The following is a 144,179-nucleotide window of genomic DNA, read 5'->3' on the forward strand; positions in this document are numbered from 1 at the left end:
CTGCAGCAAGAAGTGTACTGTGTCTGCACAGTAGTCCTCCATGGCAATTTTTATGGCTGTCCCTGAGCTTGTAGAGAATTGAAATGCCCACAGCTTTCAAGCAAACCCTGTGTAGAAACTTGAATTGTAACTTTAAGCTAATGTATCAATTTTCCTTGTTTCTTATGTTATTCACTGTAGTTCTATTAATGTTTGGGTTGCTTGTGTTAATATAGAACAACTCCAGTAAACCCTTTTTTTTTTAATTAACCTCATTAAGTAACTGACAAAACAAGTAAGCTCAATTGAAATAGTTGTGTATAAATAAATCTAATAGCTGCTGTAACGTCAGTTCTGATTTGATAAAAGAAATAACTGTAGAATAAAGGCAGGCTGATTTTTTTTTTTAAGATAAATTTTTAAATTGTATCCTGTTACAGTGAGTCAGGACTAAAAATCAGTTGTATTACAGATAGATATTGAGGAATAGCAGCTGATTAACAGGAAACAAAATATGACTGATAATCCATATTGACAAGAGGTTTCAAGGGAACTATCACAATGATCCGAATAAAGCAGATAGTATTTAAATATCACTATGAGAAAAGATTACAGTATTACATCAACGATTTCTAAAGGTCTGAGTGACAATGAAATTGAGATGTAAGGCAAAACAAAATGTCAGGTTCAACTTACAAAGTAACAAGGAGCAACTATGACACCCTTGAGAAGCAGGTGGTTCAGTGTCAAATGAAGAACATAACTAATGAAAAACAAACTGGGGGAAAACCATCTAGGAAGTAACAAATTTTATCATGTATTAGAGGATTTTTCTATGTATTACTGTGTGTTGTTCCAATGTGTTGATCACTCCGTATGGAGACTTTATTTTCCACTGACTATGCCATCTTTATAGGGGAATAAGAAATCTTGGAATTGTTGTTCAGGTGGTTGTTATCTGTAGTTTACTGTTGGCAAGATGCAATATGATCTCTGTTTTCCTGGACTTGTCTGCCCAAGTCACATCACCTATGAGAAGCAATTTAAATGGCTTTGATTTATATCAAATATGACCCAGTGGTTATGGAAGTGGGATCCTCTTCAAGTTGAAGCTCTTTCCAGTTGTTTTTCACATCTGAATAGGATAGTCTGTTCATCTTTTTTTGTACAATGCTCTTTGTACATATATTAAAGATTGCAACAGGATATTTTTTTTAGCACTGGCTCCTCTCTTTTTTATTTATTTCACAAAATCCTTTTGATTTATTTCTCTCTCCCCTCCCATAATAGCGTGGTTTTTATCACACAAAGTATAAGAGTAAATTATCACTTTTTCAGCTATGTGCTGATATTTCTGAAGAAAAGGGAACAGAGAGTTGAGGTAACATATGATCCTGAAAATAAATTTTTGTGGCTGTGTTGAGTTTTGAGGATAGACTGGATGAATGGGCATAACTGCAGTTTCCAGTCTATGTTTTACTAGGCCAAGCACTCTTTACGCACTTTACAGCAGGATATAAAATGAGATTAACAAAGCAGATCACTGAGTAATACTTACTCTTGAGTATTGTTGCTAACCTGTTGCTATTTCCTCAGTAGCATTTAGAAAACAAGCATCTCAGCCAGCAAGTATGTTCTTATCTCTGTGCAAGTTGTGCTACTTGCTGAGTGTTCAATAATGGTATCTGTAGGTATGGAAAGTAAGGTCCTGAGGTTTCTGTACAGCATTCAATCCATAGTAACCCCAGGAAACTTAAAAAAAAAATCTTTGTCATAGAAATTAACTACTGTAATTCAGGAGAACAGCAATAACCTAAGGGAAAAATGGTATCCATAATATTTTCTTTCCACTGTAAACACACTTGAGCAGTAGCTTGAAGTTAATAATAATTTCATTATCTTATGTGTATTAATATACATTTCATTTTCATGCTGGCAATACACAAGACTATATAATAAATATATAGGATATAAATACAATCCTTTTTCCCCTTGTTTTCATTTAAAAACTAAATAGACTAGAGTTATATGGTTAGAACTATAACATTTTCAAGCAAATTATCTACAGGAGATTAATTTTGCTACTAGACCAATCTCTTATTCCCTTTGGAGTTCACCAAATGGAGGCAGCTTTTAAAATGGATTAGTTGACCAGTTGAGTTAATTCTGTGGTTTTACATATTCAGAGTATCACAAATCATATTAAAAAATTAAAGTATTAAATATTGTATCTGTAAAACCATTACAAGGTTTATTAAGATCGTAAATAGAAATTCAAAAGAAGTTATAGGTTAAGAAGTTAAAATTTTAATTCTGACTTAGTTTCTTTGAAGACAGTGGCTTTTGACAAAATGTATTGAGCGATAAGGTTTTCAAAAGCTGTTCATATGTGCACTTGAGCAATATTCTGAACACCAGTAACATCTAAATGCTGCTCCAAAATGCCTTAAATTTATAAAGTCTTGAAATGTGTTTATGAAGACAGCTCACCTGCATTGATTTGTTGAATATTCAGCATGAGAAAATCCTTTGCCATTTTGTTTAGCCTGCATAATAATGACTTTTGTTTGTCTGGTATGAGCTTCGAAGTAATTATAAAAGGATAAACCTTTATTGGTAATCTTTATCTTTGGCAGAGTTGTGTTGATTTTAACTGAAAAACAATGACAAAAAGGATATTAGCTTCAGTGAGCCAAACATTTGCAATTAATTCGGAGGATTGGGGAAAGGATTAACACTAATGAGGTGAATAGTATGGATTACAGGATCTACATTTTGTCCAATTAACTTCAGAATCTTTGTATTTAGATAAAACAATGGTTAGGGTAAATAATGGCTAATAATTGTCAATCATATGTGAAACACACAGAATACGTTAGCGGAATGTTCATGCAAGTTGTCAGGTAAATTAGGATTTGACTGTCCTGTACCCTAGACCTGTCAGCAGCCTTTTTACTGACATGTGGAAAGGTGAGCTGTGTGCTCTCCCCCTTCTGGGACATGGCTACAGTTCATTTTGGATAACGTGAATGAGAAAATTCTGCAAGAGCTCAGTCCAGATCCTACACAGGTAATTTTTAACTCTGGCAGTACAAAGTATGCAAGAAATACGGACACTTTTCTTTGGTCCTTTATTTGTTGGACATTAATTTGCTACATGAAAGGACTGATCCCTTAATTTTTTTTCTAACAGTAACAGCTATATGAGAAAACGATTTGTGACAAAATCTTATCTCCTTGGTAGGTTACTCCTTGGAGTAGCTCCCTTCACCTTTTGTACAAAATAATGTTGTGGAATTTGTTTGTTTTGTTTTGTTTTGTTTTTTTCTAAAGGAAGTAAATTCTTGTGAGGTCCAATGTTCTTTTCAATAACTTAATCTTCTTAAAGCATTTATTTTTATTGTACACAATAAAACATATGTGCGAAAGGAAACTTTTCCAATAGCTAAACCTTGTGAAGGAAAAATCTGTTGTTGAAACTATATGTATTTTGTTTTCCATCTGAAAGCCCTGAAATTTTGCGTATATGATCTCTTGAAATGCCATATGACTGAAATCCTGTGAAAAACATACAAAAAACATTCTTACAAGGAAATTAGGGAGCAGTTACAAAGAACTTGAAGAAATGTAGGTAGCTTGAATCTTAACCACGGAAAACATACTTTCCAGACCTCCTGATGCTCACTGTAGACTTAAATGATTTGCCAATTTTTGTCCTTACTTGAGATGTTTTTAGACGTCCTTTACGAATAGTCTTAATTGAATTTGCGTATATACTTATGATAGTATAACTGCAAAACCAATATGCAGAAAATTATTGTTTAAGCAAACCTTAAAAAAAAAATAGGAAAAACACCTCCCACAATGCTCTATATCTGGACAATGCTTAAATGTTCTAAAATAATATTACAAAGTTATACATAACCTTAATTTAGGCAGTATCATAGCAATACAGAGGCAACTTCACCCAGTACTACTTTCTTTGGAGAAGCTGGCCTGATCTGCCCAAGAGATGAAAAGAAATTTCAGCTACTGTTCTATCCAGTGGAAATCCTTAATTGTTTTCTGTTGTTAATTATAACGGAATAACAACTAACAATGAAATAGATTAAAATTATGTTACTTTAGGGGGTTTGGATTGTGGATTTTTAGTTTTTTAGGGGAGGGTGAGTGTTAAAATTTCATGCACAAGATTGATTTTGTTTATAGAAATTGACTTTCTTATATTGCAAATGTTTGCCTGGAGGAAGCTGGATTTGTTTTCAGCTACATGCAGAATATAATAATGAAAATATAATCAAGAGTTAATGAATGCTCAATGTATTAAAGAGATCAAAGAATAGTGTGGTGAAATGAATTTTTCGGATAATTTTTTTTCTGTTTTCTTGGCTGATTACTTGTGAAGGGAGTTAACACATAAAGAATGAACCATTGCATAATTAATTTATAACTGTAATACTGCATATACTCTAAACAAAACTGTAAAATTAGAATATTAATATATGCAGCGGTGATTATGTCAAATTCTTTTTTGCCCAAACCATGTAATTATTTAATGCAGTATTTAGCTGTGACTAATGCTATGAAAGGGAAATAGAATATCTGAGTGATTTAAACTGTTTATAAATATTGTCTGCGATTTTTTTTTTTGATTGTTTTAATTTTGTTTTTGATTGCTTGAGATGATTTTAGGAACCCTATTTACATCTTGGTAAATTCTTTATTATTCCTTTTATATCTTCTCAGAGATAGCATGCCATGAGAGTAAAAAAAAAAGGTGATTTTTTTTTCTGTTAAAAAAAAAAGAAAATGAGAAATAGTGGAATTTTATACCTTTAAGGTTTTCATAGATTCCCATTAATGCAATTTAAATTCACTCGTAAATTATTGCTGATTATTTCTACAAAGATGAATTCTGTGAAAACAAGAAGAGAATCCATGATTTTTTATACTGAGTGAAGCTCTGGATAGAAAGCAAGGTGAGAGTAGGGAGGAGTGTCTGTCTCACTTGAGTTAGAGGAAGCTTCAATTCTTGCAGATTAAGACAAATCACTTATAATTGTAGGAAGTTTAAAAAATTGTAAATTCTTCAAAGGTGTCTAAGTAACTTAGACATTTCATGTTGAAAAAGAAGTGGACCAATATCCAAATTTGTGAGGACATTGCTGTAATTTTCCAGTACAGAGCTAATTTAAATGATCATTCCAATAAATCTAAAGGTATTTATGTTAAAAATTGGCAGCAGCCTAACAAGAAAGATTGATAATGGTCACAATTTCCCAATAATTAATTTAAACTTTTCTAGATTTGTGTACACAGATCTTAGGCAAGCTGCAGCAGTAATGGGCTGGTATATTTTAGTGGTGCTTTTAAGAGTTGTCTTGAAACATGGGCCAAAACCACCAAATAGTTGCGATATTGTTACACAAACAAATTTGAATCTATACAAATATTAAGCCAAACCAGAGCTTTGTGTTTAGGCAAAATGTTTTGAACTGCTCCATCTCTGCAGAGTACACTTTAGTGACCACTTAGCTCACCAGACCTATAAACAGACTCAACTTTTAAATTTTCAACAATTTTTTGCCAAGGGGTTTTGGTTGTGGCAAGGGGTTTCTGTCATGTTCTTCAGAATTCAATGAACCTGATCAAGGTATCTTGAAAGAGGACACCGAGACTGCTAAGAAAGTTTTGAATTAGTTGTAGGACCTGTCTAATTAGATAGTATCAGTTCTATTTTGACTTTTCAAATATTTGCAATGTAAATGTTTGAAATTGCTCTCTATACATCACACAATATTTATTCAGATCATCATTTGACACCTATTGCTAGTTTATAGTCTACAAAATGATTGCAAAGTGCTGAAACATTTTCTTAAGCCCAGTGGAAGACAAAACAAAAAATAGCAGAACGTTTTTCAAGAAGGTGTGAAGCAAAAGGCTCTGAGGATATTAAACACCATCTAATTAATTCTAGTGCCTGTCATGCTGCAAAATGCACTGTATAAGATTTCCTTTAGCAAATTCGGTTTTATTTTTGATGTGTAAATATGATGATGCATGCAAATTATATCAAATAGTAATTAATTACTCTGGGATGTTCTTTAAATATTAAATTATTAAATAGCTCAGAGAATAAGGGAAAATTGCCTTGCTTTTGCCTATAGCTCTGGTCTTGCAAGCTTCACTAAAGCTGTTGTTGGTCACTAAAGCTGTTGAGGTCTACAACAATCATAAAATGTGAATGCCAATGCAAATTCTATGCTTTCATTGTTTAAAGGAGACATTCCTGTCATTGTTTTTGTCAATAGCTTCAAAACTGGTTAATCTACGCCTTCCCACCCATGGGAGAAGGATGAGATCATCCTCCAGCTGAGGCTTATTACACTGATGAGCTGAAGAAAGTAATCAGAGGACCATCTAAAGATCAAGAGCTTTGCAGTGAAGACAGGAAGTCCAACAAAAATCATGCTTGGAGACAAATGCATTTAACTCAGTGAAATTTTTTTTTTGTTTTTTTTAATCAATTCCCATTCACTGCTGACCTCTGCTGTGAGGTATGTCTCTGGTTCTTGGTCTTTTCATGATTAAGCAGCATTTCCATTTGGTCAGGACTTTTGAGGAGCATCAAGCTGCTGTTGTGTATTTGCACATAAGAAAATATGCACCCCACAGGTGTATATTACTGTCAGGGAACTGGAGATTGTGACAGGAGTCTGAGAAAACTGACAAATCGGGCCGGTTTTAAATTTGTTCACTAATAGCACGTCCTGCTAATAGTCAATTCTCCATATTAATCATCATGATGAGGTACATAAAACTTCTAACAGTGATATTTGAAGTTAGCTGTAAGTGCACTGTACAATGGAGCTGGCTCTGGGGAGCTCCTGTATCGCTGTTGCTCTGGTTTATGGTCAGTAGTGGTTTGTACCCGCGGTGCACACGGTGCTCCAGTGCTCCCAGTGGGGCCGCAGCAGTGCAGGTGGAGTACTGATATTTGAAGTTGTTAAAGTGGAAAACAGTTACCTGTAGCTCACCTCAGGTGAGGTATTCGATTATTATTTTTTACCTCTTAAGCTTAAAGAAGAAATAATTTGTGCGAATCAGGCGTGGAGAGCCAGTTCAGTGGATCTAGCTCCATGCAGGAGTAGGGTCTCAGTACGGAATATTTGGCTGGGATTTAAAAAACATTTCAGGACTGTAATGCTCAAAGGGATAAACACTGTTTATTTCTGTCACTGACTGAGATAATGACTGTTTTTCTGTTAGTTAAGAAAAATGCAGGGCAACAACTGACTATTATTATTTCTGATAAACTGACTGGAAGAGTTTGTAAAGATTTCATATTACTTTATTTTTCTTTTTGGACCAATCAGTGATCATTTAAATACTATGAAAAGAATTGCCCGAACTTACTGAAGTGAGCAAATAATTACACCTGCTTTTAAATAATGCTGCTGCAGAAAAGCATCCGACAAGGTTCTAGGGAAGCACCAGAGTAGACTTGTCCTATTATCATGCTTTTCTTCAGACATTTGCTGTTTGCCGTTTATGGAGATGAAGCGCTAGGTTAAAATAAGCCTTTTCTCTAATCTGGTATGGCTGGCTGCTCTCACATAAGCTATGTAAAAAAAAAATATTTACTGACAGAGGTATTAATATTTTTCCTGATAAAGAATCTTTTTTTTTTTTTTAAATTAAAATTCTCAAAGTGGCCTCATAATACTTTGTAAATTTTTACTTTCATTTAAAACTACCACTAGACTCTTACAAATTTTAAATTAGTAAAAAGAAAGATCCAAATGAAAAAAGGAGAACATGAAGAACCCCAAAACATTTCCTATAGGGGGAGTGGATTGCCTAAAAAGTAAAGAGATTAATTTCTTCCTTTCAACTTTAAATGCTGATATGTACAACAGGACATAAACCAAAAGAGTTCAGACAATAAAATGAAGTGATTCCAGGGAGAAAAATTAACCAAATGAGGAATGTTGCTCTTGGGGATGATCAAACTGAAAGTTTCATCTTGGGACAATATAATTGAGAAGCATGGCCTATTCCTAATGTATCCCAAGTGTTACAGTGAACCTAATTCAGTGTTAAAAGGATTCACACCCACATTTGTAGGAATTTTTGAAGACTAAAGTTTGTAAGAGCGGGATGTGTCAGAGGCAGAGATACCCTATCTGATTTTCTTTCTCTGAATGGGAAATTGCTTCCTCAAATACCTTTTAGCAAAGTGAGGTAAATTCATAGACCACCTTTTAAAGAAAGGGCGTTTTATAATAGAAACAGCAATAGTTCTAATATTAAAATTAGTATTCTATCATATTATAAATATAAATGCATAGTTATGGAATTCGATTATGTATGGAAGCTCAAAAGTTTTCTTATTCTTTCATGAAGTCAAGGATAAAGATTTTGGTATTAGTCTTTTTAAAACATGCAAATATACTTATTCAAGGTGTTGCTCTGTTTCTTACATTTATACTCAGTTGCTTCCCCTCCCTGGAAGGACACAGAATGGCTCCTTTCAATTTTAAGCATTTGTTTACTGAACAGTTGCATCATGATATATGAACCAATTATTGCATTTTACTGAATCCTATCCTAAATGGCTGATATTTGTAATATATTAAGCAGAAGAGGTGCTTCATTCTACCTGAGGTTTTGCAATACAGCCCTTTTATTTTTTTGAGTGCAAGAAAACTTTGATTTCTGATTCGTTAACTTTAGACATCTGATTTTGTCCTTATTCACTGTTTGTACCTCAGGTTTTTTTATTTGATATTTGAAGTGCTGGTTCAGTTTTCATAAAAGTCAAGTGGAAATGTGACTTGAACTTCAAAAGAGCTGAGAGTCAACTCTTAAACAAATAAAGCATTAAGTAAATATGCATTTAAAATGTCATACAAATTCCATCTGTTTTCTCTCACTATTGTGAAGACTTTTTCTCTGTGGGTTTATATATTATTAATTTAAGTCAATTAAAAACAGTTCGAGTGTTCTATCAGACTTGAAGCACGAATTTACATTTCCTTATCAAGCTAAAGAGGTCACCTAGATACTCAGGATTTTTTTTGTCTTTTTTTTTTTTTAAACTGCAGTTTTATTTAGGCATGTGTGCACATGTACTTAAAATTTTGTAATAAGGTCTATGTGTTCTTTCAAGGTTAATTTTTATTTTGCTGCCTCAGCCTTTCAGGTCTGAACAAAACGTTCTTCAGACCAGCTGAACGTTCTTCAGAACAGCTCTTCAGACCCTCACAATCTTTAAAAACTCTCTTCATTTTATAACAGATTCTGGAAATATTTGAGGGGTTTCTTGGTATTTAAAAAAAAAAAACATTACTCATGTATGGTTCTTCACTGTACATGTGTCTCAGCTAAGCCAGAGAGATCAGGGAAATCTATTTGGAGTGACATTATGGTGCAGTTATTTGCCCCATCATATCTGTAGGGCTTCCACATCAAGTTCTGATGGAGTATGAATGTTAGCAGGTGAATGATTTTCAGATAGGTAGTTTACTTAGGCTTGGGGAAAAAACATGTGGCAGAAATTACCCTGGACCCTTCCCTGATGAATCATTGTGGTTCTCACTATTTTTAGGACTGGTTTCACAGGGTGAGCTTGATTGACACATTGATGTCAGGTCCTGTATAGTTTACAACTACTGGGGAGGAGAAAAAAATGAGAAAATACTTGCAGACTTTGAGAACTCTCACTGTGGTCTTGAGCTAATTTGCAGTTCTAAATACCAGGAGGCAGAGTGGTAGGCCTGGGAGGAAGGGTGGATTGGTTGCCCTCCGTGTTTTCAGAACAGCAAATCTAAATGAGAGACTTCAGTATCTCCTTCTGAAAGGGGCATGTTACAGTGCCCCTGAACCCACTCCACGGACCCAGGAATACCTGAAGATTCTCACTTACGGGCACATAATTGCGTGGGGGTTTGTCCTTGAGTCCTACTTCCATGTCCATGTTATACTCCACCTCTATGATCAAAGCAATACCCTGACGATCAGAAATTGTTTGTGTTCTAGGTAAAATTCCTGTGTTCGTGATCAGGAGCAAGCAGATCTAGGAGCTGGATGGCTAAAGCTTGATTCTTACTGTCTTTACTGCTGCTGGAGCATTTGAAATACCAAGTGGGTGGCTGTAGAAGTGATCTTCAATGACCATGTTTCCCTCTGTTATTTTTATTATCAGCTTAGTGCTTAGACTCTTTCTAATTTTTTCCTCCCCACTGCACTTTTCATGCCTGTCACACTGTTGTTTATTAAATGAGTTGCTCTATCTACCACTGGTCACTAATAAGCACAGGTTTAGCTATAAACAAATCATGGATTTTTTTTTTCTGAAGTATCTCTAAAAGTGATAAAACCTGTGATGAAACTAAAATCTTTCTAATACCTATGTTACTATCAGGAGAAATCATTGTAATGACCAATAATTCTCCTTTACTCATTAATAAAGTATCTTTCATCACGTAATATTGAATCAACAGCAGATATAATCTCACTGTAGAAAGGGGAGGTTTGCAGCAATAGTTGACACTAAAAGTAAAACATGTATTTTCTCTGGCATTAGTTGGCCTTTATTTGCCCCAGTAGGACATGCTCCGTGTGATTTCTTGCAGGCAACATCTGAAACAGCTGAGACTGTAGGAAATCTCTATTACTCTCTATGGAAGAGAAGTGATCAGATCATTTTTGTGGTTGGGGGTTGCCTTTTCTGGGTGGGTCTGTGTTAGCATTTCAGCTGACACCGGTACTCCTCTTCTGCTGTGGATTTCTTGACTATTCCTCACTACCTTCATTTGGTTCCTGTTGTAGGGCAGCCCTGGAGCGTTCTGAAAGGAATTTCTTCCCAATGACACTAGCCCAGAAGGTGAAAGCAGGGATGTGCAAGCAGTGGCAGTTCACGTCAGCAGCAGAGGTGTGTGCTGTGTGGACACTGGACACTTAGCAGCCCTGCTTGGCAATGCAGACATGACTGTTCCATGAAGTTCTATTTTTTTTTTTAATTGCTGTCAGCTGCAATTGAAAATAGACTAAAAGTCGATTCTGCTATAAGGTCAGTGAAGTTAGATATGAAATAAAAGGCTTCTTGTGGAAGTGGAAAGCCCTAACTGTTACTAGGACAGACCTTCATCTTTTCATTTGCGTTAAGCATTTTCTTTTTTGGAAGTTTCATGCAAGGATTTTTATGTGCATCACAGGATGCATTCTACATGTAGTTATGTGATTTCTTCATTTGCAGACTCTTCCATCTCATCAATGGTATGTACACACCACGTGAAATGGGAAATGCTAGTAACTAATGGGCATTTTTATAGAATAGCAGAATAAATAGGCACATAAAGCTTTGCAGTGGTTACTGCTGCCTTTTAGCTGTAGTGACTCACTGGGGTACACTTCCAAAGAGAAATGTGGGGTCCAGAAGTAAGCACACAAAATCTTTGTATGTTTGTAGAATTACCAAGGCATTGTTGTGTTGGTGTTGTTTTGTTTTGTTTTTGTCTTGTTTGTTTCTTTAGGGTTTGTTTGGGGTGGGACGGGTGGTTTGTTTGTTTGTGGGGTTTTTTGTTTGGTTTTGTTTCCTTTTTATCTGGAATGCTATTTAACTTGTTTCATTGTGAAAGTTCCTTTTCCTTCTCCAATTAAAAAAATATTCATAATTTGCACTCTTTGATTTTCCACCTAATTTTGAGATCTTTGATTTTCATCTTCTTTCTAAATCTCATACTGAACTGGTTGTTATAGCTAAAGAGAAAAAAAAAAAAGTCCGATTCCAGTGTTTAGGGGAATTTTTTTAGGTAACCCAAGGTAGAAAAGAGGAAAAAGATGCATTTTCTCTTTTTGCAGATTAAATACTCAATACATACATTACCTAAATTGGCAAAGAAAGGGATATTGCTAAGCACATTTTCCTTTGATTTTAGTCCAAAATTGATAGAGAAGGACAAGTTATCAAGAAATGTATTGCAAAATGGTTAAAAATATTTACTTAAGAAATTCAATATCCCAAAATGTCATTCTTGTCTCTACAAGTGAACATGACTCTTCGGATAAAACCTGCTGCTGTGCTCTGGTATCATGTCCTACATGCTGTGTCTACAGAACAACCTGAAGGCATTTATACAGTTACCATGGTCAGAGAATGGATTGGGATGGAAAAAATAATTATAAAAATAACTGTTGAAATCAGCCAGTGTGAAACTGCTAACTACTTCTGGGTGCACCATGAGAAAGACATTTTCCTGTGCCTTTAAGTGCATGACAGCAAAAATGTCATTTTAAGGCAGTTCTGCTCTTTATCATGGCTGGCATATAATCCAGTTAAATATTTGAGCTTTGAAGGTCTGTCTTTGTGCTGTCTCCTTTCATATAAATGTATTTGCCCTGTTAATTTTTTTTAATTATTTTTGCTTTGCTATTTTCTTTCAGGATTGTTCTCTGGGTGGTCATGTTACAGCTTCTAGAACAAGATTCCCTGTATCATTTTAAGGAGATTTTGTTCCAGTAGAAGCAAATGAGAAGTGCTAGTTTGTACCTGAGTTCTTCATGCAAAAGCTCCACTCAAAACAGGAATGGAGTACCACAGAAAAACAGTACATACAGGCTGTATTTAAAAAAACCTACCACCATTTCTAGGTGTAAGACGGACCCTGGTCCCTTTTTGACAGCTGTGGCTTATTCTTTTAATGAAGAGATGGTCTGTATTAGGAACTTGCATGTCAAATACCTCTTTCTGCTGATGATTTGACAGAGGCAATGTTTCATGGATGAAGCTCTGCACAGGTGTGTATTTCTTGTTGGACATTGCTGTCAATAGTTCTTTCAAAGTTTTAATACAAATTATCACTTTGTATGGGAAACTGGAGTAGGACTGGTTGATGTGGGGTGTGTGCACAATGTATGTGGATGCATATCTATGTCTTTATAGATAAAACATTCTGGATGAAGTTTACTTTTTGAAATTCATTAGTGCTGCGGATATATCACAGAACCACATTTTTAGATTTACTCCTTTAGGTACTGAACTGGTACTTCTAAAGCTGCTTAAAAGAGTTTGTTATTAACTCTTTATTTTCCTGATTGTTTTATTGACATCTGCATGCCTAATTCCATCAGTTACAGCTCTCTTTGAAACAGCAGCAGTTTTCTAGAAGTTGAAAGATGGTGTGTTTTAGAGCAATACTCAAATACATGTTTTAAAATGATAATTAGAAAACAGCCGTGAAGGGCATATTCCTTGAAACACCACTGGTGTCCCAAGACAAATAGCCACTGTTTCTAACAGCAGGATTCTGAAGGATCTGGACCTGTGCAGAAGATTTTCTGGGAATTTTTTCAGTGTTTCATTTTTTTTAATTATTTGGGACCTTCCAATGTTGGCCTTTGGGATCCATTTGTCTCGAATGATGTGGACTAGAAAAAAAAGTATTCCTTACTTGGTACTGGTGTAGCTCACGATGTTTCATCTCTAGTTTACTTACTTTCTCAAGCCTAATATGAGATTCTGGATTTTGACTTTTATGTTCCTTTGAAAGTGTTTAGCAATATTCAAAAAAGAACCCAGCTATCCATAACTCATTAATTTAATTTTAAGGATTGCTTTTGGGGTTTTGTGGTCTATGTGCTTTTTCTTCTTAGAATTGTGCATTGTAATGAAGCATAGTAGTTACCATTACATTAAGATGAACTGAAGTAAGGATTCATTTCTGCCGGTGCTAAAAGGTCAGCTTCACAAAAGTTTTTGTTAATGAGTGCTTTTTGTTTAGAGTTTTTTAATTAATAACTACTTGAATATCAGGGGTTTGGCTTAGGTGAGTTGCTGACAGACAATAGAAAGTTGCAGAGTTCTAGTGAAGTGCCAATTATAAACATTATTTGACTTCTTAACAGTGACACTATCAAATTGTTTCAGAGTTTCTCTTCCGTTCAGTCATTATTTCTCAACAGTGTTTTGAATTGAGGCAAACAAATGTACTCAAAATTCTTCGTTCATAAACCCCACTAAACACTTAATGGGACCAAGCTACTGCCCAGAGGAGGCTTTTAAATCTATTGAGGATGGGGTATGATGAGACCAATTTGCATCAGTGTGACTTTAGTTACAAAGGAAGCCAGCTAGGAAATAGTCCTGCGCTGTGAATGTAGCAGTGTGTGATAAGTGCGTGGTTGCTTCACACACATTTTATTATGGTGTCTACAGTCAGGAGGAAGCTCTGTTAGCTGATGATGAAGCCTTTCATCATTTAGCATGAGCCAGTATGGACTCCTGCCAAGTTGTTATCTCGGCATAGAGGTGTCTGGCCTGACGAGGCACATTGTTGCCTCAGCCATGAGAGCTGTGGAATATGAGAGCCCCAAGTGCACAGGAGGTCTCTGTTGACCTGCTTTTCTTGGAACAACCTCACCAATGTCCCCCACTCCAAACCCACCCCTTTAAACTCAGGTCCAGGCCTTATGCATTGGCCAAGAGAGTCTGTAAGTACCTGTCTTCAAGAGAACTCATGGCTGGTTTCCTGCCTTCCCCTGGAGAGGGCTGCTGGGAACCCCTGGCATTTGCTGTGCCCAGGTGAGTGTCTCTGCAGAGAGCAGTGGGAAGCTAGCTTGGGAACCTGAGGGAAGCAGGGCTGGGCATTCACCCCCTCTGTGCAAGGTGCTTTCTTGGGACAACTGTCTACTTGGCACAGAGTCTGCTCTCCTATAAAACAATTATATAACTCTCCCCTCAGCTCCCATACACGTTTCACTAGGTTGGTTGGGGTTTTTTTTGTGTATGTGTGCTTTTTGGTTTTGTTTTGTTTTTCTAAGCTATCATTTGCACCCCTGGATAATTATAGGACCTGGGTAGCTACCACCAAAGGGTACAATTCAATTTAAAGAAAAAAATATGTTCAGGCTCCTACGTTGCAGATGGTCATGCTGGGCTGCTGAAGGCCCCTGTGGCATTATGTGGGCTATTCTAGACTGTGAGCCAAACATTGTTACTGATTTGAGACCTAAATGATTATTTAAATTTAGACTGAAGAAGAGATTAATTTTTCTTTTAAGTATGCTGTCAGAATTAGTGCAGGTTCATTCTTCTCTCTGGTGTGTCTTCTAGTTGGGAAAGACCATCTGTTTGTCTAGAGAAGTCATAAAATAATATTCAACGTGAGATTTGCACTGAAATCCTGACATCTAGTAACTGCAGTTATGAAAATTATCTGAATTTGCCTAATTCATTTATATTTTAATTCCAATCCATCAGTGTCAGATAAAATAAGTTATTTTTCCTTCTATTCCTGTGTGGCACCTATAATAGCTTAATGCTGTGTGGATAGTAAAATGGTAAGTTTTGAAGTCTTGCTGCTATCCAGGGGCTTATTTTGTTGACAAGAGCTGTCCAGATGAGAGGTGTTTTTAGAAATAATTAAACTTCATATTTCTGTAGCTAATGATTATATTTCATTTCTTTAAAATCATTTGCCTATCACAGTTGTTGGAAGCTGTATGTGAAAAGAATATGAATTAGGGATAAAGCAAAAGCAGATAAAAAGTTCTGGATATGAGGACAGTGATGAGACTTGAGAAGAAACAGATTCTGTTGGCTAATCCAATTGAGGCACTTTCCTTTTTGTGTTGCAAAATTGGTAAAATACCTGGAAAATTAATAAAGCAATTGCATGTTTCTAATTCACTCATCCTATTAAATCAGTGATTGCACTGTTCTTTCAAATAGTCATTTCTTTCTTTGCAAAGATTGACTACCAACTTTTAAAAATATGTGGTTCAGACACATAGCTTTATAAGACACTCCTAGACTTTATCTTAAACACTTCTTAAAGAGTTTGTATAAAGCAGGCTTTGTGTGACTTTCAGAAAAGATGTCTCTTTGTTAGTGTCAGGGAAGTACTTTTAGGATAATCCAAGTTGTCTCCTTTTAGGAAGAGTCAAACATCAGAAAAGTGTGTCCTTCAAGTGCTCTTAGGATTAATATCTAGACAAGTCATGGTATCATACTGTTTTCCAAGGGGGTTGTATGATGATTTCTTTTAAATAAACTTCATTTCGGGCTGCTATTTCACCAACCTTTGTGCTTTTATACTTTTAACTCCTTTGTTATGTATGGGATTCCTAAATCCATTAGGCATCTGAGTCTGTTGTCCCTCCCAAATAGCAACAGAGACATGTACTCCTGCACTTTTACCTGTAAGGAAACATCAGGGTCTGAAGTCAGGTTTCTAGGAACAATAGTCTGCAGAGTTTATCTACTTTATCTACTTCTTCAAGTAGTATCTTCATGTCTTGAAACTAATTTTGCCTTGAATACACCACAGGGTGTATGCTGTATGTTTCTTCATAACCTCCCACTAATAAGTGACAAAAATACATAAAGTTCATAGCCTGTTAATTGTAAAAGTCTGTCTTTTAAATGTTTTCTCATGTAGTAAAGTGAAAATTGACCCTTTTATTGGCACATAAATGGCAGCTACAATTAACCGTTTCTGGAACATAACCCTTCTTAAAACTCCCATTTGAACTCCAATTATTTTTACTATTCAAGACTTACCTCCTCGAAAGGGCATTGATCTCATTATCAGCCTAAGCACCTTTGAAGATGTGGGCTAAAGTGATTTTATCATTTGCAAAACTGCTCAAGCATATTTGAAACAACCTAGCCATACAAGCTGGGTTTGATTTAGGCCTTCAGCAGTTTGCAAGGAGTCATGAATAAATAGATGTGAAGTGATAAACAGGGAAACAAAAGAATTCTGCCTTGTTTCATGTCTGCTTTTGATCTGCTATTGACAGAACAAAGGAATATATTGTAACTATATCCTGTTTCAGACAAAAAATGGAAATATGACCGCTACATCACAAAGATTAATTCAAGAACTTTTAATGGGTGAAATATTTTTGTTTTTATTGCTTCATACTCAGGTGTTTTCTTCATAATGCCAAAGGCTTTACACAATGTTTTTTTTATAAAATATTCACTGACAAATCCTTTAATCTGAAAACTTGATTTTTAGAGGACTTTTTATTCCATTTCATTAATTTTCACTCTGCAAACCCAGAGGTTCTAACTTTTGTTTTACAAGAGAAAAGTGAAGTATATTTTATCGGTTGGTATGCTAAGCTTCTTTTCTTCCCTTGTCTCTTTACTGAAAGTAATACAGCTATTCTTCCAATAAAATATCCTTGCGTTAGTGGAAAGCAAGTGTGGCAAGAAGCTTTGTTCTGAAGTTCTGAAAATGAGATTGATTTTCAGTAACTGGCTAATTTGCTATGAGCATACTAAAGCTCTTCAAATAGATACGGTTAACCTAGAAAAAAAAAAGATATATTCACAGTTTTTTAATTTTTATGTTCTGGCTTTCATGTGGATAAACAAAGCCTTGTTTTCCCTGAATGTAAACACAGCTGATAGCAGAGAAACAGACTCGTAGCACTGTTATACTGTGGTCTGCTGATCATCCTGGTCAGTGCAGTTGCCTCTTTCCTATGAAAGAGAGATCTGGGTCTCCGTCTGATATGGATTTGAGACTATGTCAGGGCGCACGTCTAGTCTGGGTTTAGAAGGACTAAAAGTTGGCTTTGATTTTGTTTTCTATTCCACCAAGGAACAGTAAAGTTGGTAGTTTCTTGAATATTCTGACAACCACCTCTCAAATGTTTTTCTACACTGTTGTTTTCATGAATCAAATAAGGTTATTGTAGAAACCTGCAAGACAAGTACTACCCTCCTTTAAGTCTGTGAAGAAGTTTTACAATGTCATGATAGTCTGAAAGAAACACCAGCAGAAACAGAGCTTAGTTACTGAGAGTGAGTTGACAGTGGGGTACTGTTTCTCATCACAGTCATCAGGACTTTATCCTCTTTCCCTTTTATGCTCCACAGAGCGAAGCCCCCACACTACTTAAATTCCATTATTCAATAACATATTCATTCTAGTGCAAAATACCAAATTTTCCAGAATTTTCCTCTAAAGAAGTACCTCTGTCATCAAATTGGAGTATACCCGCTGTGTAATTGAACCTATGACTATGACAGAAATAAAGATATTTTGGAAAACGGACACAGACTGACTGTCCACTGTACATTGCCAGCTATTGCCCTCCAAATAATAATAATAATAATAAAAATTATTTTCAGATTCAGTCAGCTGCCCATTTATGGTGGCCATTTTTGTAAGTGAAGAACTCAATGATAGTTTGTTGGTTAGAAAATTGATTGGTTTTATTCTTTTAGATCAGAAAGAAAATATAATCATCCCTTCCAAAAGGTAAAATAAGTGTCCGATCTACTTCTTGGTCCGCTTTTTATGTACTATTGGCAAAACAAAAGCATATGAAATAATAATTTCTTCTGCCAAACATCAAAACATCAGTCTTAGTTATATCATGCATATAAATTTGGTAATAGCTAATTAATCAATCTCATGTTTGCATTCCCTGAAAAGAAATACTATCTTCCATTCCATTACCTGCTGCTTTGTTTCTACAGTTTCAAGAGCCAAACCTCAGGATATGATGGTTCAATTTAAATAGACCTAGGTTTGAGTCTGGGACATTTTTGAATTTTTGTATTAGTTTTCCTCTATTTCAGTGTACTTTTCTTCTGCTTTTACTCCATATTATCAAGATAAGTTAAGCAATCCAAACTGCAGTGAATTATTCTCTTTTAAAAAACTCAGTAACCTAAGTGGCTTTATTTATACCCACTGTAAGCTTCTTTTCTTTGTCTAGTTTTGTTGAGAAAAATACCTACACTGTGTCTAGAAAAGATTTTCAAATACTGTGCTATTCACTAGATACTTAGGGACAGTACATTTAGAACTAGAGTAGATAATGTGTATATTTTTCTATGTGCTTCTGGCACTATCCGTTCCGCCAGTGGTCATGACAGGAAATAGCTTTGATAGTGAAAACCAGGGTTTTATAAAATACTTATAGATGAAGAAAGAAGAATGACTCTTTCCTTGCCATTTCAGAATCCATTTTCTCTTGTATATACAGCAAGGGAGTGAGTTTATTAAACTGAGAAATGTTTTACTCTAAAAGTGATGTAGCACAAGAATCTTAATTGGTGTTGTATTATTTAGCTTGTATTATGTACTCACACCTCCTTATGACAAAATGCGTATTCTTTAACCTGCATAACAAAAGAATAAATAAAAAAATAACAGAAGAATAAGTTCTAGAACTGTAGATAGCTTAGATTCATGTGCTAAATGGCCTTGTCTACCTTTCTTTCCAATATTAAAAACAGTTTTAATTTAGAGTCCTACAGGGCTAAGATTTGCAGACATTTCTCTATTGGAACATCCTTTAAATGTGCTGTTGACACTCAGTCCTTTGATAGCCTTTCCAAATAAAAAGAAACTCTAATTTATATAATTTTTACATATAATCATCAAGATCAAGTGAGAAGATTTCAACAGATGGTTTCTTATGTGCTGTATATTGTGGCTTCAGGATAGCTCCTTTAGCTCTTTATGTTCTAGTCTTCCTACTGTTTTCTGCTTAGACTATAAAAACTTTAAGGCCAGACCAATCCTGACATGTGTTTGTTCAGTTTTCAGCATGGTGAAAGAGTTTTGGTTGCCATCTCTAAATTTGACTGCAATCAACTAATTAAAATACACAATATCCCCTCTCCCCAATTCAATCTATTAAATAAGAAGTAGCTATTTCATCTCAAGAATCTTGCCTAGTTATGGTTATGGTGTGACTGCTGAAGGTAACTCAATAATTTTCTTCTTTTAATTCAAAGAAGCCAACTTACCTAACATTTTTTTTGTACAGATTCTGTCCTCATGCTTTTACCATTCGTAGAAATGTGTTTTACCAGCCAGTGTCTTTGTTTCTGTTCAGGTGTCAGGTGTCCCCAAAACACTAAAACATATTTTGACATGCTAGTGATGTGACCTCCTGTCATCTTTTTCCAAACCACTGGTTCATTACTGTCTCTGATTTGTGGCAAGGGGTCTTATGGGAAGGGTCCTGCTGTTGCCCAGGGGTTGCTGTGTTCTAGTTTTGGTGGTGACTCTTCTCATTTTTTCTGCATTCAGAGGTAAAATACTAGACCACCCATTAAAAAGTAATTCATAGATGTCTTAGGGGAAGGGGGTTCTAACATACATATGCCAACAACTAAATAAAGCTTGTTTGGCTCTGTATCTGACTCTTTAGCTTTCAATTAGTTTACAGTTTTTGTATCACCCTTTTCTGAATTTCAGAAAAAATTTTGGTAGCAGACCATCATGTTTCATTAATCTTCCTTTCACTCTACTTTCCTCCCAATATGTGATTGTTCTGCTACATATTATTTAAAGAGAAACTTAAATCTAGTATTTACAACAGTGTGTGAGATTTGTGATACCATCTTTGTCACAGTATCACAAAGGGTGCTGGTGTGGCTCACGCTGAACAATGTAGGAAAGTGTCTGCAGAAGTGGCTATCACTTACATAGATAAAAGGTGAGGATAATGAATTGTTAAGTACTATATTTTTTTGAGATAAAATAAGTAAGCCAAGGTTCCATTGAAAAATTTGGGCAAAATTTCATTAATAACCATTCATAGCACAATCCAGTTTGTTGTCTGTACCACTAAGCCTATATATATATTTAACTGGAGCTCTGAATCTTGTACTTTCTGCCTCTATCTCAAGTCTAGTAGAATATTCTGCAATGGGATGTGAACTTCATTTTCCATAGATGATGACTTAAGAAAAAAAAAAGTACGTGTTGACTCTTTCAACTTTGCCTTGGTATCTCACTCCCACTGGAAGCATAAATACCACCACTTGTTTCTTGCTCTATAGAACCAATGTGTTGCTAAAGAAGTTTTGTGTAAAATGTGAATTTTTAAAACTTCCATAATGTCAGATTATTTTTTTTCAGTACAAGCCAGAGCTCAGAAAATATTCTTTTCTCTTTCCAGTCTTGTTTCAGTATCCAGTGAGAATAATAGTAGAATCTTCTTACTGGTGAGTTTTTTTCTGGGTTTGGTTTCAAGGTTTTTTTTTCTTCTATCTGAATTAGCCAAGAACTGCCAGGTACACAAGCAGAACCTGCTGCTAAGCAACAAAGCTGCATTATCTGGAGAATAATATTACTCTGCACTGAATGCTGACAGAATTGGCAAATGGTCTCAGAGGAAGGGGATCTGTCACCATTCTGTTAGAAACCTGCAAATGCAGGTGGTAACAGGGATTAGCAGTCTAGGGATTTTCTGGCTTAATAACTTACAGACTTGTGTCTTTTCAAAATATACATTTCAATTGAAGTCTGGCTTATCATAGCCTTTAATATATTAAGTGTTATGAAATCTCCAGACTAGCAATTTTGAGGAATACAAGTACAGTCTATCAAGGTAAGAACATTTAGTTTAGTTTTTATAGTATTAAGAAAATTCTTTAGAAAAGCCAAACTTAAAAATGTTGCAATTGCCTAAAAGGTGAATTTAAAATCTTTTTAGTTTAGTACCCAGAGATATGCAGGTCAAAAATAAAGACCGTTTCCAGCTATGGGTAGCAGGATATTATTCCACAGTAGATGGAATATCACTTAAGAGGAAAACTGAAAATGTATTTTTCTGACATTCATTCTAGTAATAGGCCGTTTTATGTATTTCAATGTATACCACTTTGTACAATGTCATATGCAATTTTCTCTTTATATATGAGATTTCTTTAGGTTTGATGTTGCACTGGATAAACATCAAATCCATATCTTCACTTCGTGAGTGCCTGTATATTTTTAGAAACAAGTTAAAATGATCGAGATTCCACTTCCCCTTTTTTAAGCCTGGTGTGTTATGCTGGTTAATTGTCCATAATGCCCTCAAAATAATAAGAACCAAAATCTCTCAGTTAAATGTTTGCTGCAGTCTAAATCTTTTTTTGACCTTTTCACCAAAGACATAGGGAACAACTTATTTATTTCCTCCTGGAAGTACCATTTAATATGTTGGTTCAGTCATGAATGTGAAGACACAATGTTGAAGTAGAATTGAGCATCACAGCATGACTGTGATAAATATTAAATAAATTAGTAAATACTTATAGTTACTTCCTTATATTATTTCATGCATAGTCAATGCTCAGTGAACGATGCCTCTTTCCAGTGGTGCTGTGTAAAACACAGAAACAACCAGTTCTATATCTGCTTGAAAACACATACCCTCTTTTTCTGAAAGAATAGGCTTAGTATCCTCCCTCCTACTTAGTGCATTTCACTGCTGCAGAATTACCTGTTGAGCCAGCAGGTCCATTAGTCTGTCCTGCCTTCAGACAGCCCTTCACATTCGGCTACCATAGCCAACATGTGGGAGTGGGCTTCCTAGATTTGGAGGGCCTGTGGCTACACCACAAACCACTCCAGATGCTCTCTAATCCAATGTTCAAAGGGATTCAAACAATTATAACCTTCTTCATATAAATGAGTGCTAGGAAAGCAGAAAAGCTCACCCATGTGTGTTGTGTTTTCACACGTTTGTCGCTGTTTTCGAAAGGTTGTAAAGGAGTTTTTGTGTAGAGGGTGTCCTGCAAACATCAGGCATCAGTTTGTGCCTCAGCAGTGGCAGCCAAGTTGTAATTTATCTGACGTGCCTTTGTGACTTTCCTCTCAATTCTAAAGTAAATGGCTTTCTCACATCATTCATTCAAATGCACAACCAGGTTATCAGTAGCTGCCACTTTTCTGCCTAGCAGCACAAAAAGGACATAAAATGCCACTTACCTTTAACACTGATCTTTATGTGTTTCTCTCAGCATGTCCAGTGAGTCTCCTGACTTCCCCTTAGCCCACCTGTGAATCAAACTCACAGTCCTTATCATTCGCTGAAGAGGACATGAGGGGGAATAATATTCATTATGAGCAGGTCATATGGCAGTTAGACCCCCTCTGAGCATGTAGCCAAATCTATCCTATTCTCCAGTAGGAGTTGATGCAAATTCTCCTGGTTTAAATGTACCAGCCTTGAAAGCATTAGTTTCAAAGAATTTTAATACTAAGTGCAGCCAAACAGAACTGGTTTGTGAGACTCTGTTTTCGTAAATGAAGTGGAGAATTATTAGTCTGGTCCTAAGTTTTAAAAATACTCTGTAACATTGGGCTCAGTAGTTCACAGGTCATTGGTGACATTTACAGGTCAACTGAACAAAGAATCCCTTTTCTGTATGGTTGGCTTTCCTCAACTGCACTTGCTTGCTGTCACAACAACTCCATTTAGTTTGGTTAAGGTAGAGTTAGCTCACTCCCCAGAGATATGCCAATGAAGTATATTTAAAAAAGGTGATGTGAAGTAAAGCCTCAGCCTGTCTGGTTGCAGCCATAGTAATTTTATTAACTTGATGTCTTGACCATTTTGAGTTTAGTCCACTATTTAGGCAGGGGGTCAGGTCCAACTCAGTTAACTGTTTTTCCTGTTGGCAATTAAGTAAGAGTCATTGCCCCTCAAAACTTCACTGTTACCATCTTCATCATGAAAGCACTCCCAAGATTTGTTTTTCAACCATTATTACATGTTCTTGGTGTAGAGCACTAGGTATTTGAACCAATTTGGTTTCCTTTGTAAGAATTATTTTGCATTTCATTTTGATTTCTGACCTTTTTCACAGACACTGGTTTGTGTTATGATTGTGATTCTGATAGATGGAGATATTTTCTAAGTTGGTGGGTCATTGAAGGGACATTTTCTTTAAAAAAAGCTTTTTTTTTTTTTTTTTTTTTTTTTTTTGCTGCTATTGGCCCCACAGTACACTCTTCAGATAGACATTATAGGCAGTGGCTTCCAAGCATGAAGAAACATTCTAAAGATATCAAAGTCATTCTACTTTCAGCCAGATTAACATCATATCTTTCCAGTGTCAAGTTTCTAATGATCACGTGAACAGTACTGCATCCAGTAATTTATTCTGGCCAGTGTCTGCTGACAATCCAAGAATGATTGTCACCAAGACTACTTCATCCTTCTTTTTCTTTTAAAAAGTATTCAATATATACAGCATGGACAGGTCTATGCAATAGAACATTACCCTGTTAGTACCATTGTTCTGAATTACGAGGGCAAAATTTTCAGTATTTTAAAATGAACACAAAACCTGTTCAGGACTGCAGACTTCTGTAACCTTGAAAACTCTGATATATGTTCATTTGAGAGACAATCAATTTATTACAGCAGTGTCAAATTGTTTTGGAGAGAAAGTGAATGATGCTGTTTGATTTGTTAAAATGTATTTATATGACTCATCTGCTGATGTTATCACTCTTAAACTATTATCAATAATGGTACTACATTTAATGAACATTTTCTTGTTTTGTAGCACTTGAGAACTTCATTGAGGAGTGAAGCATGAAGTCTTGGATTCTGTTTAGACAGTCTTTGGTTTGGAGAGATCATACTCAAAGGCCTAATGGAGACAGGTAAAGTTGTTACCTGCTAAATACATTTCAGAGGGCTTTATAAGAGGGTTCCTATTTATAGTCAGAAGGATTAAGACAGTTTTGAGAAGGCTCTAGCAAGTAACTAAAGGTAAAGATGATTTGGGAATTTATTTTCCTTTTTTGTTTGAAATGACAAGTATTAATATTGAACAACATTGATTACACTATTCTAGAGAGCATGCTCTTAACATTAATTATGGGCATTAAGCTTTAACATTTGTTTAAAAGAGATACAGGTGAAAAAACATCCATCTTTTGGAGGATTGCCCTCGTCTTTCAGTGCTGCTGGTTGTTACATATATTTAGCAAGATGTGATTTTTCCATGATTCTGTTATTCAGATAACAATGATTGAAAAAATCCAGTTGGTGCTCTTTCTCTCTGATTTGAAACATGAGTAAAATACTTTTATAGCTTTCCATGGCTGTAATAAAGCATGTGCCTCAGAGACAGAATGTCATCATACTGCTCATTAGGACGTGGGGCCACACTCCTCTTAATTCCCAACATTGGTTTTTCACTGTGCTATTTGACTTAACCTCTATTTCACAGCTACATATGGCTGCTGGCAAGAGACTGAACTTTAGAAGGAGTAGTAAAAGCAACTATGTGGGAAGACTGGCGTCTTTTAAAATATTCTAGGGGTTATTTTGTAGATATTTTGCAGAGCAAGTGTGAATTTGATAAATGCTAGAAGAATACAGTTGTCACTAGATGTACCTTTGAAACTGTGCAGTGGGCTTTGCTGTTTGCTCTCTTAGCACCATGCTTCGAAAGTGGTATTTTGCTGTTGTCTTCAGCAGAGTTGCACAATAAATGTGTATACAAATGCTTTTGACAAATAACTCATGTTTAATTCCTCTGGCACTTTTATTGCAAAGCGTCCCTGACACTATTAGCAAACCTTTTTCAGCTTTTTGGGGTATGTCAGTTCTTCCACACAACAGCTTGGGTTTGTTTTTTTTTGTTTTGTTTTGTTTTGTTTTTGTTTTTTTTGTTTTGTGTTTTTTGTTTTGTTTGTTTGTTTGGGTTTTGTTTGTTTGTTTGTGTTTTTTTCCACAGTGGACTGAAAATAAAGCATTTTGAATGTTTTCTTGCAATAGAGTTGTGTCAGAACAGATGCTCTCGATTCAGAAGTCTTGATTTTTCATCAAAAACTTTCAAAAGATTTCTGAAGTTCTGTACTGAAAAGCATTGTAGGAAAACAAAATGTTTCCATTACAGTTTTGGTTTCAATGAAAGGCCATAGCACTCTCTTCTATAAACTCTGCAAACCATTGAAAATCTTTTTGTGGAACAAGACCTTATTTCTCATAAAGACTTAAATCATTATGGCAAAAATAATCCATTAAAGATAACGAAAGTTCACATGGAAAAGGGAAAAACCCTATGTCAACAAATAATGGTAAAATGAAAATAACTCATCACAAAGTGAATAAGGCTTCGTGGTGGGATGTTTTTTTTTATAGAACAATGTTACATCAAATGTTATCTGAGTCTAGCTGAGCACATTGTCCCTCTAAGTTTGTGGCTATCAAAAGAGTTTTTAGCACTGGAGGTAGTATGTTACTCAATATAAATTGGGAAGGCTGCTTCTGTAGTGAAGTGGAGCCATTCATTTTGGACTCACATCTTTAAATAATTGTACTATGCATTCCTATTGCCTGTCATGGCAAATGAATATATGACATCCGTGTGCTGTGTAGAAGAGACAGCAGGAGAATTATTTGAAACCTGCTTTTCTGTTTTAGTGTCACACGCAATCACAGAAAAAGGCAACACCCATGAACAACTTAAGTACTTAATGGTCTCCCCTTAAAATTGTAGCCTGATGTTAATATGTCCTGAAATATCTTTAATTTTTCATTATATTTTTAATTACGCAAATTTCTATAATACGATTTTTATGTATAAATATTCCTTTCCTTATATGAAGGTATTAAGGTATGTAGAGGTCAGATCAGTGTTCTGCAGTGAATCACAGCTGAGAAAAACAACAGTGGAGCTCAATGTGTTAACTGGAAATGGGCAGTGAGAGCTGCCATGGACTGAAAGGACAGCTGGCATGGCAGCATTTGACATCCTGTGGGTAATTGATTTTGAATGCTTGACAGATTTTTATAATGGTGCAGAGGCACTTAGACCAGCAGGTAACTGTTGGGAATAGATTGAGTGGTGGTGAGCCCATTTTCATATAACTTTTACTTGAGAATCCTTTAGACACACTTGACATCAAAGATATGTTCTCTTTTAAGTTCAAGTGCTTGTCAACTGCTACACCCCTTTCATCAAATTCCAGAAAGGCAGAACAACATAAAACACCTGTAAGTTATTTAATTAAGTGATCATTGTTAAAGATGAAATTTCAAGTGCAGTTTATATACAGTAGCAGTGGGAAATATAGTATTGACTGGGCAACCAGCCTTTAGTTTTTATGTTCAAATTATTTTTGTATGAAGCCCTGAGAAGAGGAACACTTGTGAAATTGATATCAGAATTAGATCGAGACCAGCAGTTACGACTAAAAGACAAGCTGTTTCTCTATGTTTGAAGTTTTATTTTTTAGTATGTGTTGAGTGGGCTGATCAAAACAATGCAACAATTCTTAGAGAGATACTGGTTTTGTTTTCCTTTTGCATTGCGTGGCTCCAAATTGTCAAATTAAAGAAAACAATTACATCTGTAAATAGATTTGATTTTAAACTAGGGTTCTCCACCAGACCAGGGTTTTAGAGAGGGATCAGTGGAATCGCTTCATTCTGGGATTCTGAATTTACTACATGGTAAAAGAGTTTGCATTCCATCATGAAACATAATGTAGTCTCTGAAAATCAGGCTTCCTCGATTCAAAAATGACCCCTTGCTGTAAAAATCTAGGTCATACATTTCTAGACTTTAGGTCTTCAAACTGGTGGAAAAGTATTTTGTTTTTCAAGGATGTTTTTTTAACTCATTATTTACTACTAAAGGTTTAGTGTTTTTTATCAAGTCCATTAATGTTGGAATCTGGGTGGGTATTTTAATTTGAGACTATAAAATATCTCACTGTAATACACTGTAAATATCCACTGTAAATATCCACTGTAAATATCCAAAGTAACTGCTATGTTAAATTAAATATACTGTGCCAAGCAGTGTTCATAATATTTTATTAATGGCTGTGGATTGGATCTAGAAATTTTTACAGTGGTTGGACTGACCATTCATCCAAAAGATACAGCCACTTAATTGTGTCTAAGCAGCTGTCAATTTTGTATGCCCTTAAGATGTCCCTTTCTCACTTGGCTGATCACATCATGTTCAGAGCCTTTGAAATGTTCAGACTTGAACCAGAAGGGAAAATTTTGCTTGTGACAAAACTGCAGTGGCTTAACCATTATGGTGTATGTCTACAACTTTATATTTCTCTGAAAAAAAATTGAGTTACAGGAAAGGACAAAGGCAGTTGAAGTAAACTTTCATAAAAGCTGTGTATTTTGCAGTGGTTTGTGTATTTGCAAAGTAATTTTTTCAGTAACGAAGTGAGGTATTTTAATAACAGATGTGAATTATTTCCAAACTGAAAGAACCAGCATTGCTGTGCTCCTTAAAACTTAATTTCACCAGAGATTATATTTTTGAACAAAACCATGAGATAATAGCCCCCTGGAGACCACAATTTTCAAAGAAATAGAGGTTAATAGCCTTGGTATTTTATTTTACAAAGTAATTCAGACAATTTCAAGTCTGGCTACCCAGACCCCCTTAGTTGTACAAACTGTTCTTGATTTCCTGTTGTAAAAATGTGTGATGTTTTATGTCAGAGTAAAGATACAATGTCATCTTTTAGTGCCATTTGCAATTATTGGAGTAAAAGAGCTAAAAAAAGATAAATCAAGAGAAAATGTTACACTAGAGGAATATCTTGAGTGATCCTGCAACAATAATTTATTATGGAAAGCTAAAAAGTGGTGTGGCTCAGATAATAACTGTAGCAGCTATTACAAAGAGCTTGAGTGATTATACATTTAACCTGTTCATTAGTTTAGAGTTCATAAACAGCCACTTAAGTATTGCAGTTAATCTCATCAAATCCAGTCGCATCATCTTCTAAAGATTATTTGAATACTAGAGATTTCTTGGCTCACTGGCAGGAGATATTTCACTGCCATTAGTATTTATTAAAACTATCTCACCAAAAAATTAGTTTAATATTTCTTTTTAATAAAATAATAATAATAACAATAATAATAACAACAACAATAATAATGATGATGATTTTTAATATATTTTTCCCAGTTATTTAGAAATTAATTTCTTGGTAATTTATGTTCCCTAAAATGGACCCTGAAATCTCAGCTAAAACACTGTTGTAAAATCCAAAAATCTGCATGATTTGAAGGACATTTATTAAAGAAAAGGCACAAGTGAGTCACCCACAGCAAATTAGCCTCAATTGGCTTAAAATACTATAAGATAATATTTGCCACTGAAAAAAATCATTAATAAGACTAAAGAATGCATTTCCAACAAACATGTTAAAGTAAATGTACATAGAATGCAAAATGTGCTCTGAACTGTGTGATGCTGGCCTCATTCTTGGTTGTGTTATGCTCTATTAAAATATACAAGATGCATGAACTATTTTATTCCTTTCTTTTAAAGCAGAAGTATATATGTATTTTCCTCTGCATTTTTTTTCTTTTACTGCTTAAATAGTTGGTGTTTTTTTCCTTAAAATAAGGGAAATCTTACTGTTAGCCATAAACCCCAAAAAACTAGGACCTACTTGTCCTCTGCTGTTAAAAACTGGGGAAATCCTGTGACTGGAGACACTGTTTCTTGCATTAAAATATGACAGAATGGTAATATAAATTATAAAGGAGGGCCAGCTCCCACTGAACCCTGTCTAAGCAGAATTTAGCATACCTGTCATAGTCCATTTCATTTTCAGGAGCATTATACATCTGCTGCCTCCCAAAAGATAATCTTGGGAAACCAATTTGTATCAATATTTGACTTACATATTAAAAACTTCTATCCTGTCCTAACTACTCCAGATACTGATTTAAATATACTGGCATGTACCAATATTGCAACTGTGTGTTTTGGCTGGTAAAAGTAAAGATTGTCTAAATTCATGGCTGCAAAATTTCTCAGAAGCCAAATGTGGTGTGCTATATCCTTCATAAGTTATATTTGTTATCAAAAAATAATATCAAGATTATTTAGATCTGATTTCCATATTAAATTAGAGTAGATGGATTTGAATATCACAGTGTTGATTGGAAGCTCTTATTTATAGTCCTCCTTCTGTATGTAAATACATATGGTTGTAGTTTGTACAGTTATAGAAAATAATTATTCTTTAAAGGCACATTTTGAGTGCTGGCTCGTGAGAATCACTTCAGACCTAGTATAACTTTTCCTCTGTGGGATGTTGTGACTGATTCCTGATTTTGCTCTTCTAGACATGCAGTCAGATTTCTTGTTTCCCTCATGTGGTTTACAATCATCATTTGTGGTCAAAAGGTTGAGCTGAATCCATTTAGAGGAGTTTAGAATATGCTAGATAAATCTTTTAAAATCACTTTTAGAAGGTACATCCAATATAGATCCTCTCATGTGTTTGTAGGGCCTGCAGCCTCAGTACTGATGAAAGTGATTTCTTAAGACTCAAGGTGAGTTTTGAAGAGCTGTAGTTTCCTTCCAAGCCATCGCGGTTTCCGTGCTGCAGGACCGTGCCTGTTCCGTAGGGATTTTGCTCTTAGCCATCAGAAGCTGGACACCATAGAAATAATAGATAAGTTCGTCCATTCTTTTCCCAGAATCTTTTCAGTAATTAGAAACCAAACTTTTTCTTCTTCCATTTCCACCTCTCTGACATGAGTTATCAGGCAAGGAAAAACCCAGTGTTAAACCTTCTAACCCAAATTTTCTCCTCTGATTTATGTCAAGCTAAGCAAATTTTCCAAATGCAGATCAGCAACATTTGTTAATTTTTCTCCTTCTTACCCTGAACAGGTGATTTAAATTATTTTTATATATAAAAGGCAGTTCTCAGCACTACACAGACTTCAGTATTCATACAGTGTGTATGTAAATAACATTTGTAACTGTATCTATGAATACGGTTATTTTTAATTTATGTAAATGTTCTTCTGTCTAACCCTTGATATTAGCTGGAAACCTTTTGTAGTTGTTAAATGGAATTTATTGCAATTTTATCATTTATTATATCAAGGCAATGGTTGCTTTCCCTATCCAGAATGGCCTTACACCACTCAGGTTTCAGAATTATTTACTTCACATGATCACAACACAGTCATTAAAGTTGGAGGAAATATGAATTTCTGCCTTGCCAGGTGGTAATGGGTATTGCTGGCTTTTTCAGTGAAAAAGGATAGGAAGCTTCTAAGCTCTTTCTCTTCCAAAAGTCATGCATTCCCACTCAACTTTATTCCCACCTGCCAGCTAAGACAGATTTTTCAGAAGTTACACCCTGTATTGCACAGAGATAAGTGGCCGTATTTTAGCAAAAGTTTAGTGTAATAGAAAGTTCACCTCCATTCTGTGTCTAAAGATTTAAAAATCTCTCTGAATATTTTTGGGCAAAAGCTGTTGCTTGGGAATTTTGTTCTTTTTATTGTGACCCAAGGAGTTAGCATCAGGCTGGATTGGGATTTCAGCTGTCAGTGGGCAGCTCACAGGAGCATTGTAACTCACACGGCAGCAAGGCAAAGCTACTGCAGCCTGAGACTCGGGTAACGTGATTTTCCATAGGGGAAATCACAGGCTGTCCAAGATCAGCCAGTCTGAAGGAAGATTTTACAGTTTACACCAGCGCTTGCTGTTGCTGGCTGTAGTTAGGGCAGCTCCTCAGTGCAGGGCAAGCCCTGGCTTTGCACTGAACAGGCCTCAGATGCTCCACGTTAACCTCAGTGCAATTTTTTCCTATTCAGTCTTCAATTTGCAGTTTTGACAGTAAGATCTGTTGCTCAGTAAGAAGTATTTCTCTTAAGAGAATCATAGGCTTATTTTTCAGGATGATGATGCTTTTGGTGCTGTTTATTAGACTGGGATACACCTCTGGTTGTAGGTCAATTAATGTAACTTACTACTACAAATGTGTTTAACCTTGAACATTTGACTTATTAGCATGAGTAATTTCTTAGCATAAACATCTGTAGGGGCTAAGTTGGTTTTTTTTTAAATGAGCTGTACTATTGTTTTAAGCAAACTTCAAGTGTAAAGCAGCAGTAGGAGAGCTTCTACAATGTAGTTTTCATTCAGAGAGAATAAATAGATTTGTGTCACTTCCCAGAACATACCAGGTAGGGAAAATGATGCCTATTTGGGTGGTAAATTAGGTGCTATATACTATGACAAGTGCTCAAAATTCCAGATGTATTTGGAAAAATAGCTCTAATGATAAAATAGGACTTTTAGGGGCTGACTAGAGTCTTCAAGCAACCATGAGTTTGGTGATATGCATTGCCTACTTGATTTTCTTTAGTGCCACAATTTAGTCATGCTTCAGATCTTACTGAATGTGCCAAAATCTCTTTGTTAAAAGAAACTGTAGAATGGGCAGCAGAAAAGAATAAGCATACTAGGTTTTTCTGGAATAACCTGATGCCTGAGTTAGAAAAGAGATATTTTCTTGATTGAAATTTGATTTGAAAAAAAAAAATCACAGAAGACAATTTTTGATCAGATCTTAAAATATATGTTGAAGTTTGTTGCGTTATGCAAAGTAATATGAAGAAATAGTCACATGGTGAGAGGGGACTTGAGTTAACAAAAGACAAAACCATTTCTACTAGACTGATGATCATCAGAACATAAAATAATGCTTAGAAGTGATACTCAATTCAAAATCAATTAGCTTTCCAAAATAAGCTTTATCACCCCCTGCTTTCTCAAATATACCCAGAAACTGATTTCTCATTCTGTTATTTATAACATTTTTGTAACAGTATAACTCTCCCAATCAGATTGATGAGGTTTCTCACAGTTTTCTCCCTGTTCTTATGATCTGTGGTAACTCTGACGAAATCAAATGATTTTGTTTCATTTGTGTACATGTAGTGCTGCTAATTTCTATGGGGAAACACTGATGCAAGATTAATATAATAAAGTAACGAATAAGGTTATGACATTCAAATTACTGTTTTAATCTGCTTTAAACGTCTTCCTAGCATGAAAGATACAGCTCTGGAAATTTTCCAATTAAAACAAACAAGCAAAAATCCAACCCAAAAAATGAACAAAAGGGATGGCAGTTTATGAATTTATGAGTTTATGAATCAATGGCTTTAACCTATTCAACACAGTCCTCTCATGGGCAGTCTTGTGTTTATTCTTGTGTATTCTGGTCTACAAATAAAACACAGGTTTAACATATATATAGTCTACACTGCAAGAGTTGAGTGTGTAACAATGCTTTAGATAAAATAGCTGTTCTCAGTAACCAGCTTGCTTTGATCAGTGATCAATTATACTTGCTTTTTTAAGTTAAGATTATTCCATTTATGTTAGTCAATTAATTGTTCATAAGTATTTTATTTAAATAATGTTGTTAGTACAAGAAAGCTAGAATGGTAATGTGAATTTTCTTATAATTGTATGCTCTGTCAGGGTTATTGTTGCTGTTATGTGGGACAAACATATGGGACAAACTCCAGAACAGTAATGACCCTTTCTCATGTAAAAAGTACATCCTGACAAGCAGAAAATCTGTGTTTGTCATCTGCTCTAGGTGTTAGACGATATTGCTAATGAGATTTATCAGGTGTTGTTTGTCTTGGAAAGCAGAGTGAGATCCCAGTGTGGAGTGATGCTGTTAGGACAGTTCCCTATTTGGCTTACACGTACTGACCTAGCCAGAAGCCCCAAGATGAGTTTATGTTTTATTTTATGTTCATTTCTTCTCCCCAAGCCTGTGTTTGGCAAATGCTGCTAGTGTGGTCACAGTGGTAGGGTTGGTGGGATAATTGTACTGCCTTTGAACATCACAACTATGTTTATTTTGTGCTAATCTTCCCACAGTCAAGTTAATTGAAAGTCCTGATTAAGAGCTCATAGGCCATGCAATCAGTCAGTTCAAGGCTGTATTTAATTCCTTGGGATGGGGAATTCACCCTGGATGGATGGGAGACTGAGTAGGTGGCTAGGGCTGACTCTACACATCTACCACTTGAGTAATCTAAGTGCCTGGAAATTTTTTTGTGGAGCAGATGACAGACTGGCAGTCTCTGCAGTGAGCTACTAAATGGACTTTTTGTAATCATGTGTGACCAGGCTACAGTTATAAAAACCAGTGATCTTAATGTGGTTGAGACCTGACTGAGTTTTGAAGCAGTTTTAAGTCCAACTTACTGTAATGTTGAGAGTGATGATTTCGTTTTAGTGCTGAATACAAAGAGAGAGATGCAGACGGATTTTCAAAATTTACGCTGGTTTTGTGTGTTATTTTACTCAGCTGTGAAGGTGCTACATAGTCTGCCTAGAACAGTCTGATAATATACAATTCTATTTCTCATAGGAACTGAATTTTAATCAGAAAGGAAAAAAAATGCTCTAGGGAATGAAAACTGCCAACATTCTTTAGTCCTTGAATTAGGAAGTTACATAAGCTTTGAAACTCAGTGGGCGTATGTCAGCGTGGGTGGATCCCTGAATTTACAAAGGAGTGTTACTGAAATCAGGTGTCAGATCAGAACAACTTTATGAATGCAATCATTCCCACTCTTAACAGCAGCCTCTTCAAATTATGTGGGATTTCCTTCCCATATCTTTTAAGTGGTGTTTAAGAAGTAATGAATTCTCTCTTAAAAAAAAAAAAAAAGGCAGTAAAAGTAGTTGGAATCAATTCTTTTTGTGTAAAGAGGTTTAAGTCAAATGATACAGTTATAAATTGCATCATAGACCCATCAGAAATTGCTTCTTTATATATTCCTTCCCATTGCTAGGAGATGGCCAACAATTTAGAATTTCCTTTTAATGAATCCTTAACCAAATCATCCATACTGATGAATTTGCTATCAAAAGTAATGCCTACTATGTTTGAGTGTTTTCTGAGTACACTGAGCTTTTATCTATTTCAGATCCTAAGAACTGAATTAAATGATCCATTGAATTCAGCCAGCTGTTAGACAGCCTCGTTCGAAGCCTAAATGTCACAAACTAATTTTTCTCTTAATTGTTGAAATTTGTGAGACCAAAAATCTCTCAACTGAACTTGACTCCCAGTGGCCAATATTTGAAAAAGTTACCATCATGAATACCAGCTCTATCTCTTTTTATGTAATAGGAACCAGCACTGCTGCATTTAGCATGATGACAGAGAATCCACAAAAATGGTCAATTCTTCAGGAACATTTGCAGCTTTACATATATAATTAAATTCATCAGTTTCTCCCAAAAGGAAGTCCCTAATTAATTCATTACCATATATCTGGGTAGACTTCCCATTACAGTCTCTAAGAGAATCACATCCCATCGTAGTTCATTAAATACTTCTGTAATAAAAGTCTTCAAAGGACTTGAAGAGATGCTTGACCCTCGTTTAAACTGGAAGATCTTGGATTTTTATGTTTTATTTGTGTACAGGATTGACTGTGTTTGGAATAAGAGGCTCAGCGGGGTTTGAATTTGAGGATTTCCCCTCCCCTTCTTGGGGAGGAACCACCTGTGGGATATTAGCAAGAAGCTTTTCAACCATGCTTTGCCCTTGCTTTTTTTCTCTGACTGTAGTAGGATAATTTTACTTCCACTGCCATTTTGACCAAATGGTTCTCTGCTTGCCAGTAAATTCCTGACATGTACTACACTGTATCATCTTGCTTCCTTGTTTTCTCTTGTTCTGCCTGTGCAACACCTTTAGCTTTAATTTCCCTCTAGTTTTGCTAAATCTAGTGTAACTAAGTACTTGTTTTATTTTCCTATTATTTATCTCCATGATATTTGGGCAATTTGAAGCTTTTTATCTTGGTTGCAATGAAAATATGTTTCATCTAACTCAGGTTTCTCCCTGTTGCTCCTATTTCCTGTCTAGTACCATTTCCATTGAGGTAGGAAAGGTAAGTTTAAAGAAAAAAAAAAAGGAAATCAAGTTTAGTGAAGAAAATTAGGATTACCATGCTTTCTCTCAGCATCTGCCCAGTTGTTTCTATAACGCTTTGGGCAGAGGTGATGCCTTGTTCATACAGCACTCTTGTGTTGGTGCAGAATTCTTCTCTGTAGAGGTCCTATTTTTTTCTCATAACAAAATTCATAGTTGCATTAATTCTTTGGAACAATCTTCCATTTCTGTATATCCGTTTCTCTTCCATCTTCAAATATAGTAAGATTTATTTCTTCCATTATAATCCTTTGTTATATCTTTCTTGGTTGTTAAAATGGCCAAGTCCTCCAGCTATAAGGACTCTATTGAGTCAGTGATCAAATCAGTGGGGTTATACCACCAGTGACAGGGATTTCTTGCCTTCAGAACCTGAAATCTGTACACCAGTAAAGGCTGTCATGGAATAATAAAGTTTCTTTGGGTTATGCTTCTAATCACTATGCTGGAGGTGAAGGTTTCTCAGTACTTGATGAGCCTCAGACACCTGGAGAGCTTTGAAGACCCTCAGCGCTGAAGAAGATCTAGCATGCAATATTATTACTAATATCAATGTATTAATCTCTGATAATGAAAAAAATTTGTAATCTTCTACATTAAAATCAGTTTCAAGGGAAATTCAGAAAAATGAAGCATGTTTTTTAAAAAATGAAATTACTTTGTCCTAAGAATTTCTACTTTCAGGCATGTAATAAAAGCAGGATAGGTTTTTTGTGAAAAATGTTCTAAAAATATGGAGATCTCTCACGTCTAGATCATAGTATTATTTCATAAGAAATGATTACAAGCCTCCAGAATTAATATCCTATTCAACCATTGAAGGCAAATTAAATGCAAATGAAACTCCTCAAATAAACGCATAATGCTTACTACATTGAGGTTTCAAAATACATTTGTGATGCTGAGTAGGAAAAGAATCAAACTTACACTGAATGTACTGTGCAAATGCAAATGTCATCATCCATTTCTTTTCATGCTTTTCTGCTTTGTGCTCTTTGTTTTGCAAATATGGTAATTGTAATGCAGTTGTATTAAAATTGGAAAAAGTCATTGAAATTCGCCCAGCAAACACACTCTTCTTCCAAAGTCATTTGACTCAAAAGTGTAAAATGGATTTTGAATTTTAAGTCAGCAGTTTTAAAGCTTATCATGTTACATTTATATATTGTACTATGTCATGAATGAGATCAGAAATACTGATGGGTTCCATACTGTAGTATGGAACTACAAAAAAAAAGACAAGTTTTAATCTCCAATTTATTTTTTATTTTTTTATAAATGGAAGGCCATCTGATGACGTTTCTTTTGGCAAGGCAAATGTTGGCTTTCAAGGCTGATGGCTTTCAAGAATTCAAGTAAGGCCCCTGGCTAACTGTTTGCTTTTGATAATCTCTTTGCCTCTTGACTCTGTGTTCCTTAGACTTCTGTTTATGTACATGTCTCTTTCTTAATGAGGCTTTGCATGTGAGGCCTATAAAAATACATTCCACATATATTAAGTACATGAATTAAGGAAAGTAAATACAGCTGGCCTTTCTGTGTGTATGGGACAGAATCACTAAAATGTATGATTGCTGCAGGTAGCCGTTTTTCGGTAGGTGAACTTTTCCTTTGATTCACTGTAGGTAAACCAGTTTTCCAGTGTGGTGGATCATAATCTATCAATGATTCTGCTGTCTTTTGAGGTGTTCTCATTTCATTGAGATGTCAACGTGAGGGGAGTTCAGTGAAAGGTTTACTACGTAGCCTTCCTTTCAATTTTTTTTTTTTTTTTTAGTGCATATGTGAAGGGTCTAGATCTGTTTGCAAATAAGTTATAGAGAAAAATAATGGGATTTTTTTTAATCCAGTATCAACAGGAAAAGTTAAGAGCTTTCAGTTTAGTATATTCTTAATGGTATACTCTTTTGTGCCAAAATCTGTTTTTTAAGGGCTAAATTATATAAAATGTGTTAGATTAGGTTGGTAGATGCAGTTAGTTTCAACAATATTCTTTCTAAGGTCTACCTAAACCTGTAATTTTTCCTTGTTTTTTTTTTCAGGCTAATCAATCCTTTATTCATTTTTACCAGACTAAACCTGAAGTTCAAACAACGTTTAAGATCCCTAAGTAGAAAAAGGTGTGCACCTGGCTTTATTTAGAGATTTCAAGTCCCATTCTGCAGATATAGTGATGTTTATGATACCATCAAGCTTTGATCGTATTGGTTAATCCAATTTAAAGATGTTTAGGATTTTTTTGTTTAACCTTCAGCTTGAGATAGCATATTCAGGAGAAATACCATATGCGAACATTTGCAACTATTACCATTTAAATAGCCTGTGTCAACCTAAACAATACACAGGGGTTTGGATGACATTTTTCATGGGAATTTGATTCCAAGGATCTTTACGGTATGATGAGTACATCATCCGAAATGACACATTGTGGAAGTATTCTGAGCTAGGGTGAACACAGATCTCAAGCAAAGCATGATAGGCAAAACTGCATCCCACCACGGAAAGAGCAAGAAATTACAAATAGATAGAAAGCACTTTAAACAATTTCCTCCACTATGTACAGCATTGTATTGTGACATTCATCAGAGGAATCTCATCTTCCCAAGATGCTCCCAATTTTCTGCAGCCTATTAGAATAGGTCTACTTCTATTAGGGGCAAATTTAATGGACAGGTAGGGTTTTCATTCTAGCTGCATCAGTACTGCCGCAAGAATATCTCTATAAATTCGGACCTCCTGAGTTCCTTGATCTGTAAATATCAAACAGTTGCTTACAGGTACATGCCTGAGTACCTCCTTAAGGTTAGTGTTTCAAATACAGCTAGGGAAGAATTTTCAGGATTGAGAATTAGGGAAAGTTGTAATTTTTGGCTTTTTCTGCTTTTATTACATAAAAATCCTCAGTAGTTTTTTTGAGAACCTCCAGAAAAATAAACCAAAGTCTGGAAAAAATAAGGACTGTGGACTTTCAGAGTTATAATCTTGCACTTGCAGTGCAGGAGTGAACAATGCTTGTGACCTGCTCCTGCAGTGTTGGGTTGCAGAGAGCTGTGAGCACAGGGCTGGAGGAGTGTTGGTGCCCACCAGAGCCAAGCACAGGCCAATTGAGAGGGAGAAGACAACTTTTGGTATCGGAACCTGCTGTCTAGGTTGATTTTTAGAATACCAAGTGCATGATAAATTATAGCTTAACTCTTAATTGTGTAACTGTGACACTTTCATAATAAACACAGGCTGCTTGGGTTTATCTGAAAACAATCTTACATGTTTGATTCATTTTATTCATGGGGACAGTTTTTATGTCATCTGCTGAGTGGGTTTGGTGCTTTTCCCCCTTTTTTTCCAAATCTAGCTCTGAGTGCTTGCAAGTAAAGAAGAAAACAGACACCATTGTGGGAAGTGTGCCTCCAAAATGTTTCTTAAAGCTTTGAATATTTTATTTTTGTAACAAGAAAGATCTCAAAGACTGAGGAACAGATTTTTCTGTCTGTGTTCTTTATCTGCAAAGCTTTTTAATTCTTTGCCTAAAAAGATTTGTTCTCTTTTAATAAATGGGCAAGAGTGCATTGGTCAATACTAACATTTCAGACACAATTTCTGTTTGCAGAAAGTTTTAGTGCTCCAGTTGTATGAAAGATGATGTGTGGCACAAAGCAGTATGGACATTGTAACTTGGACCTTGCCTTTGGGATATCATAGGAGAAATGGTGTGAGTGACAATAGTGACAGTGATGTTGCATTGTTATTATTAATGCCTATGGATGTACCGTTAAGTGTCCTATCCTTGGGAATGTCCCTGGTTTGGTATTTTGCCAGTGATCTGTTTAACAGGGCTATATACCATTGAATTACTTTGTTTTCTATATTCTTGGTGTAGCTGTCAACCATTATCTTCCTCTAAAGTACTCTGAAAAAAAACCCCTTACTTTTACTTTTCTCTTTTATCGTTTGGTCACTTATCTACGGAGAGAGATGTGTGTGTGTATACACATGTGTAGGAATACACACCATGTATCTGGCCATTAAGAGCTGTGGAGATGGTTGTTCATACTTTGGCTACTTCTTATGAACTGATTACAGCTTTAAAAGCTCATTGCAATATCAGGCATGCTTATGATGATCTTCCAATTGAAAACTATTCTGATGTACACCCATATCTTGCTAACAGATGTTGTATGACACATGTTCAAACAAAAAAAAAGGTAATGTTTAAAAATGGCACTCAGCATTACTGACAATGTTAAATGATGCAACCCCATCAGTTTTGAATCAATTTGGACTTTATCATCATTTATAATTCATTTGAATTCCTCTTAAACTCTGCTTCAAGCATCTTCTAGGTGTTTAGACTGCAGAAAGATAAAATGCATACGTATATATTGCTGCCTAATAAATCTCTTTCATGTTTTTTACTTGCAGAGACAGCGTAGTCTGACCTTGGAAAAGGGCTATAATCTACTGTCTTTATAGAGATGAGGAAGCAGCTTTGACAAGTAGAAGTTAAACCCTAGATGGTCCAGAACTATCTAGCCATTGCTTAATCTTCTTAATATGGTAAGACAAATCCCATTCTTCATTTTTATATTAACATATTTCAATTTTATTACACTTTTTAACTCTTAAGCAGAGCTGTAGAAGCTTGGATAGAAATGCCAGACAAGCACACATATTCAGAAGAAAAAGAATTCCTCAGCTCAGCAAGCTCACAGGTTTCAAAAAGCTTATTTTAAATGGCTGTGAGTGAGGAAAAATTAGGGCATCGAGCAAGCCTACGTAACTACTGCAGAGACAATATAATGGGAGTGTAAGATGAGAATTAATTACTATTAACAATAAAGTACATTTGTTCTGAGTAGGACTTGCTGTCAAGACAGGATTCTTAAGTGGGCACAGGCTTAGAAATGGCCACTTCTGATTGTTACTTGCATCATCAGAAAGTTTCATATTTTTGGGAGCAGCATATGATTATCCCCAGTTGTTTCTGAAAAGGAAAATATTATCTCAAGTTTAACCTTTATGAGGTGACTGCCAGTTATTATAGTCTGTTACAGTGCACAGAGACTGACCAGAAGGATACCACTTTGAAAACTGTGTCTGGAAATGCAGATCTCTTCTTTTAAACATCTCTTTTTCATTATTCTCTCCCAAACTAGTATATTTATAACAGTTATAGTTCTGTATTTGAAGAAATTTTCTTCCACTGAGTGGGTTACACAAGCAGCCAAAGAACTGAGTGGTGATTGAAGTTGGTCAGATTGATTACAGACACAGATAATATAGTCAACAATGCATACCTTTGATTTGAAGAATAGTTAAATATTTTATGATGAACTTTAAAAAAAATCAACTCCTTTTCCAAACATAGGGACAGAGAATTTGTGACATCTACTCGGTGCGTGTTTTGGATATTCAAAATCTATAATTTGAGTTGTTGTGGTATGTCAGTGGTTTAATTGCTATAATTAGGCTATATGATTTTTCTAGGAAACTTTTTCACTTCTGGGCTAATTTCTTCAATAAATTGCTTTTCTTTCGTTAAAAAAAAAGAAAGAAATTACTAATAACTAGTAAAAATTCAATATTTACTGAGATATGTAAAAATTCCCAGAATTAGTAATATATCATGAACAGTTAAAATCAAAATTGATTCTGCTCAAGTGAGTTGTTCTGCAACCATTTCCCATGTTTTGCTAGCTTAACATTTAAAATCCTATGCGGAATAAAATCTCTGGAAAACGTGAAAGATTTGCCATCCAAGTCAAAACACATCAAACCAAGCTTTGTACCTTCACTGAATTTCAGAGGGAGGATTTTAAATCTAGCTTCTCACATACTGGTCCTATTCAGTGTGCTTGTAAATAATCTTGGAAAGGGCTGATTAGTTATGAGGTACAGGCTGTTTGTTGCTTGATTAAATTTTTTTTAATGCTCAAATCTAAAGCTGACTCTAAAGAAGGAAAACATGTTTTTTATGAAGCTCAACGGCAGCTGAAATTCAATTGTGGTAAATGCAAAGGAACTAATGTATTTAAATATGCATTTTGATTTAGTAGTTACTATTCAGGAGGGAGATATTGGCATTGTTGTGATTAGTTCAATAAAGTTGTCACCTCCCCAACATTTAAGGAGGAAAATACAGTTCTACAAAACACCCAGGGAAAAAATAAGATAAAATAATGAGTATAATCCTTTTGAAATCTAGGTTGCATTTTTATCTTGAATATTTAGACAAGAGTGGTAAAAGTCCTCAAAGGAACTAGAAGAGCTACAAATAACAAGAACAGTAAAGATGGGGAAGGGTTTCTTGTTGAGGAACAATTAAATCATTATATACTTCCTCCTTCTGAAAGAGAGGACTAGGGTTGTGGTAAAGGTCTAATAAGTGACAAATGGTGTAGGAAAGGTAGTATTTTTTATTAGTTCTTATAATGTAAGGATGAAGGTGTATTGAATAAAATAATAATTCAACAGTTTTAAAACCAACAAAAGGAAATATTTGTTTCATAAATGGTTAATTAAATTATGGAATTCCCTGTCAGAGGGTGTGGTGGAGATATGAAATGTGAACAGGCTCAAATGGGATTTGATTACTTTGTGCTGAATAAGTTTGATTTTGTGAATTTTAAAGAAAATGCAGTTTTCAGATGTAATTCCTACCTCTGCTTTCAGATATAATATCCTTCTGGAAATACATGCTATTCTGTACTCTCCTGGTTTCTTAATAATATTTTTGAACCATGGACCTTTCTGAAACAAAATATGGCTGTTCTTGTGATCGTCAGACATTTGCAAGCAGGATTAACTTTATCAGTATAAACAGTTTCTTTATGAAGTGTGATATTAAATGCTTGCATATGTTTACACTTTAATCTTGTGAAGTGCACCTGCAAGACATCCATGCTAAAATGTGCTGTGCTTGAAAAGAACTCTTTGACAGTCCATGTGCTTTCTCATTATGTTCATGCATATGAGCTCTGCTGCACACTGCCAGTATTTTTGGGTGATCATAAGGACAAAAGTGCAGGTGCAAGTTTAGGGACTCAGGTTTTCTGCTGTGTGGTTTCCTGTTGCTTTTGGTCAGAAAGTTTGATTCTGATAATGCAGCTGTATCAGCTGTCATCTTGAACTTAGGGCTAATAATTTTGATTTGAAAGTAAATTAAAGACACAATAATATGGAGCTTCTCTTTTCCTGTTTGGGATCTTGTTGCTGCATTCTGTTACTAAGTTGCAGATCCGTCCCCAAACAGGAGCTGTACCCTGATACGTGCCCCTGCATTTTTTCCTTACCTTTGAAGAAGCAATTTAACTGAGGTTACAATGCAATGTGCTTTTGCAATTTTTAGGTGGTGTCTATAGCCTGTTTCATATTTTTGCTTATCAATTTCAGGACCAAGTAATTGTTAAAAGGTTTTTATTTTTTATTCTTTGCTTTTGTGATCCATAATAGGTGATCTGTTGATTTATGGTAAGTGATACAAGTTTGTGGATGGCTGTCAGGTTTCTCAGTTTACAAGATTTCTTTTCTTGTCAAAAAGAGCCCCAAGGAATGCAGGAAAATGGGCTGAGGAAGAGATAAGGTAACAAAAAAAACAGAAGGAGGAAAAAATAAACTCACTAGAATTTTGAAATAGCCCATGTGAGAAAAACCATTGTCAGCAAATTCTACAAAGTTTTTTTTTGTACAGAATGAGCAAGAAATATATTTCAGAAATGCAGGATGCACTCCAATTCCCTAAAGCCTCTCTTTTCTACTTTGGCAAAATTTTACATGTCTGGCATGTCTTCCTCACAGCAAAGATCATGAAAAGCCAACAGTGGCGCAGCTGGTCCCTGGCTGGTTTGTCGCGAAGGTGGAAATCTTAATTAAAGCCCTTCTTCATTATGTATGACCATGTCCTTGGAAGGGGTGAGATGTTGCATAGAATATTCCATGTCAAGGACAGCTTCAGAGAACACTGGTCAGGGAGTACAAGTTCTTTGGAGAAGGAGGTGTTTTTAAAATAGATAATGATATGCACAGTTAGAGTTTGGAAAATTTGGCCTTTGCTTTGGATTTGCAATACTTTGGGCATTGTGCCTGTAACTGTACACATATATACTGGAATTTCTGCCAGTCACCTGCCACTTGGTGTGGTAACATCCAGACATTCATCTTACCAAGTCCCACAGGACTCCTTGTTGCTCTATGCTTAAAGATTTAAACCGGATTAAAAAGCAACCATGAGAACCAGAGCACGAAAAGAACCCTTAAATATCTGTGAAGCATGTGCTGGTCTCTCACAAGTGGCAGCACTCTTTGGCATCATACAAATGGTCTAAGTGCCAACAGACATCAGCTGAGAGTGAGAACAAGCTGGTGATGCACACTTCAGAGAGCTTCTGTGGGACACTAGCTCTATTGGTAGCTTAAACAAAATGTTCCATTGACTCAAAAAGAGTATTTTGCAATATTGTATTGCAGTATTTCAAGCTGGGATAATTCTACTTGAATGGTATATATAATTTTATTTTCCTCATGGGAAAATTGAAAAAAATGTTGATCCGAACCATTCCCTCTCATAGAATCATGAAACTGCACTTTTTAATAGTTTGTTTAACAGAAAAATGCTCAGCTTAGTATCTGGGAATTTGAGATTAATAGCCTTGGCTAAAAATTTTCTCTTGATCCAAGTAAAAAAATCTTTTACTCTTTAAACATTAGCTTAGGTGTGTTGATATATATGAAGAAACAGTGCTTTTAGGCTTCTGAATTTAGAGATGATTGATTCATATGGGTAAGAGAACTCCACTTTTCATAACCAAATTATAGAGGTGAAGAACTTTCAGTAAAATATTCCATATTTTCCTAGAGAAGCTTTAAAAAGTCTTCTCTCTCAAATAGATTTATCTTAGAGGATTTGTATAAGCACAGATGTTTTGCTCATCCATTTCCTTTAATGAATATGAAGCAAAGTCTAGAAAGTCCAGTTATTTCTTTTAAAATGTATTTTGCCCTTCCTTGGGCTTTTTTTAGTCCCACATTTTTCTTAAATCTTGCATTTGGAATGTATTTGGAAAACTTGTCTCATGATAGAAGACATGGCCAACTCAGTCACACAATGGCTGTGTTAGGACAACTGGGTGAAGAGATCATTTTATTGTGTACTTATATTTCTCTAGATACCATTGTCTTATGCTGAGAAACAGCATAAGTGGGTCTAGCCAAATACATAAACCAATGGTGCTTTTTGTTTGGTGTTTGTTAATGGGATCTGCTGGAATACTTTACTTCTATTGTACAAATAAGGAATGTGCAGTAATTCTCAGAAATATTTCACTAGCTTTTCTGTAGCTTAATGAAATGAAACCTGCAGTGTTTTAATCTGGTTTTTAATTAATATGTCTCCATAAGAACAAATCCAGTGGGATCTTACTGACAGTATTGACTCTGGTGAGACTATGCTACATATCAGCAAACTCAAACAGATTTGAAAGAAGATAGTAGTTAATTTTTTAATTTATTCTGATAATTTTGAATTCTCAAAATTATTTTATCAGTTTGACAATGCATTAAAATATCTTTCCTTTTTATTCTTGCAAATCTTTGCACATTACAAAATGTGTGTCTGCTCAGATATAAGTACTTTTGGCTATATTTAGCTTATTCTCAGTATTTCCAAGGTCAGACCAACAGCAAAATTCAGGGATTGAAGAATCAGATTCTGATTTGAGCCTCAGCAGTGTAAACCTATGCAAAGATATTTCATTTCAGTGGCTTTACTTTGACTGTATTTTCGAGACCAGAATATGGCTTTTATTATTACAGAGAATACAATTTTGTATATTAAAAAAAAAAATAAATTGACAAGCTCAACCTACTAGAACCATCATTTAATCCAAAATTCATTAAAATGAAATTCCACAGTAGAAATCTTATTGGCATTTCAGGCACAGACAGTAACTGAAAAGTGCTTTTATATACAGATTCATACCAACAGCTTTCTGTCCAGCAGGTGACTTTGTGCATTAAAAGGTTTGTAGAAGTGGAGATTGTAATAGGATGAACAACCTTGATAAAACCCTTTGATTCTTGTCTTTGAAATTTTTCCCCATTACATTTGCCTTAGCTGGGGCTGCTGCAGTTAAGGGGATGTCAGTGCTTCTATTGTAAACTCCTTTCATGGGGTTTTATGACTTCATGATAAAAAAATAGCTTTTGTCTGAAATACAGCAGATTTTTTTAATAATTCTTTGTTCTGCTAAATAGTGAATGTTAACTTGAGAAAACACATTTGTTGTAAATGAAAGGGCAATCTTCAGCTCAGTAGTATCACCTCAGATTAATAAAAATGACAGTATTTTAGAAATCCAATTTTGTTTTCACAGTTAAGGTTGTTTGTTTGATTACCTTTTTTGCATTGCACTTTTTTTAGACAGGGAAAATAAATGACATTAGTTGCAGTGGGCTGGTAATCATTCTCACTTGTAGGTCGTTAGTACCACAATATTTAAGATGCAATAGCTACAAGGCAAGTTTGATGAAAACAACTGCATGTATTGGAATTTTCTGAAAAGTTTTGTATCGACCCATTTTTTGGTCTAGTCTGTGTTACAACCCAGCAGGGTTCATCTGCTTGGCTCTGATTTCTGCCCTCTTGCCTGTGAGTCTGATTGCAAAGAGCCCCGCTGTCAAAGATGCTATCTGCAGTACTTCCTTTCTCCTGATTCTGAGGGCATGTTTTCACAACCAGGAGCTGGAAGATGAATGAGCCAGGAATTCAGGGGCCTGAGCTCCCTTCCCTGCCCTCCTTGTCTTGTTTCCTTGCAAGAGCCCAGGCTTTGCCCTTTCTTGTTTCTTGACTTGTGACCATGCACCTGACTTGTTTGTTGAGTTGTCCTGGCTTTTGGGTGTATGTTCTAAGCAGTGTCTTTGCTGTCGTGTAGCTTAGCAAAAACACACTGTAATGGAAAGGTCAGTCACTTCTGACACAGCAGCCTCGGTGCTGTAACAAATAACCTTCTATGCAGAGGTATGAGTCTAGAGTCAATAGTTTTGGTTGGGATAGCTATCAGAGAATGGTGATTCTTCCTTTTCAGTCTTGGCTTGTTGAAAATCGTTTTGTTATTGCATGCAGAGTAAACTGAGGCATCAGCTTTTGAAGGCTTTTTCTTTTGAACCTGCTATAAGAATTCAGGACTCTGGAACAGACAAGTCTGGGGAGCAGAAGCAGCTTGGAGCTCAGTGGGCAGTCGAATGCAGGTCCCCTATGGGACAGGTTAGCATATGGAGGTATTTACTCTTCCAGTGAATGCTGGGAAATTGGTGCATTTTTCTCTCCTTGATGAAAACACAGCAGAACAAAGGTCTGCATTTGCTCTTGCTTTAGTACTCTTCAGCTCAGATCTTCAATGTCCTCATTTTTGTCTTTATAAGCCACTTTGTATGAGGTCCGTACTGTGAGATACAGGAATGAGCACCTACATACTTAGTAATCTGTTACTAAATATCTGAATCTTGATTATGCTGTTTCCCCCACATTTATTATGCAGAATTAACTACTATTGTTAATTTAGAATGATTATACTGGAGCTCTCTGTTGGAGAAGGCCCAATCAAAGGGTAGCAATGATAGTATAAGGAATAGCCTTCAGGCACTTAAAAAAAACAACATCTCATACAGCATGGATTGTGTCACTGTTACTGTTGCCAAACAGGAGCCACTAGATTTGACTGTGAAGTATTTTTAAATCTGCAAATCCTTTAAGAGATTTTCAAAATGCCTATTTCATTGAAAACTACCCTCATTTCAGGTTTGTAGACTGAATATATTGTAGACTGAATATATCCAGAACACTAGGCAAATTTGTTTTCTTTTGTGTTGGGAAATATTAGAGCCAATCAAAAGTGATATGAGAGATTTAACTAGGAAAGGTTTAGATTTGTGATTCAAATGAATTCATGAAAATTATCCACTTGTATTGGAAAGTAAAAATAATAGCATATCTGGGATCTCATTGTTCAAGAACTGCCTATAAATACAGTGCATTATTGCTCAAGCATTGCCAGGTTATCTCCACATTGCTCAAATTATGTGAAAGACTTTTCAGTATCTTTGGAAAAGTGCTATGAGAAGACCTGGCTATTTTGACTTTTGTTGTTCACTTTTGCCACATACGATGCAGACCGAAAGAAATCAGAGTTGCATTGCTAGAGACAAGTAATATCTAAAAATGAGCTTGAGAAGGGATTTCTTTGTTTGTTATTCCCTTCAAATATATTGTAATTAATCACAAAATTCAATTCAATTGTGAAATAAGTGAAGAGGGAAATCTCGTTTGTACATTGCCTTGTCAATCCCTGACACCTCGCTGACCCCTTGATATTGCTTGAGCTATTGTGTCATTTACAAACCGTGCTCCTTACACCGGCACTTTGAAGGAAGTGTGGTGGGCCCTACCTGCCAAATACAGTCAGGAGGGACTGTGACAGTAGCCAGGAGTGAGAGTCTCAAAGCATAAAAGAGAAACAGCCTCCAACAGCTGTGGCACTATCCCTCTTCCAGTGGTTGCTTTATGAAAATTAATTTATAGTAGAGACTGAGATGTTCATACCTTGACCACTTTCCCTTCCTGTGGCATATCTGTTTTAAATTTCTCTGTTGGGCAGTGGGATGACTTCAGCAGAATTTTCTTCAATCAGTGATAGCCTATAACTGAGTAGCCGCAGTTTCTTTTTCTGATAACAGATGCAGTAGTTAATCCTTCAGCAAAGAAAGTGCATTTTAATTTTCTATACTCATCTGTATGATCATTTTAACTATAGCAGTATTGACCAGAAGTGTGCTCGATAAACTTTTTTTCTCATCTGGCTGTCTTTTTGTTTGTCTCAGTTTTGTTTGTTTTGCTTTTAAAGAAAGGGGTAAGTTTTGCTTAATTTTTTGGAGAGAGGCTGTTTTCAGGGTGGAACTTCAGGCTGTTCTGCAAATGGAGCCTCTCCTCAGCCATCAGTGAAGGAGGGTTGAGCCATGTGATTTCAGACTTTTCCTTTTTCCAGGTTTCTCATGTCAACTGCACTGCATGCTTTTGTGCTTGGCATGGGTCATTGTGACAAACTAGGTTTGGATTTAATGATGGGAGATGTCGCTTATCAGTTAAGAGTCACAGAATTTATTTTTATGATGTTTTGTTCCTTTTCAGTATAGCACTATATGGCAAGGGCATTTGTTCTTTCCAGATATGATTAGGTGACTTCTCCATCTTTTGTGAGGCTGAAACTGCAGATATTTTGGGCTGTGTATGTAAGCCTGTATTCTTTAGGGAATAAAGTATAAGTGTCTGTAAAAACTCCAGCTAATGAGCAGTAAATTCATCTGGCAAGTTATTGTCCTTTTCACTTGGTTTATTCTTAGTCTGCAAAACTTAGTTTAGAATACAAATAGAGAAGAACAGATTCCCTTGACTCTCTTGCCCCCTCTTCATGCGTTTCTGTGGTACAGAAGGGTTACCATTGCATATAGTTGTCTCTGTTTCAAAACAAAATATCATCTAGTCTGTCAGCAGGGAAAGCATCATAGATCATGTGAGAGTTTCTTTTGATAATTTTGCTGTAGTACGTGTCTACATGAGAAGAGGGGTTTCTGGGCAAGCTGGGATTCCCCAGTTCCTGAAGGCTTACTGGTATCATAAAGTCAACACTTATTGCATCTCTGGTAATGTTCCACATACTAGTCTTGTTCTGGTTTTCAGTGTCTTAATCATCCTGAAATAGTTTGAAAAGGATGAAGTTTTTTCTTCAACCCTCAAGAAAATAAACAATATAGCCAAACTACTAGAGTGAGAGAATGCCTTGGCCCATCAGGTGAAAGTGTTACAACAATATGGACTATATGCAATAGGACGTGAATGTATCATGATCTTACAGTTCAATTACCTCCTACTGACCTGCAACTGACTCCATTTTAATTATCGCCTCCTGACCTCTTTAATGTAAAGTTTTCATTTCATCAATTATTTACACATATTTCAGTCTTCCTGCAGTGTATCAATTTGTACTGGAAGTTATTTTATCTGTAGAAGCAGTATAACAGAGAAAGTTGAGCAACTCATTGAGATATGAAAAGATACTGGTTTCTCAATCCATTTTAGCTTTAGCTTTCCTCTTCATACCATTTACTGGCATGCTATTGTAATGCTGGAGCATTTGGGTTTGGTTTTCTATTTGGTTTGGGGTTTTTTTGGAGGGGGTTGCTGTTATTATTGTGGTGTTGTTTTTGTTTTAGGTTTTTATACATATCTATCCCTGTGCTGTCCTACATGCTGCATAACATGACTCACAAGCCTTAACCCTGTGAAGTACCTGGTCGGGTACTGGAACAGGCTCCCCAGGGAAGCGGTCACAGCACTGAACCTGGCAGAGTTCAAGAAGTATTTGGATGATACTCTCAGGCACAGGATGTGACTCCTGGGGATGGTCATGTGCAGGGCCAGGAGTTGAACTTTGGTGGTCCTTATGGGTCCCTTCCAACTCAGCAAATTCTGTGATTCTGTGATAATGATGTGTGACTTATATCAACTTAAACACACATTCAAGTGGGCATTCCCATAAACCAACCATCAGCTCCCAAATGTTTATAGTTACTCTTTTTTTTTTCTCTCACAAAAAATCATAATATTACACTAAGTAGTTTTTTTAGGTGTATTTTTATTAGGAGGGGACAAAGTACTTTGTTTTTACATGGAAATCTCTTTCTGGCTATGTTTCTTCAATGAGCACATCTATTCTCTCTTTTTGCAGTTTGTTTTCCTGTCTCTAAAACTGATCCTGGGTGAGTTGTATGGCTCAGGTAAACCAGAAGAAAACTGTAGAAGTCAATTCAAGAAGAAGCCAGAATGCTACTGGCCCAGAACACACTTCATGTATTGAACATCTTCACTTAACTGTTTAGCTCTCCCTCTCTCTCTTCATCTAAGGCTTACTGTAAAATTCTTTCATGACTTGAGCATTTTCAGAGGAGTTAAGATATGTCAAAGCTGGAATACAACAGGGTATGCTCTGTGATTAAATGGCTTTTTTACAGTTTTGGAGATTTGGCTGAGGTTCTGTGAATATCTATTCCTTATTCCTATGCCTCAACTTCATTTTTGTCTTAACATTATAGAACATAAAATGTCCAGAATGAATGAGCCATATTATGAACTGGGTTGTTCACTGAGTGCCTTAATATGTAAATGTTTTATATTTCATTTCACATTTTTAATACGTAGCCATAAAAAGTTAAATCATTTCAAGTGCTGCAAATAATCATATTCTTAACTGTTATTAAAATATAGTTTAAAAAATATAAACACATCAAAAAAATCAATGCAGCGTTAATGTACCAGCTCTTTAGAATAATTTGTTTCCTTTATTTTCATGCTTACCTTTTGTTAAGTCTTCTTCTATATCTGATGCAGTTGGAGGCTGTGTATAGCCCAGCTTTTTATTTTAATGAGACTGTTAATATATAACACATACTTGCTTAAATCTTAGCCTCTATTTCTCTCTGTGTATTTTAATGACTTGTTGGTTTACTGGATGATTAAATGCTGATATGTCTGTCCCACAGATCTGTTTAAGAATGTAGTTTTACTAAAATATTTAATGTAGATTAAAACATCATCGTATATTAAACTGCAGTTACCATCTCCTTGGAATATTAAGTAAATGCAGATAAATGACACAGTATCTGAATATATGTGTAAAGAAAAATAATTTCAGCCATTTTCATCATGAGTTGCGAAAGGAGAAAAATACCTTATGGTACATTAGATAATGCAGTTCTGAAACAGACCCTGTTGCCCCACTTCAAGCATAATCCATATAATGGCTATATTGCAGTGAGGATAAGATCATCCTATAAATGCACAATCTGCCATGTTTACCCAGTTTTTTCCTTTTCCAGTTCCTTTTTTAAATCAGACTTAAATAGATTCCCAGCAGTAGTTTATCTGTGCTATATCAGAAGACAGATATTTTGGGTTAGTGAGAACAAAAAGCCCTATAGGTAGTAATTGCTGCTCTCGCATGAACCATTAGCGAAGAGCATCTTATTCCTCCAAATGCAAAAGAAGAAAAAAAGAACAGGTTATTTTCAAGCACCCCTGCAAATAGAAATCATCCTAAACTATGCATTTTAAGAGGGAAAATACTAGCATATGTAATTAGAAAGGCATTTACCTCGATGATAAAAGAGGTTTTTTATAATGTTAAAATCCACTACTGTTGACAAGGATAGCTATAGAAAACAAGTAATGTTCCATTTAAATATCAATTGTGACATTTATTAATATTTTAGAAACGAGGGGGCATGTCTGTAACAATCAAATGCTATGGGAAAGCAGTACTTTACCAAGTGCTTCTTAAAAGAGAAATATCGTCAAACTCTGTATGGTCTGGCCGTGTCATTTATTTTAAACATGTACACAATGTATTTGTTATCAGCATGTCTGGATGCACTTAAATAAATAGTAACGTAGGAAAAATGCTTCTCAAAGCACTGAGAGGAAGCCATCTGAAGATCTATTTTGTATGTGCTTCTTAAGAGAATGATTCTGATGAAGGCATCTAGAACTTCCACAAACATGCATCACCCTGATAAGTAAGGGTATGCATCCAACGTTTCCTAGATAACATTTCTCCTCTTCTTTGAACTTCTGCAGAAACTTGTGGGCTAGTGATTTGTGTTGTGTTTTTCTTGTAAGGATCAACATGTTTTCTCCAGTTAAGGCAAACAGGGAAGCCTGTTACAGAAAGTTATTTGCTGTTGTTGTTGCCTTTAATAAGCAGTAGTGAGAAGGTAAGTAGGGAGGGAGGCTTTAAGACAGGTGTGGGAACATGATTTACTCCCACTGCTCTCTGCTAATCCAGCCAAATAGTTTTATTCTTATAGTGTTTTTCTCCAGCCCTTCATCCAAGTCCATATGGACAGTACTTGTTGTAATAGTGCTTATTCCATCTTTAAAGAGTTAAGATTTCCCAAATGTAATTTTTTTTGTTTGCAAGCAGTAAAAAACATAAAAAAATAATTGCTGAAACTGTTTTCACCTACAGACCTGACTTACTCAAGCAATCTTATTTCAAACTGTAGGCAGGAGACACAGAACCAGAAAAGAACAGGAAGTCTTTCCAAAAGGAAAATATTACATTGTAAGCTTTGAAATAGGGTTAAAATTCATTTAGTTTGAATGAAAGAAGTGCATCAAACAAGTGTTGCCTTGTTAAACATTACAAGGTAATGTTGTTGTATTCTGAATATCTGACAGAAAAAGACCAATTTCTGGGACAAGTCAAGGAGCATGCATTGTACTGATTCTCCAAGTAAGAATACCATTTCTCTTCTCATTATATATGATTTTTTTTGGGGGGGGGGGGTAATTGTTAGTTTGTGTCAGGGAAATGTGACTTTCACAGTAGATGGATGTGTGCTGTCTGAAGGCAGTTTTAGAGGGATACAAGTGCATGCGAGAGTTCTGCACAAAATCCAAATGGAGTAAGACATGCTAGGTTGTTTAATTTGTGTAGTCCCAGAGAACCATTGGCATACCTGTCCAGCAATATGTGGAAAAACTGTCTTTCAAAGTAAAAGCAACTTCTCAACTTTCTTCACCATTTAGCTGTGGCTGAAGCTCAGAGGAAGGTTGCGCTGAATCTTACTCTTTTCAGGGAGTTTTTACTGACCTTGAAGTCTACCAGCACTGGTGTGTGTGTCTCAGGATTATATTTTGACCAGAATGATGTGAGACATTTGCAGGTAGATAGATCAGTTTTTGAGGAGTTCCTTCCAAACACTGACAATGTGATTTTGAAGTTCATTCATGATCCCGAAGCTTTCCCTGAAAGAGTGCTGTTTCCGCAGTATGACAGCATGCATGGATGATTGATTGCATCTTGAAGGCAATTAAAAGTACTATCTGCAGTTCAGGTTTGAGCTTGACTGCTCAGCTCTACCTTAGGATTAAGTTTTCTGTGTCAACTGGTAAGACATTAGTCTAACCAGGACTGTGTGTGAGTCTCTTCAGCTTTGTTTTGAACTCTTCTGATTCTTTTTTTTTTTTTGATTGGTTTAATTTTTACAGAAGGAATAGTTTGCACAGTTTTCTGTCATTATTTGTGACTCAGTTCCAGCTTATTTCACTGATAACTTATCTGTACATTAGGGTCAAACAGTGTTTGAACATTCCCCATCCATTGTCCTAATTTTCACAGATTTTTCAGTTCTACTAGATATTTAACTTCTCCCTTATTCCATTCGGGATTTTATTAGGTCATGTTATTTCTACTACTGCATCATTTTCCAGCAATCGGTAAGAGGTGGGATGTTGGATACGCATGATTTGCTCAGGATCTGAATTCTGGCCAGAGCCTCAACATAACAAAATAATTGACTCCAAATCAGCTTGGACCAATGACTCTGAAAGATACAGTTCCCCATCTGTGATTCTGCTTCTATTTTTGCTCTTTTCCAGCTAAAATGTCTTCTGAGAAGATGAATTGCAAGGGAGCTACTACCCCTCATAGATCATCTCCACAGCGTATTTCTTTTCTTGGTTTGTAAACCCAAACAATTGGGCTTTATTTGGCATGTTCATGAGGTATTCATGAGCCTTGTTGCTTTAACTGTTTTAAATTTCCAATCTTTCTATTAGGATCCTTCTCTTTAGAGGATCCTTTCTTGAAATTACGATCAAACAGTGAGTGAATTTTTGTCCCTTTGCACTGAAAACAAAAGCTCTGTTTATTTCAGAGGGTCACACACCATTCTGTCCTCTTTCTTGAGCTGACAGCCAACCATCAGAAGTCAGTGACATTCCATAATGCACATTTCTTAGCTTCCCGTGACTGTCCCTGGTTTGGCTTGAGAAGTAAAGAATCAGCGCTGCAGAAATTTTCTTGTAGTGGCCTGCTGGGGAAATAACCCAGACACTGGACCAGAAGTTCTTTATATTGGGGATGTTTCTTGATACTGGGGATGGAAAGACTTATGTTGAAGAAAGGTAACTCATGGGGATCTGAAGTACTTGCCCTGTGTTTTCTTTTAATAGGAATAATATCATTCCTTCTAGTGACTCAACTCAGGTTTCTGAGCTGACATGAATCACCCCCATGTCCTTTTGGAATCAAACAATATCTCCCAAATTTCTTTGGCTGTAAGAATCTTTTAATACCTTTTGAACTGTAACCTCTTTAGTTATGTAGGGAAAGTAATTAAGAAAGAAGTAAAAACAGGCTGCTAGCATTGTGAATTCTCACGCTTAAGTGACTTGAAACTCTTGGTCTTATAGCCAGTTTCCAGATATTCTCACTTTATTGATGCTGATCAGCTGAATTACAGTGTGCTCTATCAAGCCCATTTAGGACTGCCATACTAAGAACTGTACAGACACATAGGGGACAGCTTCTGCTTCAAGGAACTTGCAATAAACTATTTTGCTTATTGATAAATACACAAATGGTATTACTTGCTCAAGGGTATTCATCTGGTCAATGAAGAAGTTGTGTAACCATTCTGCCCAACCATTAACCATTTTGTTCCCTCACAAAATGGAATATAATAAAAATAAAACATTTATTTTACCTTTCCAGGGAAAAGATACCATTCACTGCCAGTTTACAGCTTAGTGAGGAAGAGGGAACCTGGCCTCTCCCAGGAACTTCGCCTTCCACCATATATCTTTAACTTATTCTCTTGTCACAGGCTATAAATTGTGGATAGTAATAAACTTGGTGCTTACTTGCTGTTATTTGGTTTTGTAGTATTACTGTGTCTGAGAAATCTTTCTTCTGGTCCCAAAGAAAGTGTTTGCCATATTGTTTGTGTAATTCTGTTTTAATCTTTTCTCTTGGTTAGTATTCTGTTCCTTGGTAAAGCTCTGTACCATCTAATGGATTTCTGCCTGCAAAGGTGAATCAAACCTGTAGGTGAATATACATTTTCCCTCCCTTGCTAACCTGGATTTTCACACCAATTTAATAATTGTGAAAGACCAATTTTACTCTGTATATTAAAAAAACCCCCAAAAACCCTGACATTTTCTGCATTAAACAAAGTTACTTTGCAAGAGCCGCTTGATTTTTGTTTCTTGAAGGGCATCATGAGCTTTCCGTGATATTGAGAAATCCCAACTTTAGCCATGCAAAGGATAAACCTATTGGTGCCTGAGGCAATGCAAGTAAAGAACTTGCCAAACTCAAATGTTTACACTCTTGGGAATATATCCTAACCATCGTAATTTCACAAGCGCATTCCATTGCCCCATGGCTTATTTATATAACGTTAAGATGTTAAACACAATTAGTATAAGCATCCTAATCTCTCTAGAGACTCTTTGCTCATAGTATTGCTTGGAGCTTGTGTAAAATAGTCTGGAGTATTTTATCTTTTTTTGTTGTTGTTTTTGTTTGCTTTTATATTCTTAGACTGAATGAAAAAGGAAATCTCAAAGATAAAGTATTTTCTTTCTTCTTGCAGGCTACTACACTCTACTGGTGAAGCTGAGGTAGGCTGGTTCTATCCTGGAGCAATACGATACAATTTGGGCAGCTGTGGTTGTATGCAGTAATTTATTTTTTTTTTAATCATCATATGATGAGAACATTTTAATGTGCCTGTGTGGGACTCTTTGTTGTCATCAGGTGTAATTATACTGGGAGAATGTAAAACCAGTGTTCTGTTTCTTGCGGTAGTGGTCTGTGTCTACCTAGGAAGACTCAGAAAATAGTTGAGGTGTTTTTATGCTTTTTTAAGACTTAAATATTTCGGTACCTGATCCTTTGAGAATTTTTTTTGTCTGTGATACTGTGTCGTTTTTAGTCAGGCAAGGAACAAATGCTGCAGCTTCACCCCAGAAGGCATGGCAGCTGGCTAAGAATACAGCTCCTTCAGTGAACCTGTTGGCATTCTTTAACTGCACCGTAGTTTCCCAAGTTTTGATTGTGAAGTGCGTCTTGAGTGATCACAATAACTGGGTGAAAGCAGGAGTGGCAGTAGTGGGGTTTGCCATATTAGCAAACACGACGTGAAGTAATGATGAATTTGGATTGTAGCTTTTGTTATGTGTGCTTTGTTAAAACATCTGGGCTGTGTTTGATGCTTACTAGACTTTCAAATAATTTCACTTTTCTCATGATACACTCATCACTAATGGCTAGCAGAAGAGGCTCAACTTTCTAATTGAGACCTTTTAGGCTGCTGTGATAGGAATTCACACATTGACTCTTACATGCTTAATTGTGTGAAAAGTGATTTTAATGGATAGACACTAAAAAACTCATAGCCTCTCATCATTGTAAAGGACTGTCAACTTTTGGGTTGAGTGTAAATTAATTTGCTTATTTTCATCCCTTAAGATAGTTTAAAAGTGGGGATGGGGCATTGGAATTTGCTGTCAAAATTTCAAAGTAAATAATAAGCATAACAAACTGGGGAACAAAGATGTTAACTCCATGAAATCTCACAAGTGAGAGCTTAATGTCTATTGGTACATGGTAGAGATTTAACATGGTAAACATGGTAAAGATTTAAGTCGGTTTAGACATTGTATAGGAGGAAGGCCAGGTTAAAGAGGGTTTGGTGTAAAGGTGATTTAACAACAATAGAAATTTCTCCTTAGTCTTCAGTGAGTTTTGGACTCACCTTTTTCTGAATTTACTGTGTTCAACAGCAAAAGCAATCAAACTTTGAATAACCTAAAAAATTCAGAGAAATATTTCTCCATGTTTTTATTAAATAAAAAGTGAATTTGACTGTTTAGATCATGTGTGAAGAGAAAAGCACACAAATACAACAAAAAACTCCCATAGACAATAGACCTAAAGGAAACCTTTATCTCAGTAATTCTCACTAATATTGTTTATGGATGGTAACAATGTTTGCTGAAAAGGTTTTCTGTTTCTGAACTGCATGGAAGAAACCTTTAAATAAGGACTGTATGAAAAATGGAACAAGAGGCAGTGAATTGTGGTGGATGTTAGAAACCAAGAAGAAAGAAGAAATTTGGAAAATGGGGACAGGGGAAGTGAAATAGGAGATGAGACAAGCTTGATCTTCCGATGCTTCTCAATATAGTTTTTGGTACTGATCTTTTCAGTCTAAGAAAATCTAGTAAAGGGAAGAAATGCATTAAGACCTCTGCTGCTCACATTGATGTGGAGATAACATCTGTTTAGTGGCGATGCAGGACATAATTGCAATATATTGCCACAGAGAATATAAAGTATAGTTTGATCTTTCTGTTATCACATTCCCAGAAAATGATGATTTCCTTCTGCTGCCACTGCCTTCAATAGCAATGATTATCCATTTAATTTGTGACTGATACTATGAACAGAGCTGATAACATTTAAAATCCCTTTCATTTGTTTATCTTAGGATTCTGCTGCTGTGATTTATCTGTTGGCTTTTATTCTCCCATCCACAACAAAAATATGCGTCTCAAACAAAGATTTATATGAAATGACTTTGCCTATGACAACAACCAGATTGTAAATGAGATGTGACAAGGCAGAGGGTGGATATTCTGGTTTAATAACTACAATTAATCAATCGATCAATCACTCTATGTCCCTAGGGAAAATGATACATTATACGGATACAGATGTCTTATTTTATGATCTGTTGCATTGCCCTTGGGAAAGTTCAGGTTCTTCTATGTGATAATCATCTGCTCAGAAGTGACAGTGAATTTAAAATACCGCCTTTACAGTCTCCCTAGATTGGTGGATCATCAGATTGGATGACATAATCAAGAGTCAGTATAGGTGATCTATAACTTGGTTCTATCCAAAGAGAGTAAGAGAAGTTTTGTTGAGGTTTTCTGCACATTGACTGTAATAGAGCAAGATAAAATTTAGTCATTTTAAGATATCCTTTATGATTACACACAGTTACATGAACTGGTGAATACAGATAGAGAAATAAACTAGATGGACAATTTAATAGAAAAACTATCCAGGTGTATCTTTTGCAGAAATCCTGGCTTAATCTGAATTACAGGTACGGTTTCATTTTGTTCTCAGCATTAAACATGGCCCTAAATCTAATTAGTTTTTCTTTGAACTTGAAATGTGATTTCTTGCCGTGAAATCTTGAAACCCAGCAGCATGAACTGAAAGGTAAGAGTTTTTTTCCTGACAGTGAATGTTTTGACCCATTGTCACTAACTCTAAAACCCCAGATGTTTTAACATAATGCAGATACTTTTTTGTTTGAATGAGCCTTGTAGAAAACAGTGTGATTAAACAATTCTGTCTGTATGTATCACCTGCAGCCTATTTTTTTCTTATTTTTTTTTCTACAGATTTTTCACAAATAACAGGATTTTTAGCCTTATTACAGCTTATCTATTCCTGCAGTTTTTTTCCCCTCACCTGGAGTAATAATCCTCTATTTGCAGCACTGTCAGCATCCTCACAGTAACCAGCTGTGATCTCACAGACAGTAGTGGATTATGATTTCTATTAAAAAATATATAACATTTTAAAACCAGCACATTTTCATGACCCAATGTACATAATAATGAGAATTAGTTTTGTTGTTCATGTAGATAACAGAAGTAAAATCCAGTTGCTTTGAATGTCATGGTACCTAAATGGAAGAATACTTCCCATGGTGTGAGCAATGTGTTGTTGACAAGATTGTATTCTCAATTTTTCCAATGAGGAATAACTATTTTCTTGCTGTTACTAAGCTCTGATTTTATTGGATATATAGGATAGATAACAAAGATGAAAAATAAGCAACTGTATTGCTTCAAAGAAGCAAAGGTAACCTAGAGTGTGGAGGAACTTAGTGTGAACCATTCCAATTTAGCAGTAGTTTGTTTTCAGTAACATTAGTGAGTCTTGTCAAGACAACTTGCTGTTATTTAGGAGCACAGTTGTAAATTTTTAAGCATTTATTTTCTAATATCTTTTCATAAAGAGTATAGTGTGATTTGAAACATTAACCCATCCTGAATGTGTGAATGGGAAAACCTTCAGAAATCAGTGTTTCAGAGGATGGTGTTTGATTAGGATAAAGTAAGAAAAGTGTATTAACACTACTTAGAAAAGTATATTAAGATATTTCATTTTGTTCTTTCATGCTGTCGCAGAAATTAGAGTCCCAACCAACATTTTAAACTCTAATGTTTAAACTAATAAGGCATTACTGTCCTCTGTCAGTGACTAGTTAAGAAATTTAAGATATAGTTCAGCTGTTTTCCTCAAAAAGATATTATGTTGTCACTGAAAAGGAGGTCTAGGAGGCACTTAATTTGGTCAGTCTTCAGTGTATTTGGTCTGAGCAAGAATCAACTGATAATTTGTAGCCTGGCTTTCCAAAGATTGAAAGAGAACAGTAGTAATTGAGGGGCAAATGGAAGTAAAAACAATCCAAAATGGTGTTTAATTTTCAGGAACCTTCTTAAACTTGCATATTTACTGCCTAAGAAGTGGTCTTCATTGTAAGTCATACTTCATGTGAGATGGCCTGGCAGATTTGGTGTTAGATACTGTTTCTGTGGAATATGCACAACTGCTTCAACTGGTGAGCAATCAGATGTGTCAGGCAGATGCTGGTAGGACCATCTTTAGCTGTGTTTTTCTTTATGTTGTAAGCCTCCAAAGGTAGAGGAACTATTAGATTTAATGGAGAACTGTTAAAATGCAGTATGTGCTAATTAAAAAATATGATGTGCTAATTAAAAAATTTATTGAGCGAATCAGGTAATCCCAATAATATTACTTCAATAATTTGAAGTGTAAACAGTATTTTTGAAACAGTTACAATACCTACAGTAATTTGTGTTTGAATTTTAACACAGATTATTTTGATTTGCGTCAAGAATATGGTTTGGTTCAACAGATCAGGGAATAAACTAAAATAAATTGCAAACTGCTTTTATTAGTTGAGGAGACATTCTCAGAGAAATGACAGTAAGCACTATCAATATACCTGTTGTGTGGAAAATAAACCAGTGGAAATGTGACGGGTGGATTCATCATTTCTGTGCATGGAAGACACCAACTCATGGCATATTAGAAAGACTTAGTGCTGCCTCAAGAACAAAACCCCGCTATTTGGAGCAGTAATTAATTTCTCTTACTCGTTAAACAATCTACTTGTGTTGCCATGGTATTTCTAGACACAAGAAAAATACCTGGACTGAGGGGGTAATTTGCAGAAAAGAAGTTAGTTGATTATTTTAGCCCTTTGCTTTATTTGCTTTGTCAGTTGAATAGGTCAGCTCAATGGAATGAAATTTTAATTCTGGAATTTTATTCCCAGATATTCAGGGATAATTCATAGTTGTTGTCCATATCCTGTTAGTTAGGTACAGTTGCTTGGATACACTGCGGGATCCTGTTTCTACTCCTTCTTGAGTATGCAAATGCTATAGGCTATAAAAGTATTTTTGATTATGAGCCTTTGTACATATAAGACTGAAATATCTCCTTCTGTAGACATCAATGAAGAAAAGCTTAATTGTATGAGTGTCTTCAGAAAGTACCAACAAAGCTGTTTAAAAATAATAATAAGTGCAATGGGTATTGACACCCTTTTGTGAGTGAAAGGATTCATTATTTTTCAGAGGGAACCGCTGACCTGATTTTTTACTGGAAAATTTTTTGGGGCATAGAGTTCCCCTCCTTTAAAGGTACAGGCTTCCTCTTCTTTCTGAAATAAAGTTAAAAGATGTGCAGTTTCTTCTACCTGAAAGAATTTAGGAAAAAATGCATTAGGAATCCCAAATTTTTTTCCCCTCTACCCCAAAATACATGCTTTCCACTAAGAAGTCTCCCCAAGTCCATAATGATAATTTTGAAGCCTTGACTGCCTAAAGCCTACTACTAAAATCTGTTCTTTTGTGTAGGTAGGAAACGTCTTTTTCCCACACTGTTTGTTCAGGAGAATCGAAGCATAAAGTAGCTTCAGTAAGATATTTGCACATTTAGAAGACAAGAAGACCTCTGAATTTGAGACTTTTTTGTGGTCTTGTGGTATATTTCAGAAGCCTATTAATTTTTCTGTCTTTACTCTCTCTAATGCTGTCTAAATGCTAAATACTTGCTTTAGTTGCAAAGGCAGTAAAAGCTTCAAGTTTGTACAGGGTTTTTTCCTAGACGAGTCACTGTAGTTTTGTTGTTTTTATTCTTATGACCTAAAATAATATTTTTTGAATGCGTATATTGAAATGAAAACTCACTTCAATATAATATTTCCTAAGAGAATTTTTGTTGCCTCCAATCCATTACCTGGATTATGGTGCCTGTGCTGTAATAGCATTGTTTTGTACTCTGTATATGTGTGTTACACTACAAGCAGTATAGTTGTTGTAAACAGTTCACTTCTTTGGTCCAAAACTAACCATTATCTGTGACCAACCAGAATGTACTCTGTATATATAAGAAAATCCTGGTTTTACTTAATATGAGAATGGGTTCATCTACTGGTCATACCAAAATTTTCATTATTTTAAACTGCCTGTCATTTATGTTAACTAGGATGTGCATAAGAACCATTCTTAATGACTTTGTGTTGTTTCAATTAAGTTGTTCTTAGATCAAATCAAATAATGGCAGGATTTGTTGATCTGCAAAACTGCCTTCCCCATATGGATTGGTATGAGATTATCCCACCAGGGGTTTAGTATCCAGGAAATTAAAAAAATAACTGAATGACTAAATGTTTTCAGAAGTAGGAAACATCAACGATAATGAAACTGAGTCTATTTTAAAATGCAAGGCATCCTCTTGAAAGCCAGTACTAAGCACGCTCAAAGAAAACATTGTGCACTAAACACTGTGCATTATGATTATGAAACTAGGTCTCATTTAATCCATCAATATTTTGGTATGTTTAATATTTAAAGAGTCTTTTAAAACCATTATTCAGAAAACGCTGGGATAAAAATTATTTTAGAAAAAACAAAGCATACAAGAATGGAAGTTAATTTGACCTTTACTGCTGTATTGTATTAGTAAGAGAAATTCAATTGCAGCAGTAGTCTACATATATATGTAATCTGCATCTTTTCAAAACAGGAGAATACATCAGAGCATTTCCCATCATTTCGAGACTTACACAAATCAATTCCATAGTAAAATATGAAACTGTAATAAATGCAGTTATGCATCCCAAATATATGCCAGCTCTGTTTCCTTATTCAATACAAGGAAATTAAAATGGTTGAAGGAAATTTGTTTTCTCTGTAGTGAGTGGAACCGGTTTTAAAGAGTACTTGCAGAAGCTGACACTGAGTCATCACCTTTGTTTTCTCATGATATAGGAAACATTCCTTTATCATCTTGATTGATTTGAATATATGTTTTCATATATAAGATTTAGTGTATAAAAATTATTAGAGGAAAAATATATGTTTAAAAAATGGTAATATGATTTGAAACGATATCTTTCTGTCAGAGTCTCTGGGACTGTGTTTCATGTGGATCGTCCTTAGCACGTGTGATTTTTTCACGGGGTGCCATGATTCCAGAAAGGCATTCAGGGGCCACTGATTTGTGTAAAAAAACACGGGTTGGATTTTTGCACTTCTTTTACCCCTTCCATGTTCTGTCCTGCGTTATTTCAATGCTGTGTATCTCACAGTCCTAACGGCTTTCAAATGCCTGCTACATATCTTATACAGATGTTAAACAATCTTGTGAAGTCATGTGTGTATGCGTACCCAAACAAGTCCCCATGTATATGCCAAATAATAGCACAGTCAAATTAATGTGAAGAGTTTGAATAATCCTTTATTTGTTTATTGAAATTTATGGTATGGACTTTAATGAAGACCATTATATAATCCCTACCCCTTAAATATGTGTTGCTTTATTTGTTATGAGGATACAGGATGGAGATATCAGGATGATGTTGAGTGTAGGGTGCTATCTCTATCTGTTGGAGAATGTAATAGTGAAAAGGCAAGCCACTACAGTTAAAGGTTACCTTGGAAAACCTCTGCTTTGTCACATGAAGCCACAGGAATAATTTAACCTACTAATAGAGATCTCCTTAAAGTAATTAATATAATTATACATCCAAGTTCCTGTGAATTAGATTACTTGCTATTAGTTCACGGTTATCTCACAGTAACCTGTTTTTTGCGCCCCGACTCACAGCATTTCTTCTAGAGCAGGGTAGGACATTAAACTTGTCCTTTTTGAATCCAGAGACTACCTAGAACAAGCTTAATTTTAATGAACTCCCCCTCTGGGGTAGTACTTTACCTTCAATTTCTTTTCTAGACCCTGAAAACTATTTCATGCATTTTGCAAGCTTAAGGTTGTGGTGTGTCTCCCAGGCCTCTTAATGTTTATGATGGTGCATATTTGCTTTTCGTTAACAGCAACATAAGGGGAAATAATAAGAATTAAGCCTGCATACAAGTTGTCTAGTACATGAGTTGTCCCTTCTGTCCACCCCTACACCCTTCCATTGAAGGCAGTCCCTCCTGCCTCACAGTGGGCTGCTGGGAGAAAAGGCAAATGTTTTAGTATGGCAAGGGTAGAGAAGTCAGAATTTATACACTGGAATTTTTTTTTTTTTTTGGACTTGTAGTGTCCAAATAAGACCTGAAGATAAGAGAGCACTGCTTGGCCACCTGGGTCTCTTTGGGCCTTATTACATGAAAAGTCATTACATGGCTCAGACCTCGGGCTTTCCCCTTTGGCAGTGGCACAGTGCTGTGAGGAGCTGTACCTAGAGTTTCTGAGCGAGCTGCAGAGGGGTCTTGGAGTACTGAATGTGGCGCTAGATGAATGCACACAAGTTAGTTACACAGTGTGAGATACAAAAAGCTTAAATGACCATGGATATCTAGCAGAAATTTAATGGAAACCAGGCCAATAATCTGTACACTACATAAAGAAAATAAGTAGTAAATGGATTTAAACATGTTCAGATTCTAAGTTGCCATGCATGCGCATTTTTACAAACAATAACATGGATATTGTGAATTCATGTAAAGGTCATTTAGTATTTCCTTAGTAAAAAGGAGAGGAAAAAAGTGACATTGCAACTCTTTGTATGTTATGAAAGACTTTTTCTGTTTGACTGTTTTCAAGTTCTCATATATATTCTGCTTAATATTTGGAGCTGACTATTTATAGAGTAAAAACTTTGCATTTTAGAATCACTATTTATTTTCAATGTTAATAAATAATTAAATGCAGGAAGCAAGAAAGGAAGATTTGTTTGCAGAATGTGGATATTGTTTTAAATAGTTTTTAAAGTGAAAATCAGCTGAGTGTAAAAACAAAACTTTTTTACCCCTTTTTACTTTAAATTATCTGTTCCATATCATACTGATAAGGAATAATATAACTCCTGGATTTTAATAATCTGATCTGGTAAGTAAGACAGTTTATGGGTATATGATATTTATCAGTACCTCAGTAATCTACTATAGTTTGGTAATCGTGTGTTTGTTGCAAAATACTCAAGAGGTTATGTAAGAGGCTAATACTTCTCTCTGACATTTGGAGCTGTGCTCTGCATGTTTATATAACACTTATTAATGACTTAGGTTTTTCTGACAAGTGCCAGTTTGATTGCAGCCACTTTGCAAAAATTTGTAAAAGCTGCAAACTATGAATGAAATGTTTATACTGGAAGGTTGGAGAGCCATGTGTTACCTGGCAAATCTTTCAAGTTTGCTTCCATCAATGGGAATGCGGCAGGGTCTTAGCAGCTCTTATGGCTCTGTAAGCTACAGTATACCACTAACAAACCCCAATCAGGACTTTTCTGTCAGACTGCTACTTGCTTTGATCCTGTTTCTGTCAGTGCCTGCTTGGAGGCAAGTGGATCCATTGGCCTGAAGCATGTACAAATGCTTTTCAAATTTCATTAAGATTCTGTATGAACAACCAAGGAAGAGTAGAAAATGCATTTCATTTTCACGCTAGGTCACTGGAGATGATGACCATTTGAGACAGCACAATGCAGCCAAATGATTGCCAAGAAATACTATTTCATTGACAGCAGGTGCTCCAATGTAATACTCAGCACAAGTAGTAGTTAACACACTGAGAGGGAGAGTGAGTTGCATAGGAGTGAGTTGCATTATTATCTGGCATTGTGGAACCAAGTCGGTTGTGTCTGGGGGACTGTACGCTTTGTTTATCAGATAACGATGAAAACTCACGTTTGTGAGTCTTGCTGCCACAGGTTTTGACACAGTATTTTGTGTAATTTTGTCTCTTTGTAAAGGGAGGTGACACAGGAAAAAAGGCTGACCTTCTGAAGCAGTCTCCTGGTGTGTGTGAATGTGTGTGCAAGGCTATGTGTGAGATCTCTCCAGAATCACCAAGCTGAGAGCAGTGTCGGGGCCTGGGATGACTCATTCTAAAGTGTGTTCAGGTCTGCACTTTCAGACAGGCTGAGAACTGGGGGCTCTACGGTGTGGAAAACTCATTGCTCAGGCTTTGTTTAGTTTCTCCACATTGTAGAGAAGAAAGAGTATCTTTGTGCCATTAAACGATGTGGATGCCTGGATTTTTTAAAATATCTGGCCACAACTAGGCTGAAATTGGCTGGTGACACACAACTCATCAGAAAATGCAGCTGTGTGTAATGTGTAGTGGATTTTGGTTACTAGCTGAACCCACATTTCTCCCAATGTTTGGTAATATAATAAAAATATGTTCTTTTGCCTATTGAGAGGTTTGATTATTATTGATAATCCTGTGTAAATCATCTGCTGGTCTTTTTCTTCTGCAATGTGGATATCTATAAACTAGGTCATACCAACCCCTACTAGCTATTTCACTAGCTGACAGTCTTGCAGTAGAGAACAAGGTTAAGATGAACACAGAAAATGAATTTGTCTTTTATCCTTGCAGGAAGGCTGTCCCTGCCAAGTCTGGGTTTATCTACGTGGCTGGTCAGTGGCAGGCGTTTGTGCTCTCTCAAGCTGATTATACTGAGCTTGTTCTGGGAACAAAAGGGTTTGGTTTCTGCTGATGTCAATCTGACTCCTTTTTAGAAACACTAAATTCAATCAAAAAAAAAAGTCATTATGGCATGCTTTACCTTAATCTTTACCTTTGTGATGTGGTGATTTTTTCCTTTTTTTTTTTAAAATATGATTATTCATTTTTTCCTTTGATTGAATCTGACTTGATCACCTCTATGTCTCATCAAAAAGTGTTTCAGACCTGAGGACAGCTTGACTTCTCCAAGTTCTTCCTTTGAACTTTCAACTCTAGATTTTAATGAGCATCCATCTGATTCTCTCAAGCTGCAGCAAGTTATTACATCTGCTGTGATATGGATTTAATTGTGTGCTTTCATTTCTGTGCTGAGATTCCTGGAATCTCTGTAACCACTTTGATTTAATGTATGTTTAAAAACTGTGAGAATTATATTTTTCCCTCAGAGGTAAGGAAAATGTTTCCTAATTCAGGCTGAAATTATGAAGGACAAAGGAACATGAGGGGGCAGTGAACATTTGTAGTCTTTCTGATCCATTAGTGTTAAAAATTTCAGCTACAGTATTACAGAGACATGCTTTGGTAACATGTCAGTGGATTTATCATCACTGGCATCTTTGGGTTTAAATTTCATTAGGTGTCTGTAACCTCTTCCCCTTGATTTACTTTAACTGGTATCATGTCTTTTGATAAATAACATTATTACAGCGTTTATGCTGCTGGAAGTGTCGTGATTTGCATAGCTGAAAAACACATACTTTGATAAAGAGGAATTGCTCTTAAGGCTCTTTTATTGGCAAGAAATCTACAAACGTCATTAAGATTCTTTGATACAAATCTCTGTAGTTGATTTTAGCTGTGTGGAGGAAGAGTTCCTGTTATTGCCAAATTCACTGCTGCTGTTCTATTACAATAAAGTCTTACTTTGAGTGTCATTTATATTATTTTCCTTCTACATATTAGTAGAATGTATTTTGGTTTTGAGTTTTGTTCCCCATGAAATTATTAGCGGTTCAAATAAAAAAAATTATTGTATCACAAAGAAATAATTTATGAAAAGAAATGTTCATAGGCATAGGACTGATAAAGCAACAGTATATTAGGGAGTTTTTTCATAGCCAGTTAAAATTATTTTCTATAGTTCTTTGGAAATAATGGAAGGAAGCTGCTGTGTAGCACAAATTAAAATACCCTTCAATATAGAAAAAACCTCAACTTTTTATTTGCCTTCTAGTAAAAGTTTGACTTCAGAAAAGGGGATCATAATTTATAAAAACAAAATATTATTATGAAAAATGTTTCAATTTCTCACAAAAAAAATCTGGAAAATGCAGGGACATCCATTTGAAACAAGAATACTGCTGAATAGAAGAGATTGGTCGAAAGAGATTTTTTTTTTTTTTTAATTGGGGAAATTCAATTGCTTCAATGAAGTGATGAAATTGCTTTTCTAATTGAAGCATCTTTGTCACTTTCTATGTAGCCAGCCTACTATGTTAACTCTTTCTTTGATACATTTTTTCAGTTGAGAAATCCCTTTGAATCTGATAGTAACTAATTTTTTATTATGCAGTGATTTAAACACAGCACTCTTTCAGAAATATGTGGTTCCCTTCATTTAATATTTATATCCAAGAATCATAATTTGTTTTTTCTTTTCATGGAGATGATGTACAATTTCATTTGACATTTATCTTGATTCAAGGACAGTGTTAATTTGTTTCTACTTGGCTTTGTAATATCTGTCATTCAGTGGAAAGGATTGTCTGCATCTCTGTAGGAAAGAAACTAACTTATTGACTTGTATAATTCTACTTTACATGGAAAGATTTTTAATTTCCCTTTACGTGGCACTATGTTGTTGATGATTTTATTTCAGATTCTGGATTATGCACTGCTGGTTTATTAGCTGACATGTTCAAATGTTGTCTTTGTTTACAAAACGTTGCTGAGGTATGTTTTCTCCTTTTACTTTCTGATGATCTAAAGTTGAAATTTTCTATTTCAGCTAAGTTTAGACTTTAGTATGTAGAAGTGTGAACATACCTTTTGTCATGGAAATATAGTTTTCTGGATTTGTTCTGTGTCTGTCGATTATGATAATTTTTAAGCATTTCAAGTCCTTTGCTGGAAGGACACAGCATTATTGATGGTTTCTTTTCTTTCAAATTTAGATACACAATTGAAGTTACTTTCCTACGATCACTAGCACAGCAATTTCCTTGCTCTATCTCCCTTGGTCTGCAGTCCCTTATTATATCTGACTTTATGAGAAGATGTGTGTTTTGCATGTGTTGGATATTTTTGTTTTATCTAGAATTGGTTTTGCCAAGACTTCATTCTTTGACTGGAAGCTGACCACTACTAAGTTATTTGTATCCATGAGACATCCTATGCCTTTGCCTTCAAGACCTCACATCTCATCCCATGCTTCTTCTCCTGGATTTTTATTCTAAGGTCATACAGATAATTCTTTGCAAACTAAATGTTTGTTCTAACTAAATGTTAGTTAAAATAGGTGTCTGACAATAGATGGTACGCTATACAGTTGTACAAAGCAAAGAAAAGCAAAGACAAAGAAAGGTTCATTAGGTCCTTACACAGTGCTTTGCAGATAAACAAGCTAAAGCAAAGCTCCAGGCAGCCCTAGCAAGGTCTGACAAGCCCTGAAGCTTGCATTGTTAGCTTAGTGCAAAGCCTGTTGCTGGCAACAGCAGCACCACATGTACTTGGTTGCAGGGCTATACAGAAAATATAAATTGATTCTTCATTTCCATATAAAACCAGAAAGATTTCTGGTGTTGTAATGAGTTTTGGGGAGAATCACAGGTGATGTCAGACTAGAAGACAAAGCATACTTGTTTCTCAGATGGCACATTCTTGAGGGGTTTCTCAGCCTGTTTTCAAACTCTCCCTCTGCCTGTCCCAGTCACTCTTTAGCAGTCTCAGTTCAGACTCTAAGGTGGGAGACAAAGCACAGGAAGCTGCTCACAGGACACCAGCTGACCTGATGGATCTGAGAAGCACACACAGGGAGGGACAAATGGGCTTGCCCAGATGAGTAAGGCAGCTCAGCTCTGCTGCTTGAAGCAGAAACCGTAGTTATTCTTGTACATCTCCTCAGCCCCAGATTCAGGCTATTTGTATGCTCTGCTCAGGGTGTAACCACCTCCTGTGTGAAGACAGAAAGGATTCTCTTGCCTTGTATACCACCATATGTCAGTTGTATGGAATCCAGATGAATTTGATCATTCTTGCTCTATTATTTTGGAGTGTTCAGTTACAAAGGATAACAATTGCATGAAGGATTGGTGTATGTTAGTTAAAAATCTTTATTCTTCCTGTATAACAGGAGTCTCTATTGTTTCTCTTATCTAGAGAAAAATCTTGTCTAGAAATAATTAAAAGTTATAACTTAAGGAAACTCTGCTGTCACTTCTCAAAAAAAAAAAAAAAAAAGAATTTGGGTTTCTTCAGGAATAAACAGGGAAGCCTGAACTTTTTTATTTGTCAGCTACAGGGAGAAATATTCAATTCCTTCCCTTTTGAAATAAGCAAATCTGTTGGTCCCAGGATGTTTCAGGTTGCACAGTAGAGAAAGGGAAGAAAATTAATTGGGTTATGTGCAAAGTAACAGGGTAATCTGAACTTTTCTTAATAGGAAGGTTGCTGTGTAGCCAGGAAATTACTCCAGCCTAGTAACAAAGATGAATTACAGCACTTAAAGTTCAAGAGAATGCTTAACTATATATGTTATCAGATTATAAAGTCACTACTGATGTGGCCCCTCAGTATGCATTACATGCAAAAGGCCTGCAGGAAACTGAGGCTTCACTGGGTTCTGGGGACTGCCTAAAATATTTTCATTGTTTACACTTAAGTGTGGTCTCTTCTTAACCTTTTCCACAAGTGCAACAATTTGGTGTTAATCTCCAGCATTGTACAGTCCTTAACAATGGGGTGCCTGCTTATGTTAAATACCTCTTTCTTTCAAAAGTCAAAGCTGGAGATTCATTCTTCATTAGCTTTTAAAGGTAGAAATTAGTTTGGAACTACCTTTTAAAATCTTCCAGTTGCTAACATGTATCAGTATACATCTTGCACTCAAGTGCAGAGAGTAAATGCTCTGCTTTTAGCTCAAAATATTTCATGTTGCTTCTTTTCTAAAGCTTTTTTTTGACTTACAGTTTGCATTACCATTGATTTCATGGTTTCTCCACTTTATTTTCAACTTCCATGTGTTAATTTTAGATTATTTCAATTGGAGGGCCTTAAAAAGCTCTGGAATTGTGTTTCTTACCTATTATTTATACATTTGGACATGCTGTATTACAGAGATAAGTAGGGATTTTATTTTAGTCACTTTTTAAATTATGGTCAGAAAATACAACAACTTGTTGTGATTTCTTTCAGTTCTTTCTAATTAATTGTGTAGACTTGCTGAATGATATGCCTGTTGTTGATGCTTATAATTGCATATCGATCTATTTATTTTTCAATGTGACTTTAAAACAGAAGTTGCTGTGGAATACTGTGATGATGGTCAGTAACTTCATGTTGACAACTCCAAGGAAATTCTATAAATTGGTAGACATGACTAGTAAGTAACAGAAAATACAATATTCTCGATTTGTGTTTAAATGGGGAAGAGAATTTTTGATACTAAATTTATCAGAAGTAGTTGTAGTTGCAGTTCTTTATCCTGAATCCTCTTTAAAACCTTTGTTGCCATGTAACAAGTTGTGAATTATGGCTATCAAGCCTGGGAACAAAGGAAGAATTTATACAACTCATTGTAGAAACCACATAAATGAAGTACTCAACTCCTATTTATCGTGGCTCCTATGGGAAGAGAGTTGTTATATTTTATATATCATCAGAGATGTTGTATGATGCATACAGTATAAAGATGTGTGTTTGTTTATTATAGTTGGAATACTTTTTATTTCAGGTATTTTTACAAGGTCTCAAAATGTTGCAAACCTCAAGAGTGTGGATATTCTTGCAATTTTAAGCATTCCTTCCTTAGTTTAAAACAAACAAACAAAACCACAAAAGACCCAAAGCCACAAGAAACCCCCTGTTTGTCCCAGGCTGGTGTACTGTACCAATAAAATATGATCTCCATTATAATAACCTACTTTATGAAGATTAAATGGTTTTGCAATTCAAACAAGGTAAAATTGGTTTAAAGCAAAATCAAACACTAGTTTGCTAGTTTAGGATTTGAATAGTGGAATGAGAAATCTTTTTTTATATTGCTATTGTGCACTGGTCAGCTAAGAAGTAATTGCTTTTTATAAGGCAAATTTGCTTTTACTTTTCCAAGGTAATGAAATGAACCTGAAACATTTCCTTTGAAATCAAAGTCACTATCACTCAAATGTCACCACCAGAATTCCATCATATGGTTTCAGCAAATACATAATGAGAAAGTAGTGCTTGGAAATGATTGACGGGATTCTATTAAAAGGCTTTACTACACATTCATCCATAATTATCTGTGTTGTAAATCAATAGTGATTTGATTTTTTCATATTTACATGTTACTAACATGTACAGAGAGAGACAGCTGGATGCTGTTTAGAGAAGAATAGCTTCGAGATGTAAGTTGGAACCTGCAAATCCATTAAAGGAAGCAACTCTAAATTTTATTTTTTTTAATACCTAATGAAATTCTGTGCAAAAAAAAGTATGCTCATTGGCACAAGAAAGTCTTAAAATATAATATGCAAAATTATTCAAGGAAAAAAATAATCTAAGATTGAATCAAATCCTTAAACAGATATGTGTAAAGGTCTAAAAAAGAAATTGTTCCAAAGAGTAAAGATATTCCGTTGCATAAAATCAAAACTTCTTAAGGGGAAAATTATGTCAAATATAGTTTAGCTCCTCTGCAACCTAACCATCAGTTTGGAAGAGAAGACTTCATTTGTGATCTGGAAAATGCTTTCTAAGGGCAGAGACAAGGGATATAAATTCAGTCTCAGTGAGAGGGCAGGATACTTTAAACAAAATAGACAAATACTGGAAGGAATGTTGCAGTGAGCCCGTAGAGCAGAACAATTTTCAAGCCCATTCCAATGATTTTGACATATTTCATCTTGTAAACAAGAGTAGAGTGAGGGCTGTAAGTTAAAATGTGAATTAAACAAACATGGTTCTATGCAAATGTAAAGCTATTATGGTATTATCGTGGGAGACTGTATTTAAAGGGTATTCTAAAAGCTGCTCAGTGACTGAGAAGAAAAACTAACAGATACAGTAAATACCACTATGGCAACACAAGCCCAGTGGCACAAACCACATGACTCAATATTTTGTATATTGGGGAAGACTTAAGTGGCAGAAGGGGAGGAAAACGCTTTGTGCCAAATGCTGTTTTAGCCATTTGAATTATCAATGGCTTGCAAAGCTTTCAGTGACAGTGGACAGATCTTGCAAAAACTGAAGTGCAAAATGGTAACAGTGGGTGTTTGCTTTGTAATGATCAGTCCCAAGAACAGAATGACAGTTCTGTAAAGACTTATTTATATGTAACAAGAAAAGAATATACTCCACTGTGGAGATCTTGGAAATTTTTACATGAAGTTTACATGCTAGACTCTACATTTAACGAAATATAAATAATTTCCAAATGTCTCTGTATCCCAGAAGACAATTCCTGACTCAGTTGAAGCCTGAATACTACCAATCAAAAAATATTAATTTGGACTTCATCCAGACTGAAAATGAAAACTCTGTCACACGTCAGTGCAAAGAATTTGACAGTGCTCTGCTCACTTACGAATTGTGATTGAATGAAATAGAGGACAAAATAAAAATGGCATAATAGAATAAAAATTGAGAAGTTTACAGAATATTCAGTGAATTATATAGAAAAACCTAATGCCACATATTATAAACCCCCTTTTACTTTTGAAAACAAAAAATAATGCTAGCTTTATTTCAGAGGAAAGTTAGATACAACTCTATAATGTTAAGTAACAAGGTTTAACCAAAGGAAAAATACAGAAATAGAGAAAACACAACGTAAGAGTGAGTAATTGCAGAAAGCAAGTTAATGGGAAAGAAAGGAACATCAGAAATATCTAAGATTTGGAGGTTTTGGTTAAATTATAAATTAAAATATAAATTATTTTCAGACTATAGACTGATAATGATATTGAATTGAATTAATGTACTTGAAATAATTAACCTGGTATGTTACATTGAAATGGAATAGTTGTGTGCAATTACCACAACCCAGCTGAGGATGAATTAAATTTAGACATCTGTATCACACTTGTGATGGATGATCCAGTTAACAATACATGGGATATAAATACATTATAAAAGTATACATAAATTTTTTTATGGCAAATAACTGAATTAATATAACAAAGAAAGACATTCAAAAAACCCACTTAATTTTCAAAGATTTCTTTCTAAAGGGTGCCTTAAGAAGAGCTTCAAAATTGATATTTTGGTGGTTCTTTTTCAGAAAAATAAAAAAGTTTTCTTTCAAGAGATTAAAAGAGAATTAACACTTTTCCCAACTGTTATGACTCAGAGTCTTCATCTTTCCTTCAGTCAGTGCAAAATAATAGAATGATTGAGAAAAGGCTTGAATAATAAAGATCTGAAAGTGGGAAGTATAATTAATGACTGCTGAACAGGATTGATGGAAGATAAATCTTTCCAAGTTGGCTTGACATGATTTTTAATGTGATTTTGATTGGCTGATACAGGCAACGGTGTTTTATGTGATAGATTCATGTAAGCACTTGTTTCAGATTTTGGGTCAGAAAATGTAAGGATGCTAAGTCAAGGTGTAGACCTCGAATAAAGTGACGTACTAAGTTAGCAGTTTCAGCAATATTTGGGCTATTTCAGAGTATTATTTGGAGTAGTTTTCCTCATGGATCAGGGAGAAAATATAAAGTTATTAAAAGTGATAGTGCTGTGACAGGGGTATGTGGAGGAATGATGAATAACTATTACAAAATTATACTGGTGCTGATCCATAGTCAGTTGAATGTATACTGCTAGAGTGATGTTGTGACTGAAGGATAATATAGTTTTTGGTGTCAAAACAGAAAGAACTAAATTAGAGATGTCATTTTCATTTCATTTGTCGCCTTTATAATCAAAATAGAATAGTGTATTCAGCTTTGGATTCACCAGCTCAAAAAGATGCCAGTAAATTGGGACAGGCTCATAAAGCCATGAGAGTGATGGAAAACATGCCAATATTTCATGGGGAAAGATAAAACATATTTCATGCTTGTAGTCCTATATTGAAACAACTTGTAAAGAATACTCTTGTAAAGAATACTACTTGAGGAAACTGTCAAAATACAGTAATGTTGTTCCACTGTTCAGTTCATAAAGTACAATGAACTTTTTTCTGTGCCTCTGTACCTGGCACAGTAGAAAAAAAGTGAGGCTTGATTCTGCCAAGCAGTGCTCCTTTAGTTAAAAAGTAGTGCACAGCCTTGTTCTATTTGGTTTTGGCTCCTAGTTGGAAGTTGGTAGTTGCCCAGGCGGAATGGGTGATGGTGGTGGTGGTAGTGGTATCTTCTCTTTCTCTGGACGGACTGTACCAGTGTGGAGAAAGGAGCACCCACCCAAGCAGTTCTGAGCTAATGCAGATCTGTGTGTACAGTGGCGTGTGCAACTGAGTGCTCAGCCTTCAGAGCAACCTGTGCTTTCAGAAATAAAACAAATAGGTTTCCATGGGTGTTAACACACATGTAGCTGGATCAGGTTCAGTGTGGTGGGACCTCTCATGTAGATAAGTCTTCAGCTGATTTTGAAGTTTGTTGGCAGTACACATGGTCTTTCTGAAGATTAAAGAAATTTCTGGAATATTTCTATAAATGTGCTCATGCTTCCCCCACATTGCTGAGTGTGGCCATATCTCCTGGGACAGATTTCCTTTTGGTCCTTGTCTGAGGCCCTTTAATAGTGTAATGATTTACTCATCTTATAGGAATTTACAAAGCTGTTTACTTACTGGAATATTCTAGTTCAATCCCTCTCGCTTATGTTTTGCAGGAAAAGGAAGACACAAATCTGGATCCTTTGAATAAATTTGCATTTTTTTCAGTAACTCAATGAAATAATGCAGATTTACACCATCTGTCTTCACTGTCTGTAAGGATGGAAACTGTCTGAAATCTGCCTCCAAGACAGTTTAAAAAGTGTCTTCTGCAACAATCAAACCTCCTAGATTTGTTGTTGGAGGACATTTTTCTGCTAGTATAGGTAAAGGTTTTTTTCTTCTTTCTATCCTGTAGTTGCAGTTGGGCTGTTACAATTAGCCACGACAACATATGGAGTCTTCTATGGAGGGTAGTTCTTGTGAAGTTTTTCACTTGGAATCATAAAAGTGAAGAAATCAGACCTTCCTTTGTGCTGTAAGCTAATTTTTTTGTGTAGGAGAATATGGCAATAGAATGGGTAAAGTGTGTTCTATATTAGAAAGCTCTTGATTTCCACAATAGAAATTTTGATTGAGTTTTTGGTAGATTGCATGTCCTCAACCCTTGATAAAATTCCATGTGTATTTATATACAAGAAACCTGAAGAAAACTTACAGGAGTGTGTTTTCTTTGTTCTTCAACAGTTTGTTAACATATTCACATTTTTGGTCAACTGTCTTGGGAATCAGTGAGCTGACATAATATTAAAACACTGGAGTGCTGAGTCACGCTTGCAGGATTCATGGTGATGTTTCTGAAACTATCAACTTTTAGAAACTTTGCATAACTTAAACATCAAAACTGCACGTTTTTGTTTGAAAAAATGTATTTACAAAACCATTTTATAAAGATTTAATTCAATGAGACAGGCATTTATAGTATATTAATGTTATTTACATTGAATAAATTGAAGAAAATAGAGGACACTACAGCTTCTGTTAGGATTTATCACAGCTGATTTTTGAAATTAGGGGCTACATGACAAACTGATACCAGATATAAATTGGATTGAATCATAAGTAGCTAATATTTTCAATTGTTTACTAGTAAGGAAACGCTTCTGTTGGAATAAAAAAAAAAATCAAACCATCCTTAAACTGAAGATACAGCTCCTATAACCTAGAATTGTTTGTAATTCATGACGCTGAAAGCTTGAGTATTCCTCTGTTGATTCCAGTGTTTACTCTAATGTGGTTTCATGATTAAAAGTATTGGCTGCTTTCACTAATATGTATTTTCTGTAACTGTTCTTAGTCTGGCAGGAAGTTTCATGCTCTTTAAAGGTGAAAAGGTTTTCCTTTTCTTCCTTTTAAATCTGATGATCAGCAAATCTTTAATAGATGAATAAAATCCCAACAAATCAACCAACCAACCAAAATCCACTTGCTGGAATTAGTTCTCTTGTGGTTGAGAACTGTCAGGGATATTTTTGTGAATCACATGATGTTTCCACAAAAGCTTTTCCTTGTTACTTAATTGATAGGCTGTGCCATAGGACTTGAGCCACAGCACTGTGCACTTTGTAATGATGCTTGTTTGGGGCTGAATGTAATGCTTCTGGTTCAGTAATATGCTGTCAATGCACTTGTTTTATGAGTAAATGTGGTGGAAGGCATGAGGCAGTGAAGAAGTAGAGAAAATAGATGCAGATATAAAAGCACGTGGCTCACTTTCGAGGTTTGTTTACTAAAGTCAGTTGTTGAAACGGCTCAAAAAAGGCCTTTAACCCAGCAGTTATGAAACACTTTCTGAAGCGAAAGAATTGTGCAGGATGGATTCTTCACACTGCTATACTTCATCAAGGGGTTCACTTATGGTTTAATCAGTCAGGCTGGATAGTCTAGAAGCCATTCATGCCATGCTCAGTGTGAGGCTGCATCTGTATATAAATGAGTCTGATTTAAATGATGCTTTATATTTTTTGATATGACAGAAAACTGCAATGCTGGTAATAATATAAGGACATCTAAAGATACAGTGAAGGTGATTGGATCCATTTTTTCTGTTAAAACAAGAGCATTAATCACAAAATAGGTCAGGATTTTAGTACAGTATAATGCTTCCTCAGAAGAAACAGAGGAATCTGTTCGGCATTTGGTTTGTTTCTCTGTGGGTAAGTAGTAATGCAGCACAGGTTGGCATCAGCACCTTTCCTTTGATTCTGTAGCCTTTCAGTTACAAAGGAAAGAAACAAGCAGTGGGATAAGGCAGGTTGTTGGCATTAGGAAGTTTGAACCTACTCTATGCAGTTTGATTCCTCCATAGTACAGTGGGAGTTGTACATAACATATAGTTATGTGTGACTTCTTAGAGTTTTCTAGCTCATGGAATACTATGATACTGGCATGGTATTGGAAGAACAGCTAGAATGCTATTTTACAGGTAACACTTGTATGGTCTTTTTACTGTTAGTGAAAGACTTTGCTTTTTAAAGCTATATAAGTTTGTTTTGTATCTCATAAGTATTCTGACCACATTAATTTTGGTATATATTTTAAACTGAAGTACTGTATTTTTTTGCCCTCATAAGCAGAAATGGTTGGTGGTATTTCTTATCTATGGTATGCTGTCTTATCCTGATGTTGTGTTGGGATAGCTATTGATTTCAGAGTATAGTATGTTATGAGGCTTAGCTTTCTTTTTAGTCCCAAAAAGAGCAGAACAAGAAACAAAGGTTCTCTGCAAAAAAAGAGTAATTACTGTGGAAACAGCTGCACAACCCTGCCATTATCAGAAGAAAGATCTGTATCACAGTCCTCCTTTTGGCAAAGACAGGGTTGTATGCTGCCTGTGTAGCTTTTAGATTCTCACTGTCATCCTTGAATCTCTCTTCACAGAGTGAATTGTCTAAAATTGGCATGAATCAGATCACAAAATTTCTAGGATAAAAAAAGTAGATAATGAATTCTTTACTGTGGCTTACCATTCTTTCTTGTTCTGGTTCAGTTGAAGTGTTCTCATGTGAAAATAGAGGAAACTCTGGTCTTTCTTCCTTTGGTTGGCTTCTTCATTTGAGAAGCTCATCGAAAATCCACTGACTTTTTTAGAGGTCTTTTACCACCTTTCTTAGGCTGAGAGAGCTGGAGTTGTTCAGCCTGGATAAGAGAAGGCTCTGGGGTGACCTAATTACTGCCTTCCAGTATCTGAAGGAAGCCCACAAGAAAGATGGAGAGAGACTTTTTGCAAGGGAATGAACGTAGTGATAGCACAAGTGGAATGGCTTCAAATTGAAAAGGAGTAGGTTTAGATTAGATATTAAAAAAATTATTTACTGTGAGGGTGGTGAGGCACTGGAACATGAAGTCCAGAGATGTGGTTGATGCCCCATCCCTGGCAGTGTCCAAGGTGGGGTTGGATGGGCCTTTGAGCAAGCTGGTCTAGCGAATGATGTCCCTGTCCACAACAGGGGAGTTGGAACTTTACGATCCCTTCCAACTCAAACCATTCTATGATTCTCTGAAATTATCTGACTCATTAATATGTGTTCCAAATATGTAATACTCAAATATATACATATACTACTTTTTCAAAGGAAGAATTAAAAGATCAGTGATATGCTACCATAAGCAGAGGAGAGTCTTCCCTTTTCTGTGTTCCCTAATGCTGCAATCAGAACTGTCTTGTTTCCTGAAGGAATCCATCATGTTGATTTACAAGTGCTTCTACCATCTGTATTGTGCTAATAGGAAGCTCATGGCATCTGTCCTTGCGCTGAAAGCAAGCCAGCAGCAAAAAACCCCATGATTACTAGGTGATGTACAATCAGTGGATAAGGGAGGGGAAGGTTGGGGAAGATTCTGAACAACTTCTGGGTCTTAGTCAGTGAATTAGAATTATTGTATTATCTTTTCATAAAAAGTCTCTCATCTCCAGGTTAAGATTGTGCAATACCTTAGTATTTAGATTGATCACAGTGTATTGCATGTTCTTGGCTGTATCACAAATGAGCAGGAAAAATTTAATTGGTGTGTTGTTTCTTTCCTACTGCTATGTATGTGCATCTGCTTTCTTATGGCCCCAGCTAAAACTGCTGGAGTTAGCTCTACTCTCTTCACTAATCACTGTGAAGATGGATGACAGATGTGTGGACTTCTCCTTTGGATCCTCTTGTATTCTACTTCCTACTGCTTTAGTGAATGAAGAATTTGATTTCTGAAATGAAGAATTTGATTTTTCCATTCCAAAGGCAAATCTTTTTTGAATTCTCCCTTTTTTGCATCCTTTGTGGATTTTCCCCCCTCCTAGATTCAAGATCTTGGGATCTTCTATGTGAATATGATGCTGCATTCTACTCCTGTTTGTCTCCTGTTATTTCTCCACCTTTATCTCCATAAAAGCCTCTAATTTTTAAGTTCAAACATGTTGGGTTTTTTTCAGTTGAAGTTCTGTTCAGAAACTGTTATTTTGTGAATAACACTGCAAAATGCACCATAGCACTTGAGAGGACCATATTTTGTGTCCTTTGAATGATTCACTTCTGGGTTCTAGCTGATACAATGAGCACAGAGACTGCTAAGAACAGTAGGCACTGAAGTGAAGACAGTTGTTTGAAGTTCTGTTTCTTCAGAACTGGTTATGGTTCAGTATGTCCCTCTACTAAATAAATGTCAGGATTAAAATATGCTTAATTCTTTGTTACATAATCCTCATTTACAGAAAGAAACCAGCATATCTCTGGATGAGTGCAAGGCATTTAATAATTGTTCAGTATGCTACTAACCACTTGACCAAGAAAGTATCACTGCTTCTGTGGGCAGGCACACTTTGGGCCTCAATTTTTGAATGATTGCCAGTGTCAGTGTCTGATTTCTGTAGTTTGAGCTTAAGTGATGTATTTTGAGTGGTCTTTGATTTTTTTGATGTAAATCAACAATTTTAAACATCTGTTTCTCCTAGTAGGTTGTGAAAGGAAGGGTCTTAAGGAGATGTAATGCTTTAGTAGAATTTATGATCTCTTACTGTTCCTAGGGGCAGTAGTGAACCATTGAGCATTACAGCCCATGGGTTTGCCTTTCCCAAGTAGCATTGTTTGGTGGTTAGGGTTTGAAGTATCCTTCCCCCCCCTAGTGCTTGTGATCAGCAAGAAATGATGCAGATAGGGTAACATCTGGCAGTACCAGTGGCAAAAAACCTGGGATAAATATGACTGACTGTGACACAGAGTTTTCTTAATAATGTATGCCATGGCTGTGCTGTGTTCTGTTAAAAGATAAGCAATTTCATATAGCTGACAGCTTGTTTAATCTAGATTGCCTCTTTCTGTGAATTAATTTGTATAGTCCCATGATGAGGAAATGGCTTGTTTTGCAGAGACTAGTCTGCTCCAAATGTCTGCTACTTCTATAACAACAGGACAGAAACTTGAGGAGATGAGTTCTTTTTAATTTCAACTAAAAATTGGATTTACTCATTGAAGTTACAGGTGTTGCATTCTGGAACAAAATCTTCTTTGGATTTCTGTCCAACAGCCAGGGAGGACATAATTCTTTGCAATGTAAACAGTAATCCTACAGACAGCAAAATTTCTTTGGAAAGTAGATATTTGTCTACCCTCTATTTAGTCATCTGTCTTGTTATTCAATTTTATTGAGAAGCATAGGTATATTTCTTATGTAGTATTTTAAAACTGTAGCTACTATAATTAAAAACAAATACAGGAGCTCAGCAAGTAGTTAATTATATTTTGAGAGCTGCTTCTCGTAAACTGCTAAAGGCAAGGATGTTTTTCAAGATCACTCTATTCTCTGTTGAAGCTAAGAAATATCAGCCTTCAACAAAGGCTGAAGTTAAAGCACAGGAGCATTTTTCTTTTCTTTTTTTTTTTTTTTGGTTGGTTGGTTGGTTGGTTGGGGGTTTTTTGTTTGGTTTTTTTTGGGTTTTTTTTTTTTGCTTTGATTTTTCTTGTTTGTTTTTTTTTTTTATTTTTTTTTATTTTTAGTTCATATTGAAATCCTTTGCATTTTTTTGAAGGAAACCATGTTGACCCTTTTAATTAAAAAACCCCACAATTATTTTGGTTTTCTTTTACATGACAAGTTTCATGTAAAACACATTTTTTCTCATGAATGAAATAATACTTTCTAACCTTCTTTGTATTTCAGCCTTCCATATTTGAATAAAACCATGGAGAGATGAGTGAGTGTCATCTGTCAGATGCTATTCACTAATTTTGGCAGGACAATCTATTGAAGTGCTTTAGGTAACATTAAAACACGTGGCATATCTAAAGGAAAAATAAAGGACGTGATACTTAACTCCAACTGAATTAAATGGCATAAACAAATTAATCGTTTTACCTCTGAACTCGCTCTGCCAATGCTGCAAATAAGAGGAGGCTGGAATTGTTTTGGGATTTTGAAACTATTCCCAAGTTTTCAGACAGCTCAAGCTATCTGAAAATTATGAAAAGATTTTTGCAGGTAACAGTCTTAAGTAAAAGAGGGTACTGCAGTAAGATATCATCAACAGACACTGGTATCTGACACATTAGAATCATTATTGTCTTCCTAATTCATTTGTCCTCATTTCATTATTTAACAAGAAGCCTGAAAACAAACTTGAGCATCTCCTACATTTCATTTAGTTTAGGAGGAAATGTGCTATTGGGTGCAAAACGTACTTGTTAGCTGTGTGTATTTCTGGTTACCTGAGACCTAAAGGTGAATGTGACTTGTACTCTATTTTTAGGAATAACTACTAATCTGATGAAAAAGAAAAAAGTTTTTTTTCATAAATCTTGTAGTTTTGTATTTCAGTATCATGTTTAAATAATTGGAGACAGAAAGTATAACAATTTAGGTCCCTCTATAATATTTGTTTGGATTACAGCAAATAAAGTAATTATTATTTATTTATCATTGACAATTTTCACCTTATTAGACAATATCTACAATTTGCAAAGTGTCCAAAATATATAAAAATGCGTATGAGTAAATCAGCCTGCTTACTTCATCACTCTTAGATTTTGATTCAAGAGGCTGACATTACTGCAGTTTTTTGGGAACTATAATAGTCAAAAAACTCTACACTGGCTGCGGATCTACCTTCTCTCAATGCCTGTGCTCTGCTACTTTACACTTCAAACAAACAACACCACCTATCTTATATCTTTTTTACAAACCATATTCTGTTGCTAAATTATAACTTTTGAAAGAGAGTAAGACTTGACCAAAGAAATTATTGTGTGTTTAGTGTTTAATGATCTTGAAAATTCTACTTGCCTAAAGCTTCTTTGACAAAAAGTGTCTTTCGAAAATCTCTAAAGGTTTGGTGGGTTTGGGGTTTTTGTCTGATTTAAATAAAAAGCATATTTAGCAAAGTAGATATTTGCTATATTTAGAAGAAAATTATACCTCAAATTGTTTTATGTAGGAGTTTTCAAAGATGTCTTACATGTATTGGGTATTTAAGACTATATTATAAAAATTGTGAGGGAACAGGCTGATACATTTCCATTGGCACCTGTGAAAACCCCAAACAAAAGTCCAGATTCCTGACTTATATCAACTATAATGCAAATGACAAAAGTAGCATTACATGTGTCATCACTCAGTACAGAGTTTGGACTTTTGCTGAGAGAGAATGTGGGAAATATTTTGCTGGAGCTGCAAATGTTTTTCACGATAGGTATTCACAGAATAACTTAAGATGATAATACAAATCTTGTATTCTGAAGGAAGAGCTCTTATTTCAAGAGCATAGAGTTGAAACTTCTGGGATTTTTTAATTTGGCACACAAAAGGGCATGTGAAGACAGGAGAATCCGTAAATAATGCTAAGGTTCTAGGCAGCCTGCCATTCTGACAGCATATTTTATAAACAACCATAAATAAGACTCACTGCAGCATATCAGAGACAATTATCCCATGGCATCAGCACCATTGCTCTGATTTACTGGGATCTTTGAAGAAAAGAAATACTCACCTGTCATGCCAAACTGCAGAGCTCTAATATGGTTGATATTTTTCCTTCAGAGCTCATTATGTTTGGCTCTTGTTTTCTGTGATTTTCTGCTTGTTTTGTGTTTCAAAATACAGTCAAGACTGAATTTAGATAATTGTTTTGGATCAAAATGCCTGAATGGCTGCAAGAGAGTATAGATGCAAATCCTATTGTACTGCTAAATAAGACTAATGCTCTTATGAAAAGTGCTTTTATTCTGCCTCTTCTGAGCAAAACTCTTTTGTTTGGAAGTAACTCAAGGAGCAGAAGCAAAATAACACAGGATTAGAAGGTTAATGGGAAAGTGGTGGTGCCTTAGGGCAGGATTCCCAAGAACGGGTTATGAGGTGTGTTTATATGCTGCGCTACAATGATGTTCATGTGTCTCTAGAGCAGAAGTGATGTGCTACGAGGAACAGCACAGTAGATTGACTGGTAAGTTTTACAGGTGATAAACAGCTTCACTGGCAAAGGGGTGACACTAGGAAAGCTTTCTAATAAGGGTTGCATTATATAGGGCACAAATTCTTATTGGAAATTAGTAGGAATGACAGCAAACAACAGACTTGGGAACCTTAACATTAAAAAACCATAAGTGGAAATGTCTAGCACACTGCCTTGGATATCTAGTACTCTGAGACCCACTGATCCTGTGTAATCTTTTAGAGGAAAAAAAAGGTTTGATATTCTGAGGCATTTTCTGGGGTGAAGAGGTCAAACAAAAGTTTAGAAGTTACGTATGGTACCGTGCTCCAACAGGTGATGTTTATGCTCCCATTTTTTCCAGCATCAGGGACATGTAGGCTGGATTCTATTGGGTATGTCTGCTTTGCTGTCTGTGTGAAGCTTGTGCAGATGTACTTCCACCATGCAGCGGGCTGGTGCAGATGCTAGAACAGCATATCCTTGATAGCCTAGGCCTGAGTCTGTAACTGCCTGCATGGGGTTTTAGCTTGGTGTATGCTGAAGGTCTTAAAGCCGTTCTCTCTGGTGGTGTGTGTTGGTTATTTCATTTGTTTAGGTAGGGGGGTTTTGTGTGGGATTTTTTTATCGTTATTGTTGTTGCTGTTTGGTTTTGGTGGCTTTTTTTCTGTGGCTTTTGGGGTTTTTTTGTTAAAACTGCATATCAAATCTAGACAAGTCACAACGACAAAATAAGTATAGCCTTGAAAATTTAAGAGATCAGAGTTCTTAACATGCTTGCTTATGAGGCATTCTGCAGCACTTCTTAACAAGAGAAAGCTTGACCTAATAGCTTGGCCAGAATGCAAGTTAAGCTGTTTCTTTTGTCTACTTCCAGTTCTGCAGACTGATGTAGTCTTTGGCCAATGTTTTGAAATGCTCTTTAATATCATACATAACTTGAAAGATGTATTTCTCAGGTGGATCAATTGTGTTCCATAGCTCATGAATATTTTGAAGAAGGGTTTTGGAAAATAGAAGAGTTCTGTCTAGTGTCACTGTATTTCAAAGGTGGTGCTGTTCAAAAGAAACAGCATTGTTTAGCCAGCCCACAGCATGCAAAATTCAGAAAGCAGAGTTTCATGATGTATGGACACTTGACTAAACAAGATCTTCTGTCTTGCAGAAAGTATGTGTCAGTAAGAAGTACATTTGGCAAATTAATAAAATAGATGGTTTTTAAATGGTAGCCATCTGGAGTAGAAGCAATATTGTAATCAAAGTGTCATGAGATTAATTTTGTGTGTAACAGATAAAAGGTCACTCAGAACTGTCTGATTTGTACAAAAGTGACTGTATTTTCTGAAATTTGAGCATTCTTGTAAATATAAAACAGTCACTTCACTTTGTAAATCAATAATCACAAAACATTTCCTTGTAAATACAGTTTCCTTTATCACTTGTCGATTTCTTCTTAATTCTTTATTTTACACACATCTCAGATTTCCCTAGTCCCAGTGATATATTTGGGGTATAGGCTTATTAGAATAAAAGGCTACTAAAAATAGTATTTGAGGCATGATGCTGCTGAAAGTTAGTTTGACCAGTGAAATGGGCAGATTAACATACCTTGATAAAGAGGAATCATAGATAATTACCAATGTGCACTTTGAACTTGTTCTTTTAGATTTGTTTCTGATTACGGAAGAAACTCAGGAATTTTTCTGGTAAATAAAAGGCTGGGCTGTTTCTTGGCTTCACAGGTTGTTTGTTTATGAAACAGATTAAATTTACAATACACATGACTTTTATTGAAAACTCACAGGATTTATGATTAAAAACTCGTGCCATGCTTTTTTTCATCCTGCATGCTCCTGTGGGCACTGGAACGCTAACTTCCAATTGTGCAAGATATTCCCATAGGATTTTTCTAGTATACTCAGTGTTTAATCTTTCATAAGACTCTTCCAGCAGATGGTTTCTGCATTGTGCATACTCATTGTAATTTCTATGAACACAAACATTTAATGACTTATCTCTGAAACAAATCCAGAGTTCCATACTGGTTTCTATTGAAGCTTCTAATTTAAGGAGACATTTGACAACTTCTTACTTCCCAGATGGCTCTTTGACTGCTGAAGTCCAGGAGCTGACTTTTTCTTGAAACAAAATCACAACCAGATGTGAGTCAGATGAAAACTAGTTGTCAGAAGTAACTGAATAGAATCCAGTACCCCCTGGATTTACTGTTTCACTGGACTACACCTAGGTAAACTAGTTCACACTGGAGAGATACAGATTCACCAGGTCAAAAATAATTGAAATTCTACAGAATGCCAGTTGTCTGCCTAATTTTTTTTAAAGTCCATATCTGGACTTTAAACTGCTAAAAAAATACTTTATATATGGCTTTGTACTGCTAAAAATAATTAATGATTATTAAAATTATCAGTAGAAAATATTCAGAGAAATATGTGATTTTTTAATAGACACAGAAAAGAAACTCTTTTTTTATGTCCTCTAATATCTTTTTTTCCCCATTTCCCTGATTATTGCATGTGATTCAGGGAAAAATGATTCTAAAAACAATCTCTTTTTGTTATACTGGTGTGAATGATGTTCTAGTGAAAATTATGTGTTAAGGTATGGTGTTGCCTAGCAAAAATGTCAGAACTGCCTGTGGGAAGTGCAAATCATTGAAGAAATTTATTGTAATTTTTTTGACAGATGAATTCCAGAGAAGAGAAGAAATATTAGAGGGAAAAGGAGAATCTAGCGTCTGTCTTTGTATAGCAGAGTATTCTGGCTCAGCCATTTTCTCAGAACAAGAGTTACTTGGCTGATGTTTAATTGAGAGTTAAAAAAACTAGGTTGCCTCCATTCCATCACTGGAAATGTACAGAGAGCTCTTTGACTTTTGTTATGTTCCACAACTGCACCACACCTCTGCCATGGCAGCGAAACAGGGCACAAAACACCACACAAGCACTGGGCAGTGCATCGGGCAGCACAGATGTATCCGGATGTATCCAGAGGCAGAAACTTAGATCCCAGAGCAGGGAAACTGTGTTTGAATGGCCATTTTGGTATGTGGCTTTAGCTGGGTTGGTTTGGGGCTGGCAGCAGCTCAGGTAGTCCTTAGCTTATTTTCGTCATGTGGTATAGCCGTGCATTGGAGTTAGGCTTTTAGTCATAGTTAATTTTGTAATAATTTAGACTTTTGTCATTGACTTTGAATCATAGGAGCATTCACACACCCACAACAACCTAGACTCTGAACCATGAACTCTATATTAGCTGTTGCCAGTACAGAAATTTACATTTATTTCATTCAGCCACTTGCTGTTTGACTCTTGTGTTCAGTAGTTTCGCACCATTTTAACTGGTAATCTGGAATATTTGAACGACTCCAATGCAGAAGTGTAGTTCAGTGGATTTTGAATTTGAGGGAAAAAGCCCCACTATCCTGAAAGCTGTTCAGGGAAAATTGTTGGCTGCTAGTTATTATTTATTTACAATGGGGAAGTTCAGGACTGAAAATATTTCAGATTCTAGATAGCCAGTGAATCATCTGTAGTTAAAGACAGATAAAACATACAGACAACATCTAGGATTCTCGGATTCATAGATACCTGTGAAGGTTGGGGATAATATACAGGTAAGTGAAAGTTCTGTGATTTTTTTTTTTTTTTTGTTCCTCTCGTGTTTCAGCCTTAATGTCTTAAGTCTAACAGAATTGTCTTTTATAGCACAATCTCAGGATGACTTCTGTGTGATTTTGAGTGCAAATGAGGTTAGCTAAATAATTAAACTTGTACTTAGAAATGCTTATGTGTAGTATTTTTAATATTCATATGCTGATGATTAAGCAGAAGATAGAGTTCTAGCTATTGCAAGCATGTGCATAACTGGCAATATTATTAGAACCATTAAACTCTGTTGGTAAAGTGGAATAAATTAAATTAAAATGTTTGTTCAGTTTTCCTTGTGTGCTCAGACTCCAAATTTAGCATGTTTTTAAATTTTGTTGCTGTAATGTTACTGAAGTGAAAGAAGTATAAATGTCAAACTATTCTCATTTACCGTTGCTAATACAACATAAATGTGTAGACATTATGGTAGGGATGCAATAACTGTGTATGTTAGTAACAGTTTTTCCATACTATTTCTTTTTTGTTTTTCTGTTACAAAGATTCAAGAGGGTCTTCCCCCAGATGTCTTTGTTCAGCATATTTTGCTTATGATGGATCTTTTGTGTATTCAAAACTAAATGCTGACTTCTTAAAAATATTGTACTGTTATTTTGTTCAAAGAAATAGGATAAGAAAAGGTTGTGAAAAAAATTGAACTGTATTTTTGAAGGTCAAAATGCTTAGTATGCTAATAGAATTACAGTACTTACAGAATAATACTTAATGTCAGTCTTTTTGAAGTTTATTTCTGCTTTTCAGCTACTCTTCTTTTGCTGACTAATAGCATGAACAGAGTTTGATACTTTGGTAATTTTCCACAAGTCAAATACACAAGATAAGCATATCAAGTGTTTTTAGTGGGTTGAGCAGGATCATGAAGTAGAGGGTAGAAAAGGAACTGTGTAATTTTACCCAGAGCATCCTGGGTCATTTTCTTTATTTTTAACACAATAAGTCACTAGATCCTATTTTTCAGAAAAATATTTGAAAAGAGCAAGACTGCCAAGGTGTGGCAGGAGAAAACAGAAGTGAGTGGCTAAAATATACATGAAATAAAAGAATTTTGATTCTCTGTGTATTGGGTAACTGCATTGCACAGCAAACAAATTCTGTGTTACTTTTGCTTATGGAGAAGTCCTTCCAGATAATCAGGAGACACCTGTAGAAAGTTAGCATGTGATTTCTTGCTGCCCCCATCCTCTAATTTCTTTCAGATGTTCTTATCCCGGTTTTCAGAATTTGTGGATGGGCTGTGACATCACTATTAGCTGCAATGATGTAGTGTGATTTTTCCCTCTACTGCTAAACTCCACTGAATCTTGGAAGAAGTGCTTTTCCAATGGAAGCCCACATTCATGCAACACTTTCTACCATTTAGAAACTTTTGCTGGTGTCTGTCATTGCGTGATCAGACTGTTGTTGCTCTGTTATGCCTGTCCCCTCTAACTTCTTACAAGTTTTTATTTATAGAGAGGCCAAGAAGGCTTTTAAAGGTTTAAGAAACCCATACTGCTCTGTAGAGGAGAGAAAACTTGCACTGGACTGGCCTCTCTTAATCTCTCTTCTCTGAGTAAATGTTTTTAAAAAATTCTAAGCGGGTTTTTACGTAAAGTAATGAGGATTGAAATATTGGTGCAGGAAATACCTTGAAAGAGAAGGATCTGACTGGAGTTGGGGGGTTAAAAGGAGCATGAGGAACAGAGCAAGGTGTGACCCTGGCCCATCCTAAAGCACCCTCCTGTCAAGGGCACAAACCTCACATAGGATGCTTTGACCCAAGCGACAACCCCTTCTCAGAGGAGTAAAATGTTACAAGACCTTATGATCCTGGTAATGGAAGACAGAGAATTTGTTATAAAAATACTCAGATGTTCGCTGATACTCAGGTCACTGTAAAAATGAAAGGTAGGGGAATGAAAGAAGGGGAAAGCTGGTGAAATGTGCAACCAAAGGTGCTGTGACAGCCAACATGCAATGTCCTGCTGCAGTGTCTGAATGCACAGAATGTGAGAAATAGTGGCATTAACTGCCTGGTTAAACTAAAACAGACTCAACAGTGATACCAATCATAGGTAGAACTGGCAGAACAGGTCCAATAAGAGGGATAACTTTGAGACATGAGCAGAAAGCAAAAAGGCAAAAGGCGGAAAAAAGCAGGTTTTTAAATAGAGCAATATGTACTGCTCTCACAATGTAAGTAGTTCTCACTGGACTAGGATAGAGTTAGCTTTGAAAGTCAGAAGTTAACCCTATAATAAATGCTTTTAATTCATTTGTTAAAAACTGTATTTGAAGTGCAAATGAGAAGGAAAAAAGGAATGATTAACCCTATGTACAAGTATCATGACTACTGTCACTGTTGAAATGAGGTTTGTCATAAAGATGGAGCTAAGGTTAACTAACAAGAATAGAAGATTAATAAAGTGGTTTTGAATGCTATTGAGAAAAAAAGTATTAAATAGCAATAGTGCATTTAATAATACACATTTCTGAAACAAACACGCTAAATAGCCTTAATCAACCAGAAGATCTTATGGTGAGAGATCCTTTATATCTGTTAACTTAGGTAAGTGTCAACTGAAAGTCTTAACTATTTTTCTCTTCTACTGATATCACAGCAAAGTACTGCATTCTATCTCCATTCAAACTCTATTCAGCTCTCATTCATTAATTATTATTGATTGCTCTTTGATAGCTGTTTTTAATTTTGTTTTATTAGTTACATGCACATTTGAATAAAGAAACCTATAAGGGTTTTTCTGTCTCAATTGTCATGGCTGAAGTTGTGCATAAGTAATAAGGAAAAATATATCTAGTTTCAGGTGTTTCTCTATTCAAACAACAGCAGCCTTGTTTCCTTGGGTGAGGATAGATGTTCTGTGTATTATTAATAACGGTAATAATTACTAGAATCTCAATATACAGTGCTTATTTTTGTAGCATTATTATATAGAATCTATACAAGGATAAAATTTATTGTGTTCATAAGAGCAAGTGTAGATCTGTAATACCAGGACTTCGCTTTGTACTGTCCTGGGATATTTTAAAACCAATGGTATGGAAATTCTCAGTTATGGAAATATCAAAACACTTCATATGCATATAGTATTTAATAGTTTTTGAATTTGATAGGAACAGTTATTTTTAATTACTAAGGGTATGAGTTGGTAAATTTGGAACTGTGTTATGATGTTTCGGAGATATCTATGAAGAGCTACTCACCAAATTAAATATTCCAAACTGTCTAGAGAATTTGCCAGCAAACAGCAGTTTAATGTATGCGTGATATGTATGAAGGTACTAGTTTTCAAACTTCAGTTATGGAATTGGTGTTTTCTGATCAAACTATAATCATATATGTGGAAACCAGTTATGTTTCTATATTTACTCAGTGCTTAAAAATTTTTATAAATTACCTTGTTGATTGTGACCTGCCATAATTGCATCCTGAAATGTAATATTGTGGTCTGCAACAACTGCAAGAATTTTGAGCTTAACTTTACAACCTTTAGTTGTAAGTTCTATAATCATAGTGTTGTTCCTGATTGTAAAAATTGCATTGGCTATAAAAATCAATCACTTATCAGGTGAAGTAATGGCTGTGCATGATGGAAAAGAAATGTGAGCCTCACTTGAATCTATGCTGTTTGTCATGAGAAAAAACTAGACAGGAAAAAGTAAAGACACCAGTAAGATATCTTTCTCACTTTTGATCCAGAATCCTTAGGGGTTGTGGAGTTTGCAATGTCTTTGCTGTGCTCCCGAGAGACTGCCTGTGGTTCAGTGACTAAGCAGAGGGGATTTGAGCTCAGTATTTTTGTGGTTTCCAGTATCAGGCCATAGATTCGTCTTGTCCTGGCAGATTAAGGCCCCAAGAGCTGTCAGGAGTTGCATTGGCTAGAGCTGGTCGGGACTTCTTTTCCTGTGGCCTTGTACCAGTGGCCTCCCCGGCTGTAGCTTTGGCTTTGCGAGTGCCAGGGCTGGCAGCCCTGGGATGTTGGTGCATCACAGCTCCAGGGATCAGTGAGTGGCAACCCATATCCTGGCTTTGGCTGAGACTGGGGGAGTGGCTGGCATCCAGTGGGAAATAAGCAGAAAGTGGTAAAAACATGTAAAGACTAACCTAAGTGTAGACAAGACTTTCTCTCACAGTGAGGAGATATTAATTCCTTCCCTCCCTGCCCCTTTCCTCATCTTGTAAACATCATATTCATCCTGACAAAGACATTGGCATCCCGGTGACTGATCTGGTTGAACACTGGGGTGGTTACCTTGTATGACACTCCACCATTCTTCCAGCAGAATTTGAAGCAACTTGATTTAGTGTGGTTTAGGCAGTTGATCAAAAGCTCTGGTTGTAACTTAGTGGTTGTAGACATGATGCAATTAATTAATTATTTTTTTTATTCTTCTTTAAATATTGCCTTAAACTTACAGGAGATACTTGCAGCATAGACTAGCAGGGTAAACATACTACCTTGTATGTCTGGAAGGGGAAAAGTTCTGTTAGGATGACAGATTGTACCCTATGTCATTCTTTATCCCATGTATAAATTGACAATTTTTCTCAACTCTTGAAATTTAATTTTTTACCATTCTGCTTATGGGGAATTAACTAACTACTTGTATGTACAATTCCCCAGTGAGTCAAATGTGCACATAGGAGTGCTTATGGCTTACAGAATGCTTTCAACAGAAGTGCCCAAGCCTTTAATGGCATGCAAGGTACACATTACACTCTTAATTACTATTCTCTGTTGCTGTGGATAGATGTTTCTCTATAGTTTCTGACTGAGGAAAATTAATCTTGGTAAGAAACAGTCAGGTTTATCACTTGGTGGTGTTCTTCAGGTGACAGTTCTCTCTCTTCCCTGCATATACATTCCTTAGAACAAACATCTTGTGGATATTACTAAGTTCTAGGATGATTGTGAAAGATGACAGTGAAAACACATACTTTTGGTCTAACAAAAAATTAAAAATAAAGGAAAACTTGCAGTATTTCACAAGGTCAGTGCAAAATTTGACTATCTGTTTGAAGAATGCATTAAAACGTTTGAGTCTGTGCTATTCGAAGGATCAGGTCTCATAACTGCAGTTTTATTTTGTGGACTTGTGTTCAAATGTGACAGAGGTCTCAAGTGAAATTTCTGGATTTTTTTTAAGCACATTCTTAAAATGAATCTTTCCTAAATATGCATGCTTTTCTAAATAAACTTGTGTGGTGTTTAGGTAGAAAGTAGAAAGAAGGGAATAGTTTTAAAAAATTTCTGGTTTTAGAGACTCAGATTTTTTGGGAGGCTTCCTCACTGAGAGCTCAAGTCTGCAAGAAAATGCAGGATGCCACTTTCCTTTGTGTTGCTCCGATTCAGAGACACCAGTGTACATGTGGCTTTGTATTTATTTTACCAGAAATCTTAAGGTGGTTTTTTTGTCCTGAGCCATCATGCCACAGTCAGACAAGTCCTCTCTTGCCTGGGACTCTCTGACTGACAGCTGTTCTGGGAAGCACCATGAGCTCTGCTCCCCATATAGCAGGGCTAGAGCCAGGAGATGAAGCTGAGATTTACACTTCCGTCTCCCCTCACAAATTTCATTGTTATGACAAACTTTCCTCCCAATTTTTCCCTCTCCTCCCTATTTTTTCGCAAAATTAAAGAAAATAGGTGGTTAAGATGGTTGTGTCGGAGCCTTGAGGCACTGATAAGCCTAAATGGCCCTGAGGAGCCACCCTGAGGCCCTCCAGCACCTACTGGCTGGGCCCTGGGCCACCAGCGCCCACCTTGTCCCTGCCCACGGCTCCAGGGTCAACTGTGCAGCCAGACCCAGGGACCCCAGCCATGGGATGTCTGCCCAACCTGATCCTGGCTCCAGCACAATTGATACTGGTGTTAGTCTAGCCAGAAAATGTGATATGGGGCAGAGTTTGGCATGCCACTAGATTCGCTCAGTTGCCATTTGAATATCAGCAGCTGTGTCAAACACATGTGTTACCAGCTAGCTGTAAATTTAGTGAAACTTGGGAATATTTGCACTCACAGGTTTGCAATTGTACAACAAATATGCTATCCCTTGCATGCTGGGAGCATGTTTTAGAGGGATTAATTAATGTGAGGATAGCATCCTTCCCGGCAGAGGAGGGAAGGATGGCTTCAGGAATCAGCGTCAGCTGAAGAATACATTATCTGTTTGCAGATCAGCAAAGCACGTTATGCTGTCAGGTCAGGAGCGGCCAACTTTATTTCCACACCCCCCCCCACTACTGAACACCTTAATTAGAGGAACCTTCCAGAATCTTTTGGCATTCTGAAGTTGGCTGTAGCGTGGTATGCATTTGCAGCATCTTAAATGAGGTAAGTTCCAGGGTTCTGGTTTCCTGGATGAAAAGTCGGTTTCTCAAAGCAGTGACTCACAATTAATGAACAACTATGCGTCAGTTATTGGCATTCCCTTCAGAATATGCTGCACAGCAGCAAGATACTTTCTTCTTCTAATAAGGCCTAATGTGACATAAGGTTCTATCTGAAGGACCTTCTTGCTTTATTAATCTCATTATGACCACTTGAATTGCTACATCCTCTGTAATGATTAAAACATTTGACTCCCAAGTGTGACATTATAATGAGGATGGAGTTCACAGAATAAGGCATTGTATAATTCTCAAAGGCTGTCAGCAAATGGAAATATAAGTCAAACTCCTCAGTGTAATTTCCCTACTGTTTCCACGGAAGAACAAACTCAAAAATTTTTCATACTTATGTATGCAGGTTTCCAAACACAACTAAGTATCCTCTCATGGAAGATATGTTTTTGCATATTTAAATCTTAAAAAATATAGATGCCTCGAGGACAAATTTTAAATGGAATATGGTTTACCTATGTGAATTGCCAAGCTAAAATTGACTACTTGTAATGTAGTATACCCTCCTCTTCTCTCTGTGTGTATATTTTTGGGAAGGATTGGGGCTGAGTAACTAGCCAAATTCCAGTCTGACAAATTATATATTTTCTCTTATTCTTTGCACTTCTCCTGTATTGGAAAATTTATAAATTGTTCTGCATTTTCTTGAACATACCATTGCTCAGTGGGAGCATATGATTAAGTAGATATTCAGAATCGCGTATTCATTAAAAAAAAATCTTCATCTCTTATTAAAAAAACTAAGATGTCCTGTATAAAATTTGGAATAAATCTTGTTTCTAAGTAATAAGTCTAAACAAAAGAAAGATAGGAAACAAAATTTAAGTCTGTGACTTTTTCTTCTGCAAGAATCTTGAGGGAGAAAAACTCAGATATTCTTCAGCATGATGGTCTAGAATAAAAACACATGACAGATTGGTGAAGCAATCCTGAGGTATGAAATGAGTTAGTAACAGCAACTGAGAATAAGACTTTATTTCTGAAAGTAATAAATCTTTCTTGTTTGATTTTTCAGCTGTGTGGAGAGAGTTGTGTTTTTTCCTATAGAATTAGTTAATCCAACATTTTCCTGGTTTAAGAGAAATTTCTGTGGGTGCAATTGCTGCCTTAAAAGCCTTCAGCCTTGACTCTACTCACTGTGATTTTCTGCCAGCAGTTTGTCTGTCCCAGCACCAAAAAACCAGTGACTTCAATTAACTGCACATTCAGTTTCTTTTTTACACTGTCTTTTTTTGGTCTAATTACCTACCTAATGGATACATCCAATTCCCCAAGATGTGCATTGTTTCCTAATCTTAGTGAAAGCAGGAAGGGACCATAACAGAATACCATTTAATGAGAGAAAAAAGGTTAAGATTTGAATGCAACTTGAAAAAATGTGGAGTACTCCTGCCTTTGAAACCTCCTGGGAAATATTTCCCAGGTAGTCAGGGAACCTGGGGTATATTTGCTTCAGGTAAAATTGATCTATGAGGGACTATGTCTAGGGCTAGAAACCTACTGACATTTCAGATAGACTTCTCTCCGTGTTAGGTTTTTACTGCTATTTTGACTTTGAATGAATCAAATTTTGCTCAGACTTTTGCCTTTGTCTTGCTTTTTAGCAAAATTTTTGCTGTTCAAAACCATTAAGGGAAGGAACAAATAGGATAGATAAGTGGAATCTAATTACCAGTGAGGTAGAGAAAGTGCCATCCATCATCTCAGGTTTAGTCTTGTGAGAGACGATGTGTAAGGATGTTAAAAACCCATTAGGACGTCATTCTCTGCATTCCTGATCATTTCATATTGTATGTATTAGAAAAGAATGTAAAAGACACTTCTTTTTCCCTTGCCCCTGATTACTGAGGTAAAAACACAGGACCAAGAGGGTAGACTGTAATAAACTATTACAAGAAAACTAGAAAAACCTGCTGTGATATACTGAGAGATTTTTTCTGAGGGGCATTTTTATTATTAGTTACTTGTTTTCTAAGGTCACTTTCCTATTATGCTGTGTGAGATCATCTGATGCACTGAACTAAAAATAATTTCCTTTATTTATTGCATGGAAGGGATTGTGAGTTTTGAAAGCTCTGTGGTTTGCTAATTATATCATTGTCATTCAGTTGTCAAGTTAACTGAATTTTCCACTTGGTCTGGGATTGGGTAGAATTTGTTCTCGTTAGTCTTAATAAGAGAGAGACAACAATTGCACCAGAAGAGGTCATATTCCTCTTGATGTTCTTTGAAAACATAACTGCTTCAGGTCATTACAGCACATGTGTGTGATAAATATTTTATCACTGTAAATTGGGCTAAGGCTGGCTGTTTTGGTTTGGGACATTGACTCAAATGGCAACAGTGAGCCTTACTTTCATATTTCTGCATAGTTTTCCCATTCCATTTTAATTTCATAATTATATTAAAAGTTTTGCTTTATCTTGTGTCACGGAAATTCATACGTGATATGTAAGGCAGTCACAGTGTTTCCGAGAAGATAAGAAAGCTGTTATTTGGGTCCTAGGGGAAAGGTTTTGGAAGGAAAATCCTGGATGGAATAAGGAGGTCTAAGCTTCATTTTCCTGTTCTCATTTCTTAGTAGGTTCAACCCAAAGCTGTAAAAGCACTGATGCAAAACTAGGGTGATACCTTCTCCTATACATTATAAATTTTTAATCAAAAGGAGGGACTCTAGGCTCAAAATTCTTTGTTGCTATAGAGGACTAATTTCTTTTTATCAAGAGTCCAAAAGTTGATGACTATTTGACATATGTTCTAGAAGTTGATGATATATCTATTCAGCCACCAAAATCAGGTAAATCTGAGCAATCCAAGGTGTGCTGATTTGGTTGTATGGAAGTGGATATATTGTAAAGTTATGAGGGTAATATTTTCTCACTTTATTGTGATTTTTGTATTTTATCTGAAATGGTCAGCCATGGTAGTCAAAAGAGAATTTAAATGCATTAGTTGTGAGTGGTGGACACGATCTTACATAGCGCTATTTATATTCTATCTATACAGTAAGAACTTCCTTTGAGGTGTTTCATTGCCAGTAGTTGGTCCTGATTTGTGCCAAAAGTTGCTACAAGCCATCATCTGCTATAAACTCTTTTCTATATAATAATACTTTATTTAGCTATTTTTTTTCCACATAACGCAGGCTGTTTCTTTATCAATAGAGTTCTCTTTTAGTTTATTGTTGTCTTTACTATTTAATAATTATTTATTCCTTACCAAAATACTGGCATTATTAGAAGGATAAACATTCTTGTAAGTGAACAGAGTACCTTGGAAGTATTCAAAGAGTATAATGTATATACATAGTGTAGTTTTTTGTGCCTGTAATGAAATGTATTAGAAGTGTTGGGACAGTGCCATTGCAAGGCAGTGCCAGATACCAGAGGCAAACAGAATGATTTGCTGCTTAGCTAATCCTATAAGATAGGTAGTTGTGGGCTTGTGGCAAATATTCCATTGGCAGTGGAATATTTCCAACTCCTTCAAGGAGTAGTTCAAGGTTGGAAACCAGAACTACTGCACCTTAATTAATTTGCACTACAAAACTCCCACTTGAAAATCTTCTCCAAAAGGTGCTTAAGGTGCTTCGGAGGGTTTTTTTTTTTGTTTTTTTGAGAGGCGTAGGGCCCATAATTTATTTAACTCCTATTCCTCAATATCACTGTTTTAAAGACAATTTAGGAGTCTAAAAAGACAAGAATAGTAAAGTTGATGCTGAGAAAGGAATGAAGTTCGTGGAATGAAGGGTTTTTTATATATACACGATACTGGTATTCAGATGGAGTATTTGCCAAACTGTAATACCTTAAAAATGGACCTCAAAAGACTTCTTCAAATAAAGATTAAAAATCTCAAACAAAAAAAAAATCCAAACAATAAAACTTCCCAAACCCCAAAACTTCCCAACCAAACCAAAAAACCCCACCAGATCCTTTGTGACAACACAGCAAACATTTGCAATTGTGTAGATTATAAGACTTTAATTGTCCAGGAATACCATGTTTAACATTCCAGGTATATTTCTGCTGGTTTAGGGCTGAGTTTTTGCAAGTGCTGTCAGTGGTGGGAGGAGCACATGAGTGGAATTGCTTGCTTTCTGTTACCTGGCTAAAGATTGTTTTAGTTTGCTGCAATACTCTGCTGTTTATAATGTTGTGGAAATAGATGCACTTTTAGCAAGAAAAAAGAATGTGATGGTTCAACCTGTGGAGTTGTTAGTAGTTGTCTCTAAGGAAATAAAGTTCTTAGAGAGAGAAACTTTACATAGCTATTGTCACAACAACATGCCATTCTTTGTAAGGCAGGAATAAAGTAATGACCACCAAGAGAAAATTAGTATATGGTCTGGGAGAACAAGATGGTTTTGTTGGTATTTTTATACTTATTTGAAAAACTTTGTTAACAGTAAAATTAATAGCTCTAGTACTTTTAGCTGAGACTGATCAGACCACACAATGTTTTGTCCTTATAAGTTTAAAGTTCTGTGTATTGAAACATAAGGGTACTCACTGTTTGCAAATGGTTTACTTACACTTGGGAGACTTTGCTCTGTGCATACATACTATATTATATATTTTATATGCAACATCTTACAATGTTTTGTTAAGACAGCAAATAGTCTACTTAAATGTGCAATTTGCATTCTAAAATTGCTTGGAGAGAAATGTAGGGTTTTTATATCCATCTATATCTATATGTATGCAGGAGGACTGTCAACATGGTAGTTTGCATTTGCCAAATAATGATGCTTCCTATTAACTAATGGAGTTGGGACCTAAATAACTTTACTTTTTAGTTAAGTCAATCAGAAATAAGCAAAATATTAAAAAAGTTGCCCACACTCTTTTGCTTTTCCTATTTGTAAGTAGGCATTACAACACAGTCTCAAGTCACAAAATCATAGGACTGTGGGAGATCTTGATCTCCCCCAGTTTCTGCTGTGGTCCCAAAATGAAATTAACTTTACTGTGTATTCCTAAAATATATTTATCTAGCATTTTTACAAATGTTTGCAATTACGAAGAGTCAAAAACCTCAACTGTGAGGCTATGATCTCAGACTCTAATTTCATTAGGATAGCTGTTTTACTTATTCCAGTGTTGCTCCCTTATAATACAACACTGATTACCTTCCATTTTATTGATCTTTATGTGTATCTGAGTTTATTTACTATGTGTTATTTCAAACTTGGCTGTCAAGGCAGAATTAATAATACCTGAGGTGTTTATCAAAAAGTTATTTTTTTGGCTAATTTTGATGCATTTCTTCAGTCCCTCTGTAATTCAAGAAGCTGATATCTGTATCTTATAAATTAAGTAGTTATAAATTCAAAAATATCCAAAATTGCTGACTCTTAAATTTAAGACATTTAGGATCCTTTTAGAGTTTGTTCTCCACCTCCAAAGCAGTTCTTCCACTGACCTCACTGAGCTGTGAGTGCTCATTCTGCAGATCTCTCTAATATCCCAAGTCTACATATTTAGAAAATGAATGGTTAATTAATGTCTAAATTTTAAGAAGTGATCCCCACCTTGTGATTTGGAAGGTAGTATTGGTGCCAGAGCTGTACATCTGGCTTGTACTCTGCTACCTGCATTGAAAGAGTACAGCCAGGAGGTGATTATGGTCTGCATACATCATCCTGGGCTTGGGAACTGATTCTGCCTCTCTCTCTGTTATGGTCCCCTTGGGTATAGGCAAGGTGCAGTCATTTTTCAAACTTGTGTAGTAAATGTCCATCTACTCCAGTTCATGGAACAGCAGTTTTTTGAGTGCCCAGGCTGATTTTGCAGTACGATCCAAAACTCTCTGCCACAGCAGAAAAGTAGATTTTATTGTGTCCCTCTGATTAAACTCCTGGGTAAACAGTGTGGAAAACTGAACCCTTTACACAAGTTTCTACGGAGCTTCTCTGACAGAAGAAAGGTTAATCTATGGCTCTGGAAAGAACTACGCTAAATGTGAGGACAGGAACTCTGGCTTAGGTCCTGACCATGGGGCCCTCAACATAGTAAGTCTGTATCTTCTGCTCATTCATTTGTTATGATTTCTCTTATATCCTGCTTCCCTGCAGCATCTTTCTTCATTCATTCATCTCAATATCCTCTGGAGACATGGTCTGTTTACTTGAAGTCAGTGGTTCTCTGTGACAGCCTCCAACAAGAGCTCTGCTCTCACAGGCTGGTTTACTCTGTTTCTGAGGCTGACTGGAAGTCAGCTCTTTGCACACTGCAGGTCTCAGTAGACCTCTCCTTGGATCCCCTGTATTACAGAACTACCTCTATCCCTTCTAGTTCATTCTTTTACTGTCCTGATGTATTTTTGTCCAGGATTTAAGGTGAATTAGATTGCATGGCACCTGAAAGAGTTACAAGTCACATCATGACAAAAGTTCATCTCTCCTGTGGTAATTGTTCATCAGCATCTGCCTAGCTAGTTCTCACTAAATTTAAGGATTTGCATTCTCACTTCGTGAATATATCTGTCAGGTAGGGTTGACTTCTGCTTTACTTGAAACTACCTCTGAGTTCCATGGGACGAAGCAGGACAGGATCTAACTGTGAATGTGATTTGTAGTCCCTTTGAGGCAATGAATAGGCTTTTTTAGTTAACTCCACCTGTTTTCACTTCTGTATCCTTGTGATTATTCTGAAGGAGAGGAGAGTGAGATGTGGTAAAAGCCATCAAAATTTTAGTACCTGACTGGCTTTTTCTGTGTTTTGTTCCCCACTTCTTACCTTCTCATGTAAATAGCCAATAAGAGCTCTATTAAAAAGTTCTTTGATCAGGGTCAAAGAATTATTAAAGCCAGCGAACTAAAAGTTGAATTGGCAACCAGATGCTTGGAAGAAATGAGCACCATTTGGCTCTGAACTACCTTTAACCAAGATTTAATTACAATATTCATTACTTCAGAGACTAGGAAAACTCAATATGACAATCTTAAGGGACCAATAGTAATAAAATAATGAATGAAAAACTCTAAAATATAAGCCAAAGTAGAGAATATATCTGTATTAGTAAAAAAAAAAAATCATAATTAAACCAGTCATTTAATTTTGAACATGATTGTTTTGCATAGCCTTTAGAGAAAAAGGATAAAGAAAGAATCCACTGAAAAAATACTGAAATGTGTCTACCTGTGCTCCTGCTGGATGCTAAAGATGGTTATAATGTCAGTTATGAGTGCTTTCTGTGAATTTGTGTCAATCATACATGTATCTTGCTGTAACCACTGTAACTTTTTATTCCTTATTGGCCCAGTTCCTTTGCTATCACACCAATGTTAAATCCCAACCCATCTGGTAAGTTACAGAACATCCCAAAGGTCAAGGGGCTTCTTTTGCAGAATATACCCAAATCCTAGTCCTAATGAACCTCCTTCCAAATTGCGGATAGTTATTACTTGATTTTGTTTCAAAGCAGGTAATTTACATGAGAACCACTTGGATTCTGCAGCAGAAGAATATTTTGAGTTTTAATTCAATTATAATTTCTGCAGAATTTGTTTTAATCTTTGTTTCATGATAGCAAATACATTTTAATAAATTGTGCACCAGCTCTGGACAACTCACACACATTTTAAAACTCATCCAGGAGTTCAGGTGTCAAGTAGTTATTCTCCAAATGTCAGCAATTTCTGAAACCATGTTTATCCTGGCATTAATACTTTTACTTGCACTGTGCTGTGAGATACTGACATTAATCTATTAAAGCCACACTTTTTGTAGATAGTATCAGATTGGTGCTGAGTGGTTGCAGGTGTTGTTTCCTGCTGTTATGTGTATCAAACTGCTGAAATTGTCATCACCTGTAAACAGCTTAGGCCTTTTTGAAGTACTTTCACTGATCTCAGTGAGGTTTATGCTAGCCTGTGGAGGAGAACAAAGAATACTACTTTTTTAAGACAATATTTTGGGTATTGTTTGTATAGTTTGCAATTCCGTCTACTTTTCTGTTGTACAGATTTTACTTCTTTTTTATTACATCACAATAATGTAAGTATATTTTGAAGGCTGAAATATGTGTTTAACAACATGTTTTCTTCCCATCTAAAAGATTTTTTTTGTCATTTTCTGAAATGAAAACATTTCACCTGACATTGTTTTGTTACTTTATCTTTTAAGGATGTAATTTACTATGCATACTGCATAAGGCATTTTCTTTTCTGTATGTTATATACATATATGTCTAGGAATAATGTAGTCTAGTGACTGCTATTATCTCTTGCATTCATTGTTAAGTATTTCATTTACTGCCATGCATCCCTTAGGACAGAGACTGTTTTATTTGACTGGATTTTAGAATCTATTTGATGAATTAGGTCCACCGAGGCACACCTCTGATGGTACAGGAGTTCCACAGAAAGTATTGGGGATGCAAAGAAATGTACATACATAATTGTGGTTTGAACATCTGCTCCTAAAAATGCAGTAGGTTTAACCTAACCCAATGAAGAAACACAGAAACTGTATATTATTCCTAGCAACAATTGTATATATATTCTTTAAAGTCAAGCCCATGCTTTTATGCTTCTCCATAAGTCTGCTTTAGTCAAAGAAGGAAGGGATGTGGGCAGAATATAAAGAGGTGGTAAACCTAAGTAATTTTTAATGAACAGCCATCAGATTGTTGTGCTTTGAAGAAAATATATGCAATGAAAATTCCTCTAGTCATGTGCTCTGGGCTGTATATGGTCAATACCACTTCACTGATGAAAGACTATAAAGGGTCTATATTTTCCCCACAGCTAAATATCAAACTAGTTTATAAATAACACAAAATCAGAACTTGGACCCAAGTAGGGATTCTGCACTCTCTCTGAAGAGGAGTTGTCTGTAAAAAGTAGATCTTCGATTTGACAGCTGGACTAAAGACTTTTTTGGGCTCTATGTAGAGAGCCTAAATGATATGAACAGTTTTCCAAACATGCATCAAACATGTACATTAATCTGTTTACATTTGGTAAAATGTAGTAGTTTAGTTGTTTTGATTCACATTATTTGGCTTCAATAATTTATTCTATTAAAAATAAAAATAATTTCACTCATTCTCAGGAAAGGAGCATTTTTGTGAATAAATTCCATCAAGATCATTAACAGAAGAAATTAGATTATTTTTCAAATAATATATTTTTCAAATAATGCCTCAATGAAAAGGGACAAGGGTGGAATATAGGATGTCTGTTTAAGTCTGATGTTCCATTAGCAATATTATGATTCCAGTGTAACTGATGGTTTTACTTCCATATCATCAATATGCAAAACAGTAGTACCTTTCAAGGTATTAATAATAGTGTTTCTTATTACAAATTATTTCAGCAATTCTGAAGAAAGCAAAAAGAGAATCTATTTCTAAAAGCAAAAAAATTTCTCTGGCATGTTCAAAGAGGGCAGGAAACTGAAACCTAACTGAAGAAGTTTTGAAGGATGTACATTTGACGAGAGGGCAGATGATGTGCATGTTTTATTTTATAAATTGGCACTTTCTCTACTATGTTTATCTTTATTTATATCACGTTCCTGGATTATTTTAATTTAAATATTAATGCTTAATATTTTCTTTTCATTTACTATTGAAGAAGAATAAATGTTTTCTAGTAGTTTTAGATCTTCTAAAGTAAGGTTTTAGGTTCATTGCAATCTAGTTGGCTCAAACTGGAAAAAGAGATGACTTCTATGATACAAAGACCTTCATTATGGATATATACCATGAATGCATATTAGTAATGATCTTTTAAATAGTTTTTTTGCATTAGAAAATGAATTTGCTCAAAAACTGAAACTTCTGCGGGAATTTAATGTTTTCAGTTATTTTCATGTGGAAACCACAGGCCTGTGAGAAACACTGGGTTTTAGGAGCTCGCAACTATGAAAGGAAATATTTAAAATATATACAGATGATTGGAGGACTTTAACAAGTTGAACTACATCACAAAATTTATGTACTCTCTCTATTGACAAATGAGCCACCAAAATTTCAGTGGATTTTGAAATTTGAGATGGACATGTCTGCCTGATGGGAACAGCCTGGACCTTATAACTCAGTAAATCCCTCTGTGTCTGTACCAGATACTACCTACTTATTTCACAGTTTGTATTGTATACCAGTGTGTAGAATTCAAAGCCCTTCTTCCGTCTGAGCATTTCTTGTTCCCTGTGTTTGCATTATTCATCTCCTTTCCTTATATGCTCCCAGATCAAATATTCTTTGTAACGATCATCCTACAAGCCAGAATCTACAGTGGTAACAGTACAGCCTTTGCTCTGTCTAAAGAGTAAAGAACACTTCAAACTTTACAACTCTAACACAATAGAACTATAATAAAACAGACTGTATGGAAAAAAATAATTGATGAACTAGAATAAATCATATCATTGATATGATAAAATTATCATAGGAGCAACTGGTACATTACTCAAAATTAATTAATTTAGAAATATTTTCAGTATATTTCAGTAGAACTCTGTGTACACTGTGGTTTCCTCTACCTCTTTTGAAAATTATTTCTCTTCCCTGTCACTGAGAGTATAAATTCTGTGTAATACCAACAGTTAAGTTTCTTTCAGCCACAGGTGATACACGTCACATGGTTTATTACCAGGCCAGCTTCCTTTTCAAAAGTGTGATAGTATTATCATTCCACAGTATTATCATTTTTTGTGGAGCATCCTCAGCTGCATGGATTAGGACACCTCATAAGGTAACCAGCTTGAATTACTACATACTGATCTGTCTCTACTAATCTCTGGTCTGTCATTGGCTTAGCTTGGGTATTTTATAATTTTTTGTTTTAGTAGGAAATTATATACTTTTCCAAATAAAGAGATGTTCATGGTCATAATTTAAAATTAATTGTGTCTGCTAGAAGTCCTGAAGAATTTGACCTGGGATAGATGAGGCATTTTCACCAAAGCAGTTTAGGACTTTATGTCAAAATATTTTGAATGGTTCCGACAAACTTCATAACATCTAGATGTTGCTGCTTACAGCCACATTTGTAGACATCTGTTCTTATCACTGTTGTGCTTTCCATTTATACTTTGCAGTTGACAATATTAGTGATACATGTTTGATTCGGTCCAGATAACCATCTGTGAGCTATGGCCTGAGTATTCCCTGACCGTGTTGCCTTCCCTGCCGCAGTAGTACTGCATAGCCCTATCCACTGGCAAAGGAGAATGGTTGTGCTGCAAGTGCTTTCAAGGAAGGGGAGAGCTGATTCTACGAAAGCAGATGAAAGCTTGTCTTGTTTAGGCTGGAAGAAGTGTTTGCATGCTAATATGATTGCATTCTATAAATAGATTGGCATTAGGAGGGAGGAAGAAGGAAAGGGATTTTTGTGTGTGTGCGTGTTTAGGCAAAAGCCTAGTTTGCAGTATAAGGATGAAGTAATTTATTTTCAAACATTCATATCTAGGTTGGAAATGACAAGTATGTATTTGCTACTATGCTAACATAGAGATATGCTCAATACTCCCCTGAGAGGTGGAAGAAGGATTACATTGCAAGACTGTTAGTGATAGTAAGTGCTCATGGCCTCCAGAATAGATTTATGAAATGTTAACTTTTTTTTGGGGGTGTGGGGTGGGTTGTGGAGGTGGTGAATTTTTCTTATTGGTACCACTGTTGTCTGCAAGAAATAAGAGTGCCCCTTCCAGTTATGTATAATGGGTTTCCAGTGCTGCTGATCATCGCTTAGGGAGTGTTTTTTAGTTTGTTTGTTTGGACCCATTAAATTTTTTTATTGCATTTTGGTAATGTAAAATGTAAATTACTGACCAGTCCTTGATTTTCTATCCTGCTGAAATCTTTCAAATAATCTCATATTAAGAAATTTTAAAGAATTTTTTTTTTTAAATTCATTGTCCTTAAATTGCTGTCACTCACCTTATGGAGGTGTTTTCGTATTGTTTTCATTTCTCCAAAGAGTATAAGCTATGTCTTTACCTTTAGAATATTTGTGGTGATTACATTCCTGAGAACATGTCAGAAAACTCTTGACTGTTGTAAAAAAGCAGAGTAAACAGTGCTTCTCCAGCATTGGCAATTCTTCATCTGACAATGAAGCTGTTCCGTAGGGTAAATTTTAATGGTTTGAGAGTTTTAGAGATTAGTTGCATGCTATTCACTCTATCACTACTGGAGAATACAAATTACATCATTTGAAGTGACTGTTTCCATTTTCTTGCTTTCAAGGTCAATGGGTATTTGGGCCCACTTGATACCACTTACTGAAAATTCTTTCTGAGAGGCTCACTTGCCATTGAGATAGAAGGTTTGAAAAGCTGCACAAAAATGACCACTTTTCAGAGATTCTATATTAAATTTGGAAAGTGGATTCTCATTAAATAAAACATTATATTTAAGTACAAGATTGGGAACTGGGAATTTACAACTCTTAATTTACTACGTAGTCATACTTGAGATCACCACCTTACATTGAGGTCTGTGTGCATGGACATGTACCTTTATAAATAACTGGATAAACCAAGGGAAATCTCACTTATTTTTTCTGGATATGCAGTGTTTAGTTTTAGCATGCAATGATATGCTAAATAGTCTTTATCATAAATAGAGATAAAATATTCATTATGACATTGTTTTCCTTCCAATATGTTTTGAATATACTGTATTTACAAGTAGAAAGCCTTTAATGTTAATGTACATAATTACATGTGTATTGCCACTGATCATATTTTGGGTTTTTTTCTCAGATTGAAAATAATTTTGGTCCCTTGTAGTATCATGTATCTGAGAATGCTCCAGAAAGACGAGATTCAAAAATTAAGGAGATTTTTTTTCTTTTTTTTTTTGTTCCTCGTTTTTATAAATCATACAATAAGAATGGTTTAGGCTCAAAGGGACCTTAAATATCACTTGTTTCGCACCCCCCTGCCATGGGCAGGGTTGCCGCCCACTAGATCAGGTTGCTCAGGTCCCCATCCAACCTGGCCTAATGTTTTAAGATCATTTCTGCAAGTTTGCAAACACAGATCACTCATTTTCATACTAAATGTTGAAGTGATGTAACTTAGTAACGATAGCGACTGTGCTGTTTATGTGAGGGTTTGCCAAATAATAGTGCAATTCCACTGTAGTGGCAACTAATTTCTTGTGATTCCCCCCGCAAACAGAATAAACCTACTGCTACACTGCTGATGATGTGTATCCATGTGTATCAGTTTGATAAAATGCATGTAATAATACCTGAGTTGATTTCTAAACCGAACTAAAATCCTCAATCCAGGGATTGAACTAGATACAACCAGCAGCACAGACACTTTAAAAAGAGGTAAATAGGGAAGGTGTTACTGTGAGATGATATGAATTTTCATCAGGGCCTTCTTTGATAGCTCTGAGAACAACTTTGCATTTCAGTAGATGCAAGTGGAGATGGGGCCATCCAATTGCAGTCTAATGTCAGAGTACTAATGCTAAATGCAGATTCTTCCTTTGGTTACTTCCTTCTCCTTGAAGATGAGTTGAGTTGCAACTGTATAGGAGCTTGTTTAAACATACAAATTAGTATGAAATTTGTAGGATGAACATACAAAGCATACTAGTTCTTTATTCATGCCATCATACTATGTTAAATTTAAGCTACTTTGAAAGTTTATTATATTAATCAGTTAAAAGGCACTCTTTTCTGGAACAAAAGTAATTTCATATGTGAATAATTTGTAATAGCATATGCATAAGGAAATATGTAAATAAGTTCACTTTTTAAATCTGAGTATTGGTGTAGGCATTTTATCTGGTTTTCTTTGAAGATTATCTTTCAAGCTGTCTTTGATTTACCAGAAGTCTAACACCACATTCTTTTATTTGATCATTTATTCTATTAGAAGTTACACCAAAATTGCCTTTGTCTTTTTTTTAATGTTAATATAATGAATAGCTTCACTAACTTACACATAAAAAATGCCCCAATTTGATCCAAGATGGGGATATGCCTGGTTCTGGCTGGGATTTGGTATGGGGTTGTACTAATCAGATATATGGCAATTCCTTCCTCATCCTACTGAGGACCCCAGACAAAACTGGCAAACAGAAGAGTATAGAAAACAAGACTACCAATGGTTTAGCAAATCTTTAACCCAAAACTCTTCAGGAATATGAATGGTCCTTTATCCATTCCTCTGCTTTGGGATTCTCATGCCAGAACAGTGACTGTGGTGCCGTGCTGCCCCACCCCACTTAAGCAATAACCACTAGTGGCAGCAGTGATGTATGCATCCAGCTGAAGCTGGACTTTGGGGAGACAGATAGCAACACAGTAGCCGAGGGCTGTCTTGCACCTTGAAGTTATGCAGATACAGTTATAAATCAGTCGTCTTACTCCATAAATAGTGGACAGCCCACGGCCAATTGAACTCCCCTGCCCAGAAGTGTGCTGCACACTGGGATCTCCCCTTGAGTAGGGATGCCTCTCAAGATTACTACTCCTTGAATCTGAGACAATCCTTGTTGCATCAGATACTCAGTAAATGAACTGGGAATAAGAGCACTGTAACTTTGAAATCTTAGCTGAGTCATAGAAAGGATTGTTTGTGCATATATAATCCTTTAGACATAAACCATTGACCAGACTAAGACTGCCTCCAACTACTCATGGACTTCTTTTTGAGAAGGTGTTTAGAACCCTACAGGGTCCTTTCTGAATCTCATGACTTAGTAGGAGGGTCTCCCTGACTGTTTTGTCTGACCCTGTTCTCTTTACAGTAAGTGCTCAGGTACCTTGTCATTGAATCTTATTAAAACAATGTTGCACTTACCACTGAACATTGTTCAATGGTAACAAGTCATTTTCTTATATCAATCAAATACGTTGATGCTTCTGTCTGGTGTGTGAAGTGCATCACTCCTTGTGTGACTCTTCCCTGCAAAAAGACACATATGGGCTAGGAAACCTAAGGAGTTGTTTTCAGTAGCCCAAAGATGACTGTGGATGAATGAGAGAAAGGAAAGGAGATGCCCAGATTTCTATGTATATCTTTAATGATTTCATGTACTCCTAAAATGTGGATAGATATTGCTCTGGAGAAAAGCCAAAACTGGCAGAATTTTGACTAAAAAATTAATTATGGAGCTTAAGAACTGCATGATATATGCCTGTATATAAAGGTCATTCAGGCACAATACAGAAATGGGAGTAGAAATTCAATGAGGGCACAAATTTATGGCAGAAAGTCATGACCCTTTCATGCCTAGCAGAGTAGAGGATAATGAATTTCTTGTGGTGAAAGCCACTGTGCCCAGTGGAATAGGCAGTGGCGTGCTGCCCTGTTGTACCATTTGTAATGTGTGTTGCGATTTCAAGGGAGGCAGCTATTTTTAAATTCTCTGCAAGTGTGAGAACTGTTTCAAAGGGTAAGTGTGCAAGTATTTGTCCTCCTGGTGCAGTGGAATACCAGAGTCTAGGAACCAGTCAGTATGCAAACAGTGGACTGGTAAACATACAAAATGTATACACATTGCAAATGTATATAATAAATAAAATGTAGTCTTAATATGCATCTCTTGTCAAAAGTCTGTGCTGCTCTTCTTATCCATTTGACTCAGTGGGCTGCTTTATTTTTCAGTATTTTATCTCTTTTTTTTTGTCAGATTTTTACTAGATTTACGGGTGCAAACTTCTTCAGTCCTTGGGCTGAAAACAGGTGAAAAGGCAATTTTTTCACTTATTTGAACACAACATATTGAAGGATGTTCAGTTAAATTTTGTTGCATTTGCCAGTAAACTCAAATATTATCTTGATCTGAGAAGTATTACACAACTGTAGAACAGTAGAAGTATATAGGTAACTTAAGTAAAATTGCTATGTTCAGGACTTCAAAATTTCCAAAACTGGTTCAGGCAGACTTTAAATTAAAAATTAAAATAAATAAAAATGCGGCACACGTGTGCAGAATAATTTCTCTCACCACCCCAAATCTATGTGGTATATGCTTATTACAGTTAAAAATAATTTCCTTGCATAAGAATTCCTTCAATAAGAATTGTAACTGTGCTTTAATAATGTTTAGAGTCTTACTTTGCTTATATCTGTGGATTTTTCAGAAAAGGATTCTAATATTTGACCAAAGTTTAATTTCATATTCCCAGATCAGCTGAGTAACTGATTTTCAGCCTTCTCCTGGGTGAGTTTTGCGCAAGTTTTAACCTGCATGCATTTTTGATACATGTGGAAATTGACTTTCATTTCCTGCATGCCTAAAATAATTCCATGTCTTGCTAGATTAATGCCATACATCATATTTACCTTAATAAGTTAAGAAAATGTCTTCAGAGACGTCTCCCTTAGAGCTAAAACAGGAATCGGGTCTTAAAGATTAATCAGTTACTGGGTAACTTGCATTACATAAGGTGGAAATACAGGCTGGAAATAATCATGTTTAAAACAGCACATTTATCCCTTGATATGATGTATTTTCATATGTTAATAATTTTTTATTTTAAACTTGGATAATTGCCATTGGGGCCAGCACATGATGTCTATTTTTGATTTCTTCAGAAAATATTATTGAATTTAAACCCAATTTAAAAACTCTTGGTCTGTCACCTTCTATGATTTCCTGATCTGCCTTGCAGTTGTGTCAAATAACACACATGCCAGTGGCACAGACCAGCTGAGTGATTTTCCCCAAATACTTTATACAATAATTTTTCATTGCTTAGTTCTTTTCCTTTCTCCAGTTGCAGATATGAGTATATAACCAAATGGTACCCTCTCAGCCTATTTTGTCATTCTTATGGAGAACAGTAAAGGAAAATACCTATTTTTTCAGTGAAAGGCACTCTGCAGAATGGAGACATGGAGCTGAATGTAAGTTAAAATTTTGACAATGGATTTATGTTATTTCATCAAAATCAACAGATTTCATATGAGATCATATGAAATACACGATATGAATTGTGCAGAAGACAGCGGTGTTGGTGAGTTTCATTCTGTAATGGATAGAGAGGTTAAGACCATAATCTTCTCCCTGTACACTAAAGTTTAAGCACTCCTGGTGGAAATGAAAAGTTAGTAATTTATGGTTTAAATTTACACCAACATAAGGCTTTCAGAGTTGAAGTATTTTGTTGAACCTTTGCTTTAGTTCCAGTTCAGATCTGTAGTAAACTGCAGAAAGGAGTTCTGTGTGATTATTGGGTACAGGATGTAGTAAACTCTATGCTTTCCTTAATGGTTAGGTGCTCACCTGAATTTAGCTTATGAGACCAATACTGTGAGGCAGTATTGAAGAAAAATTGGCAGAAGGAAGACAAATGAGTAAAAGCTTTCAGCACTTCTTGTAATGCTGTACTGTTAAAGACCATACTCAGGATTTTGCAATTTGGCATGTGGAAGATGTTGTTCAACATGCTTAGCTGCAAGTACTGCTGAAGTGCTTGCATGTATTTAGATGTGAGATATTTGTTGCTATATCTTCACATCCACGAAGTTTTCACTGGCACAAATAGAAGTATTCAGGGAAACTAAGGTCACAACTTTTCATTGTGACCTTATCAAGGAAACTCCTTGATTTTTTGGGGGATTGTAGATTAAGTTCTGGTAACTTGGACACTAACTGAAGAAAATATCTTTGCTGAGTATGTTTATTAGGTGTTAAATCCCACCCTTGTAATCATCTGCATGTCTTTTTTCATATGGAAGGAGCTTGCATGATTACTGTGCTGTTGTACTATTGAACTAGTTTGTGTTAATAATCTTGCCCTAAATGTATTTGTCTGATGCTGTCCTCATATCTGCAGACTTGATAATATTCATTTTATTGTGGTGATGTTGTGACATATGTTTTCTTGTCCATTTCATGCTTATGACACTATCAGCTAGATAAATTTATCTTGATGCTGAGATAAATTTATCTTAACTTCCCCTGCAAAACCTGTGCGTGCGGGGGATGTTCTCCATCAGACCTGGATTTTATCTACAAGTTGAAAAGAATAAGAATATAGCACTTAAAAGCACTGTTTGCCTTCTCAAAGGGCTGCAGGAAGCCTCTTTGTAGAAATTGTAAAGCTTTTCAAACAGCTTTTTAAAGGTTTTGTGTGTGTGCGAGAGGACTTTGTCCTCCTGGTTCTTTCATGTAAAAAGCAGGCTGCGTAAAACAGGGGCAACTGCTTTAAAAATTTTACTGTCATATATTTCTTTGCCTAGGAGGATGGAGGACTTTATTATATACTTTTTGTTTTCCTCCTTTATCTCTCACAATATGTTCTCTGGTCCTTGGGCTCTGTCAGAGGGAGCGGTGACGTTCTTGAGATGCATCCTGCCAATACTGGGTCAGATGGTTAATAGTGTTAGATTGGGGAAACCATGCTGCCTGTTTCTCACACCTGTTTTGCATTTATATGAGCCATTGTTCTGTGTGGTTGAAAGAAGAGCCCCAGCTGAAAAATATCTCACTTGCTATGCATTCAAACCGTTTTAAACAAGCATTTGGCTCGTTTTCAGACTGTATCCTGCTGTAATTTCTCCCCTTCAGGGAAAGGGGGAAAGTTCTCCTGTATAATTACAGCTGTCATTTGGCAGCAATAAAAGGATAACTATGGGGGAATAATCTTTTCTACAGAATACATATAAAACCAAAATATATTTTGAAACAGATAGGTGTAGGTGATTTTTTTTCCAAATTTTTTCTATAGAAATACCCACATAATTTGGAAAATATTATATGAAATTAAAATAATGTAATGTGTACTCATACAGTGTTTCCTAATTGATACCTGCCAAATTAGATTGTGCAATTACAGGTTTATATATCATATTTAGAATTATTAATCCTTATGTCTCTGTTAAAAACTGGTAGTGTATTTATTTTATGATTACGTATTTCAGATTACATATGACAAATATTTTACGAGAACTACACAACTTCCAATTATTCACAACCCTGAACCGATGGAGTTGTAGACTGTTAAAAACTATGCAATGAAAAGCTTCTGGCAGGGAAAGAGACATTTTCCTTAATATAAAATTTATCAGTGACAAAAATAATTCTGTGCACTTTATCTAGAGGTTGAGAGAGGTTTACAGTGGGATATACTTTTACCGGTTGAGGAACTGACTTAGGTCTAAAGTAAGAAGCTTTCTGTCTGTCTTAGAATACCGTGTTTGTTAACTAGAAATTATGATATCAAAAAGAAAGTCCCACCTCCTCCACCGTCTGCCCCGGGATATAGGAAAGCAACCTTGGATTTAGCTTGGCTTGTTTTTCTATGGTCAACAGTTCAAAGGTGGTTTTTTTCTGATTAGCTACTATTTCTTAAACATCTGTGGACTGCTGTTGATTAATCTTGTCATGAGGCCTTACCCCACTTACCTTGTTGTTGTGAAAAAATTATGTAGGAAATATCTTTCAGTAGTAGCAGTGAATGGCATTAAGATCTTTTGAGTACTTGTAATATCTGCCATAGTAGTCAAGGGGGGGGGGAAGTAGGCCTTTCTTACTCAGATTTCTGTTGGAAATATACATTAGAGAGATGATCTTTGGCAGAATTAATTAGGGCTACTAGTCTCTTAACCAAGCAGCATCAGTACCCTCTAAGAGCTTGCAGAAATCACTTCAAAACCAGAGCAAGTTTAACAGGGAGAAAAGGTTTTAGACACAAGTTAGGCTTGTGGATTAATTGACAGGAACATCTCAGTCTTTGTGTCAAAACTCTAATTGAATTTGTTTTTTTTTTCTATTCATCTTCATGTCACTAGGGATATATGTGCTTTATTCTGCACAGTAAGCACCTCTTTACTTATTTTCAGCATACAATGTATATATGAAGTGTCCTGGAGTTGTCTTCAAAGAGAATCATCGGGTATGATTGTGGGAAGTGAAGCTGAATATCATGGAGGGAGGGGTATTGTGGATATAGTAGGTATAAGAATGACAAATCAGTAGGACCATCTTATATTTCCATAAAGCTTTTTAAGAAGTAAAAAAGTCAGTATAAGGGTAAGTATGGAAAGATAATCATGTCTGTTCTCCTTTTAATTTTTTAATTCTTTCCTTCAAGTGCATGTTTATGTTGTCCTGGGAATTCAGGTAAGCCCTTTTAAGCAATCACCACCACACAGGTGGAAATGTTTATCTCTCAGCTGGGACACGATGCGTTTCATCACGTCAGTCTGTTGCAAATGGTAGGCAGCTTTGTCTTCAAAGCTGCAAATTCTGAAGAGAAGCAAGTTCGTTCGCTTGGTATGATGTGAGTAGTTCACTACCTTTTGAAACATCTCTGAGGGAAGCAAAGGGAATGGCACTAGAACTGTGAATATAGTACTGTTATAATCACTAATCTCCTGAGGATATTTATATAAGAGAAAAGAGAAGATACGTATAGAGAACAATACTTGGAGAATACAGTTCATCCCAACCTATCTTTTTTATTCATACTAATGTGTATAGTCACCACCAAAGCTACAGTTTTCACATACAGATCCATTGGCTCACAAAACAACTGAAAACAGAGCAAAAATAAGTTTCCTTCCTGTATGTTTCCAGATTCACCTACCAAATGGCTCACATCAAGATGCAGCTTTGTGGTCAGTTTGTACATATGTTTATTTGGTCTACAGAAATTAGAATCACTCTCATGCCAACTACTGTCTGCCCCTAAGGGTACAGTGGAAGAGCAGATAACTGATTTTAGGTAATGGTATCAGGGTTGTGTTGATGCAGTTCACTACAACAACATAGTCTGACACTAAAATACTCCCTGAAAAGCTGTTTTGCATTATGAGAATACCAGTGTGCTTACTTAATACAAATTTAAAAAAAAAATATGTCTTAGTTCCATGCAGGCTTTCATAAAAGAGTATGGCTCTGAGTTATTTGTAGGAGCTTCAACTTATCTTTACTTATTTGCAAAATATGTGTCTTTAAGTATTATAAGCTTTATTTGGTCCTTTACTACATGATCTTGTCCATTTGTCACCTTCTTCCCCTTCTTTCTATAAAAGCCCAGTCCAGCTTTCATATAGAAGACTCTTCCACATACTTCCTTGAAGTGTGGAGCTTCTCCTGTGAAGCAGAGACTCCTCTTCATGGTTACTCCCAGGGGTTAAGAGAGGGATCTGCCTGTTATCTTGTATGGTGAGTTATATCAATCTCTACTTAATGATTGTTTGTTTTGTTAGCTTTGATGCAATTGCTTTAATATAATTGCTTTGTTTCAGTGCACTATACTCCTTTATGTTATCTACCAGTAGATTTCTAGCTTTTACACTGTGTAGTAAATACTTGCAATTCAGATCTTCTGTCTGTTCATTTGTCATAATAAATAATTACTTTTATATAAATATATCTGTTTTGCAACTATAAAAAACTGTGGGACAAAGTGATTTGATGACACTTCTGTAATTCCTTTAATTTAAACTGTTGACACAGTCCAAGGCTAAGATAGGATTCAACTGCACCTAAACTCTTCTCTGAGAAAGAGTTTAGAAAGCAAGGGACTCCTTTCTGCACCTTGTGACTCAATGGCAGAGCTTTTTTAATAACTTTGTCTAATCTTTCCACTCACTCCCTGACAGGCACCAAAAAAAAGATAGAGCTTATATTCTAATGACATTAATGTAGTTGGTCTTGAAAGGAATCACACAATATTTTCAGACTATAGGAGGTCAGGATTTCTTCTCTTAACTCTTAACAAATACTATGAAGAATGTTAGGAATCTGATACTAATCCAAATATACTTTAATATTTATCAAACACATATTTTTCGTATCTGTTTTGACCTATCAGGAAATCATTTATTTTAGACTTCATCATAGAACTTTAGGGAAGCAAAGAATTGGATATGATATTTCATTGAGAGAATGTTTGTGTAGAGCACTTAAAAGGAATGTAAAGTGCTGGCTAGGTACTCTCTTTGGGAGAGGAAACTGTTGACAAGTAGTTTTCCTCAGGGATCCATTTTGTGATCAGTGTTCTAGAGAAGCACTTCATAACTTTGCCTGAAGTACCACCTAGCAAAGAGCCATGTCATGTATTTGTTCTCAATTTTTAAACTGCATGGTGTGTTGATCTTATCTGCTTAGAGTAAGCAGTCCTTCATTTCCAGCTGGCAGCTTTTTTTGTTTTGTTTTTTGGTAGAGCAGCAGTTAATATATAACAGGTACCCTTTCATTGTATTTTATGTGGTGCTGTATCACAGTGGGATTCTCTATCAATTGGTCTTCTTTCCACCTCATTTCTCTTTTACTTTTGTGTTATATCTTTCTGTATCTTTCATATAATTTTTTTTCTCTTTCCCAGTGCTCCTAATCCTTCTAGAATTCAGCAGTCTTTGTTTCCTCTGTTCTATAAGAGCTTGGACTGCTGAAGGTGATGGAGGTGTTTTCATTGAAATCAGTGAGCACAATTCAAAATTGAAGCCGTGACTGTACAAAGGGATATGTAATGGGACAATACCTTTGGATCTTGGTGATACTTAATTCATGATGTCTACTGCACGAAATTTAGATCTCTTGAGGTACTGTTTTGTAGGCAGTTATAAATAGGGCCACTACTGACAGGCAAACTGGTATGGTCAAACACAAGCAACTGTGAGAGAATGAAAACTAAGTACGAACAGATTATGTGCACCTTTTAAGCGCCCTCAGGCTCCTACCATAACTTAATCTCTTATGCCCCCATGAAGACAGGTAGTTGACAGAGAGGAATGCTGTAGCTATAAAAAAAAATCAAACAAAGCACTGAAGTTGATGTCAAAGGTTATTTTCCTCATAATGTTTCCATGTGGTAAGAGATGAAGCGATACTGAAAAATGTTGTGGATTTCGGAATGCAACCATCTTGGATTTTTAACTAGTGAAAATCAATGAAGTTTCACTAATTTCAAAAGGGCTAGGAATGTTTTCACCATTTGATGTTTTGTGATAAGGTCAGCATTTATATAACAGCTTCTGAATGTTTAGTTCGCACAGAAGAAAAACAATCAGCTTCATTCAGTGTTCATAAAGAGTTTCCATGGTATAAATCAGTTTGAAAATCCAGTAATTATTTACAGTAAATTACATTTACTGTAATTTAAAGCTTTAAGTTAGTAACTTTGTAAATAGTTAAGTGTAGGTCCTGAGATATCCTGAAACAAATGGCCTTTTTAAAAACAAAAAAACCCAAACTACCCCTGTATCATAAATGTAGGTTAGAATGGCTGTTAGAATCATGTGATTCCTCAGACTGGTTGACTATGACTATGCTGGTGTTTTTGTTAAGGAATTCCTCTGTTGTCACTTGCATTCTTTTTTCCTCTGTTTTTTTTCCCTTCTGTGAGGAAGGGAAGTAAAAGAACCATAATGTTTAAGGCAATTAAGTAAACCACCTACAGCTAATATAGACAATGTTCAGAAGTTAGTCACAAAATGATGGGGAACTTGCTCAAAAAATGGAGGTTAAATCTCTCTATGTATCAGAAAAGAGCTGGCTAGGGTCACAAATCGCAGATATATAGGACAAAACAGTGTGTTTCATTCAGAAAAAAAAAAAAAAAGGTTGGTTGAAGTCTCTTTGAGTCCAAATCTGGAAAACTATTTTTACCATTTATCTTTCAGCATATTTCTCCTCCCTTCCCCTTGTACCATGCTAGTCTGGCAGCCCAGAATGTACTTGAAACGCCTTCCCTTACTGTCTAAAATGATAGCTTTTATTTCAGGACTTGGCTTATTATTATTTGATCCTATAACCCCTTGAGGCCAGTATTAGCAGTTGGTGTCAGGAAATCCCAATTCCCAGTGCCAAGGGGTTAATTGCTTTTCCCCGTTTGATCTTTTTATACCCATTTTGTATGCTACCTGACCCTTTTGCCATCTATAGAAGGTACACATACTTTTCTTTACTGGTCTATATCTTGAATCTCCCTATAGCTTTCCCCACTGCTGCCTTGCCAATTTTTCATTATTTTTCATTATTTTTCAACCAAAAAAGTTGCAATTGACCTGAATTTTTCCTTCTTAGCTTGTCCAATGTTCTTGGCAGGAAATGTGAAACATACCATCATTGTACTTCCAGGAACTGAAATAGATTGATAGAATGCACAGGCAATATATTATAAAGAAAAGAAACTTGAATATGTATAGACCTATGAAACTGGACTGCTGATGTATTAAATTTGGAGACCTTTGTTGCTTAAAAAATAATTTTTGTGTCTTTTTAAACAATAGAACTAAAGTGGGGGAAATGGGGGTGGAGGGAAGAAACCCTCAAGACTAAATTAGGAAGTAAGCTTATCTTCAAGCAAAACATGATTAGATTTGTCAGAAATATTTGCCTTGTCAAGGCTTACACTACATTAATTGAAAATGTTGTTTTGTTACCAGGTTACAAGCATTCATTTCTTTAGGCTGCTTGGTTTAAAATAGGAATTATATTTATGTTTTCTTCATATTCCATAAAGCTAGCAATCAAGCTGATATTATGCCATGGTACTTTTTGAAATCTTTGCAGTTATTTGTCAGCAATTGACATTTTTCGACATACTTTAATTTCCTTAAGAAAGTGAGAAAATATTCAAAGGAACTGAAAAAATTAAAAAAAAATCACCATATACTTTCATGGTTATAACTCTGAAAAATACTTATATTCTGAACTGTCTCTGAAACTATAATGTACCACTCCAACTTCCAGATTTTTTTAAAATAACTATATCCTTAGTAAAGTAAAACATCATAAATAGGAAGGAAACTTGAATAGTGTATCTGCATGGAAAGGTCAATATCAGGTCTTTAGTATTAAAAAAAAAAAAAAAGTAGTTCAGATAAGGAAAAGCAGTTCTACCAGCACTAAAAGTTGCACACATTCTCATGTATCTGTATCTTGTGAAATTGGTCTCAATTTTCAATTTTTCCTGCAGTTTGTGATTTTGTTAAATGTTTTCCATGATGTTTATCTGGTCTGACAGAATGGGAACTCACACATCAAGATTTTTCCTTTAGCAGGGTGCTTAGGTCTTGTCACTACTCTTTTAGGCTACCTATTTTTCACAACAGCAGTAGATATTTGATTTTCTTGAAAACCCTAGTGATATTCAGGTTTGATAAAAATGTATTGCCAAGTTAGTAAGGGATTTTTTAAAATGGAAGTGAGAGAAAGATGCATGCAAAACCCTAGTACATTCATGTGAGATTTATTGATTTCAGAAAATAGATTAAAAATAAGAGTGAAGTTTTAGCTTTATGGATCATGATGTGTTTAAAAGCTTAGCTGAATTGTCCTAGTTCTTTGAAACATATTCAGTAAGAGTGTGCAGGTGTTTCAAAAATGTAACTTGAAGCAAAATTTACATGCTCTTGAATTTTAGTATGAAGATTAAAACCTGCAAAGTTCACTTGAAATCCCACATGGAAGTTATGAACTTCACAGACCTTTATACTGGTGAATTTTGTCTATTTTGAGTTCATTTATCTCCTCCTCAGCTACAATTTTCTTCATCTACAGGAAAGGAACTAGTTCTTTATCACCTTAGAAGAGGCCTTGTTTTCATCCTGGCATTTGCCTTTAAGAGGCCACAAGGATGGAGCCTCTTTTCAAAGATGAAATTACCTGTGCTCTTTTCACTGCTGAGCTTTCTTCCAGCTCTTGTTCCGTGAGCAGAGTACATGGACTCTTATTCTTCTATTCAAGTGCTGCTGTGCTAGGTCCTTCTAACTCTAGGACTGATTGTTGTCTTAAAGAGCATGTGGACCTTAAAGGGAGTTTGCATGAAGCCTAAAGGACTTTTTCTCTTTCAAAGATGAAAGACTACAGAGTAGGATCCTTTCTATTTTGCCTGCTTTGCAGTATGAGTCTGCAGGAAGAAGAGGGATCTTAGATGGGATGGCCTGTTCCTGCCAATCATTGATTTTACTGTTTCTCAGGATGTTGCATGAGTCAGGTCAGACCAGGTTCCCCACTAGCCAAAAAGGAATCATGAAAATAAAGTAGTGATTTTTTGGAAGCAGGTACACTGTGACATTAGTAGACATGTGTACTATTTTCCATAGATGCTAATAGTATCTGTAAATAGACTCCTTCCATATGAAAATGAAAAAACACAAGCCCCATCTTACAGCCATTTCTGACAGCCAGCAGAAAATAGTATCCCATGAATTTGTCTGTATTTCCAACAGTATAATCCCCATCTTAAAAAATTTTTCAGCTTGGCTGCCTTAGCAATAGGTCAAGAATCAGGCTTCTAATACTTTTCTCATTCATTATCCAGGCTTTTATCTTGATACACAATAATAACTAGCCTAATTTCCCTTAGGCGCCTCTAAGTTTTGCTGTTACGGAAGTGCAATTGCTGTATCTTCAGATCTTTTCTGGATGTCAGTATATTTTTCCCTCAAAATGCAAACTGAGAAATACAATTGGTAGGAAAAATATGAGGAAAATAGAAATGTTTCATTTCTACTTCTTGATGCAATATTTCATATCTTTAATGTTCACTTAGCTCAGCAGAATTGTTTATTGAATTTCTTTTCCAATGGGCAACCTTAAAACTGCATTTTCTAGAAATTATTGTAAACTGGTCCGAAATGTTGCAACAAAAGTTATAGTGGAGAGTTCTTTTGGAATGACAAAACCAAAAAATAGAAAGTATAATAGTGAGTTGGTTTGTCACAAATGTCTTGCTGAATGCCCAGGTTGTTTTTTCAGTGGCATGGAGCTGTACATTTTAAGTGTTATGAGATGTGGATACCCATCCCACTGGGCTTCTAACTCATAACTAAACCACAGCCACAAACTGATTTATGGTAAACTATCATCTAAATAACTGACAATTCTGAGCCACTGAATTACCTAGTTTGCTCATCTTTTTAGCCTTCATATGAATAAACAATACAGAAATCACTGCTGGATTGAGTAAAAGGGTAGGTGAGATGCAGTGCTCCTGCTCTGCGTGTTTGATCTGCTCTTCTGACTATTTCCTTGAACGTTGCTAATGAGGGGTTTGATTAATTATTTATTTTTTGCCATAGTAGCAGATTGCAAGTTACAAGATCAAGGTACTTATCAAAATCTCTGAGCTTCTGTGTGCCTGAAAGCCAAGGACAAACCTACATGATTCCCATGGACTACAAACCTCTCTATTGTGTGCTACATTCACACTGCCAAGTTATTACCTGAAGTGTCTTGTAGATATTCCACATCTAAACTTGACTTTGACCTTCTATTATTTTCATTCCCATGACCTCTTTTACCCTCTTGTCCAATTTGAAGGACATCATATCTGTCTGGCACCAAGTGGTGCCAGTACTCAGGAGCCTGAGTAAATGTTACAAAATAAGAGCAGCTAATTAAAAATCTGTAGTGTTGACATCTGTTTAATATATGTAATATTTCCAGAACTTGATAGCAGATCACCTTACAGTAACAAGGGTCTAAGTCAGACTGTTTAAATAAAGTAATAATGAAGTATAGTAATATGGTTGTAAACTTGGAACTGTTCCAAATGGAGTCATAAAGTGTGCTAGTTGGTTCTGAGAATTGGAATGCAGTAAAAGTCAAATTTTACAACAGTGACTATTATATAGTGGAATTAACTTGGCTACTCTAGAGGTTTAAAATATACTTTACCATTAAGAGACAAAGTCACAAGATTATAGGGATTTTACTCGACTAACAGAGATTGACAAGTTCATTTTCATTGTTGAAGATTAAGATAACAAGAACAACTTAATTATTATATTTAGTTAAATGAGGGGAATGTACAATGCTATTTGTTTGAACAAATTAGTAGTACCTACAGGCTTGATTAGGTAAGATGTTGGAACACTACCAAAAATTTAAAAATTGACTTGAGTCACTTAAAATATACTTAATTATTTGTTCTACCATTGTTTAATCAAAGTTACAGAGCAACTTAAATTCATTAAAGTCATTAAGTTAATAAGTACAGAGATTACTGCTTTGACAGTTGAAACATCTGTAATTTTTAAGATTATAAAACACAAGTAAAATCATTTTGTACCAAAGCAGTAATCTCAATGAAATGCATCAAAAATGTCATATCTATTTAAGATATTTCTGTAAATTTTATACAAAAAGGAGCTGGTAAAGGATTTCAGTGTCTACTTTTACTTGAGGCACTCTGTTTTCTGTAGCAGGAACTTCTCAGTCCATTCAAGCCTTTTTTCTACTGAAGTTTGGGTGGGTTTTTTTGGTTTTAATATTTCTGGGGTTTGATATGACATCTTATTACAACTTAATGAAAATGTCACTATTTTGCAATATTTTCTGTATCTGCAAGATAATGATTATTGGCATCTGAAAACGAACCGACAAGTTGGTAAGTCATGGTTATGGCAATCCACTATAGTAGTCTTAGCAGCTCAGATCACTGCCTGCTCAGCCCTGTATCTTTTCTGATGATGGGAAATTCAGACTTAGAAGGTGAATGCAAAACACATTTTACTGGACAGCTCTACTGAAAGTGGTAGCCAAGGAGCAGTAGACAGGGAGTATTTGGTTCATCCCCTGTTATTTATTCTCTGAGTCCGTTCTACTCTGAACTAATTTTCTAACATGAAATCCAGTGTTAGTAGTTTAAATAAAGCCAGTCTCTCCTGGTGGGTAGCTCAGTAGTATGTGTTGGAACAGAACTTTGGACTTCATAGATCTGATTTCTGTAGAGGCAGCTGCTATTAATAACCTATTTCTTGATGTGGAGAAGCTTTCAGATATGGAGAAACACTGGAGAAGAATAGCAAGGAGTAGATGCAAGCAAGAAGATCTTTTGCTTTAAGGCTCTGAATTCTCCATAACTGAAGTAAAACAATTTAGAAGAATACAATTTAAAGGATGAATCATAAAAGTTGAAAAGAGACAAACATTGTTTGCAGTTGTCTTCTTAAGGTGTACTGAAGCACATGAGAAGATAACTGTAATAGGCAATTTCCATTAATAATTCAATTGGAAACAGGTGCAACAGTTGAAGTATTTAAACTACACAAAGATTATGTTAGTTTAGTATCAATCAACAGCTGTGGAGTAATTGCTCTTTTAAAATTATATTGTTATAAAATTGTTGGCAACAATAACAATAAGCCAAATCTATAACAATGTTGCTAATTTGATACTTGTATCACCAACAGATGCTCAGAAAAGCAAGTTTTCATTGATAACTGGATTTGTGGCTAGCTTTGCTGCAAACAAGTTATTGTTGAAATGATTAAGTAATAAAATGCATTGATTTAGTCTGCTAAATTTAGATAAAAGTTTAGCTTCTTAATGTACTCAACTGTCAGTGTAATATGTGAAAGGAAAAATTATGTGTGAGCTGTTTGTTTTTAAAGAAAATCTTTGCATTTAAATATTGCGCAACTTGTAGAAGGAATCTGATTCATATCAGATTTACTATAAGGAAAAGTTATATGATGATTATATGATTCTTAAGGTGTGCCGAGGCTGCAGATGCAAACTCGTTAACACTGTCATGTTACATGTACTGCCAGAAAAGATAATGTAAAGCTGGACAACATCAGTTGTCTCCAAGTGTGAATTAAAAAAAAAAAAAAAAAAAGAAAAAAAGCACATCTATTGAGCTGTTTGTTCAGAAGTCTGTATGGAAAGCATAAGTTTTAGAGTGTGAATTACTTGAAATTATGTAGTTTAAAAAGGTTTCTGGAGGAATTTTCAAGCATGTCAGGAGAAAAAGCACATTTTCAAGACCTCAAATCTTTTTCAGCAATGGGATGACTAGAAACTGAGCACACAGGAGCTTATGTTTTGCACGGGAGTGGAGCAGTTGCAAACATTTTACAGAACAGATGCATCGTAATGAACTAGTCCTTGTTCTCTTACTATGAACTAAAACCTATACTTTAATATGTATTAGATACTAGGATAAAATTATTTACTGTGAGAGTGGTGAGGCACTGGAACAGCCTGCCCAGAGAAGTGGTGGATGCCCCATCCCTGAAAGTATTCAAGGCTGGCTTAAATGGGGCTTTGAGCAGCCTGGTCTAGTGGAAGGTGTCCCTGCCCATGGCAGGGGGGTGGAACTAGATGTTCTCTTAGGTCTTTTCCAACCCAATCATTCTATGAATCTAGGATTTACTTCTCTGGCACTTAAAAGGAAGAGGAGAACATTGCTTAATTCAAAAGTCCATATTTTTATCACTGGTTTCTTACTGTACCGTAGAGATAAGTATCGCAATAAGGTGATTGGAAGAGCCATACTTTAGTTTTTTGAGAAAGTCAAAGACTTTCTCAAAGTTTTTGAACAAATCTTTATTGAAGCTAGTGTTACCTTTGATAGGGTATAGGTTGACTTACTGTTAAGAGCATGTAGAACAACGCGACTCTTGATATTCTGTAGTATCACAGGCCAGAAAGTACTGTTGCATTTCCAACTTGAAACTGTCTGCATGGACTTGTAAACTAGTAGAAAGTAGAGAAGTCATGATTACAGGAAATAATGCTTCATTTTACCTTAAATGATGCTGGGTCTTGCACTGTCCTAGTCATCAAGAAGAAAGCTTAGTGATGAGATCCTGTTTCACTTGATTTGAAAAATAACCTCTCTAGAACAGCAAGTGATAGCATTTCAAACCAGCAGGTTCCCCAGGATTGCTACCTTGGTCTGACTGGCACACTTCTGGAAAGCTGAGAAACCAATTGCTGCCATATTTTCACCTCAGTCATAAGAAATATTGAGAAAGGTGTTTAGGAACTCTCTTCTGTAACCTTCATTTGTTTCTCACTAAGAGAACTCTGCCTGGTCTAAACACCCCTTTGTCCTGAGGCTGTGCAAATAGCGTTCTGTGTCTTGGCTGTGAGGTCTGAGATCTACCACAACTGGAACAGGAACAAATCATCTTTTGGTAATGACTAGAATTTTTTTTGGAAGAGGGAGTGGAAAAAGATTTTTTTCGTAGAGTTTGCAGGAAGCCTTCTTGGTTTCCTCTCATCTTACCATCTCTAGAGCAAAATGGCAATGATTGCTGAAATTAATTTCTTATTACCCTTTTTTTTTTGAGTTTCATGGCAATGAAACTCATATGCACAAACAGAACAACTTTGAATATATATGAAATATTTGAGTATATTCTCTGTCAGGTTTCTCTCCCCCCCCTCAATTTCAGGTGATAATAATTTTTTTTCTGATTTATAGTTAAATTGCATTATTTGGGGAACTTACTGAAATTAGTACTAGTTTTCCTATACAATGTAGATAAATCACTTTACCTTTTTGAGAAAACAGACTTCAACTGTCTTATTAATTTTTCTTTCCCAACCTATAGTTTTTTTACATCTCTTAAAAGACATATGGTAGATTGATGGCACATATAGTTTTTTTTCATTTTGCTTGTTTAAAAAGATGTTTTGCTATTATAAATCGACTTAATTTAACAAATTAATCTGAATACAGGAATCATGGGGTATTATATGATACTTTAAATATTATGAATTTTGACTGTTTTATATAAAACGTCATTGTGCATTACTCCAAATTCTTACTTTTTTAGTAAAAGGCATCAATGGATTCTATGATTCCAAATCATAGAATCCATGAACTTAATCCTTGTAGATACATTCGCAGCTGCTCCCAGTTACTCTTTTTGGATCATCAGGTGAATGCAACTGTAGGAAAAAAAAGGTCAGGTTCTATTTGAATGAATATCAGTGAAGAAGAGATACAGAAATAATTAAATCTGAATTTCTGATCTGAATGTGAAGTTGCTTTGAAGCTGGTCTTACAAGGAGGTAGATCCAAATGGGAAGACATTACTAGTCATCAAGAAGATGTTGCCAGTGCCGCTGATGCCAGGCTGGTTGTGTACAAACAGACCAGAAATTGTTTCTGGGTTTTTAGGGGATATAATTTGAACAGGAGTTTGGCTTTATTTCCTTTCTGCCTAAATGAAAATGTATGCAAGGTCTAAAATCAATTAGTTATCACAGAGGATGTTCAAGCTTTTAACTAAATAACCGCTCTCTGGACTGTTGTATTTCAGCAGCTTTATTTCCACTAATTCTTCTGCAAAATAAACTCCATAGTTTTCAAGAAAAGGTTGAAGAAATACATCTCTATATTGCAAAGAAGTGACACTATTTCTTCTTTATCATCTTATTTTATCTTCAGTCCTCAACTTTTGTTTTAGTTTTCCTCTCAGGCTACAAATACAGTGCAGAATAGCAATGAGGCAAAATTCAACATAAATCAAGACAGTCATTTGCAGATAACTGCTTTGGTCTCTAATCAGCCAAAGTGTGTCTATTTTCAGTAGATGAAGCTACACTCTTCCACTTCTCTTCCATCATGAGAAAGTATAACATCTCTTGTTTCTAGCTTTCTCTCTTTTCTGTTTAAGACATTTAAGGAAGTTTAAGGATTCAGGGCAGCTACTAAAAATATACCTTGCATTTGCCTTCAATTAATATTTCACAAATATAAAATAGTTCAGATTATGAAGAGGTAGAGGTTGTGGATCTCTGCTCTTATCTGCTATAGACTACAAGCCATCTTGGAAAAGTTTGGTTATAGAAACAAGCTGCTTGCATCACTAGAACTCCAGAAACCATTCTTGATTTTGATGAGATTCTTTGTTTAAACAGTGTCATCTGATTAATTATAAATGCCAGTTATTTTCTGAAATAGATCTTACTTCTGTGCTGCAGAGCCTCTGATGCTGAATTACAGTGTATTAATCACTTCATTTCACCTTTAAATCAATTTTCCTTCTGAAATACTGTTTTTCATAGCCTTATGGAGAATAGCTGCCAAACGCCTCTAAAAGAATTTGACCAGAACCACACTAAAAATTCATTAGTAGCCATGTGTGTTGAAATAAGTAAGAAAGCCCACTCAGTTTTGCTGGTCTGTGATGAAGAATTTCATTATCTGTATGTGTCACAATGGGCTTCTACCAGTATTAAGCCTCATATTGACCCAGTTTTACTGGGTCAATTTACACTGGCACTGCTATACAAATACACATTGGTTGCATGTTTTGAGTGATATGTTGGTTTTGCTGTACAAAAATAAGAGATCTGATGACAATGTTGGACTTATCATCAGACTTGCTAGTGTGGACAGGTCTATGTTTTTTAAGTACAATGAATTTCTTGGACATAAGAACACAAACCAGATTAAAAAAAAAAAGCTTCTGAAATGTAATTTCTGGTAAGGGGGACTATAACTTCCACTATGGACACTGCAGCTGGAAAGCTCAAGTTTTGTCACAGTTACCAAGACAGTCTCTGGCTGCAGACAGTGCAGAATCAGTACCATTTATTTTCCTGCTATTAATGAGTTCTCTTCCTTTTTGATTAGAGCATTTTAACAGTTGAAAATGCAGCCAGACTCAATACTGACCTAAGACTGATCTCATAGTCACTTGTTAGGAACTCAGCTGAGGTAATCTGGGAGTTAAATCTTTTAGGCCATGAAAATATATTTAGACAGGACCAAATAACTTCACTCCTCTTTTCAGGCTTACAGCCACTACATAGCAAGTAGGGTTCTAGTACTTGTAAGCAACTGGAGAAGTCAAGGGGGAATCAGAAGAAGAAACAAAAAAACCACTTTTTTATTTTATTTCATTTCATTTCTCAGACCCTCTGAGTCTTTCTTTACTGTAGGGAAAATACCCTGGCTGGTCTAGTTCTCTACCTGCCTAGAAGCCTTTGCTACCCCCTGATGTTACCTTTATTTTTTTATATATACAAAATGGAGATTGAAGATAATTTCCCCTTAATCCTACTGGTCTTTTCTGTGTTTTTCCACAGTGTCAAGCACAGCAGAACTCCTGTCTGAGTGAAGGTCTGTGTGCGTTAATGTCATTTGTTAGTTTTAAACCAGCTTCTGAAAACCCAATTCCCAGAAAAACCTCCCTGTTGTCTAGTGCAGACAAAAATAGGGATAATATTTTTATATATTTTCATAATACTTTTCCTCTTCAGGATGGATGTTTTCATGTGAGGACTGTGAGAAGGTACAAGCCTACAAGTTTCTGCCTAAATCCTGAATTACATTCAAAAAACCCACCATACAAGTAGACCCTCTTTCATGAGATAATTAAGTCTGTCGCAACCAAAAAAAAACCAAAAAAAAAGTTATAACCTAGTGCCTAAAATCTTTCCATAATAAACAGCAGGGCAGACACAGTAACTACAGTTGACAGATACTGAGTTATTAAAGTAGGTTGAATAGGGTTTTTTGGTGTACACTAACAGATTTACACTTATTTCATGAAGGAAATAAAAATAACAATTTTAGCAGTCAAGATTTCGTTCTACGGGCTTTAGGTGCTCTGCAGGTAATTACTACCTGCAGCAATAGTGTGATGTGATGAAAAGCTTAATTTACAGAAGGGATTTTGAGAATTTCTCCAGAAGCTTTCAAGAATGAAGATGCAGGAAGAAAAAGCTGTCTTTGCACATAAATGAACTTTGAATCTTCATTTCTATTTCTCTTATAGGACAGCTGCTAAAGATCACTACTGTTTTTGCAGCTGGTATGATTGTGAAGTAGGTACTTTTCTGAATGAGAGGTCAGAAACAGCTGGAAGATTGTGTTCTTTTTCACGTGCACAGGATTGCGTTGATGTAAAAAAATATACCCAATAAGCATCTATGCCAAATAAGAAGCTCTATAGGTACCTTAAAATTTGAATGTGGAAAAACCCTGCATACTTGCAGTTCTGATTTTTGAAGACTTTGTTTTTTGAGCAAATACACATGTGGTGTTCCTGTGAAGGAAGCATAGCTACAAATGGCAATGTTTGTAATCTCCTGTTCTGAGAAAACACTCAAAGAAAAAAAATCAGTATAAAATCATATTTTTATTAGTGAATCACAATCCAATGTCGTTAATATATGTTATAATAATTCATGTACAAGGTCATTAATTTTCAATTTTTCTTATGTTTAGCTAAATCTGTGTAATGAAAGAGGGAAAGGTATTAATTTGGACAAGAAGGAAATTTGTATTTTCCTGCCCTGCTATGAACTTCTGCTTCTCCTCTTACTCTGTGAGCTTGCTTGAGTAGCACAGAATGAAAAGAGAAATTGGATTTGTTATTTTGTTATGAAGTATCATTATACACTGCTTTTATTTGCCAAGACATACCTTACAGTTTTATATGTAACTTTTACTAGGCAATTAACTGTAGTAACTGAAGTGACTGTAGTAACTGTTTTAGGAATTAAGCATTATAATTTTGTGTTCAACTTGAAGTTCTCCATTTTGTTCTGTACTACTCCTGTGAAAAGGGATGCAGATGACTTTGAATAGGCAAGCTGGAGAAATGAGGTTTAGTTAAGCTCACGTGACTGAGGCTTATGATCATTATGGCTTGATGGATACTATATGGGATCCTCTAGCTGTGAGGACGACTTTAAAACGTGTGTAGGAATTTGTAGAGACACTATGGCAGACATGCAAAACTGACAAGCTGCTTCTAAGCTTTCCTTTTGTGCCAAAAGGTATTAAAGTCTGCTGAACTCTTACCCCAGACATGCTGAAGCTCTCATCAGAGAATCATAGGACATCTCAGTTCTGAAGGCACCCCGAAAGATCACTTAGTCCAATGTTTTGTGGAAAAGGGAGCCTCGGTGACATTATCTAATGCCTTGTCCAGTTCTGTCTTGAAAACCCCCAATGATGGGAACTCTACCGTGTAGCTGGGAAGGTTGTTCCACTGACTGATTGTTCTCACTGTAAAAAAATTATTTTTTTTCAAAACAAAACCTCTCCTGGTGCAACTTGTACACATTGCCCTTTGTTCTCTCCATGTGGTTCCCCGTGAGGAGAGACCTTACTTTCATGTTGTAGCTGCCCTTTAAGCACTGGAAAACTGTGATATGTTCCCACCTAACCCTTCTATTCTCCAGTGTGATAAGATCTAACTCCTCAGTCTTTCCTCAAAAAGGCAGGTTCTTCAGCCTTTGGTAAGCTTCGTAGCCCTCCTTTGGACCCTATCCTGTCTTTTTATAATTGGGGGGACCAGAAAAGCACATAGTACTCTAGACGGACAAAGCCTGACTAGTGCTGAGCAGAGGGGTCAACTGGTTCTACTCTTGTTTGTTGATTTGATGATGTAGATTGTATTGTTGTAATATTTCTACAGTGAGATATAAGTGATAAATATGCTTATAATTACCTGTTATGAGAAAAAAACTTCATAACCTCGATTCCCAATCTAAGTCTATCTAACTTGGTTTCCAAAATCAGGGCTATTTTCAGCTAAGAAATACATATTCTGCATCATAACTAGGTCATATATGACTGTGAGAAGGAAATAATGTGGTAAGCATAAAAATAAATTTATAGCACCTAGATTGTGTGGTGACTGCTGCTCCATAAATATCCTCAACAAAAATTAACATATTTCAGGTATAAGTGGAAATATACCGAAAAATGAAGGGAGATGACCAAAAATAAAGTAGAGGAGCCTGTCTAATAAGAAAATATCTAACAAGAAAATACTGGAGAGGATAGGAACTGCATGGCTTCACAATCCCACTTCCCAGCACAGTTAGAAAAGTAAATAAAACTAGAGAGGAGTTATCACAGTGGTCAACATTAATCTTTGTTAAAAGACCTATTTCTAGTGGCATGGAAGAGTTTTGTATTCCAGCAGCACTGGGATAATCATCAGCATTCTTGATAAATCAGATCAGGCTACAGGGTCAATCTCCATTGTGATGAAGTCTATTTCTACCTAAAGAAGCAAATGATCCAAACCTTATTTCTTTTATAAAGTCATACTTTATTGCTAAATCAAGAATTTGACTTTGGAGTTATTAGCTTAGTGGGATTGTCTGAATTCTTTTCAGATTTCCCTCAGAAAGAACGTGAAACAAGACACAAACAATGGTTTTCTGATACTTAAGGATGTTTTTATAAAACAGTTGAACAAAATTGCCCTAAAAATAATTGCTTGGGCTTGTACCAGTTACAACTTTGTTAATGTTTGGCACCAAGCATAGGAAAGGAACTCAGACAGGAAAAGAGAGAAAATGAGAGCTCTGAGAGACAAAATGATGCTTTTTTTTTTTTAGTTGAGAAAAAGAGAAAATAAAATCCCTTTGAGAACTAAGTACAGGAATAAAATTTGGTGATGCATTACACTATCATTTTAAGAATCTAAACTTTGCCATCATACATAATTTATTAGCAAGATGCGGGATGAATTTTGTTGTACTATTCCTATGAGCTCTGAGTAGTATCAGGTCAGATTTTATTTCAACATGCATGCAAAAAGAATCCTAAAGTGAATTCAGAGTATTTTATTTTTTAGGGTTTTTTTTTTCGGTGTTATAAGTAGTAAATTACAGATCCAAGAGGAGACATGCTTCTTTATGAGGATCGGTGCTTTTCTGTTTCACTGGGGTTTTTCTTTCCTTTTTTCCCCTCAGAGGGGAGAGGTTAAGATTGTGACTGACTCATATGATATTGATGTTATTATTAATGCTGCTACATGCTTGGACACCACATTTAATAAGTATGTGGCCTATTTAATAAGTATGTGTGTGTACATGTGGGTTACTTTTCTAGTAGATTTTGCTTTTGTATTATATAGGCCAAAACCTTTTTTCTCAATGTATTTTGCCTTTGTTTTCAGATATACCATATATAATAGGTAGCATACGTAGCTCATTTACTGTTTTATAAATTTGCCTGATTGATATATTCAATCCTATTTAGGTAGCCAGCAAGCAGATCTCTTTTTATTTATTCCTCATAAAAAAAAAAAAACCCTGGCCTGTCAGAAGCTTAGTAATTGATCTGAAATTGGATGGACAGAATCATCCATACCCAAATAGCAGCCCTTTATTTCGTGTCAGCTTTTGGTCTTCCTTTAATCGATATATTCAGCAGTAATAGAAGATGAAGTGGTCAGGTCTGCACTGGCCAGTCTACAAAAATTCAGTATACGGAATTTGTAAAATTGATTCTGTCCTGGTGTGTAATGTTTAAAATAAATTAATTGAAAGCTTGATCTGCACTGTGGAAAATTCTGATTTAGTTACTATTGCGTAGATTCAGACCTGGTTTTCTTTGCAGTTTGTGTTGAGAAAGTTAAAGGGAACAAGGAGAGCTTTGGCTTCAGAGAACACTCAAAATGGTGATGGGGAGGGTTATTTTTGTAACCTTATTTTGGAGTCAATATCCTATGACTGAAAATATCCTGCCTGGATCTGACAATGATTTTTAATTTTTGGCACCAGGAGTAGTAATACATATTTGAAAAGGGTATAGCTTTACACTGTATTAGTCCAGACATAGAAGTGAGAAGAGAGTAACAGAATGTCAGGAATATTCTGTGGCTGCTCCCTTTGTGAAAATATAATTTTTTTATTTTTGAGGTTTTACATTTGCATATAGACTGCCCAAATAACAAAAGTTTCTGAATTATTTTTTAATTATAAATTGCCTACAATAAACTTCTGTTTAGTACCCATTTTTTCTATTGTTTAATGAATATTTTCCCCTCAAATACTTGGTAAAATATTTAAATGTAAGTGAGAAGAATAAGTTTCCCCATTAACTCATATGCAATTCTGCTTTTCACCTATGAAATTTCAAGTATTTATTCAGTAAGTTTGTGTCCTTCAACAAATGGAAAAAAAAAAACCCCAAGCTAAATTGTTCCAAAGTACCTTACAGCACAGTGCCCTCAATCTGAGAACATTAGAAATATTTTTTCAGAGTGCAAGGCTCAGTTAAGCTGTATTATTTCCTAGGGTCTAGGATTTGTCCTCAGGACTTAAAATACATAATTTCAGTTAACCTCTATGAAGAAGGTGTTAAGATACATGCTGTTTTTGTTCAGGAGAATGTGTGCTGCTTTGTTTCCAGTCTAATGGAGAGACTATTCCTGAAGTGTATTTTCTACTTAAAGTAGTTATTTAAGGAATGAAAATTCATTCTTACTTTGAAAGTATGAATAATGAACCTATTACATAAAAGAATAGTATTAATGTATTAAATTGAAAATTATAAAAATGTCAGTTTAGCCTTCCCCCCCAAACATCAAATAATATTCAAACTGCATGCTTCTAATGCTGCCCCTTAACATAGAGATATTAAAAAGCATGACCTAGAAGTGTGGAGTTTGGGTGTTGGGTTTGTATTTTTGCTTTTGTGTTTTGTGGGTTGTGGTGGTGTTGTTCTTCAGTTTGTGGTGGTGTATTTTTTTCCTTTTTTTTTTTTTTTTTTTTTATTTTTTTTTTTTTTATTTTTAAGTGAACAACTAAAGGTCACTGTGGCAATAAATTAGTTTGTTCCTGTGGAACAATTTAAACAGCTAACTCCTTGCCTCCCTCTTTTCATTCTGTACATTCCAGTTATTCATACAGTATTTCAGCACAGCCAGAAGTCAAACAAAAAGGTCACTACCCAGGTTACTTGTGCTTTGGTCCACCATCCAGTCAGTCTGCCTGCTGCATTACATTGTCAAAGTTAGCCTTTCTATTGACAAGCATATTGATTTCCTGATTAATGTACCTCTGTTTTATTGGCATTTACTACAGGAGGCATAATTTTAATGTTTGTATGATCAATAGCTCCATCAACACCAAGAATTCCTACTGTTAGCTTGCACAGCTCTAACTATGGGGAGTTGTATATTTCTTGATAAATACTACATGGAAGTTGTAAACATTAGAAAAGCAAAGAAAATTGATGTTTTCTGTATATTCTTGTTGTATTTCAGCCCTAGGAGAGAATGCAAAAACTTTCAAGTAATTCTCTGTAGGAAAGGCAACCAACAGGTACTAGCTCTCTGGCCTGGAATATAAATGTATGGGAAGTAATTACTTTTAGAATTGCCATTGTTTAGTCACTTTTTCTCAAATGTGTAAATGCCTATAAGGGAAATTCCAGATTTTATTCAATTTTAGATTAAAAAATGACATTTTAAATACCCTTAGTTAACGTCATTATAGGAAGGGAATTCTGCAGCTTTCATACATGCTTCTAGACTTTCATCTGTCCATAAATTACACAAGGTACTAAAGGCATCTACTCAAAATGTAGCAGTTTTTGCCTTGGAATTTTAATAGACTTTACAATCTCCTGCTTGTTGCCAAATAATTTCTTTTCTTCCTTCTACCTGCCCACCTGCCCTGCTTCTGACTTTTAAAACCAGAGAATGAAGAGACTGAGTTTTTTTTTTCCACACAGATGAAGTAATAAATGTAAATCGTCACTTTTTTTAAGCTTTGCAATTAGGTAATGGTAGAATGACAATGAATTGTGCCATTTACTAGAAACTTTACCTAAATATTTTTCAGATTAGATTCCTTCATTTCATTAAAATTTAGATTTCCCTGTGGTTAGCTAGTTTCTTGTGTGATGTAAAGGAGGTATTTCAATGGCTTTTCCCGGTATCTGAGAAAATGTTCTCCTGAAGAGCACAATCTTGTATGAATGCCCTGGTTAAATCAGTGCTGGGTTATCCTTACAGAGAAAGAAAAATGATGGTTGTTTTTCAGGTAATTTATGCAGCATATAGCTTACAGCTTGTTCTTTCAATCAGGGATCAGAACAAAGACTATGTATCTTGAGAGACCTAGTTCCCACCATTAATTAAGAAACCTAAAGGATGAAGTGAAAGCTGTTGCAAATTTCCCATCTGCCAAAAAGCAGGTATTCTTCCCTAAATTTTTTGTCAATAACGACTAAAATAGTACCAATAATATCCAAGAGTTTCCAAGCACACAATATAAGTGTTTTGATCTTTTGGTAGAAATTTCAGAGGTTGGAGTGTTTATCACCTGCTTCCAGCATTGACATATCCCAGTAGATGAAACTCTAAAGCAAAAAGAATCATGGTGGGATGATGAAATCCAATAAATTAGAGTTATGAGGATCACTGAAGAAAGTGCTTGTGATGTGCAGCTAAATCCTGCGGTAAATGGAACTAGGAAGAAATTAGGTCAGTAACGAAAGTTTAGTTAGGCATTAGTGTCCCCGATTTGTCTATGAAACTGTCTTCAAATATGCCTGTGTTCCTGGAAAAATTCACCAACCTGATGTCATACAAATCTAGAGATATCTATGCCTTTAGAAGTTCATGGAACAGTAGTGGATGTTTGGCTAAAACAATAATAAAATATTATAAGTAGGTTCTACTCCTGATATCTACCTCTGTGGTTGATTTTAATAGAATATTAATTATTCCACTTGCAACAGACCAGCTAGTTTGAGTCATAGCTTTCAAGTGATTGTTTAAACTATTGCAAACTCTTTAAAGCCACAAGGATCCCTGAGGGGATGCTGATGCTGCCTTTTATGTCAGTGGCTTTGGGTCCCAACTTCTGATTCTTTCCCCTCTTTTGTTGAGTAGAGACTTGCTGTTCTGAGGTTTCACAGATTTATTCTGAATGCTCTGGGACTCCCAGTTCTTCCCAAGAGTCTGTCAGAGAATGGTAGTTGCCTTCCTTGTGGGCTGCAGCAGGGCAAAGGGGCACAGCAGTTGATAAGAGACTGTGTACCTGACGTATGGACTCAGGCTTCAGTGCAGGTTGGGCTCTTAGGGTTCACTGAGGGAAACTGTGACAATTTAAGCTTTAAACTAAAGGATTGTAAGGCCTTAAATGCTTTCTTTGATTAGATATTTGGTTCTAATTTTGTTTTCCTCTATAAACTGTATGAGTGTATAAACATAAATTACCTAACGAACTGAAATATGTGTCTCTGTGTGCATCCACATTTTTGTTAAGTAAAGGGTTTTAATGTATAAAACTTTACCTGAAACAGTAATGTAGAGTGATGGAGTTCAGGTTTCAGGAAGTAATGACTCTTTTTGGCCTTAAACATCTTATTTAACTTCCTTGTGATTTATATAATTTTGTGTCACATAAAGATAATTTTATCTCCATTTGATCCTGAAACAAAACTCTTGGGTAAACACAAAATTAGCATACAGAATTGTTTTTCCAATGTTTCACTTTACCCCTTTTTTATATTACTTCAACACAGGTACCAATCAAAAAGATTTAACTGAAGAAGCAAATACCCTTTATTTCATAAAGCAGAATATATTTCCTTGCAAACAGTTCCAGTAGAATTCAGGAAAAATGGTACTTAGGTTTCATTTTAAGGACTGGTAATTTAACCATCTTCTAGCCTCAGGGTTCTCCACTATTCAGCTTTCGCTTTTTTCACTTTTTTAAGCAATCACTATGGCAACCCAATGTTATCTGATGAGCAGTGCACACAGAGGGCAGATACCCATACATGCAGCATAAGATTAAGAACAAAAACAAAGAGCTAGGTAGACCAGTGAGGTTCTATATTAGCCTGTCACACAGAAGATCTAAGCCCAAGCTGCAGTTCTGAAGTTCATTAGCAGGGACAAATTTTTTGAGATGTCATCCTCCTTAGTAGAAATTTCAACTGGATTGGTGGTTTCTCCTATAAAGTCTTCTCTGGTTGAAATAGCAGTGTAGCTGATGGATTCTATGATTGCATAAGAGTTGTATGAAAAATTGATAAGGTTTTAAACACTGTTTATTTACTTTTATTTGTAAGCACTGCAGTGGCACAGGTATTGTAGGGGTAAAATTATGTATTCCTCTTGACAACTGAATTTAGCCAAGAAAAGATATGTGGGGACAATCTGAGACGAGGAAAGATAAACTTTAGATAAGTTAGATAAAGGCCTGGATTTAAACTTAACTAATACTCCACAGGCTCTGACAGACTGTGTCAACTTGTGAAACCTGCAGTATCATAATACATTAATTCCAATTACTCAGATCTTCAATCTTTGTTCTTGTTGATTAGTCCTTAACTAAATATTAATTGTGACAAAAGACTGCATTGGAATGGAGTAGCATCCAAAGGGCAAAGCAGTGCTGTACATTGCAACCCCAGATTTGTGGAGTTAATGAAGCAGTAATAGGCTTTGTATAAATGGAACACTTGAAGAAAAGGTGCACCTAATTCACCTGCTGGGTACTCCTGTGGTTTTATCTCTGTTCAGAAGGAATGTAGTATTTTAATTGCATGCTTTTTTCCCCCCTCTTTCTTCACCTGCTGGACAATAGAGGACTTTCTATCCCTGTACATCCCAGGTTTGTTCTTACAACTCTGTACTGATCAGATATTCTTTCTGTATGGTTTGTGCCAGGGAGAGCAGCACTGAGAGCAGGGAGAGGTCAGTGCTTAGCTACTCTACACTTTCACTTCAATGCACAGTTTGTTCTAGTCAGGGATTTTGGTTTCAGACATCATATTAGTTGTAAAAGAAATACCTGAAAACTTCTATATAATATGTGAAAAGAAAGAGGAATTTTAAGTGTTTCATATGCTGTTCTAGACCAATATGGACCCCCTCGTCTCTGTGGTGCTAATTCTCTGTGCAACTGGAAAAGTGCAAAGAGCACATTTTTTACTTGTTACTGTGAAAGAGGGGATATGCTTTAAGGAATGCTTTTCAAAAAATGCTTTTTACTTGCTTTGATTATGAGTGACAGAACTGTGCCTGTATGCATGCCTTGATTGCAAAGTGAGGTTAATTACACCTCATCCTTCACCTCCTGAATAGACATTATTTTACATCAATTTATACTGCTATTTTTCCCAAGGGAGGTCATTGTATTCTTCAGCTCAGCAGTTGTCAATTTACCTTTTAAATCCTCACTCCAGGCTCTACAAGAGCTAGGGAATTCAGGGAAATTCTCTCGTGGTTTCCTGGAGGGGCAATGCATGCACTTGCCTGTATTGGGTCCCAGTGTCAGGGGAATGTCCAGGTTGGGTATTTCCTTTGTGGTTCACGAGATGGGGGTGTGCGCCCAAGTTAGGCCAACCAGAGGATTTGGAGGAGAAACTCTACTCTTTGCAGTGTGTGTGAGGCCCTGCTAGGCATTTTCTGTACAGTACACAAATGTGGTAGCTCCCACTCCAGATGTCCATGGATGATTGGCACATGGATCAGGAGGAGAAGACAGTAGGCAGTTCACTATGAATGCTTTAGTAGGTGGCAGTGTGGAAGAGGCGATGACAAGGAAACAAGTAAGTGAGACGTGAAAGGTCTGTTATTGACAACTTTAGCTGCTGTTTTTCTTATTACCTTGAGCCTTAGCTATGTTTTCTCCTGCCACATATCTGAGCTCTCAAGGCTTGTGACTTGCTCAAACACTGAGCTTTGTTTCCCAGTTTTGTCCTGCAGACCTGTAAGGAGAGAGGCGATGTTAATCGAGTGGAATTTCTCATCCCTGAGCTCCTGTGACAAAAGCTGTAGAACAAGAAGCAACTATGTAAAAATACTTGCAGGAGTAGGGGTGTTAGGAGTGCCTTAGCTGCAGGAGGAAAAAAAATAGTTATTTAGCCAAAAAAGGCTACTTTGTCCTTGTATTTCAGAGAAGGAAGCAAATTGCATGGTGGGAAGTGGTATGACTGTATCAGGTCATGTTTTGTGGGGATGTAAATAATTGATTGAATAAGGTCATCAGTTTACCATAGTATAAAGAACCTTTGTTCAGAACTGTAAGCTACTAGGTGTTTTATACTATACAGAGTTCAAGAGGGAAATCTCAGACCAGTTCTGGAGCAAGTAAAAAATTAATCTACAAATTTGGCAATTGCAAAATAAGTAAGATCTTTACCTTTAAAACCTTTTAAACATAAGGTAGAAAAGAATGGGTTATCAAAATATACCTAAGCATTTATGAACAGAGTTTACAACCCTCCACCTCTCACCCTGCAGCAAAATCTGTATACCAAAAAGCTCATCTTTCTAGTAAAAATGAAATTTCTTTTTCAAATCTAAGCAATATTGTAAGACAATGCTCTTTTAACACTTCTTGATCCTAAGTTATAGGGGGAATTTGGGCTGCTGGGAATGGTCTGATGTATATAAAAGAAGCTTTATTCTTCTCTATTTAAAAACAACAAAACAAGCTCCTCAGGCTCTGCTCTCAGCCCAGTTACCTTATGCTTTTAATTGAACATATGAAATCAATATCAATTTAGCAGAGATGTAAGAATCTTTGACTTGAACAGTAGGTATCTGATGTGAACAGCAGGCATTTGATGAACAGCCTTTTAAGGGTAGATGCTCAAAGATCAAATGTTTTTAACACAGAATGCAACAAACTATAAATGCCTTTATGAAAGGTGGAGGGAGAAAGGGGTGCTCATTCAGTGGGGGGGTCAGTTTAGACTGCTTTTTCTGCTGAACTTTGGTCCTCAATCTTTTACCCTTGCAACTGAAAATGCTGTGGAAACCTGTAAGGATAAACAATATTGAAACTTTCAAGCATGATTTAGTGTTACTAAGGTAACCAATTGTAATTAATTTTAAGCACCAGCTGGCTTATGATGAACATGAAACCTGACAAAGGCTCTCAGAAGGTCTGTTTCTAATTTTCTTAGCTGCAGTAATAAGAATATGAGAACTTTCTTTAAATAACACATCTACAGGAACAAATCAAGGCACAGATTTGATAATGGCCAGTTAAAAAGATACCTGTTACCTGGGAGAAGAGACCAACCCCCACCTCACTACAGTCTCCCTTCAGGTTGTTGTAGAGGGTGATAAGGTCCCCCACGACCCTGCTTTTCTCAGGGCTAAACACCCCCATCTCTCTCAGCCACTCCTCATAAGGCCTGTGCTCCAGACACTTCCCCAGCTTCATTGCCATCCTCTGGACATACTCTAGCACCTCAGTGTCTTTCTTGTAGTGAGGGGCCTAAAACTGAGTGCAGTACTTGCTGCAGCCTCACTAGCGTTGACTATGAGGAACTCGATGGGCCATGGTAACTGGTTAAAAAAATATGATCATTTAGGATCATATTTTAATTTTTTTTTCTTTCATCCCTTAGCACTGGAATTGTTTACTTTCACCACTAGTTTGTCTTGAATCAATGTTACGCTTATTGCATAATTCCTGGACTCTACCATCTAATGGTTTGGACAATCATAATGAATTAGAAATATAAAAAAGTTCGCTTCAAAATAGCCAAGGGGAAAAAGAAGATAGGTTTAGTAGACTTAGTGTCCAATTAAAAACACAGAAGAAATCAGAGTGCCCACATATTTAGAAATTGAGCTAAGTTACTGACATGGCTTGATCATTTTGCTTTCTGAATGTCAGCTTCAGTCTGGAGAGCTTGAGTTATTCTATGTGATGGGGTAATACAACATCAAAGCAATCACAACTGTAGTGCTTTTTCCTTCATTTTTAAAAGAGAAGGTATTCAAAGCCAAAAAATTGCCAATACTTTATGTGAAAATAAATATCCTACCTTAAATTAAGAAGTTATTAAATTCAAGTAAGTAAAATTGCTCTGTTTTTCATTTGGTTTTAATGGTGATCTCCTTAATCACAACTGAAAGCTTAAGATTAGTGAAAGCTAAAACATTAGTTATGCTCAAAAGGAATGTCTTTGAAAAAGAATTTAATTTCCCAATCTTACAAATGCAAGCAATGCTGTACTGGGTATATATATATCCAAGTCAAAATTTAGAGTTTCAAATAACTGGGAAAGAATCAGCATGGTTACTGCTACAGCCTTCTGCAAGACCTGTTATAATCTGTTTGGATGACCCTGATTCTAACCTTGTTTATGCTGGAGTACATCCACAGCAAACTAATGAATGATACTAAGACTATAGAAGATAGTGAAATTAGAGCCGAATCATTCCATAGTAACTGAGATAAAAATCTGTCCTAATTATTGTTTCACTTGCACAATATGTCCCTAATGAGCCACATTTCTCATGTCTTTAATTTGCCAGTAGGACTTTAGTATTGGAAAGTTAATTTACACCAAATGGTGGTTTTTTTTTTTTTAGGCAAGAGGCAATTGCAAATAGTCATTCCATAGGCAAGGCCACAGCCTGAATATATAGGACTAGAGGTAGCTGGCTGTTCACTGGCTGATGCAGAGCACCCTCTCAGGCGAGTGCTGTGCTCATCCTGTGGCTCTCCTTCAGGGCCAGACTTGGATGTCCTGGGCAGAGTCTGGATGGTGTCAGGCAGTTCTGCACAAGCCTGTCCTTTAACTGATATCTCTGGTGACTTACCTGTCTGGCTGCATTCAAACTTAAAGGGAGGAATTTTGCTGAGATATTTTCTTCCTTCTTTAGTGTGTTTCTTTTCACTATTGTGAGAAGGGGATGCACTCTACTTAAAACACTTTATCCACATTGCCTTGAAGGGTGGAAAATACATAAAATTTTTTATCTATATCTCAGTTGTCCTTTGTTCCTGGTAGCTTTTCAGAGCAGCAGCCTGGAACTGATATAATTCTTAAGGGTTTTACTGTTGGCAGATTTCTGAATGGCAGTGGTAAAACAGATCCATCTTACTAGTTTCATTCTGCTCTTATATTGAAATGTAGAAGCAATATCAGAAGCTCTTGTCATTAACTGCAGTAATACAGATCCTTCTCCAAACCTATATCACAAATAGTATTCTGGGTTTAAAATCTTTGAAGTTGGGGATTTTATATTTGGTGCAGGTTGGCAGAATGAGTCCATCCCTGTGCCACAACAACTCAGAAACAGAATGTGTAGGAGAAAGAAGTGCAGCTTTTTGGTTTGCTTGCTTAATTTTGCATGTAAGGTTTATATTTAGTTGGGATTTTTTGTTTGTTTTTTTGGGGGTTTTTTTTGTATGAGTATTAGGTTTCTTATTGTCCAGCTAGAAATCAAACTTGCTTTCAAAGCGTGTTTCTGAATCTAAGTATGAACTCAATCAGGTGGAACCCTACTAAATGGATTTTGATTGGTTTGTCACAATTATGAACTGAGGTGGGATAAATCAGTAAATCAGTGTTAAATGTCTTCTCGTTTTAAGTGAACTGATGTTTATGCATTCATTGAGAAACTGGCCTTCAAATCCCACTAGCAAAATGCTCACCTATGATGTAACAGTGAAATACAGTCAACATATGGTACACGTATTTTCTGTAATGAATTATTTATAAGGGCAGATGGATTTTTAATTATTTTTAGTGCAAGGTTGTGTGAAACTTGTGTGTGAGACTCCATGTGATGGCTAAACAAAGAACTGAGAAACTTCTAAAAACTTTGAAGGATAACATTTGAGGGCTGAGAGCATTTGTAGCCTGGGGCTATGCCATGAAACAGCCACTGCATTAGTCTGCCTCAAAATCCACAGCAGAGTTTTAAAGAATTGTTATGGGAGTATTCAGAGGAGTAGGGGGAAAGGCTTAGAAGTGTTTGACTTCTGGTATTTCTGCATACATACAGGATAAAAGGCATTAGATCATTACCATATCTAAACCGGTTTCATTTTTGTGTTACAAAATCTCTTTGGATTTTTATAAAAGGAATAGGGATGAAAAGATCGAGACTGGGATGGCGAGTGGAAAGAATCCTTCTATTTTCATACTAGAACATTCTAAGAGTAGGACTTAAAACTGTTTAGGAATGATTTTCAAGTTCAGGATATGTCCACATGTTGAAATAAAGAATCTTTAATAGGTTGCTCACAAGTATAATGACACGTTACTTGATAAAATCACATACACATAAATCAGAATATTAAATTTTGTTATCTGGATTTTATTTTTGTCTCATTAATCCATGCCACTGAATTGCATTTTCTCCATGTTTGTGTCTATTCAGTTTTAAAATGAGTCCTGGCAGCACTGTCTCTGTCACCCATGAGGCTTACTCTCAGTGATTGTTTCTTAATAGCCCTCACATTAAAGTTGTTTACTGCCAGCAGTTGAAATTAAGGGTAGTGCCTCAGCCCAAGAGAAACAAAATTTCCAAATTAGAGGCACAGCACATTTCATTTCTCAGGCAACTTTTACATCAGATGTTCTCAGAAAGCCAACAGAAGACATTTTAGCAATTTAGGTCTTGGTAAATAATTTTAAGTTATTTGTTTATTAATTCAGGTTTAGTAGTAAAATGCTACTTAGAATCAGTTAGGATTTCGATGTGTATCTGTAACAGGAGCATGAATGCGAGAAGATGCTGTGCAAAGCTGCCTAGGTGGTTTTTCTGCTTCTTTACCCTACAGTGTCACTGGTATTTCTGTCCACTGCTGTTTCTGGAACAGGAGATCTCTGTGTTTGTGTACTAGAAGAGGCTGGGGAAAAACAATCTTACCAGGGACTGTTGAAGTATGGTGAAGCCTGGTCTTAATATGAAACTGCTGTTATACTGGTGGTGTTGGCTGGGATTGAAATGTGTAGTCCTGTAGCACAGTAACAGTGTATTGCCATTGCTACCTACAGGCCCCAAGCATTGTACTAAATTTCCAAGGCCCTTGGGCTGAGGCTTCTCAGATTTTGTCTGTCTGAACTCATCATGACTTTCTTGGAGCTTTGTTTTTTCTTGCACTTGCTAGGACAGTTTGTCTTCTGACCAGGTGTTTGTGCCTAATTTGTTTTACCTATGCATGTCTGAATACATATTAAGCAGAATAACTGCCTTTGAAGAATACACTGGCTATAGTCCTACTGGAGCAGCTGCTGAGGTAGCCAGTCACCTTCTTCCTTCTTGCTGCTTTTTGGTTCCTTGTATTTAGAGTGGGTCTCATTGTTCAGCTTATAAGGTCTGTATCCCTTTTCCTGCTTAGAGCAGATGTTTTACTCAGGGAAGCCTTAACAATGTTTTGCTAGAGTTTGCACTGCCTGTCACCAGGAACTCCAGCTGCATCACCACTTCTTATGCTCACTGGTCCATTCTAGTCAGCTCTACAAAGAATGCTGAGAAAAAATATGCTGCTGCTCCTTCCTCAAAATCTGGTCCTCTTCCTGTGGCTGAGATCCAGTAATTCTTGCTCACTATATCAAAAAACAGATTTCTGTGAGTTTTAGAGTTTTAGAAGCCCTTTGCCGGCATCCACATTAATTTCCTTAGGCAGTGGTTTCATGATCTGGGTAACCCACACATATCTGACTCCAGAAGGCTCATTCTGCTCTTGTAGCCCTTTCTCTTGTGTCACATCGAAAGGTACTATGGCTGTCTGTGGAACTGGATTCAGGCAGACTGAAGTTTTTTATATTTACTTTTTGATGGGGTAACATTTCTGTTGAATAAGGTCCCAGTGTTCATAATCCTAGGGGTGGTTGGTGGTCTGCGGATGAGATCAGCCATCCATAGAACAACTTCTAGTCAGATTGTGTAAGTCCCTTTTAGGAAACAGAGTCCACTCTCCTCATAAAAGAAGGCAGTGACACTTTGATTTCTAGGGGAAAAGATGAGTAGGTGAAATCTGTAGTATGTGAGAGATGTTAGATAATTTGAGAATCCGAGAATCAAGTACTAAAGAAAAGGGTGTGCAAACATTTTGCTGCCTCCCTTTCACTCCTCTGAAATGCATATTTTTGTTGTTGTTAGGATTAGTTTGCTGTT

General features: G+C 35.9%; 1 long non-coding RNA gene across 1 annotated transcript; it reads left to right on the forward strand.

Moving 5' to 3' along the window:
- Positions 1-21,276: 21,276 nt before the first annotated feature.
- LOC120323567 lies at positions 21,277-114,889 on the forward strand. Its single transcript, XR_005564146.1, has 6 exons — positions 21,277-21,354; positions 24,308-24,407; positions 39,951-40,085; positions 110,003-110,037; positions 110,594-110,723; positions 114,858-114,889. It is a non-coding gene; the product is annotated as an uncharacterized LOC120323567 (long non-coding RNA).
- Positions 114,890-144,179: the final 29,290 nt, after the last annotated feature.

The sequence above is a fragment of the Pipra filicauda genome, unplaced genomic scaffold (assembly GCF_003945595.2).
Source record: "Pipra filicauda isolate LSUMZ 115617 unplaced genomic scaffold, ASM394559v2 scaffold112_size3218982_pilon, whole genome shotgun sequence".
Lineage (NCBI taxonomy): Eukaryota > Metazoa > Chordata > Aves > Passeriformes > Pipridae > Pipra > Pipra filicauda.